Below are 144179 nucleotides of genomic sequence, written 5' to 3'. Positions count from 1 at the left end.
TTATTTTGAAGGGTCTACTGAATTTTATTTTCCTATTCTGTAGGCAAGGAATTCCATAAGACCATAGGATATAGGTGCAGAATTAAACACAGTACAGCACAGTACAGGCCCTTTGGCCCACAATGTTGTGCCGACCCTCAAACCCTGTCTCCCATATAAGCCCCCACCTTAAATTCTTCCATATACCTGTCTCTTAAACTTCACTAGTGTATCTGCCTCCACCACTGACTTGGGCAGTGCATTCTGCGCACCAACCACTCTCTGAGTAAAAAAACCTTCCTCTAATATCCCCCTTGAACTTCCCACCCCTTACCTTAAAGCCATGTCGTCTTGCATTGAGCAGTGGTGCCCTGGGGAAGAGGCGCTGGCTATCCACTTTATCGATTCTTCTTAATATCTTGAAAACCTCTATCCTGTCTCCTTCCATCCTCCTTCTCTCCAAAGAGTAAAGACCTAGCTCCCTTAATCTCTGATCATAATCCATACTCTCTTAATCAGGCAACATCCTGGTAAACCTCCCTTGTACCCTTTCCGATGCTTCCACATCCTTCCTATAGTGAGGTGACCAGAACTGGACGCAGTACTCCAAGTGCGGCCTAACCAGAGTTTTATAGAACTGCATCATTACATCGCGACTCTTAAACTCTATCCCTCGACTTATGAAAGCTAACACCCCATAAGCTTTCTTAACTATCCTATCCACCTGTGAGGCAACTTTCAGGGATCTGTGGACATGTACCCCCAGATCCCTCTGCTCCTCCATACTACCAAGTATCCTGCCATTTACTTTGTACTCTGCCTTGGAGTTTGTCCTTCCAAAGTGTACCACCTCACACTTCTCCGGGTTGAACTCCATCTGCCACTTCTCAGCACACTTCTGCATCCTATCAATGTCTCTCTGCAATCTTCGACAATCCTGTACACTATCTACAACACCACCAATCTTTGTGTTATCTGCAAACTTGCCAACCCACCCTTCTATCCCCACATCCAGGTCGTTAATAAAAATCACGAAAAGTAGAGGTCCCAGAACAGATCCTTGTGGGACACCACTAGTCACAACCCTCTAATCCGAATGTACTCCCTCCACCACGACCCTCTGCTTTCTGCAGGCAAGCCAATTCTGAATCCACCTGGCCAAACTTCCCATGCCTTCTGACTTTCTGAATAAGCCTACCATGTGGAGCCTTGTCCAATGCCTTACTAAAATCCATATAGATCACATCCACTGCACTACCCTCATCTATATGTCTGGTCACCTCCTCAAAGAACTCTATCAGGCTTGTTAGACACGATCTGCCCTTCACAAAGCCATGCTGACTGTCCCTGATCAGACCATGATTCTCTAAATGCCCATAGATCCTATCTTTAAGAATCTTTTCCAACAGCTTTCCCATCACAGATGTAAGGCTCACTGGTCTATAATTACCCAGACTATCCCTACTACTTTTTTGAACAAGGGGACAACATTCGCCTCCCTCCAATCCTCCAGTACCATTCCCGTGGACAACAAGGACATAAAGATCCTAGCCAGAGACTCAGCAATCTCTTCCCTTGCCTCATGAAGCAGCCTGGGGAATATTCCGTCAGGCACCGGGGACTTATCCGTCCTAATTTATTTTAACAACTCCAACACCTCCTCTCCCTTAATATCAACATGCTCCAGAACATCAACCTCACTCATATTGTCCTCACCGTCATCAAGTTCCCTCTCATCGGTGAATACTGAAGAGAAGTATTCATTGAGGGCCTCCCTCACTTCCACAGCCTCCAGGCACATCTTCCCACCTTTATCTCTAATCGGTCCTACCTTCACTCCTGTCATCCTTTTGTTCTTCACATAATTGAAAAATGCCTTGGGGTTTTCCTTTACCCTACTCGCCAAGGCCTTCTCATGCCCCCTTCTTGCTCTCCTCAGCCCCTTCTTAAGCTCCTTTCTTGCTACCCTATATTCCTCAATAGACCCATCTGATCCTTGCTTCGTAAACCTCATGTATGCTGCCTTCTTCCACTTGACTAGATTTTCCACCTCACTTGTCAACCATGGTTCCTTCACCCTACCATTCTTTATCTTCCTCACTGGGACAAATTTATCCCTAACATCCTGCAAGAGATCCTTAAACATCGACCACATGTCCACAGTACATTTCCCTGCAAAAACATCATCCCAATTCACACTCGCAATTTCTAGCCTTTTAGCCTCATAATTTGCCTTTCCCCAATTAAAAATGTTCCTGTCCTCTCTGATTCTATCCTTTTCCCTGATAATGCTAAAGGCCAGGGAGCGGTGGTCACTGTCCCCCAGATGCTCACCCACTGAGAGATCTGTGACCTGACCCAGTTCGTTACCTAATACTAGACCTAGTATGGCATTCCCCCTTGTCGCTCTGTCCACATACTGTGACAGGAATCCATTCTGGACATGCTTAACAAACTCTGCCCTGTCTAAACCCTTGGAACTAATCTGGTGCCAATCAATATTAGGGAAGTTAAAGTCACCCATGATAATAACCCTGTTATTTTTGCACCTTTCCAAATTCTACCTCCCAATCTGATCCTCGGTATCTCTGCTGCTACCAGGGGGCCTATAGAATACCCCCAGTAGAGTAACTGCTCCCTTCCTGTTCCTGACTGAAAATTATGGATTTATTGATTATGCCCACAAGAAAATGAATTTCAGGGTCGTATATGGTGACATACGTACCTTGATAATAAATTCACTTTGTACTTTGAAGACCACAAAAAAAGGCAGAGAGCTGTGACTAAAGCCCAGTCTATCATGAAAACCAACCTCCCCTCCTTTGACCATCTGCACTTTCCATTGTATTGGGAAAACAAGCATTGTAATCAAAACCCCCACCCACTCCAATGGTTCTCTGTTCCCCATTCCATTAGATAGAAGGTATGAATGCTTGAGAACACCTACCAGCAAGCTCAAGGACAGCTTCTATAAAGCTGTTACAAGAGTCCTGAACAGACTTCTTGCATGATAGAGATGGACTCTTGATCTCTCAGTCTACCCCATCACGCCCCTTGCACCTTATTTGTCTATCTGCACTGAACTTTCTCTTTAACTGTACGACTACACTCTGCATTCTGCTCTTGGCATTATCTCAGTATACTTCTGTGTGGAATGGCTGTCAAACAAAACTTCACTGCATTTTGATATATGTGACAATAATAAATCAGTGAATGAATTCCATGAACTTTCCAAAGTGTGAAGTTAGATTAACGAGTCATTTATCTGCCTTGTTTTTGGAATCTCGAAACACTCCATCACCAAACACTGTTACATCTTTTGAGTTCTGCCTTACCATCCAGCATTGTACTCAAGCACAGTTTGAATTATTGGAATCTAAACCTTCAGTCAAGATGGTGCCAATGAACAACGATTCCTTGGGCAGCATATTCCAAATAGCCAATCTCTTCAATTATTTCACTTTTTCTGCACCTTCTGCTTATTCTTTTTGCCTTGATTGTGCTACGGAAACTGTCAGAGCCTGTGATGTGCAATTCAGAATTCGATGAAATGATCTAACGCTCTGTGATGCCCGGAAAGGCACCTCATGGAAAAGACCAGAGACCGAGAACATGAGCTGACTCGTGGAAAGGACCAGCGTCGAGGTACAGGGTCATGAACAATTCCAGTAAGCAGCATTATCTTGTAGTGTCAGCAGTGTATGATTGTTCAATGTGACTACACACCAAGATCCACAATGAACTCTTCCCAAACCTTGCATATCTGATTTTAGCTACAATGTAACTTCTATACCATTAAAATTAGATTAAAATCTCTTGAAATTAGCTTTGCTTTCCCTCTGATCTCATTACAGACCAAATAAAAACCAACAAGCAGATGAGTTAACTTTAGATATTTAAGGAAACTGGGCATAAAGCTAATGAAGGCACAAGACATTGCTGGAACGTACGGCAACACACAAAGTGTTGAAGGAATTCAGCGAGTCAGACAGCATCAGTGGAAGGAGCTAATTAAAGGAAAATAATACCTCAGTCAGCTTTCCAACATTTCACAGAAGCTTATTGAATTACAGCATAAATAAAGTGCATGAAATAGTCTCCTGCCTTTATTCTCAGTTTGAATATGATGTATTCGAAGGGTGAGGAGAATTAAATTAAGCTAGGGAAATATTTTCATAGGAATAAATGTGAGATACAAACAACAAATCCAGGCACAAATTGATTTCTAACTTTTAAAAAAAAAATAAAGTTAGTCCTCATCCACAAAGCCTTGAGAAGACTTTCAATCATGTAAATAGAGATTGCATTAGAGTAATAAGAAATGCAGAGCTGAATAATTAGAGTGATATAAAGGATGCTGAATTTCAGACCTGAGATGTCGGCATTATTCTCCTAGTGCTAAACATTACTTAAAGTGTAACTTTAAAGTCATTAAAAGTTTTGCCAGAACAAATAAACTGCTTCCAGTTTAGTCACATACAGATCAGACTGGGTAGGGGTGGCAGATGTCCCCTGAAAGGCATTACTGAACCTGACGAGGTTTTGATAATAAACTGGTAATTAACCATCATTTAACTATTTATGTATATGAAATTACACAATTAATTACTTGAAAAAATATATACTGTTGTTGCGTGAATGAAATCACCAGAGAGAGAATTACTGATAGATACAAAGCTTCTTTATTCGTCAAAAACAAGGTTGAACAAGCATCATACGGACGGAGGCGCTTTTGGTGGAAAGGTCTGCTGCCCAACGTGGGGCTCGATATCTATTTGCTACACACACAAAGGACAATTCCATATTTAATATAGACAATGCTTTCTTTTGAAGCTACATACAAACTTCACACCTCTTGATTACCTCCATCACATAGGCGCCAGCAGTATAAGGACTGGTATTCAGGAATCCATTGTTCCAAACTGAATCCATAATACATTTATTTGGTATTTTACGTGCTTAACATGAAGGGCAATCCATATTTACAAAGTATAGATAATGCTGTCTTTGAAACCGCATGCAAACCTCACACCTTCTCACCAGCAGCGTCTGGACTGGTATTCCGGTATTCACAGCTTTTAGGAAATGCATTGTCAAGGAACAGAAGACTGGTGGCTGAAGCCGTTTACTAAGTGTTAATGACCTAAACCCAAAAATTATTCTAACATACTTTTATATTTCATACACTCAGTTATAGATTTAACTAAACTTGAACTCAATCTCGTAGTCTAATCTGAAACTCTTTATTGCAAGCTATCCTTCACAGCTCAAAATGATCTACATTCATCCTCCAATACATTACAACTTCATGTAGGTCTCATACACTTCTAGTCTACCATTACATGCTAAATTGTTGCATTAAGTCTGAACCTATGCTATTACTTTGTCAGGATTACCATTTCTTAATGTTATCTCTATGAGGTAACACCAACATCCAGTAACTTTGGAAGTTTGGCTGATCTCTGAGTTTGGCAAAATGTTTGCAGACATTTCAGCTCCAATCAAGAAGCCATCGTCAGTGCACAGTTGAGTGTGTTGTCTCCTCAAAATGCTGGCTTATATACTCCTCTGGGGTCCAAATGGGCATTGATTAGACATCATGATCTCGTAGGCTGATTCAAAGCACTGTGAACAGTTTAGAGGTAGAAGATTCTCATTGGCTAACTTCGAGGGAGCTCCATTGGAAGTGTTCGATTCACTGTCCAGATCCCAAGATCACTGATGATTCAACCCCTCCTCACTAGTATCAGCTCATGAAGACGAAGAAGAACAGCATTTCAAGTGGATGACAGCTATAGCCTTGACTCAAGCAAGAACAAGAAAAGAATGAGAATTTCTTGAAGCATGGTGCTCTACAGAAGGACCCATTTACAAACACATCAACATAGACATGGCAAAGGAACCCTTATGGGGAAAAGAGAAACAAGGACATCAACAATCAACGAATCACCAGTAATCGCGAGATCTGGACAGTGAAGTAAACACTTTCAATAGCCCTCACTTGAAGCTAGCTGATCAGAATCTTCTACTACTAAACTGTCACAGTACTTTGAACCTGCCAACCAGAACATGACATCTAATCAATATTCATTTGGACCCCAGAGGAGTATATAAGCCTGCATTCTGAGGAGACAAGACCCTCAACTGTGCACTGATGGTGGCTTCTTGATAGAAACTGAAACAACTGCAAACATTTTGCCAAACTTGCCAAGCAGCGCTTACCGCGTGACATAGAGCTTACGTTGCCGGCAATCAGCTAAAGCTCAAGAAAAGTAGCTACGATCTGCACAAAGCTATCAAGACTGTGAAACAACAATACAGGGACAAGATTGAGTCGGGATTCACAATGACTAGCACACGTGACTTGTGGCGAGGGTTGCATACCATCGCAGACTTCAAAGTGAAATGCAGTGCTGCCAACATCGCAGCCTCTCTCCCAGATGAGCTCGATCATTTTTACACTTGGTTCGATGTCGCTAACCCTGAGCCTCCAAGGAAAGCCACTGCTACAACCTGCAACCTGGTCATCTCTGAGGCTGAGGTATGCAGATGTTTCTAATGAGTGGACAGTCACAAGGCTGCAGGATCGGACAGCATTCCAGGCCGAGTACTCAGGATGATCACTGCACAACTGGCAGGTGTGTTTACTGCCTTCCTGCTTCAAAACATCCACCATTCTCTCTGTACCAAAAAATACCAAGGTAACATGCCTGAGTGACTGGTGTCCTGTTGCACTCACCTCAATAATAAGCAACAATAAGGGAACCTACCAGCCTTCTCCTTCCCACCCTCCCCCCCACCTTCTTTATAGGGCCTCTGCCCCTTCCCTCTTCAGTCCTGACAAAGGGTTCCAGCCCGAAACATTGACTGGTCGTTTCCACAGATGCTGGCCGACCTGCTGAGTTCCTCCAGCGTGCTGTGAGTGCTTCAATAATAAGCAAATATTTTGAGAGGCTGGTCAAGGACTACATCTGCAGCTTGCTACCACCCACACTGGACCCCTTACAATTCGCCTACCAACACAACCAATCGACAGACGACACATAGCAACTGCTCTACATACCGTCCTTACACATTTGGAGAAGAAGGATGGTTATGTGAGAATGCTGTTCTTGGACTACAGTTGAGCATTCAACACCATAATTCCATCCAAGCTTGACAAGAAGCTCAGGGACCTTGACCTTGGCTCTGCCTTGTGCAGCTGGATCTTGGGCTTCCTGTCAGATCACCTGCAGGTGGTAAGAGTGGGCTCCCTCACCTCCACCCCTCTGACTCTCAATACAGGAGCCCATCAGGGCTGTTTCCTAAATCCCCTCCTTTACTCCCTGACTGTGTCGCCACCCACAGCTTTAATCTGCTAATTAAATTTGCCGACAACACTACACTGATTGTCCTAATCTCAAACAATAATAAGGCAGCCTACAGGGAAGAAATCATCTCTCTGACACAGTGGTGTCAAGAAAACAACCTCTCCCTTAAAGGAGCTGGTTCTGGATTACAGGAGGAATGGATAAGGGCCAACCCCTATTGACATCAATGGATCTGGGGTGAGAGGGTAAACAGCTTCAAGTTCCTCGGCATCCACATCTCCAAGGACCTCACGTGACCTGTACACATCAGCTGTGTGATGAAAAAGGCATAACAGCGCCTCTTTCAGCTCAGACAGTTGAGGAAGTTTGGTATGGGCACTCAAATCCTAAGAAATTTCTACAGGGGCACAATTAAGAGCATCTTGACTGGCTACATCACTGTCTAGTATGGGAACTGTATCTCCCTTAATTGCAGGACTCTGCAGAGAGTGGTGCAGACAGTCCAGCACATCTGTAGTTGTGAACTTCCCATGGTTCAGGACATTTACAAAGACAGGTGCCTATAAAGAGCCTGTAGAATCATTGGGGACCCAAATCACCCCAATGACAATCTATTCCACCTGCTGCCATCCAGGAAATGGTACCACAGCATAAAAGCCAGGACCAACAGGCTCCAGACCAGTTTCTTCCACCAGGCTGATTAACTCACACTGACTTGAGTGTATTCTATGTTACATTGACTGTTCTATTTATTATAAATTATTATAAATTACGATGATTGCACATTGCACATTTATACGGAGACGTAAAGTAAAGATTCTTACACCTCATGTATATGAAGGATGCAAGAAATAAAATCAATTCAATTCATAGAAACATAGAAAATCTACAGCACATTACAGCCCGTTCGGCCCACAATGTTGTGCCAACCATGTAACCTACTCTAGAAGCTGCCTAGACTTTCCCTACCGCATAGCCCTCTATTTTTCTAAGCTCCATGTACCTATCTAAGAGTTTCTTAAAAGACCCTACTGTATCCACCTCTCCCACCTTCGCTGACAGTGCGTTCCATGCTCCCACCACTCTCTGTGTGAAAAACTTACCTCTGACATCCCCCTTGTACCTACTTCCAAGCACCTTAAAACTATGCCCCCTCATGCTAGCCATTTCATCCCTGGGGAAAAGCCTCTGGCTATCCACATGAACCACATGATCAATGTCTCTCATCATCTCATACACCTCTATCAGGTCACTATTCCTCTGTCACTCCAAGGAGAAAAGGCCAAGTTCACTCAACCTATTCTCATAAGACATGCTCTCCATCCAGGCAACATCCTTGTAAATCTCCCCTGCATTCTCTCTATAGTATCCACATCCTCCCTGTAATGAAGTGACCAGAACTGAAAACAGTACTCCAAGTGGGGCCTAACTAAGGTCTTATTTAGCTGTAACATTACCTCGCGGCTCTTGAACTCAATCCCATGGTTGATGAAGACCAACATACCATACGCCTCCTTAACAACCCTGTCAAACTGTGCAGCAGCTTTGAGTGTCCTGTGGACATGGGCTCCACGTTCTCTCTGGTCCTCCATACTGCCAAGAGTCATACCAATAATATTATATTGTCTTCAAATTTGACCTACCAAAATGAAAAACTTTACACTTATCTGCGTTGGATTCCATCTGCCACTACTCAGCCCAGTTCTGCATCCTATCATACAAATTGTAAATAAGACATTATTATGAGCCAACCAATTCACTATTTATTCAACTGAACATTTTAAAATTCAGAGATTTTGTAGATTTTAAAGTAATACAAATTATGTATAAAGTAAAAAATGGACAGCTACCACAAAGTACCCAAAGGTTGTTTAAAATGAGAGAAAGTCAACATGATTTGAGAGGAACATGTATATTTCAAAAACAATGAATAAGAACAGATGTAAAAAATCATTGTATTTCAGGCAGAGGGGTGAATCTGTGGAACAGTTGTAGTGAGAATTTAAAAACATGTACCACACTTAACAAGTTTTAAAATATTTAAAAATAATTTAATGAACAAATATAAAATACATGATTTAAAATGAATGGGAGTAATGTAAATAAATGATACTTGGAATTGGATTTTGTGTTAAAAGATTATGAATTTTTTCTTGTTTTGATGTGATGATTGACACCAAATATGTTGTTGTATAATTAAGAGGGGTAGCAGTAATAAGTTGTGGCATCAGCCTACATCCTTTCCATCTGTTTTAAAGAATATCTATGTTTTTGTTGTAATTTTGTCCTATAAAATCATTGTTATGAAATCATCACTGAAATCATCATTTTTGTTATGTTCGTACTGACCAAGATAAATGTCATTCATTCATTGTCCCACTGTAACCTCTGACAGTCCTCAAGACTATTCACAACAACCCCCACTTTTGTGTCAACCAAACTCCCAAATAGCCAATCTGATCTATCAATATTCCGCAATATTTCATCTTAATTAATAACTACATTGAGTATAGGAATAGAGTGAGGTGGAGGATGAATGCGTGGATGAGGGATTGGAGCAGGGGGCAGGGTTTCAGACTTCTAGATCATTGGGACCATTTTTGGGGCAGGCATAACCTGTACAAAAAGGACAGGTTGCACTTGAATCCAAGGGAGATCAATATCCTGGCAGGGAGGTTAGCTAAGGCTATTGGGGAGAGTTTAAACTAGAATTGCTGGGGGGTGGGAACTGAACTGAAGAGCCAGAGGAAGGGGTGGTTGGCTCACGTATAGAGAAAGCATGGAGACAGTGTATGAGGGAGGATAGGCAGGTGATAGAGAAGGGATACGCTCAGACCGATTGTTTGAGACATGTCTATTTTAATGCAAGAAGCATTCATGAACAAAGCAGATGAACCTAGAGCGCGGATCAGTACTTGGAGTTATGATGTTGTGGCCATTACAGAGACTTGGATGGCTCAGGGGCAGGAATGGTTACTTAGATTGCCAGGCTTTAGATATTTCAGAAAGGACAGGGAGGGAGGGAAAAGAGGTGGGGGCATGGCACTGCTGATCAGAGATAATGTCATGGCTTCAGCTAAGGAGGAAGTCATGGAGGGATTGTCTACTGAGTCTTTGTGGGTGGAAATTACAAATAGGAAAGGGTCAATAACTCTACTGGGTGTTTTTTATAGTCCACCCAATAGTAACAGGGACATCAAGGAGCAGATAGGGAGACAGCTGGAAAAGTGCAATAATAACAGGGTTGTCATAGTGGGAGATTTTAATTTCCCAAATATTGATTGGCATCGCCATAGAGCAAGAGATTTAGATGGGGTGGAGTTTGTTAGGTGTTTTCAGGAAAGTTTCTTGACACAATATGTAGGTAAGCCTACAAGAGGAGAGGCTGTACTTGATCTGGTATTGGGAAATGAATCTGATCAGTGTCAGGTCTCTCAGTGGGAGAGCATTTTGGAGATAGTGATCTCAATTCTATCTCCTTTACCATAACATTGGAGAGGGATAGGGACAGACAAGTTAGGAAAGCGTTTAATTGGAGTAAGGGGAAATATGAGGCTATTAGGCAGGAACTTGGAAGCATAAATTGGGAACAGATGTTCTCAAGGAAATGAACGGCAGAAGTGTGGCAAATGTTCAGGAGATATTTGCGTGGCGTTCTGCATAGCTACGTTCCAATGAGACAGGGAAGGAATGGTAGGGTACAGGAACCATTGTGTACAAAGGCTATTGGAAATCTAGTCAAGAAGAAAATCTTACAAAAGGTTCAAACAACCAGGTAATGTTAGAGATCTAGAAAATTATAAGGCTAGCAGTGAGGGGCCATGAGAAGGCTTTGCTGAGCAAGAGGAAGGAAAACCCCAAGGCATTCTACAAGTATGTGAAGAGCAAGAGGACAAGGCGTGAGAGAATAGAACCAATCAAGTGTGATAGTGAAAAAGTATGCATGGAACCGGAGGAGATAGTTGAGGTACTTAATGAATAAACTGGGCTGAGAAGTGGCAGTTGGGGTTCAACTCATATAAGTGTTTGGTGGTTCAGTTTGGTAGGTCAAATGTGATGGCAGAATATAGTATTAATGGTAAGACACTTAGCAGTGTGGAGGATCAGAGAGATCTTGGGGTCCGAAATCCATAGGATTCTCAAAGCTGCTGTGCAGGTTGACACTGTGGTTAAGAAGGCTTACAGTGCATTGGCCTTCATCAACCATGGGACTGAGTTTAAGAGTCTAGAGGTAATGTTACAGCCATATAGGACCCTGATCAGATCCCACTTGGAGTACTGTGCTCACTTCTGTTCGGAAGGATGTGCAAACTATAGAAAGGGTGCAGAGGAGATTTACAAGGATGTTGCCTGGATTGGGAAGCATGCCTTATGAGGATAGGTTGAGTGAACCTGGCCTCTTCTCCTTGGAGCAACGGAGGATGAGAGGTGACCTGATAGAGGTGTATAAGAATGCTAGACAACCAGGTGACCCATTGGGGCATCCTTTGAGAGAAGGGTAGTGCAGTCTGATGTGACCAGAATGAACATTAAATTTCCCTGAATGCTATTGTTATCGCTTTGCTTTGAAAATTAAAGAAGAGAAACTCAGTTTATTAAAGAAGAAAGATGCATAGCAAGACAAATATAGCTCCTCCTTGTTTAACGAAGGACACTTTTGGTGACTCTGCCACTTCTGGTTGCTCTGCCACCCTTCAAGAATACTCTAACGTTTTCATTTCTCTTTCCCCAGCTTAAAGCCACATACAGCTGACCATGCTGGAATACCGGTTTCTCCAGATAAATCAACACATTCTCCATGGTGTGGCCTTGCACCTTACATATAGTCATAACAAAGCCTAACTGTATCGGGAACTGGCTCCGCTGAAGAGGGACATCTTCCCCTTCCGAAAAACTGAGAGTAATTCTTGGGATCATGACAATGTCATTTTTGAATGCACCAATGTTTATCTTTGCTACGATGAGATTGTCATGCAGTTCTTCCACCACCATTCGCGTTCCATTGCAAAGCCTTGGTGCATCCAAGTGCCTCACTGAAATGATGGGCAATCCCCTCTTCAATTCCAGTTTACGTGGTGGCAATCCAGAGAGTTCGACCGAATCAAGGAATTCTGTTGGAAAATGAGTGGCGTTACCTCCTTCACTTACGGCATTGAAGGGACATTATTCTTTCATGATTCCAGGGAAGCCTCTAATGCATGTGAAGTTTACTTTTTGCATCATTTCATTGAGAGGAACCAAGATAGAATTCCTCAAGAACAGTTCTGCAGGATTGTCGAATGTAGGGTAGATGAAATCAATACATTCTTCCATAGTTTTTGCTGGCAGAATCATATCTTCAGGTAATTCAATTTTATCATTTTCATTTTTCTCAATCTTGTCTTCTCCAACATCCAATAAGAACTCAGAATATCATCCTTCTCCCCCACTCAATCGCATGTTTCTCTTCAATTGAAACTTGATGAAGCTTCTCCATAAGTAGGATTTTTTATGCATGAATTCTCCACATCAGCATCATTTCCTCATTTCACAACTGCTAGAAGCTGACGGAAATCGCCACAGCAAATGGTTAAAATACCCCCGAAGGCCTCATTCTTGTCACATACATCATGAAGAGTCCGGTCCATGGCTTCGAAGCTCTCCCTCCTAATCATGGGACACTCACCCCAGACAATAAGCCTCGCAGTTTGGAGTAAATTTACAGTATTGGTAATTTTATCGATGTTACAAAGGGCATCTTCATTGACTTTGAGGGGTATCTGAATCTTGAATGCGCTGTCCTACCACCAGGCATCAATGTTGCAGCAATACCAGATGATGCTACAGCAATAGCAACACCTCCATCTTCCCTAACTTTAGCGAGGATCAAGTTGATGATAAATGTCTTGCCTGTTCCTCCTGGTGCATCAATGAAAATCATTGAAGAGAGATTCCTTTCCAAGCAGTCGCACACATATTCATATACTTCTCTTTGCTCATTATTCAATAGGGGCTCCTTCTGTAAAACAAATCCCTGCTGTTCGTCTGTTTTGTATTGCAGTTCACACAAAGATTCCAGATTGCCAGCACTTTGAGTAAGTGTACCATTTCCTGGTGTCGGCAAGTTACATTTTTCAAGTGTTTTGCCCAAACTCACAAGTTTCTCTTGGAAATACAGATGAGCTTGTCCGTGATGCCTGTCATCGATCATGATATTAGGATCATTTATAGTTCTGCTCTCCATTGATAAGAAATCTTCAGACATTGCATTCTTGAACCGGTTCCATAATTGCTGTGGATTGTTGATTTCAGTGTTTGTTAGCAAGACGACAAACAAATCTCTCATTGCTCTGGGCATTCTTGTTCTCTCTGCCTCTTCCATAGTTTGCTGCCAATGATCGTCAGCTTGCAACAATCCTGTCTCTCTACAGATATCTTTGAATGATGGAAGGATATCTCCATCATGTGTTTTCAATGATTCGAAAGATACTGGCCCCTCTATGTGATGAAGAAGAAGTCTCAATTAGTAGAGGTCACCACTTTGTGGAGAAACTGTATACACTCGACCCAGAACATTTGCTTCAGAAATCCCGGAGTAGTTCTCCACTCTTTTCCCCATTCTCCTTCTTTCCCATCTCTTATTAGTCCAAGTGTAGAATCTGGGAATAGGGTGTTTCAAAGTAGTTCATTACAATAAGATTTAAATATCTCTTATTGATGGGTCACAGTTTGATCAGTCCCAATCCTGCACATGCTGATGGTGATTAGCAGAATGTGACCACTCGAAATAGAGCTGCCCTACCCTTTTGCTGTGGTTGGTGTCGCTGCTGTGAGCATCGTGAGGTGCTGCTGAGGCTGGCCGTGCACATGCGCCGTGGTGTCGCATCGCAGTTTCCATCGAAGCTGGAATCGGGTGTGGAAAGCGGGGCCTGTTGACCAGTGAGCAATTTTAAATGAATAGGAGCAATTTTAAATGAATATAACCCTGACCTTTGCATGCATTCTGTAAGTTAGCGCATTTTAAGTCCACTTAGTCAAAAAAAGTGCCACTGTAATTCACCATTTGGGCTAATTGGAGATTACAAACAGGCAAACAGAGCATGAGAATTTTAGTACTATATAGATGAGAGGCATTGATCGTGTGGATAGTCGGAGGCTTTTTCCCAGGGCTGAAATGACTATCACAAGAGGGCACAGTTTTAAGCTGCTTGGAAGAAGACACAGAGGAGATGGCAGGGGTAAGTTTCTTATGCAGGGAGTGGTGAGCGCATGGAATGAGCTGCCGGCAATGGTGGTGGAGGCAGAAGCGATAGGGTCTTTTAAGAGACTCCTGGATAGATACATGGAGCTTAGAAAAATAGAGGGCTATGGGTAACCCTAGGTAATTTCTAAAGTAAGTACATGTTCAGCACAGCATTGTGGGCCAAAGGGCCTGTTCTGTCCCAGTAGACCCATAGTTTCTGCCTGCTCCTGTCCCACCAAACTTGTATCTGCCCACCTGGACTCCATTTTGTCACCCATTGTTCAGTCCCTCCCCACCTACATCCAGGATACATCCCATACCCTCCACTTCTTCAATAACTTCCAATTCCCCGGTCCCGACAGCTTCATTTTCACTATGGATGTCCAATCCTTATACACCTCCATTCCCCATCAAGAAGGCCTCAAAGCCCTCCGCTACTTTCTGGATAATAGACCTCACCAGTTCCCCACCACCACTACCCTCATCCGGTTGGCGGAACTGGTTCTTACACTTAATAACTTCTCTTTTGGTTCTTCCCACTTTCTTCAGACTAAGGGTGTAGCTATGGGAACTCACATGGGCCCCGGCTATGCCTGCCTCTTCGTTGGTTATGTGGAACAGTCTGTGCTCCAAACCTGTTCTGGTACTGCTCCCCAACTTTTCCTTCGGTACATTGACGACTGCATTGGTGCTGCTTCCTGCACCCATGCTGAGCTTGTCAATTTCATCGACTTTACTTCAAACTTCCACCCAGCCCTCAAATTCACTTGGTCCATCTCGGACACTTCTCTCTCCTTTCTCGATCTCTCAGTCTCCATCTCTGGAGACAGACTGTCCACTGACATCTTCTACAAGCCCACTGACTCTCATAGCTACCTCAACTATACCTCTTCCCACCCCGCCACATGCAAAAACGCCATTCCCTATTCCCAGTTCCTCCGTCTCCACCGCATCTGCTCCCAGGATGAGGCTTTCCATTCCAGAACATCTCAAGTGTCCTCTTTCTTTAAGGATCGTGGTTTCCCTTTGACCGTCATCAATGATGCCCTCACCCGCATCTCCTCCATTTCCCGCACTTCGGCCCTCACCCCATCCTCCCGCCACCACAACAGGGACAGAGTTCCCCTTGTCCTCACCTACCACCCCACCAGCCTCCGGATCCAGCACATTATCCTCCGCAACTTCCACCACCTTCAACAGGACCCCACCACTAAGTACATCTTTCCCTCTCCACCCCTCTCTGCTTTCCGCAGGGATTGGTCCTTCTGCGACTCCTTTATCCACACGTCCCTCCCCACGGATCTCCCACCTGGCACTTATCCCTGTAAGAGTAAGTGCTACACCTCCTCTCTTGCCACCATTCAGGGCCCCAAACAGTCCTTCCAGGTGAGGCAACACTTCATTTGTGAGTCTGTTGGGGTCATCTATTGCATCCGGTGCTCCCGGTGCGGCCTCCTCTACATCAGTGAAACCCGACGCAGATTAGGGGACCGCTTCGTCGAGCACCTCAGCTCCGTCCGCCACAACAGACAGGATCTCCCGGTAGCCACCCACTTCAACTCTGCTTCCCATTCCCATTCAGATATGTCCATACATGGCCTCCTCTACTGCCATGATGAGGCCAAACTCAGGTTGGAGGAGCAACACCTCATATACCGTCTAGGTAGTCTCCAGCCCCTTGGTATGAACATAGAATTCTCCAACTTCCGGTAATTCCCTCCCCCGCCCTTCCCCTATCCCTATTTCACTCTGCCCCCTCCCCCAGCTGCCTATCACCTCCCTCATGGTTCCGCCTCCTTCTACTACCCATTGTGTTTTCCCCTATTCTTTCTTCACCTTTCCTGCCTATCACTTCCCTGCTTCCTCTCCCCCACCCCTTACTGGTTCTTCACCTGGCATCTACCAGCCTTCTCCTTCCCACCCTCCCCCCACCTTCTTTATAAGGCCTCTGCCCCTTCCCTCTTCAGTCCTGACGAAGGGTTCCGACCCGAAACGTCGACCGATCTTTTCCACGGATGCTGCCCGACCTGCTGAGTTCCTCCAGCGTGTTGTGAGTGTTGCTTTGACCCCAGCATCTGCAGATTATTTTGTGTTTACTGTATTGTGCTGTAGTTTTTCTACGTTTCTACAGCAGATAGAGACATGTCGTAAATTCAAAGGGAGTACATTCTATTTGTTAACTAGGAAATCTCAGTCTTCTTTTCTCTGTTCTTGTGCTGTTTTGCATCCTGACTTCTCTTCCAATTCCTAAATTGCACCTCTGCACTTTTCTACTTTTCTTTTTTACCCCCAACTGCAAATGCACCCACTGCTTCCTATTTTGAGGCAGTATCAAGGCCCTTTTCTACAAGAACATACCACCTACAATCCTGCTATATTGCGGCCGTGGCACTATGAAGAATTAATAATTCAATCTTGCCTAAGGTTTTATCCTCTATTGATTATGAAAGTGCTCAGCCTTCGTTTAACTTACTGCTTCTTTTCTGGACTTAGTGTTCAGAATGTGAAATGTGGAATTTCCTGAGTAAAACTGATCAGACATTAAAAACCAGGAACGGGAGCAGGCCAATCAACCCCTTTGTGCTTGCTCTGCCGGTCAGCAGAGCATGGCTAATCCTTATACTCCACTAACCAAATTTCCCTCAATTCCCTTAGAATAGAAAAGTCTGTCAGTCTCTGTCTTGAATATATTCAGAGACTGAGCCTCCAAAAGCCTCTTGGCTTGAGAAGTCCAAGGATTTACAATTCCCATACAAAGAAACTTCTCCAAATCTCTGAAGCAATGATCACTTATTTTGAAACTCTGCCCTTAGTTCAAGACATCCCAGCCTGAGGAAAGATTAACTTCTCATCTACAGAATGTTATATGTTTCAACAAGACCACCTCTCGTTCCCTGGAAGTCATAAGTATAGACTTAATCTGCTTACTCTCTTCTCATGATAAATCCACCTTTCCACGAATCAGTCTGGTTAACCTTTTTCTGCATTTCCCCTATTGCAAATATATCTTTTCTTAGACAGTGTGATCAGACTTTTACATAATATTCAAAATATAATCTCACCATGGCCCCATTTATTTGCAGTGAGATGTCTCTACACTTGTATTCATATCCTCTTGCCAACCATTTACCTTTTTTATTGCTTGTTGTATCTGTATGTTAACATTATGATTCATATACAAGACCAACCAAGGCCTTCCGAACACCAATACTTTCACCATTTAAAAATATCCCAGCTTTCATATTTTTTCTACAATGGTGGATAACCTCACAATTTTTACACATTATTTGCAATCTGCTATGTCCTTGCCATCTTTATTCCCCTAATGCCTCTCTGAATATTCCTCACTGCCCACAAGGCCTCCTTGTTTTGCATCATCAGTGCACTCAATTATACTATATCTGATCTACTCTTCCAATTCACTGATACAGATTATGATGCCCCTGCACCAATCCCTATGGTACCCAACTAATCACAACCCTCCCTCCTTAAGATAACATCTGTTAGATTGGACTGTATTTTATACTATTATCTATATACTTGTAACTATTCAGTGTGTTTTTAGTGGTTGTAATTACCTTTCTATCTTTCTAGAAACTTTTAGTTTCAGTGGTGCGTATCGCATTACTTGAATAGTGGCTATCTTATTAGCTAACTATTATCCACAGAAATTCAGTGGAATTACTGGTCTGTAGTGATCTCGTTGTTCATCACCTGCCACCAGAGTCTCTTCTTTTTCTCTCTGCACCTTTTCCCTTTCCCAAGTTTCCTTTGTTCTTGTGATACTTAGTAAAACCATTGTAAGTAACAAGTTTCATGCCTCATTCTTGTTTCCAAAGAACCTAGGATCGCAAAAACATCAGGATTCAACAGTTTGGCATAGTCAGCAGGATGGTTGCAAAAATTTAAGGATTTGGAAGAACCCCAGATGAAGTGGAAAGTTTAAGCATGTAAAGTTAATACAAAGTAAGACCTTCTTTCTTATTTTCCTAATTGTCCAAGAAATCACCTAGTTCTTGCTTCACTACACCACCTAATGGGAGTTAAGAATGAAGGAAAACTCTATTATACTTTGCTATTCTGGAAAAGTCAGATATGAACTAAGATTCAAATTGTACTCAATTCTATTTGTACTACCTGTGGAGCACCTAAGAATTTTGTGTTTTAGAAAAACACCTTTCAATTCCAATCCAATAAGAAAAAAACATCATTTGCAAATCAATAATAGTTCAATTCCAATCCAATAATATCCTGATTGTAATCCAACAGCATTTCAATTGCAATCTAACAATATTTTGATACAATCCAATGGTATTTCAATTGTAGTCTAAGTGATAAGAAGTACATACAATTTAACTGTTATGTGAGATCAAATTAAGACAATGGTCAAAATCGTAAAACCTATTACAGAAAAAGGGGGACCACAAGAAAATCTGCAGATGCTGGAAATTCAAGCAACACACACAAAATGCTGGTGGAACGCAGCAGGCCAGGCAGCATCTGTAGGAAGAAGTACAGTCGACGTTTCGGGCCAAGACCCTTCTTCAGTACTCTGACGAAAGGTCTCGGTCCGAAACATCGACTGTACTTCTTCCTATAGATGCTGCCTGGTCCACAGAAAAAGGGGGAGCTGAATCTCCATTTGTTATGTTTGAACAGATAATTGAGGGTTTGAGTTCTTACCTGAATAAAATATTTCAATTTGATAAGATTAATGAAAAAAAGGCAGATAAAATATAGCATCAGTGTTGAGGCTATTAAGAAGGGTTGGGTTAAAATCCAGAGAGTGTCTGAGGAGAAAGAGGAGAAATAGATGGACGTTAGCTATCTTGTCACAGTTAAAGAACCCAACACAGGCTCAGCTGGAAAGCTGGATACATGAGCTAACGGGAAAAGTGGTAAAGTTAACTGAATAAGTGAAAAAGGAAAGGGAAAATTGTGATAAACTACAAAAGCAGTTAACAGGTACAGTATAAAGTCTAAAAAGCAAATCATTGCATTAACTGAATGAGTGAAAAATAACATGATAAATGTAATCCAACCAAAATGCATTGTATGGAGCTTCAAAGTACACAGAAGCAAATTCAGAAGACCCAGCAGGGACCTCAGGTGGGCAACCCTCCCAGTGATGCTCCTCTTGGGAAATGTCCCCTACATTGAACAGTCCTCCAAGACATCACCACAATCCAAACTCCAAGGAATTGCCATATGGACATAGACTTTACAGTGACCTCTAGTGACTCATGTGATGAAACAATAGGATTGGCAGCCATGTTATGACTTCCCCAATAAACAGCAAGGAACTGAAGTCATGCCGGACGGAAGATGGAATCAATGAAACAAGATAAATGGTCTTTCATCAACTACCTGAACTAAAAAAGATTGATAAATAGTCCAAAAAGGTTCTATATCTTAAAAAAGGAAGTTTAAAGATTGGGTCTGAACTTCAACTAATTAAGAACATATACAAATTGCACCTATATGATGGCATCCAAATTTTGGCTACCATCTTGTTTTCTCAGCAAATCGGACAGTTTTCTCATAGAGTTGATGATGACATGGGAGATGATAATCAAAATGTACAAGGTGGTTGGGATGTTACTGAGAGGTGGTTGGAAGAACAGACCCCAATACAGAATGATTGCAAGAAAATAGTTGATTGTAAGCAAAAGATTTCTGAAGATGTTTCTGAATATGAGGAATGCAACAGGGCAACATGGTTAACTTACCCAGGACTTCTGGGAGTAAATGAAGATACCATGGAGGATCTACACATGGTCCTGGAGATCAACTTTAATGGATAGCTTGAAACCAGATTTCGTCAAAGTGATGAAGCTGACAAAAATAGAAGTGAAGCTGGTGTTCCATATAGTGAGCTAGTACAAGCCACCAGACAAGTGGAATGAGATATCGAAATCTGAATAAGATCATTATATGTTCATCAGTTACGTATTGATCAACAGCCACTGGCCATGGGTCAACAGCCACAGCTACTGCAGGTGAGTCAACAGCAAACACCCATTAGCCAACAGAAAAAGCAGGACTGGAATTCACCGTGTGCACCACAGCAATTTCAATATGAGTTGTTGGCATAAAAAAACAAGATGGACAACGGAAGAAAGCTCAACAACAAGTTCGATCCTCTGCCCCTCAAAAGTTGCAAGATCTTGATCTGATTATAGAGTTTCAACAAACAACAAAGTCCTTGATAGTGCAAAAGCCAGATGGCTTATATGTTAATTTAGTGATTGGGAATGAATGTGCTGAATTCTTATTGGACATGGAGAACTATGATGACCATGACTGGTCATGGATAGTAACATACCATGAAGATGAAAATTATTACAAATAAATGCCTCTATTGAACTCAGATATGATTCTGTACATTGCTAGCTCCTCAACAATTGATGGAAGATTTCAAATGTTTCTGGAACTGTAGTGCTGACATCAGAAAGCATGGCTCCTGGTACATCTGCAAAACAGGAAAAACTGAAAGGCCTCATTGAAGCCTGTAAGCTTGCAGAAGGAAGATGAGCTAATATCTACACAGTCTCTCGATATGCTTTTGGAGTTGTTCATGACTTTGGAAACTTACGGAGGCCAAGGGGATTTCTTACGGCTGAAGTAATCCCAATCAAGAATGACCAACTATTATAGGAACTCATGAATGTTACACAATTGCCATCAGAAGTAGCTGTATTGAAGTGTAAAAGCCACTCCAAAATGACAACGATAAAAAGCTGTGGAAATGTATTCACAGATAAAATTGCAAAAAAAAGCAGCACAGGAAGGGATAAAAGAAATAAAACAAGTAAAAGAAGTTAAAGAAAAGTCAAAGAATTAAAAGTAATGGGAACGTATGCAGTGAACCTGACAACTGAAATTTTGGAAACAAATTGAACTCTTATTACAGATGAATATACAAGTTATTTGAGAGATGCAAGCTCGATGCTCTAAGAAAAGTGGTTCTGGATGGAGAATGGTGGGAGATTAAAGAGTGATGGAGCATGGAGATATGCACTAGTCATAGACTAGTAGCTCCAATTACATTGCTTTCTCTCCTAGCACAGAAGATACATTCTCTAGGACACGTTGGAGAGGAAAAGATTATCAGCAGGTTTTTCCATTGGTGGCAGAATACAAAGCTCAGAGCACAAACTTGGGAAATGTTTGAAAGATGCATGATATGCCAGAAAACAAATCCTGGAGCAGTGGAAAAGCTACCACGACGAAGTGTTCCTATCCCCAACTAGTCCATTTTTACACATATGGGTGGACTATATTACTTTGCCAAAGTGTCAAAGATACTCAGATGTTTTAGTAATAGTGGACAAGTTTTCAAGATGGGTGGAAACTATTCCAGCAAGGAAAGCCACTGCCACTCACACAGCAAAAACTCTGATCAAAGACTATACTCCTAGACGGGGATTGCCATGTCACATTGAATCTGAACAAGGAACACATTTCACTCGGAGTGTTTGTCAGGAATCATGTTGACTAAAGAACATTGAATGGTCTTTCCATCAAACAGATGAATGGGATCATCAAACAACGACAAACTAAGTATCATGAGGGAAGTGTACTACAGTCTACGAATCTTCCTATGGTCTTAATTAGAATCAAAGCAACCTAAAAAAACAGAAAATTAAATTAAGTCCATTCAAGATAGTAACAGGGGAGCCTATGTCACTGCCAGCAGCTCTTGATCTTACAGAGGCTGGTATACGCAGTATGGCAAACAATTTAGCTACCTATTGTGTGAAATTAACCCAAGCTGTACAGTCTGCTTCTCAGCAGATTTCTGCTGCTTGGAGTGGTCCAACAGAAGGAGGATATGTCCCAATTCCTGGTGAGTGGATCCTGATCAAAAAACCTCATAAGAAGCCACTGGAGCTTACTTATCAAGTGTAGGTAACTAATAATTCAGCATAGAAAAGTAGGTAAAAGTAAGTGGATGCATGCTAGCCACTCCAAGTGAGCTAAGGTAGCACCTGACAAGGACAACAAGTGCTGATGTTAATGTGTTAGTAATCTCTGACTTAGTGCGTATGCTGCTGGGCTACAGTGAACAAATCACTAACCCACCAGAAGACTTCAAACAGATTTGATAACTGTGATATCATGTGTCACGTGTAAGAACATGATTGAACAGAGTTCTGAGCATGCGCAGAAATGAGAGAACGATCGAGAAACTTGTATGGTGAAAATGTGGTTGCTGTTTGCTGTTGTAAATAAAAGTTCTAGTTCTTATTCTTCCAGAATGTGGTTTGTTCTTAGTAACCCATGGTACGTATAAAGAACACAACATGGTGTCAGAAGTCACTCTGGAAGAATAATACGTTTCGCTAACACGGGAGGAGTGAAGATAATCGAAAAAAAGAGTGTGAATTGTTTTGGTGTGCTAACAGTTTAAAAAATGGAAGTTTTGCAACCCCCATCGATGCTCAGCTGACTGGAAACATAGCCGAAAAATGTAAAAGATTTAAACAGCATTTTGAAATGTACTTATCGGTGATCAGAGCAGATGTGAAATCGGAAGAAACAAAAGCTGCAATTCTACTCCACGTAATAGATGACAATGCAATTGAGGTATATAACCATTTTACTTTTGAAAATGGAGATAATTTGAATCTAAAAGCGATAATGGACAAATTTGACGCATTTTCTATACCGAAGCGCAATGTGACATATGAATCGTACAAATTTTTCAAATGTTGGCAGAGATCTGGTGAAACGATTGATCAGTTTGTTACGGAGTTGAGAAACCACAGTAAAACATGCCAGTTTGCAGAACTGACAGACTCTCTCATTACAGACAAAATTGTTCGCAGCATTCGGGATAATGCTCTGAGAGGAAGGCTGTTAAGAGAACAAGACGTAAATTTGGAAAAAGGTTTGATTCTCTGCAAAGCTTCGGAAACCATGACCTTGCAGGCTAAAGAGCTTTTTATTGAGAACTGCAACTTACATGCTGTGCGCGAACATATTAGAAAAAATAATAAAACAACAACAAAACTGACAGAGAGCAAGACGTCATCTGAGAGAAAAAAGTTGTGTAATCGCTGTGGGCGGCAGCACCAGCCAAAACAGTGTCCAGCGTATGGGAAAATGTGCAACGACTGCAGTAAGAGTAATCATTTTTCATGCTGTTGCAGAAGTAGAAAGAAAATAAAACAAGTAAGTGCAGCGCTTGAAAATGAACTGGAGGAGTTTTATATAGATGTGCTTTGTGAAAACAAGCAAAGTAAGATTGACTGGACTATTCCATTGCAAGTGAACCAAAACAATATTCTGTTTAAACTTGATACTGGAGCACAAGTAAATGTTCTTGCAGAATCTGAGTTTAATGCATTAAAGCCAAGACCAAAGTTACATAAGACAAATATAAAAATGACTGGGTATTCAGGTGCAGACATTCCAGTTAAAGGAACATGTGTGGCAAAAGTATCACACAAAAATATTGTGCACACGCTTTCATTTGTGGTGGTGCCAAAGAATGTACAGTCAATACTGGGTTTATCTGCCTGTGAGGGACTGAATTTGGTGAAAAGAGTGTTAGTCCTGGATATTGAAGAAGTTAAAGCACAAGTGAAGGAATTGAGAAGTTTTATTGAAATAATGAAGTCTCAGCATAAAAAAGAGGTTACACAGTTAACGAATGAATTAGATGAAGAAAAGAAGATTCGTATTTCATTACAAATGGAAGTGGAAGGAATTAAGAAAGCTACAGTACTTGAAGTACAACCCAGATCATACATGGTCCAAACAGAGGAGGGAGAAGTGTTAAGAAGAAATCGCAAAGACCTCAAGAAAGAGCCAACTTCAGAGTTTCAGTTAACTGATGCAGACCAGACAAAACATGGAAATAACAACGAAACACAAGAACTGTGTGAACCACTTAGAAGGTCTACTTGTGTTCATAAACCCCCAGAGAGACTGGTAGTGACATGTTAAATTATGTATTTGTTCTGATCAATGTTGCTAATTGTTTTTCTTTTTAAGGAAAGGAAGATGTGCTATCACGTGTCACGTGTAAGAATGTGATTGTACAGAGTTCTGAGCATGCGTAGAAATGACAGAATGATCGAGAAACTTGTATGGTGAAAATGTGGTTGCTGTTTTCTGTTGTAAATAAAAGTTCTAGTTCTTATTCTTCCAGAATATGATTTGTTCTTAGTAACCCACAGTACGTATAAAGAACACAACAATAATGACTGGACCTTATGGTGCTGTTACATCTTAACCAAATTTTTCTACTCACAACATGCCAATTAAGATGACTCACAATGTGTACTTGCGGGTATCAGATAAATTTACTAATATTGTTAATGTTTCTAGCTGTCAGGATGCCACACACTTCAAAAGAAGTATAAGAGAGATTTAAAATGTATATGCGGCTTTAGAAAGAGTGAGCAATGACACTGCTGGTGCCTTGGAGGAAATAACAACAGAAATAGTTACTATGCATAAGATGGTTTGTCAAAATCAAATATTCTCTCATAGGCAAAGAGCTGACAGGTCTGACAATGAAACTGATTTAGCTGATCATATTTGTAAATAACTAGCTCAAATACATCAATTTGATGAATGATATTTCTTTGACTGGATTCAATAAACTCTAGGAAGATGGGGTTACTCAATAATTATAATATTTGTCCTGACATGCCTTATCATAATTTATGTCTTTTTTATTGTATGTGTAGCCCCCTGATAATCCTCAGGGTCTCTCCATTTGCTGTCGTCTAGGGAACAGCCCTTGGCCCCGCCAAACTGGGTAATTAGTTTGTGTGGATGCTGTGTGATGTACCCCACCCCACCAAATAACAGACAATACACCATAGGCGATTAAATGAATTACAGTTTATGGATATTACTGGAACTATATAATTAATAGAGATAAAATATAAAAGGAAAATAAAAGGTGCCACACTTATCAAAGTTCAATCTCTTCATGCACAAGCAGCTGGAGCTCTAGTAACGATCCTTCCTTCGCCATTCGATCCCCTCTGACTACCTCAACGTGCCGCCTGGGACCACAAGAAAGAATAACATGGACACCCATTGGTTCAATCACTCTCTTATCAATAATATAACCCAAACAATCTACTAGCAAGAGAACTTTCTCAGTAGTTAACATAACAAAGAAGCCATTTTAATTAGCCTACACAGTAACATAAAAGAAGAAACCTCTTACATAAGGAAATCATTAATACAGCAGTTCAAACTCAGACAAGTGCACCTATTTACAAAGGTAATCTACCTAACTCTGATATAATCCTATGAATACCCTATGATGTTTCCATATCTTGGGTGAACTTTTTAATTATTGTATACTTAACATAGGTACCACAAGTTTTTCTGCCTCTGAATTTTCAGATGTAATGATTCTAAATGTGTGATATAGAATCAAAGGGGTGAATGTTGGATCGGACTGTATAATTGTTATTTCACTTGCAGTTTAACTTTCTTATGATTATTTGTATTTTAAATCATTTCCAATATACATATAATTTGTACTTTAGTGATTACAGTTGCCTTTGTACATTTTTGGAAACGTCCTAGTTTCAGTGGTGGGTATCACATTACTTGAATTGGGACTATCTTGTTGGTTAACTGTTATCCATGGAAATTCAATGGAATTAGTGGTCTATTATAAAAAGACCAGACCATCTTAGTTTGATCTCTTTGTTCTTCCTTTGCCACTAAGGTCTCTTCTTTTACTCTCTCCTCTCTTTCCATTCCCCTCGTTTCTTTTGTTCTTGTAACACTTAATAAAAAAAGTCTTATGCCTCATTCTTGATTTCTAAAGAACCCTGGATTGCAAAAACATCAGGATCCAACAGCCGTTTATTGTTATTCTGTTGACTCTCTGTAAACCAATCCTCAATCCAAGCCAGTATATTGCTTTCTCTTTTGTTGTTGTTGTTGTTTAAATAATCTCTTGTGGCACCTGGTAGAGTCTTGCAAAAGGTCCAAATCTATCACAATCACTGTTCTGTCCTGATCTATTCTGCTAGCTGTAACTCAAAAATTCTGACAGAATGATCAAATATGTTTTCCTTTCTTAAGTCCATATTTTCCATGTTTCCCCCCAGGGGTAGGGAATCAAAGGTTCGAGGCAATGTGTGAAAACTTCAAAAGGGACATGAGGGGCAACTTCTTCACACAGAGGCTGCCAGTGGAAGTGGTTCAGGCAAGTGCAATCACATTTAAAAGGTATTTGGACAGGCACATAGATAGGAAGGGTTCAATGGGACTTGGGCCAAACACAGGCAAATGGGACTAGCTGAGATGGGTACCTTAGTCAGCACAGACAAGCTGGGCTGAATAACTTCTTTCCCTCCTGTATTATTCTATGACTTTTCTTGTGTATTCTTTCTATCTAAAATAAACCTTCCAATTTTAAAGTTATTGCCGACTTACTATCCTCTTTATCTTAAAGTGTTGTATTTTTCATGCATCTAAAATCCTGCAGTCCCATTCCAGATGCAGGAGTCACAATACATCATGGAGGGCCCTACCTGTATGGCAGAAAGAGACCAAGCATTTCAAAGATCTGAAATGCTATTTGGCAACTCTTTGTAAATGACTTTAGTTGATAAACAAGTCTGCCTGTGGCAGAATATTGCAGCCACTTCTGTGTTTCTCAGGGGAACTACAATCATGAAAAGCAGTAAATAACTCTTTTCTCCAAGCAGCCAGCCTGTCATTTGACAAGAAGCAACAACAAAAAGCATTTTCAGATGCCAGTTAAAGAAGGAAAATGTAACAAGGTGTTTTATAAGAGAAAAATAGACATTGTGCTGCTGGAAAAATTATCAAGATGGACAGTTAATAGATTACTTTGAAGTGGGGAAAATTCTGAAGGTAACAACAGCTTTGAACTACTGTTGCTAATGAACTACTAATTTTAAACCACTAAAATTAAAATAAACTTCTCCTTGAAAACCACATAGAAAGGCAGAATCTCCGGATTTGACATTGAGCCACAGACATGATTGGTGGATTTAGTGCAACCCCATTTTTGGGTTCACTGACCAACGCTAAAAAGGTTCCTAAAGGAAAGTGGTTCATTTTTCTTTATCATAATGTGTTTGGTTAATTTACATACTTAATATACTTTTGATAAATTCATTATTTTTAAAACACTATTAATGATTTTGTTAAGAATTTTAATAGTTTCTGAATGATTCCAAACACTTTCCAAACATCAGAAAAAAATTATAAGCATTAGGAAAGCCATTTTCTAACCTCTAATTGTTAGTTATCTGAACTTCCATGTTGAGCAGCAAACTAGTTATTAGTTAGCAACACATAATATCCTAAAAGAATCCAGCAAATATTTGAACAACTGATCCAGGGTTTCAGCATGAAACATCGACAATCTCTTTCATCCTACTGATGCTGCTCAACCTGCTGAGTTTTTCCAATAGAGTGAATGATATGACAATAATACAGTACTACAAAGAATGCACATCCCATCATTATCTTCAGCAATAGAACTATAATATGAAAACATGCTGATTCAGAGTGAATAACATACCTATGCTTTGAGGTATACAATGTTAATATCTTTTCATTAACATAAAAGTTGCTGGTGAACGCAGCAGGCCGGGCAGCATCTCTAGGAAGAGGTGCAGTCGACGTTTCAGGCCAAGACCCTTCGTCAGGACTTGAGTTAGTCCTGACGAAGGGTCTTGGCCTGAAACGTCGACTGCACCTCTTCCTAGAGATGCTGCCTGGCCTGCTACGTTCACCAGCAACTTTTATGTGTGTTGCTTGAATTTCCAGCATCTGCAGAATTCCTGTTGTTTGCATCTTTTTATTAACTATCACTTTTGTTTATATGATTATTCCATGGACTTTGTTACTCATACAAGTTACAGAAATTCTAATTTAATTGATCTGTTCAATTATTTGTTTTTTTTTGTTCTCAGTGCATTAAATATATTAAATCAGTTATTGAGTTTCATCTATAGACAGAGCATTCTAGCAATCTAATTTCTTCTATAAAATGTAGGCTCCTTTTTCAGGATTGAATTACTGAATGAATGATTGAAGGGGCTGTATTAGAAACATCCTCTAATCAACTATTTTTAGCTGGACTATGAAAAGTTTGATTCGGGTTGAGGTTGCCTCATTTTAATTAGGGTTCAGATAAAGTTATTGCCATAATAATACAAACAAGATTGGTAAGAATGTGAAATTTCATTTCATGTTCTTATTGTTTAGATAAAATGTCAAAATTGTAGTTTAGGAGCTTGTGAAAACGAACACAGCATACAACAAAACATAAACATTGTTTTTGAAATTTCATTTCTTCTCTGTATTGAAAGATAATGTAATAGCTTTACTATGTATTACTTCAGATAGATTATTCTATTACAGTGTGATTAATTATTTATAAGGTAATGGTACTCTTCCAGAGAAACCATCATAAAGATCAGTAAACTGCTATTTTTCTATTTTCCAAACGATTGTTTGGAATATTTGTCAAATTGGTAATTTAGTGAATTATCCATTACGCATGAAAAGTAAGGAATAGATTTTATGAACTGGTACTGCAGCTGAGTATCTTTTCGGAATGACAGTACACATTTTGAATTCAGGTGCTTTGGCCATGCTCTGCATGATTTATATCCATTAAAATTAATACAGAACAGTCTCGACTAGAATACTAATTTGCAATCCTTAACTCAAGAATAACTTCAAGTAACGTGGCTGAGCTCTCAAAATTTAGTGTTTCTCAGCACATCAGTATAGATTGTTCCAACTTGCATGCAACATTTAGGAATGCGAGAAGCACAATGAAACTAGATAGTGCTTATTTTGGAGTGTTATGAAAATCCTTATGGGTCCAGACTGTGAATCACACAAGTTATGCTAGATGCCTCATCAGTATGTGATATCAAGAGGCATGGCCTCTTATTTGAGGAAAGCTAACATTGCTTCATATGGGATAAACCATACAGATAATATTCCCTTATTATTGTCATACTTTCTTACAACACAGGAGGAGGCCACTGAATCCATCAGGTCTATGCTGGCTCCCAGAACATTTCTCTCAGTCCTATTTGTCCACTTATTTCCCTGTAATCTATTCTATTTCACATTCCCGTCAATTCCTCCAGATTCTCCTGCTGGCTACCTACACTTTGGTACACTGAGGGAAATCAGTATGTCTAGGGAACATCCATGCAATCACCGGGAAACTATACAAATACCACTGGAACAGCACTTGTCAGGATTCAACCCGATTCACTGTAGCTGAGTAGCAGCAGTGCTAACGGGTGATTGGATTGCGCATGAGAAAGATTGACTAGACTGGGCCCAATTTTTCTAGAATTTAGCAGATAAAAAGGTGTAAAGTTCTGAGGGGTAAACGCTGAGAATATGTTTCCTCAGGTGCTGTAATCCAGAACCAGGAAGCATACTCTGGCGATAAAGCCCATTAGACTGAGATAATAAGGATGTTCTTCTCTTGTAATGTTGTGAATCTTTGAACTTTTCTACCCCACAGAGTTGTAGATATTGAAATAATGTATATCAAGGCTGAGATAAACGCATTTTTGTAGTACAAAGGAATCAAGGATATTCAAGAATCAGGCACAAAAGTAAAGGTGATCTTATTGAATAGCAACACATCCCAGCTGTATGGATTCCTGCTATTTTTATTTGTTTGGTTTTTATAAATGTTAACCACTGATAACATTTGGCTTGCAAGCATGTGCACTCTAAACAGTCACTGAGAAACGTAAAGTAGGCAGATCATGCTGTCTATGAACCTGAAATGATGATTTATCACCAGCAGTGCTGTCTTAGAGCTTAGCGCTCCAGCTCACACCCACTCTTACAATTGAAAAGCTGAACATGCTTTCAGCAGTAAGAAGGGCCAGCCCACCAGTGCTATTTAAATGGATCATGGAATAAATGCACTCTTTGATTTCTATGAACTGTTGCTGAGATAATTCAAGTACTTGATCCTTTCTGAAGTTGGTTCAAGCTGCAGGGGCCTACAAAGAGAGTAGTGTCAGGACCAAAGGACATTTTCCTAACAGCACAAAACAGCTTTTCGCAAATAGGGGTACATGAAAAGACATTCTTCTTCTGATGTAGCATTACTGGAGGAATGAGCAAAGGGTTACAGTGGAGGACAAGTTGTTGGAAAGGGGAGAGAGAGTGAAGAGCATTCTCAAGATCTGCCTAGGATACAAAGGAAGCAGGTCTTCAATCTGAACCTTGGTAAGGAAAAGCAGGTGAGACATCTATGTTTCCACAAAAATGTCCTCACAGAAATCTGTACTCTGCCACGTCATAATGCAGGTTCAGAGTAAGGTAATGATCCATATGCAACTGCTTTCAATGTGAACAAAACAAAAAAAATGTGTCTTTCAATCCTTCCAGTTTGGAGCTGAGGTGTTTACAACATCTGGTAATTTACTGTTCATTGTTGAACATGGAAGATCAGTAATGTTCTCGATTCATCATGCATTAATTATATTTCAGTCACTCTTGCCAGATACCAACAGGCAGAGGGAACACATGATAACATCCGTAGACACAATGCAGGCTCGCCAATATATACTGTCCCTCATGGGTACTACATAACAACTCTCTCCTGAACTAAATCCCAAAACATTCGAGGTTCCAATCACTCAGTACCAAGCTGATGTAAAACAGCAGAGTAAGCAGGATCAATGCTCATTATCCTATCAATTCCTTCATTCTGAAACAGTCTACCATGCGATATGCACATCTGCCATCATGGTAAGTCTTGTTGGGAAAGGTTACCACTAATTATATAGCTAATGAGTACTTTGTACAACTCATGCATGAGCTGAATAAAAGGCAAGCTGCCAAGTGAAATATGATGGTTGTGAGTACAGAACTGTGTTTTCACCTATATCTTTTGCAGCAATATTCGGCAGGCTAAAGCCAAGAAGTGCCAACAAATACTTGGGCTGGGATGAAGCCCAAGGGAAATAGTCATTAAGTCAGGCACGGTCTGGGATCTTTAGCAGAGAGTGATGAATCCATGGAATTCTTTGCCACGGGTAGTGGTTAATTGATTCCTGACAGGTCAGGGCATGAAGGGATATGGGGAGAAGGCAGGAGATTGGAGCTGAGAAGAAAATTGGATCAACCATGATGACATGGAGGAGCAGACTCGATGGGCCAAGTGTCTATTTCTGCTCCTATATCTTATAGTCTTATGTGGACATCAGACAGAGTTCATCACTTCAGAGAATCTTTGGTGGTCAGGAATTTACCGGTACTGAGCCATGGCAGTTTTTGCTGCTGCCTCACAACATCAAGTTCAATCTGACCTCAGGTACAGTCTAAAAAAAGTTTGCAGATTCTGCCTGCAGCCCTAGATTTCCACCCAATTCTCCTGCTTCCCTGCAAATGTCGCACTGGTAGTTTAATTGACCACTACAAATCATCTTTTGTCTTGTAAGAAACAAATGAATTAAAAAGAGATTTGATGAGCTTGTGTGATAGTGTGAGTGTCTCATGGGCTTGCTCTGTTGAAGGTTAGCAGGGATTCAATGGAATGAATGGCCTCCCTCTGTTTTGTAATTAGTAAGTAGTTTTGGCCAGCACTACCACCTCTTGTGCTATTAACCTCTACTTCTTGGTACCTTCCACCCCTTATCAGCAACTCAGAACCTGTTTAATTTCTAACTTTTCCCAATACTGATAAAATATCAATAACGTATAAAAACAGGAGCAGGAGTAGGCAGGCTCCCCAGCATCCCAAGCCTGCCCCACCAATGAATATGATTGTAGCTGATCTCTGGCAGGTCTCATCTCCTTTTCTTTGCTAGATCATTCCTACGGACCACATTTCCCTGATATTTCTAACACTTATCTACTTCCTCATTAAATGACGCTTATTGAACCCACGTCCATTTCGTTCAGAGGTACTGAATTCCACACATTCACCTCCCTCTGTTAGAGTCCCTATGTACCTCAGTTTGAAATGACTGTCATACGATTTTGTAACTATTGCCCCTCATTCAAGATTTTCCCATTAGTGGAAAGAAGCTGAAGTATTGGTTACATTACTCATACCTATCAAGCCTTAAGGACTGCCATTATTTCTTATTTTCTTTTCTAAGCTCTGCTTTATAGCTTTGAAATAAAGATGGAAGAAAGAAGCTGGAGTGCATCCAAGATGGTCCCCTTAATTTTCATCGTAAGAACTAGTGTAACAAGAGAATTAGCCTCCAAATCTTAAAATCTTGCTTTCCATTGATGAGAATCGATAAAATAATTTCATCTGGAATGTTAATTCTATTCCTCTCTTCTGACCTACTAAGTATTTCCAACATTTTCCGATTTCATTTAAAATTGTGCTTGTGAAATATATACAAACGTATGTATGTCCACTGGTCTCTAACAGTAACAACCCATAGCTGAAAAGAAATTAATCAACATATGATATAAATGTATTGTCTTCCTAATAATATACCTCTCCATCAGACAGAATAATGTGGAATAAATTGATACAATGGATCATGAACTGGCTACTTGTCTTTGGACAATGCTATTTCTGAGGAATTCTTTGGAGAACAGGCACAATATTGCCAATAGGCTATGGATTTTCACTGGCTTCAGAAAGAATCTGGAAAATGTTACTGGGTGATATGCATAAAGAGTTTAGGAGTCTAAAAAGAAAATAAAGATACATTTATATCGCACCTCTAGATTTCCTTTGAGAACATCTCAAAACAATCTAAAATCAAAGAAGAATTTTTATATGTTAGTTATATTGTAGAAGAGAAGAAAGATGTTCACCCAGAGAATAGTAAATCTTTGAAATTCTCCATTATGAGGGGGCTGTGGAGGTTATCTAGGAACATATTTAATTCAGAGATTGCGAGATCTTTGGGTATTAAGAGAATCATGGAATATACAACTAGTGAAGAAAAGAGGTGCTGATGCAAAAGATCAGCCATCATCTTACTCAATGACAAAGAAAACTGGAAAGGTGAATAGCTATTACTGTTTCCATCTCTTACATTCTTTTCTCTGTTCCACCCATTAGCCTGGTACTCCCAAATAAACCTTATCAAGTAGCATTTGGACACATCATTCATAAGTCCCTGCACATCCTATCATGAATATTACTATTCCAAACCTTACTCCCACAATTCACTGCATCAATAATTGCCACCCTTTCACTAGGACAGGTGTATCAATATTCAGTGAATCTCACAAACATATTTTCATCTTGTACAGCACGTTAGTAGGTCTGCATTGGCATGCCACTATCAAGGAAATTCAGAATCAGGTTTATTATCACTGACCTATGTCATGAAATCTGTTGTTGTTGCAGTACAGTGCAAGACATCAATAATTATTACAAGTCACAATAAAAATAAAATAAATAAATAGTGCAAAAGAGAAAAAGTGAGTTAGTGTTCATTGGTTCATAGATCATTCAGAAATCTGATGGCCGAGAGAAAGAATATAGAAACATAGAAAATAGGTGCAGGAGTAGGCCATTCGGCCCTTCGAGCCTGCACCGCCATTCAGTATGATCATGGCTGATCATCCAACTCAGAACCCTGTACCTGCCTTCTCTCCATAACCCCTGATCCCTTTAGTCACAAGGGCCATATCTAACTCCCTCTTAAATATAGCCAATGAACTGGCCTCAACTGTTTCCTGTGGCAAAGAATTCCACAGATTCACCACTCTCTGTGTGAAGAAGTTTTTCCTCATCTCAGTCCTAAAAGGCTTCCCCTTTATCCTTAAACTGTGACCCCTCATTCTGGACTTCCCCAACATCGAGAACAATCTTCCTGCATCTAGCCTGTCCAATCCCTTTAGGATTTTATACATTTCAATAAGATCCCCCCTCAATCTTCTAAATTCCAGCGAGTATAAGGAAGGCAACGGGCCCAGATGGCATCCCAGGACAGGCTCTCCGGGCCTGTGCAAGCGAGCTAGCTGGAGTGTTTGCTGACATTTTCGGCTACTCCTTGCTTCAGTCTAAGATCCCCTCGTGTTTTAAGAAGGCAGCGATAATCCCAGTGCTGAAGAAGAGCAAGGTGGCATGCCTGAATGATTAGACCTGTGGCTCTGACATCAATTGCTATGAAGTGCTTCGAGAGATTGGTTATGACACACATCAACCACAGCCTACCGGTCAACCTCGACGCTTTGCAATTCGCCTACCGGAGCAACAGGTCAATGGCAGGTGCCATCTCTCTGGCCCTACATTCCTCCTTAGAACACTCGGAGAGTAAAGACGCATAATTAAGGCTCCTTTCCATTGACTACAGCTCTGCCTGTAATACCATCATTCCAAATAAACTGATTCCTAAGCTCTGGAACCTGGGCCTTAGCACTCAGATCTGCAGCTGGATCTTCAACTTCCTCACAGACAGGACCCAGGCTGTAAAAATAGGGGACAAGCTCTCCTCTACAATCACTCTGAACACCGGTGCCCCACAAGGCTGTGTACTCAGCCCCTTGCTGTACTCACTGTACACCCATGATTGTGTAGCAAAGTTTCCATCAAACTCAATATATAAGTTTGCTGATGACACAACAATTGTAGGCCGTATCTCGGGTAATGATAAGTTTGAGTACAGAGAGGAAATTAAGAACCTGGTGGCATGGTGTGAAGACAATAACCTATCCCTCAACGTCAGCAAGGCAAAGGAATTGGTTGTTGACCTCAGAGGGAGCAGCGGACCGCACGACCCCATTTACATCGGTGGTGCACAAGTGGAACAGGTCAAAAGCTTTAAGTTCCTCGGGGTCAATATCACAAATGACCTAATTTGGTCCAGACAAGCAGGGTTCACTGCCAAGAAGGCCCACCAGCGCCTTTACTTCCTGAGAAAACTAAAGAAATTTGGACTGTCCCCTAAAACCCTCACTAATTTTTATAGATGCACCATAGAAAGCATTCTTCTAGGGTGCATCACAACCTGGTATGGAAGTTGTCCTGTCCAAGACCGAAAGAAGCTGCAGAAGATCGTGAACACGGCGCAGCACATCACACAAACCAATCTTCCGTCCGTGGACTCACTTTACACCGCACGGTATCAGAGCAGTGCTGCCAGGAAAATCAAGGACACGACCCACCCAGCCAACACACTTTTCGTCCCTCTTCCCTCCGGGAGAAGGCTCAGGAGCTTGAAGACTCGTACGGCCAGATTTGGGAACAGCTTCTTTCCAACTGTGATAAGACTGCTGAATGGACCTTGACCTGGAACTGGGCCATTCCCTCCAAATATCCAGACCTGCCTCTTGGTTTTTTTGCGCAACCTTATTTTCCATTTTTCTATTTTCTATTTATGATTTATAATTTAAATTTTTAATACTTACTAATTTTTACTATTTTTAATATTTAATATTTGTAATCCAGGGAGTGGGAAGTGCAGAATCAAATATCGCTGTGATGATTGTACGTTCTAGTATCAATTGTTTGGCGACAATAAAGTATAAAGTATAAAGTAAAGTATAAGCCTAGTCGATCCAGTATTTCTTCATATGAAAGCCCTGCCATCCCAGGAATCAATCTGGCGAACCTTCTTTGTACTCCCTCTATGGCAAGGATGTCTTTCCTCAGATTAGGGGACCAAAACTGCACACAGTACTCCAGGTGTGGTCTCACCAAGGCCTTGTACAACTTCAGTAGAACCTCCCTGCTCCTGTACTCGAATCCTCTTTCTATGAATGCCAATATACCATTCGCCTTTTTCACCGCCTGCTGTACCTGCATGCCCACTTTCAATGACTGGTGTACAATGACACCCAGGTCTCGTTGCACCTCCCCTTTTCCTAATTGGCCACCATTCAGATAATAATCTGTTTTCCTGTTCTTGCCACCAAAGTGGATAACCTCACATTTATCCACATTAAATTGCATCTGCCATGAATTTGCCCACTCACCTAACCTATCCGAGTCACCCTGCATCCTCTTAGCATCCTCCTCACAGTTAACACTGCCGCCCAGCTTCGTGTCATCCACAGACTTGGAGATACTGCATTTAATTCCCTCGTCTAAATCACTAATATATATTGTAAACAACTGGGGTCCCAGCACTGAGCCTTGCGGTACTCCATTAAGTCACTGCCTGCCATTCTGAAAAGGTCCCGTTTATTCCCACTCTTTGCTCCCTGTCTGCCAACCAATTCTCTATCCACATCAATACCATACCCCCAATACCGTGTGCTTTAAGTTTGCACACTAATCTCCTGTGTGGGACCTTGTCAAAAGCCTTTTGAAAATCCAAATATACCACATCCACTGGTTCTCCCCTATCCACTCTACTAGTTACATCCTCAAAAAATTCTATAAGATTCGTCAGACATGATTTTCCTTTCACAAATCCATGTGGACTTTGTCCGATGACTTCACCACTTTCCAAATGTGCTTGTTATCACATCTTTGTTAACTGACTCTAGCATTTTCCCCACCACTGATGTCAGGCTAACCGGTCTCTAATTCCCCGGTTTCTCTCTCCCTCCTTTTTTAAAAAGCGGGGTTACATTAGCCACCATCCAATCCTCAGGAACTAGTCCAGAATCTAAAGAGTTTTGAAAAATTATCACTAATGCATCCACTATTTCTTGGGCTACTTCCTTAAGCACTCTGGGATGCAGACCATCTGGCCCTAGGGATTTATCTGCCTTTAATCCCTTCAATTTACCTAACACCACTTCCCTACTAACATGTATTTCCCTCAGTTCCTCCATCTCACTAGACCACCGGTCCCCTACTATTTCCGGAAGATTATTTATGTCCTCCTTAATGAAGACAGAACCAAGGTAGTTATTCAATTGGTCTGCCATGTCCTTGTTCCCCATGATCAATTCACCTGTTTCTGACTGTAAGGGACCTACATTTGTCTTAACCAATCTTTTTCTTTTCACATATCTGTAACAGCTTTTACAGTCAGTTTTTATGTTCCCTGCCAGCTTTCTCTCATAATCTTTTTTCTTTTTCCTAATTAAGTCCTTTTTCCTCCTCTGCTGGACTCTGAATTTCTCCCAGTCCTCAAGTGTGCCGCTTTTTCTGGCTAATTTGTAGGTTTCTTCTTAGGAATTGATACTATCCCTAATTTCCCTTGTCAGCCACGGGTGCACTACCTTCCCTGATTTATTCTTTTGCCAAACTGGGATGAACAATTGTTGTAGTTCATCCATGCGATCTTTAAATACTTGCCATTGCATATCCACCATCAACCCTTTAAGTGTCATTTGCCAGTCTATCTTAGCTAATTCACGTCTGATACCTTCAAAGTTACCCTTCTTTAAGTTCAGTACCTTTGTTTCTGAATTAACTATGACACTCTCCATCTTAATGAAGAATTGCACCATATTATGCAAGACAAGATTGCTAACTAACCCGTCCTCATTGCTCAATACCCAGTCTAGAATGGCCTGCTCTCTAGTTGGTTAGTTGGGCCTAAAACATTGTGTGTGCATCTTCAGGCACTTTTGCCTGTCCCTGATGGTAGTAGTTACAATAGGGCATGTCCTGAATTATGGGGGTCCTTGATGATGAGTTCCACCTTCTTAAGTCACCACCTTTGGAAGATGCCGTTGATTGTGAGGCTTGTGCCCATGATGGAGCTGGCTGAAACTACAGCCCTCTGCAGTCTCTTCGGACCCTCTGCATAGGAACCTTCATACCAGGCCGTGATGCAACCAATCAGAATGCTCCCCATGATATATCTGTGAAAATTTTCTACAGTATTTGTGACATACCAAATTTCTTCAAACTCCTAATTAAATACAGATCCTGGTGTGCCTTGTTCATGATTGCATTAGTATGTGAGGCCCAAGATAGATTGAGATGTTAATGCACAGGAATTTGAAGCTGCTCTACCTTTCCATTGCTGACCCCACGATGAGGAGTAGTGTGTGTTCTCCCAATTTCCCCTTCCTGAAGTCTACAATCAATTCCTTGGCCCTGCTGACAGTGAGTGCGAGGTACTTGTTGTGATACCACTCAACCATCTGATCTGTCTCATTCCTGCACGCCTCCTTGTTGCTATCTGAGATTCTACCAACAACAGTGAATATATGGACAGCATTGAGTTGTGCCTAGCCACACAGTCGTGACTGTAGAGGGAGTAGAGCAGAGGGCATGCATCCTTGCGATGTGCCTGTGTTGATTGACAGCAAAGAGGAGGTGTCATTACCAAACCCCACTGCCGGTGGTCTCCCGATGAGCAAGTCAAGGATCCAGGTGCAGAGGAAGTTACAGCGGACCAGGATTTGCAGCTTGTTGATTAGTGCTGAGGGTATTACTGTGTTGAATGCTAAGCTGTAATCAATAAACAGCAGCCTGATGTAGGTATTACTGTTATTGTCCAGGTGGTCCAAAGCCAAGTGGAGAGCCAGTGAGATTGCATCCACTGTAGACCTATGGTGGTGATAGGCACATTGAAGCAGGTCCAGGTCCTTGCTTAGTCGGGAGTTGATTCTAGCCATGACCAACCTCTCCGAGCATTTTATCACGGTAGATGTGAGGGCAGCTGGACAAGGGTCATTAAAGCAGCTCATATTGCTCACCTTGGACACTGATATAATTGATGCCCTTTTGAAATTGGTGGGAACCTCTGACTGCGGCAGTGAGAGATTGAAAATGTCCTTGAACACTCTAGCCAGCTGATCAACAGAGGTTTTCAATACCCTAACAGGTACACCATCAGGGTCTGATGCCTTTCGAAGGTTCATCCTCGTGAATGATGCTCTGATGTTAGCTTCTGAGACAGAGATCATAGAGTTGGCAGATGTTGTGGGGATCATGCAGGTGTAGTTTTATTCCTCCCTTCAAAGCATGCAATGGAATTGCCTTTTCACTTTTACGATTGCATTCTGTAGATTGTAGAGTTCTGGATCACTAATCCTGAATGCCATTGATCTAGCCCTCAGCAAAATATGAATGTCTTGGTTCATCCATGCCTTCTGGTTTGAGAATGACTATTACGCTCTCTAAGACACACAGTCATCCACACAGGTCTTGAAGTAGCAGAGATGTCGTTGGCACATTCATTCAGATCCAAAGATAGATCCCTGAATATGGTGTAATCCACTGACTCAAAGCAAACCTCTAAGCATTACTTCACCTCCCTTAACCGTGCCTTCATGGTCCTCACCACCGGTGCTGTGGTTCTCATTCTCTATCTGTCAGTAGTAAAAGTACAGCCAGATGATCAGTCTTGCCAAAGTGTGGGTGTAGATGGCGCGGTAAGTGTTCTTGATGGTGGTGTAACAGTGAACAAGTGTGTTGGCTCCCTGGTTCCACAGGTAACATGTTGGTGCTTGACTGTCAGAGGCTTTTCAAGCTGGCCAAGTTGAAGTCCCCTGCAATGACCAGGAAAGCATCAGAGTGCACTACCTTGTAGCTGTTGATCACAGTGCTCAGCTCCTCCAGTGCCATCTTAACATTTGCCAGGGATGCAAAGTACATCGCAACCAAGATGACAGAGGAAAATTCCCATGGCAGAACAGATGGATTCAGTGTTGTTAAAAAAATCTGTAGCCAAATATGACATTAAGATGATAGAAAATATTGTCAGACTCATATCTGCTTCTCCATTTCACAATTCAATCTCAACCTCTTCTTATTTACAAGGTCCACCTTCTGTAAGCTATTACCTCTCTTCTCCACTCCCTTAATCATCATCCTAAGATCCTGTGCTTTTCTCCTCTCTGATAGCCAAAAGCTCTCACTTGGCCAAGGAGAACCAGGCAATTAGCAAGCTTAATCAGATGATCTAACACTTGCCACCACTTTGAGAACAGTCTCATCCAAAATTTGTCCTTCGGTGGCCAAAGTTGCTTGAGGATGTCCCATACTCCAAGTCAATGCAGCAGTCAAGGTACATTAATATATAATAGGAAAATGTTTCTATTGATAGTTGTTTTCAATGATAGTTGGAAGTATAAATGAGTTTTACAAAGCAATTATTATTTTGCAGCTGTCCGTAGTTTTGGGCAAAAGATCACAGAGATACTCAGCTGCAGAAAAAAGGTAAATATGGTCTGTGGTAGAAATGGTTTCTTGGATAATATCTATTAGATTTTCAATTGAATTAAGATTTTATCTGGCTAGTAATGGGCTGCCAACAGTCCCTCTGACTTTTTTATTGCTTGTTGAAGTAACTAAGAAGACTGGTGAAGTGATAGATGCAGCTTTTTCTGCAAATGATGGCATATTCCAATTTGGGTGCTGGAGGAACTCAGCAGGTCAGGCAGCATCTATGGAGAAGAGATGCTGTTCCAGGCTGAGGCCCTTCATCAGGACTGGCGATGGAGGGAGAAGAAACCGAATAAGAATGTGAAAGGAGGGGAAGGAGTACATGCTGGCAGGTGAAACCCGGTGTGGGGGAAGATGGATGGGTGGGTGAGAAGGAAGAAGTAAGAAGCTGGGAGGTGATAGGTGGAGAAAAATGCTGCTCAGAAGAAATCTGATAGGAGAGGACAGTGTAACATGGAAGAAAGGGAAGGAAGAAGAGTACCAGAGGGAGATGATAGGCTGGTGAGGAGAAAAGAAGGGGTAAGAGGGAAGACAGAATAAGGAAAGGAAAAAGAGAGAGGGTTGGGGAAAATTACCAGAAGTTGGAGAAATCAATATTCATGCTATCAGGTTGAAGGCTAAATCGATGCAATATGAGGTGTTAGTCTTCCAATCTGAGTGTGGCCTTATCTTGGTAGTTAGGGAGGCCATGGGCCGACACATAGGAATGGAAATTTGAAGCCAGGTTGTGGTGGACAAGCAATGGTGTTCTATGAAGAGAACTTCAATCTACATTGGATCTCATGGATGGCACCTCACCTGGAAGGCCTGTTTAAAGCCCTGAATGATAATGAGGGAGGAGATGTAGGGGCAGTTGTAGCACTTGTCATGCTTACAGGATTAAATGCCAGAAGTGAAATCAGTGGGGGGGATGAGTGGACAAAAGAGTCATGTACAGAGCGATCCCTGTGGGAAGCAGGATGAGTGTAGGGCGGGGAGGGGGGGGAGGTAGAGAAATCTGTGTTTAGTAGTAGGATCCTGGTGTAGGTGGCCGAAGTTATGGAGAATGATGTGCCTGATGAGGAGGCTTATGGAGTGGTAAGTAAGGACAAGTTGAACCCTTGCAGCTAGCAGAACTGGCTTCAAATCAGATCTGTGTGAATACTAATAATATCTGTACTTAATCCATAAATATCTGACACATGTTCGCATCCACTCTAATAAAGTTACTGGTGATTTTAGAAATGCATACTCGTGCATGAAATTAGAAAGATCGCATTCAATGTGCCAAAAATGGTTCTTTGCATTCAATTTTGTAGCTCAAGAATCCTCACTTTCTTGAAACAGAAATTGATTGAGAAAAGGGGTCTTGGAATTAATGCAAAATTAGCCAAAGACTGGTGAACAATATAGAAGATTATATATATAGGATGAATACAGATTGTATTAAAGTTGTATATGTAAGGTATTTACTGTTATTTTTCTTAGAAACTTGTTAATCTATGGAAAAAATTAATGGGTTGTGTAGCAAATGCTTTCATTCTGAGAGCTGAGCTTGCATTAGATCACAATTCATGAAAGACAGTTAAAATACCAAAATATAATTGTTCTTGGTCTTGGACCTGTTTTACTGCTGATGAGATTCAAAATTTTCCCCACATTTCCTCCTTGAGTTTTTATTCTTCCTTTGCATCCCAGGACAGCGTCAGATCGTGGCTGGTCTTTAATTATGACTCTTTAGACATCACTAGCATGATGGACTTTTTTGCCTGTCATTTCCGTAGGTTTATAATGTTCTCAAAATATTTTAATGAGTGCTTGAATACCACCATTGGAATAATGATGCCATTACAGGCTCTTTTCTTCTAAGCTGTCTCTGAAGGATGAATTGCTTCTACTGCCACAAGGGAAGCAGGTGGTGCTCGATAGTTCTGTGGGTGATGATGTTCTAATTTATCAATGAGGCTTTGGGAAAATCCTACAAACATTTTCTCTAAAATTCAGGAACTTCATTGCTATGAAGGAGCTTCGAGTACCTCGTATCAGGCATATGGATGATGGGGCCCTGCTGAATGTGATTAGAAGCTCAATGCTGCTGACACTGGCCTCTGTACTTCAGCTGTTGTGTGGGTGTCAGAAACAAACTTAATATTTCAGCTCAAAGACCCTCCAAGCTGGACTAACACTCTTGACACTTCAGATCTAGAAATGAATGAGATCAATTTTCCATAAATAATTTGTATTGTATACTATTTCTGCTCCTTGCATTTTGCTAGAGAAATAACAGATCTCTAATCAGGAAATACAGCAGTAATTTCAGTCATGATTTTAATATTTATAAGTGTACGGTGGAAAGCTTTCTAATTGGTTGCATTACAGTGTGATGTGGAAGCTCTAATGTACAGGTTCACAAGAGGCTGCAGAAAGTTTTCGACTCAGCCATTTCCATCAGGGGCTCAACACTCCCCATCATCAAGGACATCTTCAAAAGGCAGTGCCTCAAGAAGGCAGCATTCATCATGAAGGACCCTCAACATCCAGGAGACGTCCTCTTTTGGTTACTACCATCAGGGAGGAGGTAGAGGAGCCTAAGACCAACACTCAATGACTCAGAAACAGCATGAATACCACCTATTTATTTTGTAATTTTATGTCTTTACACTGTACTGCTGTCACTAAACAACAAATTTTGCATCATATAAGGCAGCAATATTAAAAATTGATTCTGATATTGATTCAGAACTAGGATAGCGAGAAAACAGGTTGGTATTGTTGGAATGTAGAGCAGGGATGAATAGGACAAAATAAATATTTCTGATAGGGTGAAACATGGGTTGGTCTTGGAATAAATTGTTGATGCTTTCAAGTTGAGATAGAGAGATAGAGATAGAGTGAGAGAGGGAAGACGAAAATAAGAATTTTAAAGCAGCATAATGCAGAACTGTATGAAAAGCTGACATGTCAGGCTACTCTAGTGGAAAAACTGAGCCAAAATTACAGTTGAATAACCTAAAGCAGAAAAGGAGCTCTGGAGATGTAGCAAGTCAAGCAGAGAGGATTAAAGCACTGGGATTTTCAAAAATGACTAAAATATAAAACAGTTTCAACTTCTATTCAGTTATGTAATTTTATAATTAAGCATAGTTTCCAGTGAGTGGAAAATGATAAATCTCATCCAAAAAATGCTGTACACTACTGGTTTGGTTGCTTTGTTATTGATAGCTATATTAGTGGACAGCAACATAGAAGAACACTACATTGATCATATAGACATGTACCCAAAATATCTGCGATGTTGCTGCTTGATACAATAGCAAGGTAGTAACTAACTGAGGTAATAGAAAATAAGGAATTCAAGGAAGAACATAATATTGGTATGCAGTGAACACAATGGATGTTTGATACATTATTGTTCTAGCCACTGCTGTTAATGAAGTACCTTTGATATTTCTTTAGATTCATGCCTGTTATTTGTTCAAGTGAACAGCAACACATAAGAAACTGCAGACACTACATCCTCTAGAATTGAACTTACTGAGGCTGATCAGCTTGTCCCCCACACAAGGAAATAGCAGTAGAAGCAGTACCACAAGCTTGCCCCTCCATTCCATATGACCATAGCTGATCTGTGCTGGCCTTAACTCCTCTTAAGTGCCGTAACTATCAACTTAATAAACAAACTATCAACTTAATAAATAACTATCAACTTAAGAAATAAATGTGTGGACTATTTTCTAAATGGGGAGAAAATCCAGGAATCTGAGATGCAGAGGGACTTGGGAGTCCTTGTGCAGAACACCCTGAAGGTCAACTTTCATTTTCTTCTAGAGGGTCATCATTTCACAGCGTTCACTCACCACAAACCCCCCTGTGCATGCGATGGCCAAAATATCAGACTTTTGGTCTGCATGGCAGCAACGCCGGCTGGCCTACATATCAGAGTTCACAACTGATATACAACATATCAAGGGGAAAAATAATGCCATGGCTGATTGCCTCTCACGGCCAGCCATTGAGGCCGTACACCTAGGGGTTGACTATGCCGGCATGGCAATCAACCAAGCTACTGACCCAGAAGTCCAGGCTTACCAAACAGCAGTCCTGGGGTTTGTGGTTTGCTGACATTAAGTTTGGTGAAGCTCGAGCTTCTCTCTTGTGCAATGTCTCAACCGGTTGTCCTTGCCCTCAAACAGGGGGCAGACTGTTTTTGACTCCATACATGACCTCTTGCATCGGGGCTGGAATGCCTCATAGAAACTGGTTGCACTGAAGTTTGAGTGGCGCAGCCTTAGAAAGGAAATGTGTATTTTGGACTGCAGCCTGTGTTGAAGGCCAGTGTGCAAAAATTAATTATCACATCCAAGTGCCAATGGCAGCTTTTGAGGCCCCTGAGTGCCAGTTCGACCATGTTAATGTGGACCTTGTTGGACCTCTTCCCCCAACCTTTCCTGGTTTCACACAACTCCTTACCATGGGGGACCATACAACCAGGTGGACAGAGGCCTATCATCTTGCATCGACGACAATTGCAGACATGGCTTGGGGGTTTATAAGCGCCTGGGTTGCTCAGTTTGACAGACCATGGTCCCCAGTTCATATCAGACCTCCAGGAGACGATGGCCCGGAACCTCGGTGTTAGGCTACATCAAAGAATGGCGTGTCATCCGCAGTCCAATGGTCCATTCAAGCAGTTTCACCGCTCATTAAAGGCTGCTTTGAGGGCTTCCCTGATGAATAAGTTTTGGCATGATCTTCTCCCGTGGATCTTGCTGGGGCTCAGAACAGCTCCAAAAGAGGACCTGCAGTCATCCATAGCTGAATTGGTATACAGGCAGCCTTTTTTGAGTGCCAGGTGATTTTTTTTCCTGATGCCATGACCGCCTGGTCAGCCTCTAAACAGCCTTCCACCCTCCTCGATGAATTAAATTCCTTGCATCTATTCCTACCTCCCATCATGACATTCAACACTTTTGAGTTCCTGTTGACCTACATTCCACTTTTGTTTTCATCCGCCATCATGCACACCAACATCCTCTTAGGCTCCCTTACAATGGCCCATTCTGCAGCTTGGAATGGAGAGAAACTACTTTTATCATAGGTAAGCGGGGTAAACCTTAATGTGTTTCAGTAGATCGCCTTAAACTGGCCCACCAATATTTGGAGGATTCCGCTACCATGCCCCTGCCATCACAACATGACCATGAGCGTCTCCACACACCTCTAGACAAGCCAAAATCACCTGTTGTTCCTCCACCCATGAAACATAGGCCCAAGCTGGGTCTTTTGTCCAAGGTCCAGACAGACTCACATTGCCAGTTTTAGCGTATTCTGGAGGGGGTGGGGGTGTTGGGTAATATAATTGGTGGAAATGTACAGAATTCACGGTCACAGACATTGGGTTGAGGTTTTCTTTAAGAGGCTGATCTGATGTGATGAGGTAATTACTTAAAGGACTTTGCACCTGCTTTGTGTTGTTTTTGGTGTTCAATATATGATTTCCTATGTTTTTTTCTTAAACATAAAACGCCTCCGCCGTTTTATTTGTGAAAACCTACATTCTGACCCCAAGGGTAGTCCTGATAAAGGGTCTAGACTGAAACGTCGACTATCCATTTCCCTCCCTACATGCTGCCCAGCCTGTGAAATTCCTCGAGTATTGCACGTGTGCTCCAAAGTTCCAGCATCTGTCGTCGCTCTCAGAATTAGCTTTATTATCACCGCATGTGTCGTGAAATTTGTTAGTTTAGCAGCACAATTCAATGCAATACATAATATAGAAGAAAAAGAAAATATAATAATAAATAAGTAAATCAATTATAGTAATTGTGGTCCCTCCGGCAGCATCAGTGGCTGGAGTGTTATCTTGTGGAAGATGTTTCCCTGTAAAGTCTCAGTGCTGTGAATCGGACTGTGAGTCCTGTGCCACGTCCAATTCACTCACGAACCCACCATCCCGACCCTGTACCGGCATTTTCCGACCACCTCCGGCCGCCACGCTGTTCGCTCCACGTCCGACACCAATACGCAGCGGCAGTTCACGCAATGCCTGCTGGGTGTTGTAGTTCCCTACGCGCCGTGGCCCGTGGGACGGTGGCTACAGGGGCGAGGTTGCACCGCGATAGCCTTGTGAAAGGGACGGGTCTGAGGACAGTACGTACACGTGTGCGGGAAACCGTTAAACGCCCGGTGCTCGCGAGTAGGCGGGTCCCCATGTGGAGTTCAGGCCAACTCTGCGGCGGGGTTGTGCGTGGCATCGTGGCCTGGTGTCTGCTCCAGACATTGGATTATAGCGAAAGGCGCGCCGAGCATCAGCAGACACGGCTTTTTCGGTGAATCTCGGCCCCGGTGGTCCGGTAAAGTCCACGATGTAGCTTTTTGTAAACGTGCCAGCCAGTTCCCTGCGGGCCGGTCACTGGTTCAGAGAAGGGCTGCACTTTCAGAACTGACTGTTCTTTGGGTTGATTTGAAAATATTTTTAAGATTAATCCCTTACATTTTGGCCAACTTCGACCAATATGCTGAGATTTGTTTCAGTTCGCGACTATTTGTAAAATTTAGCTTTTTTTATTACTGTGCATTCGTGCTTGCACTTAATTCCTCTATCACACCGCCGTCATTTTGGTATCAATACAAGTTGTTTACACCCCCCCCCCCCCGCCCCCAACGGACTAAGTTTCAGAGTAACAATCATATCATCTCTTAAATAAGCCCCTAATAGTTCAAATCGCATCCTAATTCTTTGCAATTTAAATATATCCACAAATAAAATTTCATATGCTAGCCCTTAGCTGGAAATAGAACTTTTTCTGCGGTTTTCCCATTATTAAATTTATGGTGATTCTACTTAGACCATTTGTAATGACCATTAAAGGAAAAATTTGTACAACAGTTAAGCTCCCATGATCTGCTATTATACTTTCTTTTCAAATCTTTTTATTATTATTATCCAAAATTAACAAGAGTATATCGAAGTAGGCAACACTTACAATGTCTCAACTCATTAGATACTGATTCCTGCAATTCATTTGAATCTCTGAGTTTGGGGTCTAATTTTCTATAACCCTTTTGGTATATTGGGGCTCCACTCTTTGAAGCTCACCTGGGTCCTGTATTCCCCCCCCCCCCAAACTCTTGAAATTCACCTGGTTCTCACACTACTGCGAAATTAACAAGTTTCTCTTTCCTGCATTTCCTTTTAACTTACCTATTGCATATTTCCTGTGCACCCTTTATGTCTTAAATGCAGGATTTCAACCCAGGACATCAATTATATAATTGCATCGCAGACTTTGCTTGCCCAACTGAGTTCCAAAAGCAAATTTGGGTTTTTTTTTGCTCCAGATTCCAGCATTTGCAGTGTCTCTTGTTCTGGGATCATTGGAAGATTTATTTTACTGCTGTGTGGCATCTTTTTAAAAAAGGTAATTAAAAGTGTGTTGGAGTATTAATAACAATAATTTTCAATAGTCTGGAAAATCTAGACTTGCACCAGCAATATCCTGATCATACCACATTAAGAGCTTTTCTGTGCATAGTAATGTTATTGAAATGTTTCAATGCATTTTACAAAAATTATTTTACACCAGCCCCGCCCCCGATTTCACCATCTGCAGTGTCTTGTGTCTCTGTTTTTCTACTATGTTAACTTGTGTAGGATAATGCAGAACTTAAAATACACAACGAGTGATAATGTGGTTAACTATAAAAACAAATTTGGAGTATAGGTAGTCCATATTTAACAATGTATATATCTCACTGCCTTGCATTCAACACCTCAATTTCAGGACTGACAACAAGATATAACTACTTAAAAAATCTTCAACCTTTTCTCAGTTGTTTGGTGAACAGAGAAGGTGAGAATAGCACTTTGGGATCTTTCAATGTCAATATCTGGTTATTGGCACTTGAGTGATGAAGATCTTAAATTTATTATTAAAAACACGCCAGAGTTGTGTTTAAGTTTTGTGTTTCTGGTCTCTGCAAAATCTTTGACATTAATTTTTATTATGATCTAATTTGCTCTATTAATTACTGGTATAAACAAAGTTTTGATAGTTTCACTGGCACACAGAGTACTGGAGTTACACCTGATATGACCTTCTTCTGATCAATCCAGTCTTTCCAAATATCAATTTGTTCTAATTTATATGAAGTACTACAGAAGCCTTCATTGGACTTTGGTCACAACTCAGTTCTGTATGTGAATAGAAAGCTTTATTCATTTATTGATCCTGTCCTTGGCAAAAATATTTATCCCGCTGTCTAAGAACAATGTAATTTGTTCCAATCAAAGAGTAATGACTAGAAATTGTAAATCATATTCCAGTTTTTTTCATTCAATTAATACAAAAATGTACCAACATCAGAAATGTACTGTTGGAAGCACTGAAGATATTTCATGGTTTTGCATGTTTGGAATTTATTATTGTAAACATAAAATGTAAACCTATTCTCATAAGGTACGCCCTCCAATCCAGTTGCCCGGATTTGAGGGAGTACCTTATGAGAATATGTTGAGTGAACTTGGCCTTTTCTCCTTGGAGTGACGGAGGATGAAAGGTGACCTGATTGAAGTGTATAAGATGATGAGAGGCATTGATCGTGTGGATAGCCAGAGACTTTGTCCCAAGGCTGAAATGGCTAACACAAGTGGGCATAGTTTTAAGGTGCTTGGAAATAGGTACTGAGGGGATGTCAGGGGTAAGTTTTTCACACAGATGGTGGATGAGTGGAATGCACTGCTGGTGATAGTGGTGGAAGCAGATACAATAGGGTCTTTTAAGTCTTTTATGCAACTTAGAAAAATAGATGGCTATGCACTAGGGACATTCTAGACCATCTCTAGAGTAGGTTACATGGTTGGCACAACATTGTGGGCTAAAGGGCCTGTAATGTGCTGTAAATTTCTATGTTCTGTGTAACCGGGCTGAGAAATGGCAGATGGAGTTCAACCCAGTGTGAAGTGGTTCATTTTGGAAGGTCAAATTTGAAGGCAGAATATAATATTAATGGTAAGACTCTTGGCAGTGTGGAGGATCAGAGAGATCTTAGGGTCCATGACCATAGGACACTCAAAGCTACTGCGCAGGTTGACAGTATTGTTAAGAAGGCATATGGTGTGTCGGCGTTCATCAACTGTAGGATTGAGTTCAAGAGCCTTGAGGTAACGTTACAGTCATATAACACCTTTGTTAGATCCCACTTGGAGTACTGCGTTCACTTCTGGTCACCTCACTACAGGAAGGATGTAGATACTACAGAGAGAGTACAGAGGAGATTTACAAGGATGTTGTCTGGATTGGAGAGCATGCCTTATGAGAATAGGTTGAGTGAACTTGGCCTTTTCTCATTTGATAGAGGTATATAAGATGATGGGAGGCATTGATCGTGAGGATAGCCAGAGGCTTTTTCCCAGGGCTGAAATGGCGAACACGAGTGGCATAGTTTTGAGGTGCTTGGAAGTGGGTACAGAGGGGATGTCAGGGGTAAGTTTTTCACACAGAGAGTGGTGGGTGCATGGAATGCACTGCTGGCGACGAATACAATAGGTATTTTAAGAGACTCTTAGATCTCATGGAGCTTAGAAAAATAGAGGGCTATGTGGTAGGGAAATTCTCGGTAGCTTCTAGAGTAGGTTACATGGTTGGCACAACGTTGTGGGCCGAATGGGCTGTAATGTGCTGGAGATGTCTACATTCTATGTAAAATACTTGCTCAAATATTTTACTTATTGTTTGAATTTTATTCTGATTCCATGTTTATTAGGTGAATCAAATGCAATTCTAAAGTTAAATTTCCCTTTATGGGTGGCAAAAAAGTTTTGACAGAAATGAATTTTGATGAAGAACTGATGCCTAGGCAATTGCCTGTGGATGACTGGGACACCACAGAAGACTTTGACCCTAGTGTGCCACCAAGAACACCCCAAGAATATTTAAAAAGAGTCCAGTAAGTAAGAGTATCTGAATTGAAACTAATTATCTGAGTTAACTGAAGGTGCAAAAAAAGTCAAATTGCTAGACCAATAGTGGATGTTTTGCATTGTGTGCCAGTGCACTTGAGATGTAATTGATGTGTAAAAGTGTGGCAGTACCTACTTTCCATCAGTAGATTGGTGCTCTAGCTGTACCTTTCATCAACCAAATATGGCATTGGTTGCCCAACAAAAGATTGGTTTTATGGTGTAAAATTGTTAGTGGACTACCAGAACATAGATAATGGATATTCAGATGAAAGTTTAGAAGTAAATAATGGTGGATAATAAAAATGTAATTGGGTAATTGGATGGTTTAGTTTTATTTAGTTTATGGCTATGGATTGTAATTCAGAAATTATTTCTAAATTTTTGCATTCAGGATTGAAGCATCAAGATGTCCTGAAGTAGTAGTGGCAAAAATTGACCCAAGAAAGTTAAAAAGCAATCAGACAGTAAATATTTCGGTAAGTTCAATATCAGTTTTCACTCTATTTTCTTGACTACTTTTATTTCTTTATTATCAGTCAATTCCACTGAAATTAGTAGTAAGGTTCAGGTTCCGATTTATTTATTTATTTATCACATGTACATTGAAACGTACAGTGAAATTCAGTCCTGCGGAAGGGTTTTGGCCTGAAACATCAACAGTACTTTTTCCCATAGATGCTGCATGGCCTGCTGAGTTCCTCCAGCATTTTATGTGTGTTGCTTGGACTTCCAGCATCTGCAGATTTTCTCTTGTTCGTGGAATGCATTATTTGCATTAACAACCAACACACCCAAGGATGTGCTGAAGGCCTGGAAATGTCATTACATTTTCTGGTGCCAATAGCGAGTGCCCACCATGTTCAGCAGACAAGTGCAGAATGCAAAACAGAACATGCCATGTGACAAAGCAACAACAGCAAAACAAGCCCTGTTCCTCCCTCTCCAGCGGACTCATGGATTCAGTCAAGCAATTGACTTCCCCAGCAGACTTGCAGAGATTTTCAGACTCAGGGCTCCAGCCATCAAACCTCAACTTTTGGACCTCCAATTGACCTTCTGGTTTCTTCCTTTGTTGACTTCCTCCCTTTTCCCCTAATCACACTGGACCCCAATACCTTCCCTACCCTCTCAATCTGCCCAACACCCTCACATTCCTCCTCTCACTTCCCTTCCTCACCTCCTTTTTCTGACAGTTTACTGTCCTCTTCAATCAAATTCCATCTTGTTCAGTTCTTTGCCAATTCCACTTATCACCTCCCAGCTTCTTACATCATTCACATTCTCAACACCAACTCCTGCCTTTCAGCCCATCCCTTTACCTGGATCTACCTATCCTGCTAGCTCTTAGTCCACTCCTTCCCCCTACCATTTTATATTGTCTATCTTCTCTGTTTCTTTCCAGTACTGATGAAGAGTCTCGACACCAAACATCAACAGTCCATTTCCCTTCATCGATGCTGCTCGGCCCACTAAGTTCCTTTTGAGTTTTTATATATAGCTGCAGATTTCCAGCATCTGTAATGTCTTGTGTCTCCTGTTAACTGAAGAATGATTCTCCATTTTAAAGACAAAGTGAAGGAGAAATAGCTTAAGTTGGTCTAGCAACTTGTTTTTAATTACATTATGCAGCATTGCAAGTTGTTGGATGGGATAGTCATTTCAAAGGGCAGAGTCCAAAAATAACATTTTCTCAGTGTTAAGGTGAACATTCCATTCTATCATTAAATTACATTGATTATTTGGACATTTGCTGTTTTTCGATCTTGCTGTTTATCAATTCTCTGCTTAATATTGGTCTAACTTCAAAAGATTTTTAAAAATGTTTTAAAGTGCTTTATAATAGGATAGGTTGTAAAATATAAATGCGGGATAGTTAAGATGCCTTATAACATAGTAGCTAAGAAAATAAATTGATAAATTAACACATTATTTTTACTGAGAACTTTAAAAAAAAAATCATTTATCTGAGTGAGGTGATTCCCTTGTAATTTGGCTGGGCCTTGTAACTTTTACCTTGTCACTTACATAAAGAATGCTTCCTTTTGTATGTACATCTTGAAAATATAGTGGGGGAATAGTCAAATATATTTTGAAATACTGTATGAGGTAAAGGGATTACACTAAGTACACATTTTGTCTCCATTTGCAGTTGCAAAATTCATAGGGTACAGTGTCATATTAATGTAATTTTGTTAACTTGTGGGGATGGCTATGGTAATATTATATGTGGCTGATGCAATTAATGCAACATATCATTTTTAAATTGTAGTCCTCTAAGCTCCAATGCTTCCCTTCAGAAGCATCCAGTTCACACACATCCAATCATCTGCTCAATATGGAACCCATTCTTTTATGAATTTCTGCTCCCAAGAAGATTCACACTTCTGACAAGCTTCATGTGATACATAGCCAGTCCTCTCATTCCTACTCAGAGCCACTCAACAGCATGTGTCCTCTAATGGGTATCAACACCCCACCCACATTGTCAGTTAGCAGTAGGTAAACTAATTGGGGAAAGCATGTGAAGGCAGTAGATATAGTAAAATAAGTATCCATTCCAGCTGAGCAATATGACTACCCACTCTGTCACCTTTAACGAACATTGAAAAAACTGCTGCAGCTGGATTGTAAATTGAAAAATAAATGAGCACTTATGATCTTGAGCAAGGTCAAGTAGCTACAGTAAGTCCCTGTGAATTAATTTGAAATGAAACCGTGCAAAAGTCATAGGCACTCTAGATTTTTTTTTATATAAATTTTGTTTTAGGTGTTTTTTTTGTCTTCTGCATTAGTGTATCAGTAGAAAGGAGCAAATTTTATTTTTCCAAACATTCATTTTCCAAAAAAATAAATTTTTAGAGTTTTCTGTACTTCATTAAATAAAGTAAAATATTAAGCAATAGACCTCTTTTCAAATTAAAAAGTGATACTTTGCAGGTGTATAGCCCAGTGCATGATTAAACAAAGATAACAAACAGGTGCTAATGATCAATGACATGAGTTGAATGAACTAAACTGATTAACTGAAACAGAAATGTATGCAGAAGAATTGAATTCAAATTGGCTATTACTTACATCCTTCATGCATGAGGAGTAAAAATCTTTTCGTTATGCTTCCGTCTAAGTTTGCAATTTATAGTAATTTATAATAGTATGTACAACAGGATAGTCATAGAAATACAGTTGTGTCAGCATGAACTAAGCAGTCTGATGGCCTGGTGGAAGATGTCCTGGAGCCTGTTGGTCCTAGCTTTTATGCTGCCTACTGTTTCCTGGATGGTAGCAGCTGGAACAGTTTGTGGTTGGGGTGACTCAGGTCCCCAATGATCCATCGGGCCCTTTTTACACACCTGTCTTTGTAAATATCCTGAATAGTGGGAAGCGCATCTACAGATGCGCTGGGCTTTGGGCTGTCCGCACCACTCTCTACAGAGTCCTGCAATTGAGGGAAGTACAGTTCCCATACCAGGCAGTGATGCAGCCAGTCAGGATGCTCTCAATTGTGCCCATATAGAAAGTTCTTAGAATTTGGGGGCGCACACCAAACTTCAACCATCTGAGGTGAAAGAGGCGCTGTTGTGCCTTTTTCACCACACAGCCAGTATGTACAGACCATGTGAGATCCTCAGTGATGTTTATGTGAGGAACTTAATACTGTTCACCCTCTCAACCCCAGATCCGTTGATGTCAATAGGGGTTAGCCTGTCTCCATTCTTCTTGTAGTCCACAACGAGCTCCTTTGTTTTTGCACCATTGAAGGAGAGGTTGTTTTCTTGGCACTACTGTGTCAGATTTCTCTGTCAGCTGCCTCATTATTATTTGAGATTAAGCCATTCAGTGTAGTATCAACAGCAAATTTAATTAGCGGATTGGAGCTGTGGGTGGCGGCATGGGTATACAGAGAGTAAAGAGGGGGGTCAAAATGGCTGAAAGACAGCTAAACTAAAAAGTGAGGGGTGTGGAGATGTGATAGTTTAACCTCCAGATCATCAATTCTTACACCATGGCAAGAGTGAGCATAGCAACAAGACACAAGATGGTCATCCTGCATCAGCAAGGTTTCTCCCAAGCATAAAATTTTGCCGCAGACAGGAGTTTCAAGATGTGCTATCCAAGCTCTTCCGAAGAAGCACAAAGGACCAAGCAAGGTTGAGGACAAGAAATGCAGTGGTCAGGCATGGAAACTGAGTGCAGCAGATGAGAGATACATCAAGATATAGATGTCCCTTCTAAATCGGAAGAAGTCCATCACTTCTATCAGCTCTGAACTCACAGTTTGGCTGTAGAACGGCTGGAGAGTGCTACATGGATGACTGTTTGCAGCCAAAGTGAAGCACAACAGAGGTTCCCTGCAGGTTTGGGACTGCATTTTTGGAAATGAGTGGGTGATCTGATCAGAGTTAATGGAATCCCCAATGCTGAAATGTCCAAGCAGATTCTCATCCATCACCAAATGGCATCAGGGAGTTGTCTGATCGGTCCCAGCTTCATTCTGCAGCAGGACAATGACCCCAAACACACAGCCAAGGTCATAAAGAGCTGTCTGCAGGGAAAAGAAGAACAAAGAGTTCCACAACAGCTGGTTTGGCCTCCACAGAGCCCTGATCTCAACATTGTCGAGGCTGTCTGCATTACCTGTGAAGACTGAAGCAAGCAAAGTCTGGAGAACTGTGGCAGGTTCTCCCAAGATGCTTCAAACAACCTACCAGCTGATTTTCTTAGAAAACTGCACAACGGTGCACAGTACTTGAAAGTATTGATGCAGTTTTAAAGGCAAAGGGAGGTTACACCGAATATTGATTTCATTTAGATTTTTACTGTTTATTGCTCTTTATCGTATTTTTGATATTTAAAAACATTTTATTTTATTATTTTTGAAAGCATCTTCCCTTTGCAGAATTTTTTGCATGTACCTAAGACTTTGCTACAGTACTGCAACTGTAAATTTGCCAAAATTTTACTTACTGATGCAGCCAAAATCGTGATTTAATCATGAATTTTTTAATCTTGCATTCATTTCTAATCCTTTGATAGTTCTTATATTATATAGAAATTAACTTTGCTTTTGTATGCCTTTGCACTGTGTAATAAAACAAAATATAAACATTGAAAAATATTCGGCAGATGATCAAAGTTCACTATTCAGAGTGTAACTTTTTTTGCATTATCTGATAACTTTCTCTATAAAGATGTATGTCAGGACTTAACTGTTTTTTTTTTTTTTTGTTTCTTTTAATAAATCTTGAAAAGGAAGTAGTCCTGGTACTGCATGAAATGTTTCCTACCTGGTTGCTATCTTTTTTGTTGCTGTAGAAATTGAGTTATTTTATCTTCATCAGAGTTTAAAGTACAGATGTATTCAAGCTGTAATGTTGCTGCATGTTTTGGATATTTATCATAACTCAATTTATATATTTTAGCTGTCGGGATGTCAGCCTGCCCCTGCAGGATTTTCTCCCAGTCTCAAATGGCAGCAACAGCAAGTGGCTAATTTTTCAATCCTTCGACAGGTAAAAATATTTGTTTATACTACCAATTTAGGAATACAGTGGTGAAAAGCATTAGAGTTACATTATAGGGGAAAGTCAAATTAATTTTCCAGCTACGTATAAGATTACATTTATGGTATTTAGTATTACAGAGTGGATGAGTGTGTGCCTTCAAAGACTTACTGTATATTCCCAAACCTAAAACCGTGAATGAACCAGGAGGTACATCATCTGCTGAAGGCTAGATCTGTGGCATTCAAGTCTGGCGATCCAGACCTGTACCAGAAAACCAGGTATGATCTGCGAAGGGCTATTTCAAGGGCGAAGAGACAATTTTGAATGAGGTTGGAGGTGACATCAGATGTATGACAACTCTGGTAGGGTCTGCAGGACATTCCTTCCTACAAAGTCAGAAGGCATGGGATCCAGGGGAAGTTTGGCCAGCTGGATTCAGAATTGGCTTGCCTGCAGAAGGCAGAGGGTCATGGTAGAGGGAGTACATTCAGATTGGAGGATTGCGACTAATGGTGTCCCACAAGGATCTGTTCTGGGACCTCTACTTTTCGTGATTTTTATTAATGACCTGGATGTGGGGGTAGAAGGATGGGTTGGCAAGTTTGCAGACGACACAGAGGTTGGTGGTGTTGTAGATAGTGTTGAGGATTGTCAAAGATTGCAGAGAGACATTGATAGGATGCAGAAGTGGGCTGAGAAGGGGCAGATGGAGTTCAACCCAGAGAAGTATGAGGTGGTACACTTTGGAAGGACAAACTCCAAGGCAGAGTACAAAGTAAGTGGCAGGATACTTGGTAGTGTGAAGGAGCAGAGGGATCTGGGGGTACATGTCCACAAATCCCTGAAAGTTGCCTCACAGGTGGATAGGGTAGTTAAGAAAGCTTATGGAGTGTTAGCTTTCATAAATCGAGGGATAGAGTTTCAGGGTCGCAATGTAATGATGCAGCTCTATAAAACTCTGGTTAGGCCACACTTGGAGTACTGTGTCCAGTTCTGGTCGCCTCACTATAGGAAGGATGTGGAAGCATTGGAAAGGGTACAGAGGAGTTTACCAGGATGCTGCCTGGTTTAGAGAGTATGGATTATGATCAGAGATTAAGGGAGCTAGGGCTTTACTCTTTGGAGAGAAGGAGGATGAGAGGAGACATGATTGAGGTTACAAGATAATAAGAGGAATAGATAGAGTGGATAGCCAGCGCCTCTTCCCCAGGGCACCACTGCTCAATACAAGAGGACATGGCTTTAAGGTAAGGGGTGGGAAGTTCAAGGGGGATATTAGAGGAAGGTTTTTTACTCAGAGAGTGGTTGGTGCATGGAATGCACTGCCTGAGTCAGTGGTGGAGGCAGATACACTAGTGAAGTTTAAGAGACAGGTATATGGAAGAATTTAAGGTGGGGGCTTATTTAGGAGGCAGGGTTTGAGGGTCGGCACAGCATTGTGGGCAGAAGGGCCTGTACTGTGCTGTACTATTCTATGTTCTATAAAGCGAAACCCAGTAGCATGAATGGCAATGATGCTTCTCTACCAGATGAACTCAGCGCCTTGTATGCCTGCTTTGAAAGGGGGAACACAACTACAGCTGTGAAGATCTCTGCTGCACCTGATGACCCTGTGATCTCTCTCAGAGGCCGACGTTAGGTTGTCTTTAAAGAGAGTGAACCCTCGAAAGGTGAAAGGTCCCGATGGAGTACCTGGTAAGGCTCTGAAAACCCGTGCCAACCAACTGGCAAGAGTATTCAAGGACATTTTCAACCTCTCACTGCTATGGACGGAAGTTCCCACTTGCTGCAAAAAGGCAATGATTATACCAGGGCCTAAGAAGAATAATGTGAGCTGCCTTAATGACTTTCGCCCAGTAGCACTCACATCGACAGTGATGAAATGTTTTGAGAGATTGGTCATGACTAGACTGAACTTCTGCCTCAGCAAAGAACTGGACCCATTGCAATTCGCCTATCACCACAATAGGTCAATGGCAGATGCAATCTCAATGGCTCTCCACACGGCTTTAGAATACCTGGACAATACAAACACCTGTGTCAGGATGCTGTTAATCGACTATAGCTCAGCATTTTATACCATCATTCCCATAATCCTGATTGAGAAGTTGCAGAACCTGGGCCTCTGTACCTCCCTCTGCAAATGGATCCTCGACTTCCTAACCGGAAGACCACAATCTGTGCGGATTGGTGATAATATCTCCTCCTCGCTGACGGTCAACACTGGTGAACCTCAGGGGTGTGGGCTTAGCCCACTGCTCTACTCTCTCTATACCCATGACTGTGTGGCTAGGCATAGCTCAAATACCATCTATAGATTTGCTGACGATACAGCCCTTGTTGGTAGAATCTCAGATGGTGACGAGAGTGCGTACAGGAGTGAGATGTCAACTAGTGGAGTGGTGCCACAGCAACAACCTGGCACTCAATGTTACTAAGACGAAAGAGCCGATTGTGGATTTCAGGAAGGGTAAGATGAAGGAATACATACCAATCCTCATAGGGGGATCAGAAGTGGAGAGAGTGAGCAGTTTCAAGTTCCTTGGTGTCAAGATCTCTGAGGATCTAACCTGGTCCCAACATATTGATGCAGTTGTAAAGAAGGCAAGACAGTGGCTAAACTTTATTAGTAGTTTGAACTTTGGTATGTCAACAAATACACTCAAAAACTTACATAGATGTACCATGGAGAGCATTATGACAGGCTGCATCACTGTCTGGTATGTGGGGGTGGGGCCGGGGGGGTGCTACTCCACAGGGCTGAGAGAAGCTGCAGAGGCTTGTAAATTTAGTCAGCTCCATTTTGGGTACTAGTCTACAAATTACCCAGGACATCTTCAAGGAGTGGTGTCTCAGAAAGGCGGCTCCATTATTAAGGACCTCCAGCAGCCAGGGCATGCCCTTTTCTCCCTGTTACCATCAGGTAGGAGGTACAGAAGCCTGAAGGCACACACTCAGCAATTCAAGGACAGCTTCTTCCCCTCTGCCTTCCGATTCCTAAATGGATATTGAACCCTTGGAACTACCTCACTTTTTTAATATATAGTATTTCTGTTTTTGCACATTTTTCAATCTATTCAATATACGTATCCTGTATATACTGAGTAAGATTTACTTACTTTTTTTCCTCCTCCTATATTATGTATTGCATTGGACTGCTGCTACTAAGTTAACAAATTTCATGTCACATGCCAGTGATAGTAAACCTGATTCTGATTCTGATAAGATTTTGCATGTTTTAAATGTGCACTGGGATGTTTTTAAATATTGAATTTCTTTTTTAATCACTGAAGTATTTTTGGTAATAACGTTCTCAAATACTAGAATTAGTACCATAATCCTATAGCATTCTATATAAAGTTCTAATTACAAAGGGCCTACTATACCCACGGTATACATAAAAATAATTATGACCTAGCTGAGTATAAAATATATAACTTTAATGGGTTTAAAAATATACCCAAGAAGATGCCCGAAATAGCTATCTGCTTTTGATATTTGTATTTCAAAAATAAAACGTATGTACTTTAGGATGATTGTAGTCATTGGGATGAGTTTATGCTAATTTATGGAAAGCTACAATAATGTGAAAGGTTACCAGATAAGCAGGGAATGTAACATGTAGTCCTACACCTCTGTGCTAGCTAAATGCTAGTCAGAAAATATTATTTGTGTTACAGTCTACTGGATTTCCATCACATTTTTCATTTTTCTGTTTATAATTTTTTTGCAGCACAATAATGTTCTTGTTTTAGGGAAACGACATTAAATTTTCTTTGCTCTATTTTCCAGAATATAGACAAAAACAGAGATCATTGGAAGTCACAGCCTTTGGACAGTAATGTAATGTTGGTATGTGATAATACGGGTGAGCTAAAGTAAAGCATTAGCCATATTCATGGTGATGTCTTCAAACTGAGTCACTACTTGTATAGTCAAGGATATTTATCGCTTTGAAGTTGTAATTTTCAGCAAAAGTAACCACTTTTTTAAAAAAGGAAGCAAAGGTTCAGATTACATCAATGAGGATTTTGCTAACAGTGGCTCTTTGATGAGATATGGAATTGTCCAACGCGTGCCCCACACTTGCTCAGTGCCTGGACAAATGCCTTCTAGACTTGAGTGGGGAGGATTCAATTGATTCATAATGAAATCTGGTCATTCATGTGGGCCAGTGTAAATTTCACCTATAACTACTTCAACTACTGCACAGAGTCTTGTCATCTTCAGAAGTTTCCTGATGATTCTGCCATAGTTGGATGCATCAGCAAGGGAGATGAGACTGAGTACAGGACTATGGTAGGAAACTTTGTCACATGGTGTGAGCAGAATTATCTGCAGCTTAATGTGAAATGGACTAAGGAGCTGGTGGTAGACCTGAGGAGAGCTAAAGCACCGGTGACCCCTGTTTCCATCCAGGGGGTCAGTGTGGACATAGTGGAGGATTACACATACCTGGGGATACGAATTGACAATAAACTGGACTGGTCAAAGAACACAGGCTGTGTACAAGAAGGGTCAGAGCCGTCTCTATTTCCTGAGGAGACTGAGGTCCTTTAACATCTGTCAGACGATGCTGAAGATGTTCTACGAGTCTGTGGTGGCCAGTGCTATCATGTTTGCTGTTGTGTGCTGGGGCAGCAGGCTGAGGGTTGCAGACAGCAACAGAATCAACAAACTCATTCGTAAGGCCAGTGATGTTGTGGGGATGGAACTGGACTCTCTGATGGTGGTGTCTGAAAAGAGGATGCTGTCCAAGTTGCATGCCACCTTGGACAATGTCTCCCATCCACCACATAATGGACTGGGTGGACACAGGAGTACATTCAGCCAGAGACTCATTCCACCGAGATGCAACACAGAGCATCATAGGAAGTCATTCCTGCCTGTGGCCATCAAACTTTACAACTCCTCCCTTGGAGGGTCAGACACCCTGAGCTAATAGGCTGGTCCTGGACCTATTTCCTGGCATAATTTACATATTACTATTTAATTATTTATGGTGCAACTGTAACGAAAACCAATTTCCTTCGGGATCAATAAAGTATGACTATGACTAAAAGGCTGGGAGAACCATTAGTGATAAATCCTTTTCTCAGCTTCATCAATCTATCCTGTCATTTTTTTTCAGTGATGTGTGTCTGTGATGTTCAATCACATTAAACACTATTAAAACAAAATAATCAATTGATTTTTAAAAATTGAAACAGAAAACACCAGAAATACTCAACAAGTCGTGCAGTATTCCTGATGAGAGAAGCAAAATGTTTGTGCTCAATAGTACAGAATGATCTTGGAACTGACGAAAGATCAACAATCTATATTATTAGTGCTTTTTGTCTTCGCAGTTGCCTCCTGATCTGCGAAGTATTTCCATCACTTTCTTCTTTTATTTGAGATTTCTAGCACCTGCAGTTCAGTGCTTTTCAGATTAAAAAGTAACATCAATATTGGTCTCTAAAAGACTTTAAAATAGAAATAAATATTGCAAATATTAATTTTGAAAATTACCTTTATTGCCTCTGGAAGCACAATAGACTGCAGATGCTTAACCCTGATGCAGATCTCAACCTAAAATGTTGGCCATCCCTTTGCTTCCACAGATACGGTGTGACCCACTGAGTTCTTACAGCAGTTTGATTTTTGTACAATGTTGACGTTTTTCCATACATTTGTAATGAAGCTTGAAGATCTGGCTACAATACCCTCCTTTATTGACCAACTACCTATACTCTCCCTCTACGCTTGCTTGTGAAGACTAGCCATTTGGATAACGTATTGAAGATTAACTGGCATTAGTGCTGGTTTACACAAGTATAGAGTCTTTAGAAAGTGGGGCAGAAATGTAAAGGAGATGTGACTATCCCCTTTAATGTCACAATTTCTTGAACTGAGTATGTGCTTAAAATATTTTGTGTAATAAGCTGAAATCATGTCCAGGTCCCAGCAGTTAATTATGCCATATTTTCCTCAAGTACAGAAATGAGCAAGAATTAGCAGGCCACAGTTCACTCTGTACTTTCTCCACTACACAGATGCATTTGCTTGCCTTTTGTCTCTGTATTATTGATAAAAAGATTATTAAAGTTAATGTAAAGCTTAGCTTTGGTAATTCTAGCACATTTATGTAACTATGCAGGTGAGGAGAGAACCTTTCTCATTCTTTTTGAATAAGCAACAGTTGCGCACAGATCTTCTGTATTTGGTATTATGCTAAAATGCTATTCAGTGTAATACTCAGGGGTGTTTATTATGTAAAATGCAAGTTATTTAGAGATAAGACCGACATCCAATAGTTGCAAAAAGTAAACATATTCAGCAATATCTTGCTGCCATCTAGTGACAGATGAATGGCCTCAAATATTTGCCATGTTCAATAAGTTTTAGTTTTGAAGTAGAATTTATATTAGTTTTTGTTTCCAAGATGATGAAATGTTTTTCTAAACACATTGAAATTCATTCATACCTCATAGCCATCTCCTGAAGATGAAGAAGGGTGGAAAAAATTTTGTCTTGGAGAAAAGTTGTACTTAAATTCATCATCAATTACTGAAGAAATTGATAACCCAGGGATTGACTATGTGCAGGTAAATATTTTTTTAAAGTTATGTATATGAAGATACCAGAAAGTTTTATAATTCCAAAGTTAGTCATATATTTATATTTATATTTACTAATGATTTAATATCAAGGAAACCTTTGTTTATATTAAATAAATACAGCCTCCTATAAATGGAAATGTAGAGGGTCAACAATTTATTTATACTTCTTTCAATTTCATTATAATCCAGTATCTTATTAGCATTTTTTCTCTAGTTCACTGGCAGACACCAAAAATTTGCGGAGGAATAGGAACACAAAGTAGAAGGTTCCTATTTGAATTTCAAAGCAAAAGATATTCTGGATTCATAACTAATTCTAGTAAATATTTTTGTAGTTTCAGTAGAAACATGACTTGATTCAAATAATTAATCACGACAAATAATCATTTTGTTATCCATTTGCTTTGGAATTTATTGTGGTAATTGAAAATGCTTCCATAAACTATTGTTTTGATTGTTAATAATAACTGAACCAATATCTTCCATCTTGACAACAATTTTGTGCACTTGTTAAGCAAAGTTCTGTACAGAGTTGTATATATTCTTGTCATTTAGGATAAACCTTGGACGTGAAGATCAATAAATTCAAACAACATTACTTACTATGAATTGAATATTTCATCTAATTTGAAATGGTTTTAGAAATCTGCATAGAAGCTTTTAATTGTTAGTCCAACTACATTTGTACGTTACTATATTGATCAGCAACAGCAGCAAGCAAAAAATAATTAGCTAATCCGAAATGAATGCAAACAGCCCTTGCAAAGAGCAAAATAAACTGGACTGTTGAAAAGCATGCTGTTAAACTTTTGGTGAGTTAGTAAGCATCTGGTCAAGTAACACGAGTTTTTTTAGTAAATACAAAGTACTGCTGATCATAGCCGATGGATTTGTTCCTATGGCTGCAGGAGAAGAGTGCACATTAAAAATAGAAGCATGATACTTGTCTTATGACCATATCTTGCCAAGTAGTAGAAAGGCTTTTGTGAAACCATCCTTATCTGGATTTCTGATTTCCAAATAAGTCTTTACAAGTTCATAGTGCAAACTGGAAAAAGATACGTGTACAGTTTATACCAAAAGAACCTTGAAATTGTGATTTTTAAACAAAATATTAGAAAATTCTGCCTGCCATACTAAAAGGTTATAAATTAGTCTACAGAGTAGTTTATTCTTTTGAGAAAATATTGCAGTATTTGGAAGTAAGTAATAAAATTGAGTATATATTTTGTACCTCTGAAAGAAAATAACTAGGATTTTCCATGTATTCCCTATGCAACCTCTTTAGTACACCTTTTTCTGTAACTGAACAGAGAGATCTGTGAATTTCTGATTACATAAGTGGTGTTTCAGTGTTTTAGTTAACATGTAAGATATATTTTTAAGATATATTTGTACCTTCACGCTCTTTGTAAGGCCAGTGATGATGTGGGGATGGAACTGGACTCTCTGACGGTGGTGTCTGAAAAGAGGATGCTGTCCAAGTTGCATGCCATCTTGGACAATGTCTCCCATCCACTACATAATGGACTGGTTGGGCACAGGAGTACATTCAGCCAGAGACTCATTCCACCGAGATGCAACACAGAGCGTCATAGAAAGTCATTCCTACCTGTGGCCATCAAACTTTACAACTCCTCCCTTGGAGGGTCAGACACCCTGAGCCAATATTTCCTGGCATAATTTACATATTACTATTTAACTATTTATGGTTTTATTACTATTTATTATTTATGATGCAACTGTAACGAAAACCAGTTTCCCTCGGGATCAATAAAGTATGACTATTGCTTTCCATGCACTTGGATTGCAGGCTGTCCTCGGGTTAAGAATGGGTTCCATTTTTACATACATCTATAAGTCTGTTTTGTCGTTGAATTGGAAAAGATATAAAATTACTTAATTTGGTAACCATGCCTCTACAGTATTGTAATGTATGGTGTTAAATAGAGCCACTTAAAATGAATGTTTTTATTGCCTTTCCCTACCTAGTTACAGTGTTACAAAAGCAGGATGTCTCATGCTCAGTGGCTGGTTTTGAGTATCAGTGTGGTTGCATACTAGTGGAAGCCATTGTGCATCACTTTCCAAAGCAATTTTCTTAAGTGGCTTCCAGTGATGAAAATGGCACTCTGTGATCTTAAGAGATAACGGTGTCTGGATTCTGCCAGGAGATTGCATGTAAACAGGGTTGTTTTTATAAACATGAAAAAGTCTGCAGGAAATCTGAAGCATCACACACAAAGTGCTGGAGGAGCTCAGCAGGTCAAACAGCATCTATGGAAATGAATAGTCAGTCAATGTTTTAGACCAAGATCTTTCTCCAGGACTGAGAAGGAAGGGGGAAGATGCCAGACTGCCAGGATGCTTGGTTGTTTTTATCTGCTTTTGGTTCGATTTTAGTAATACTTAAGGGAACACGTTTATATAAATAGGGTGACCGTAATCAGTTGTTTCTAATCTGAGGAAGGTGTTTTCCATATTATTCAGGCTGTTTTTCTGAGAATTAGACTGAAGTCTAGCTTGATTTGCTGAAGGTGGTTTCTCTATCTTTCAGGTGGGATTTCCCCCCCTGTTGAGTATTGTCAGCAGAATGAGTCAGGTATGGGATTTTACATTTTCGATCACTTTTTAGCAGTAAACAAATTCTAATTTGCCTTAAGGTTAAGTACTTTGTTTTTACCAAAGAACAAGGACATCTTTGCCTGGAATTTAAATAAGAGTATGATGTGATTTTGTGAACTATGCAATTTAAAACTGTATCTAAGTGAAAATTCGGGTTTAGACAGCTAATTGCAAAATGTCCAAGATTTTCCCTCCCAGGTCTTCTCTGTGACTGGTATGCTGACATTGACACCATTTGGAACATAGAACGTAGAGCACTACAGCACAGTACAGGCTCTTGAGCCCACAATATCATGCTGACCTTATAACCTGCTCTGAGATCAATCTAACTCTGCCCTCCATTTTATCTATTATCCATGTGCCTATCTTTTTCCAGGATTTTTGGTCAGAAGCAGCCCTTCACATTATTTGAAGGGAGCTTCATCCAGGTTACATTCTCTCAAATCTGATGCTAGAATAGCCTTCCTATCTGCCTCCTTTTTGTGAACCCTAAAAGCCCTTCTCAACTATCTTTCTTTTGCAGTGCCAAAACACACAAAGCCCTTTCCTGGTTTAAGGCCTAGGCAGTAGCATGTAGCTTTGGATATTGTGCATTGCTCAATTTCCTTGCACGAGTTCTGACCTGCTGTGTTGAGATCAAGCACCATGTCAAGGTCAGAACTTATTAAAACTAAAAGAAGGAGGAACAGAAATAAGCCATTCAGCCCCTTCATACCTGCTCTGCCATTCAATGGGATTATGCCTCCCTCCCCATGGATCTCCCACCCGGCACTTATCCCTGTAAGTATAAGTGCTACATTCAGGGCCCCAAACAGTCCTTCCAGGTGAGGCAACACTTCACTTGTGAGTCTGTTGGGGTCATCTATTGCATCCAGTGCTCCCGGTGCGGCCTCCTCTACATCAGTGAAACCCGACACAGACTGGGGGACTGCTTCGTCGAGCACCTCCGCTCCGTCTGCCACAACAGACAGGATCTCCCAGTTGCCACCCACTTCAACTCTGCTTCGCATTCCCATTCAGATATGTCCATACATGGCCTCCTCTACTGCCATGATGAGGCCAAACTCAGGTTGGAGGAGCAACACCTCACATACCGTCTAGGTAGTCTCCAGCCCCTTGGTATGAACATAGAATTCTCCAACTTCCGGTAATTCCCTCCCCCTCCCTTCCTCTATCCCTATTTCACTCTGCCCCCTCCCCCAGCTGCCTACTACCTCCCTTATGATTCCGCCTCCTTCTACTACCCATTTTGTTTTCCCCCATTCTTTCTTCACCTTTCCTGCCTATCACCTCCCTGCTTCCCCTCCCCCAACCCTTTATCTTTCCCCTTGCTGGTTTTTCACCTGGAACCTACCAGCCTTCTCCTTCCCACCCTCCCCCCACCTTCTTTTTAGGGCCTCTGCCCCTTCCCTCTACAGTCCTGACGAAGGGTTCCAGCCGAAACGTTGACTGATTGTTTCCATGGATGCTGCCTGACCTGCTGAGTTCCTCCAGCGTGTTGTGAGTGTTGCTTAGACTCCAGCATCTGCAGAGTATTTTTTGTTTAGGATTATGCCCTACCTGACATTCCTCAAATCTACTTGCCCTTTGTATCCTTTGCTCTTGGATTCCCATACTAATTAGAAATCAATTTTCTCAGTCTAAAAAGTATACCTGAGGATTCCAGGCCTACTACTTTCTTCAGCAAAGGGATCCAAAGGCTTGCAATTTTTCTGAGAGAATGAATTCTTCTTCCTCTCTTACTTATTCTGATTCTACACCTTCTTATTTTTGGGCTGTCCCATGAGTGAAAATATTGTCTTAGCATTTACCCTCTCAAGCCTCTTTAGAATCTTACATGCTTCCACAAGGTTGCCTGTCATTCTTCCAAATTCTGTTGAGCTATATGTGACATTTGTCCTTTGATAATAAATTTACATTGAACATTGAATTTTGAGTTGAGTCCCACCTTGTTGGACAACTGCTCCATGCCTGGAATTATCCCAGTGATCCTTCTCAGAACCACTTCTAACAAAATAATTCTTTTTTAGATTGTTTATAGTACTGCAAATTTGATCTCACAAGTACCTTGTTCATTTGTAGTCAAAATGTCTCTACTTTTGCTCAAAAACACTTGAAGTAGGGAGTAATATTCCATTAGTCTTCCCTATTGCCGCTAGACTTGTGTGCTAGCTCTCTGTGTGGTGTGTACAAGGACTCCCAAATTTTCTGGGTCTGCAGCTTTCTGCCATTTTACTTCACTTAATTTTTATTTTGTTCTTCCAAAATAAACAACTTCATACATGCCCACTCCATATGCCAAATTTTTGCTCTATCTATTAGCTGCTCGTATCCTCACTGCTTGTCTTTCAACGTCTTTTTCTGCCTTGCAAATTTGGCCACCATACATTCACTTGCATACTTTCTCCAAAGCATTAATACAGTAGATTCTGATTAATTGGGGTAGCTGCTTATTTGGAACAACTCTTGAAGAACAAAAATTAATCGAGAAAATAGCCGGAATTCCCTTCATTTATTTAGGACACTGTGCTGCTTAATTGGGACAGGAGACTGTTGCCAAACAGTTTCTAATTAGTATTAGTCACATGCACTTGTGTGGCCATTAGACACTGCACTGAGTTTAGAGCAAACAGTTTTTAAGTAGCGTCAGATGCGTGTGCTTCTGGTATGATATCCATATTGGCCAATGGACACATTTGAAGCTAGTGACCACACAAAATGCCAGGAAATTTGTTGTTGGATTACAACACTAATTCATGCAGGAAGGTAAATGAAGGCAGTGCATTATCTGCACTAGGTGGGTGCACTGGTTTTGTTTATGGACAGTCACTCAAAAGATCATGCATGGCAGGGAACGCTGAATGAATTCCTCCATCGATAACTATTAGGTTTTATAGTACTGTAGTAAAATTGGTGGTGTTCTAATTTGTTCTGTATTTCATTTAAATACATAATTTGTTACTCAGTTAAACAATAGTTTTTTTTTAATACAGTTTTATTACTTCCACAAAACTTTGGCTAATTGGGGCAGCTATTTAAATGGAACGGTCCTGATGTGTCATGGATGAGCAATGGGGTACAGAATCTAACAAGAGAAAATCTGCAGGTGCTGGAAATCCAAGCAACACACACAAAATGCTAGAGGAACTCAGCAGGCCAGGCAGCATCTAGGAAATGAGTACAGTCAACATTTTGGGCTGAAACCCTTCAGCAGGGCTAGAGAAAAAAGAGGCTGAGGAGTAGATTTAGAAAGGTGGGGGAGAGAAACACAATGTGATAGGTGAAACAGAGGGGGAGGGATGAAGAGGCGGGAAGTAAATTTGTAAAAGAGACAGAAGGCAGAATGGTAGATGATTTTATCTTATGAAATAAACGTTAAAAGGAACCCAAGAGGTTTGTTGTGTTTTTAAAATGTCATCACTGATAATTAAGATAAGGAATTTAAAGTTAATATTGCAAAAAATAGTGTTTATTTCATGAGTGGAAGAATCATGAGTTGAAGATGTGTGTATTAATGGCATAGTAATGACAATTTAAACAACATTTTGATCTGTATTTAAAATATTTCAGACTTGTTTAATTTCCTACTGGGCATCATGCAATGTACAGAATTCATTGCATTATATTTCTGCTTCAACTACCTTTTTTGTGCAACTGTTTTACATGATATAATTAATTTTCAGTTTTTTCCCTAGCCAACAGTATTTAACATATTGGAATACTTAATCAGCTGGTTTGGAGATAAAAAATTATATCCTGAATTGGTAAGAGACTCGTTGTGTATGGTAAACAACCTTATTTTTGCAGTTTAAATGTGTCTTGCTGCTCTGGATGATCATAAATCATGCGGGTGTTTGATTTATTCTGGTGTTAGAGCTCTGTCCTCTAACGCTCAACTTAACTATTATTTACCATCTGCAAAGATAACTGGCCGCCTAGTCTCCATTTGTGTAGATGTGTCTAATGGTACTGAAAAATTGAATTAATTTTATACTCTGATGTTTAAAGAACACATTTTAATGGCTGGGTTGAGTTGATCACCGATCTTGCAATTTACTTGCAAACGTTTTGTTACCCTGCGAGGGGACATCGACAGTGTAAATTATTTCCAGAACATTTTAATATTAATGAAAAGGAAAATTTTCCTGATAAACAAACGAATCATATGGCTTGTACTAAAGTTCTCCCTGTCTGGAATTTTACTGCCCAGTAGCTGTAACATCCACTGCCATAAAGTCTTCCCAGAGGCTGGTCATGGCATGCATCAACTCCAGCTTTCCAGGTGACCTTAACCCACTACAATTTGCCTACACCAAAACAAGCAGACACCACCCCCCTGGCCCTACACTTATCTCTGAAATATCTGGACATTAAAGACACCTAACATCAGACTATTGTTTATTGACTACAATTCTGCCTTCAATACAATTATTCCAAGCAAACCATAACCGAACTTCAGACCCTGTGAGTTAGCCCATAAGACATAGTAGCAGAATTAGGCCATTCAGCCCATCAAGTCTGCTCTACTATTCCATCATGGCTGATCCCAGATCCCACTCAACCCCATATACCTGCCTTTTCATTATATCCTTTGATGCCCTGGCCAATCAGGAAACGATCAACTTCCATTTTAAATATACCCAAGGACTTGGCCTCCACTGCAGCCTGGGCAGAACATTCCACAGATTCACTGCTCTCTGGCTAAAGAAAATTCCTCCTTACCTCTGTTCTAAAAGTTTGCCCCTCAATTTTGAGGCTGTATGCTCTAGTTCAGGATACCCCCACCATAGGAAACATCCACTCCGCATCCACCCTAACTAGCCTTTTCAACATTTGGTAGGTTTCCATGAGATTTCCCCACCTCCCCCCCCCCCCCACCACCACCAAACGTTCTTCTAAATTCCAGTGAGTACAGGCCCAAAGCTGCCAAGCGCTTCTCATGTATTAACCACTTCCTTCCTGGAATGAATCTCCCATGGACTGTCTCCAATGACAGCACATCCTTTCTGAGATATGGGGCCCCAAACTGTTGACAATACTTCAAGTGTGGCCTGACCAGTGTCTTATAGAGCCTCAGCATTATCTCCTTTTTTGATATTCTATTCCCCTTGAAATAAATGCCAGCATTTCATTTGCCTTCTTCACCACAAACTCAACCTGTAAATTAACCTTCTGGGAATCTTGCACGAGGACTCCTAAGGCCCTCTGCACCTCTGAGGTTTGAACCTTCTCCCCATTTAGATAATATTCCATGCTATTGTTCCTTTTACCAAAGTGTATTATCATACATTTCCCAATACTGTATTCTATCTGTCACTTTTTTGCCCGTTCTTCTAATTTGTCTAAGTCTGGCTACAATCGCATTGCTTCCTCATCACTACCTACTCCTCCACTTATCTTTGTATCATCTGCAAACTGTGCCATAAATTCATCAATTCTGTTATTCAAATCATTGACAAACAATGTGAAAAGCAGCAGTCCCAATACTGACCCCTGAAGGACACCACTAGTCACTGGCAGCCAACCAAAAAAGGCCCCCTTTATTCCCACTCGCTTCCTCCTGGCTATCCACCATTCCTCTATCCATGTCAGTATCTTTCCTGTAACACCATGGGATTTTACCTTATTTGGCAGCCCCATGTGTGACACATTATCAAATGCCTGCTGAAAATCCAAGTAAATAACATCCACTGCCTCTCCTTTGTCCACCCTGCTTGTTACGTCCTCGAAGAACTCCTAACGGATTTGTCGGGCAAGATTTCCCTTCATAGAAACCATGCTGACTTTGACTGACTTTATCTCCAAGTACCCTGAAAGCTCATCCTTAATAATAGACTCAAAACTTTCCCAACCACTGGAGTTAGGCTAACTGGCCTATAGTTTCCTTTTTTTGCCTTCCTCCCTTCTAAAGAGTTGAGTGACTTCGTAATCTTCCAGTCCTCCAGGACCATGCCAGAATCAAGTGATTCTTTAAAAAATCATGATTAATGCATCCGTTATCTCTTCAGCAACCTCTTTCAGAACTCTGGGATGTAGTCCATCTGGTCCACGTGACTTATCCACATGCCTGGCACTTTTTCCCTTTGTAATAGCAATGGCACTCACTCCTGCTACCTGACACTCACGGACCTATGACACACTGCTAGTGTCTTCCACAGTGAAGACTGATGAAAAGTACCCATTAAGTTCATCTGCCATTTCTTTATCCCCCATTATTACCTCACCATCATTTTCCAATGGTCCAATATCAATTCTCACCTCCCTTTTGCTCTTTATATAACTGGAAAAAGCTTTTAGTATCCTGCTTTATATTATTGGCTGGCTTACCCTCATATTTCATATTTTCCCTACTTATAGCTTTTTTAGTTGCCTTTTGTTTGATTTTAAAAGCTTCCCAATCATCCAATTTCACACTCTCTTTTGTTACCTTATATGCCCTTTCCTTGGCTTTCATGCAGTCCTTAACTTTCCTTGTCTGCCACCATTGCCTAGACCCTGCCATTTGAGAACTACTGCTTCTGTGAGACATCTCTGTCCTGCGGCTTGTGAACTATTCCCAAACACTTCAGCCATCTCTGCTCTGCTGTCATCGCCGCCAGTATCCCCTTCCAATCCACCTGGGCAAGCTCCTCTCTCATGCCTCTGTAATTCCCTTTATTCCATTGCAATACTGATACATGCTTCTGAGTTATACTGAGTTATGCTTCTCCACCTCAAACTGCAGTATGAATTCAATCATGTTATGATCACTGTCTCCTAAAGGTTCCCTTACATGAAGCTCCCTAATAAGATCTGGGTTATTACACCACACCCAATCTAAGATGGCCTTTCCCTGAGAAGGCTCAAGCACAAACTGCTTTAAAAAGCCATCTCATAGGCATTTAACAAATTCCCTCTCTTGCGATCTAACAGCAACCTGATTTTCCCAATTCCCTTGCATACTGAAGTTCCCCATTACAAATGTGACCTTACCCTTATTACATCCTTTTCCAGCCCCACATCTGGCTACTATTTGGAGGCCTATATATGATTCCCATAATGGTTTTTTTACCCTTGCAGTTTCTTAACTCAGCACACAAAGATTCAACATTCTCTTAACCTATATCACCTCCTTCTAAAGATGTAATTCTTTCTGTTACCAACAGAGCCACACCACTGCCTATGCCTTCCTGCCTGTCCTTTCAATACAAAGTATATCCTTTTATGCTAAGCTCCCAACTATGGCCTTCTTTCAGCCATGACTCGGTGACGCCCACAACATTGTACCAACCAGTCTCTATTTGCGCCCCGAGTTCGTCCACCTTAATCTGAATTCTATGTGCATTTAAATACAGCACCTTCAGTGCTACATTCATCACCCTTTTGAATTTTTCCTCTGTGGTACAATTTAACTCTTTGCTTTGTCTTTGTACCCAGTCATTGCTTGTCCTTCCTTACATTCGTATTACACCCATCATCTACTTGTAAACCTGCTGGCTCATCCTCATCACTGTCATACTGGTACCCATCCCCTGCCATATTAGTTTAAACCACTCCCAACAGCTCGAATTAACCGGCCCACAAAAATATTGATCCCCTCGAGTTCAAGTGCAATGCATCCCTTTTGCACAGGGCACAGCTGCTCCATAAGAGGTGTCAATTATTATCCAGAAATCTGAATCCTGCCCCCTGCTCCAATTCTTCAGCCACACATTTATCTGCCATCTCATTCTGTGCTTATTCTCACTGTCGCATGGCACAGGCAGCAATCCCAAGATTACTATCCTTGAAGTAAATCTTCTCAGCTTCCTTCCTAACTCCCTTTATTCTTATTTCACAACCTCCTCCCCTTTTCTACCCATGTTGTTGGTATCAATATGTACCACTACTTCTGGCTACTCACCCTCCCTTTTCAGGATATATTTGACGCGTTCAGAAACATCGCGGAACCTGGCACCTGGGAGGCAAGCTATCATCCACACTTTTTTGGCATCCACAGAATCACCTGTGTGTCCGCCTAACTAAAGAGTCCCCTATTACTGCTGCCATCTTCTTTGGTTCCCTACCCTTCTGAGCCACAGGGCCAGACTCAGTGTCAGAGGCATGGCCGCTGTTGCTTCCCCCAGGTAAGTTGTACCTCTAACAGTACGCAAAATGAAGTACTTATTGTAGAGGGGGCCAGCCACAGAGGTGCTCTCCACTATCTGATGTTCTCCCTTCCTTCTCCTGACAGTCACCCGTTTATCTGTCACCTGTAGCCTTGGGGTAGCTCCTGTCTATCACTGCTTCACTTTCCCTAACAAGCCAAAGGTCATCGAGCTGCAGCTCCAGTTCTTTAACACGGTCTGTAAAGAGCTGCATCTCGATGCACCTGGTGCAGATGTAGCTGTCCGAGAGACTGGTAGTCTCCTAGAAATCCCACATCTGACGCCCAGAACAGAACACTGACTCTGTAGACATTCCCCCGTTCTCTCAAGAGTTAAATAAGGAATGAACATACCTACTTACCTTGCCTCCACCTGTTCTCGCCGAAGCCCTGTTGCGCCAAAGCTTTACTACTACAACTCAGACCACTCTGACGACGATTGCTCCCCCAACCTGTGTGGGAACGCTTCTCCTGCATCTGCACAATACTCCACTCAACGACGAGTTAATGCCTCACTCTGCAACTGGGTTCTTGACTTTCTGACCAAAAGACAACAGTCAATAAAGATAGGCAGCGACACCTCCACCACAATTATTGTAAACACTGGAGCTCCAAAAGGCTGCATCCTTAGCCCCCTGCTCACACAGCTAGATTCTGCTGTAACTCTACAAGTTTGCGGATGATTGAGAAGGGCCACATCGCAAGTAAAAATGAACTGCAGTACAAGAAGCATCTAGGAGAGCTTACTGACATGGTATCATGATTATAACCTTTCCCTCAGTGTCAACAAAAGAGCTGGTCATTGACTTCACAATGTGGGTGATGCACATGCTCCTGTCTACATCAATGGTGTTGATATTAAGAGGATTGAGAGCTTGAAGTTCCTAGGTGTGAACATCATCAATAGCTTGTCAGGGTCCAACAATGAGAAAGCTTATCAAAGCCTCTACTACTTCAGGAGGCTAAAGAAATTCAGCATGTTCCCATGGAGTCTTACCAATTTTTACCAATACACTGTAGTAAGCATTCTGTCTGGATGTATAACGGTATGGCAACTGCTCTGCACGTATGTGACTGCAAGAAATTTAGCACATCACAGGAACCAGCCTCCCTTCTGTGGACTTTGTCTATATTTCCCACTGCTTTAGTGAAGTAGCCAGCATAATCAAAGACCCCACTCACCCCGTTATTCTCCTTTCTCCCCTCTCCATTGAGTAGAAGGTAAAGAAGCCTGAAAACATGTACCATTAGACTCAAGGACAGCTTCTATCCCACTGTTATCAGACTTTTTTATGGACCTCTTGTATGATAAGATAGACTATTGGCCTCACAATCTACCTGGTTATGATCTTGCACTTTATCGTTTACTTGCACTGCAGTTTTTTGGTAGCTTTTACACTATATTCTGCATTGTTATTGTTTTACATTATTCTAGCTCAATGTATTGTGTAATGAGTTAATCTGTATAAACAAATCAGTCTATTCACTGTATCTTGGTACATGTAATAATAGTATACCAGTACTAACTTTAACAACTTTTACTGCATGGATTTAGTGACACATTGTTCCAGATATCTCTTTTGAGTTGGGACGTTATTGTCATCTGTGTTTTTTTATATTCCAAATTAAATGCATTCCATAATCCAATTTACCTTCAACTGATACTCTGGATTCATCTTAATGATATTTACACAGATTTACCAGGAAGCTAACTGACAGGAATAACATTAAATATATATAAATATAAAACTACAAGATCGTATTCTCTCAATTTAAGATTGAGGGAAATACAGTGGCATGCGAAAGTTTGGGCACCCCGGTCAAAATTTCTGTTACTGTGAATAGTTAAGTGAGTAGAAGATGAACTGATGTCCAAAAGTCATAAAATTAAAGATGAAACATTCTTTTCAACATTTTAAGCAAGATTAGTGTATTATTTTTGTTTCGTACAATTTTAGGGTGGGGAGAAAAAGGGAAAGGAGCACCATGCAAAAGTTTGGGCACCCCAAGAGATTTGAGTTCTCAGATAACTTTTACCAAGCTCTCGGACCTTAATTAGCTTATTAGGGCTATGGCTTGTTCACAGTCATCATTAGGAAAGGCCAGGTGATGCAAATTTCAAAGCTTTATAAATACCCTGACTTCTCAAACCTTGTCCCAACAATCAGCAGCCATGGGCTCCTCTAAGCAGCTGCCTAGCATTCTGAAAATTAAAACAAATGATGCCCACAAAGCAAGAGAAGGCTATAAGAAGATAGCAAAGCGTTTTCAGGTAGCCGTTTCCTCAGTTCGTACTGTAATTAAATGGCAGTTAACGGGAACAGTGGAGGTCAAGTTGAGGTCTGGAAGACCAAGAAAACTTTCTGAGAGAACTGCTCGTAGAATTGCTAGAAAGGCAATTTCAGACCCCTGTTTGACTGCAAAAGACCTTCAGGAAGATTTAGCAGACTCTGGAGTGGTGGTGCACTGTTCTACCGTGCAGCGACACCTGCACAAATATGACCTTCATGGGAAAGTCACCAGAAGAAAACCTTTCCTGCGTCCTCACCACAAAATTTAGCGTCAGAAGTTTGCAAAGGAATATCTAAACAAGCCTAATGCATTTTGGGAACAAGTCCTGTGGACTGATGAAGTTAAAATAGAATTTTTTGGCTGCAATGAGCAAAGGTATGTTTGGAGAAAAAAGGGTGCAGAATTTCATGAAAAGAACACCTCTCCAACTGTTAAGCATGGGGGTGGATCGATCATGCTTTGGGCTTGTGTTGCAGCCAGTGGCACGAGGAACATTTCGCTGGTAGAGGGAAGAACGAATTCAATTAAATACCAGCAAATTCTGGAAGCAAACATCACACCATCTGTAAAAAAAAAAGCCGAAGATGAAAAGAGAATGGCTTCTACAACAGGATAATGATCCTAAACACACCTCAAAATCCACAATGGACTACCTCAAGAGGCGCAAGCTGAAGGTTTTGCCATGGCCCTCACAGTCTCCCGACCCAAACATCATCGAAAATCTGTGAGTAGACCTCAAAAGAGCAGTGCATGCAAGATGGCCCAAGAATCTCACAGAACTAGAAGCCTTTTGCAAGGAAGAATGGGCAAAATTTCCCCCAAACAAGAATTGAAAGACTCTTAGCTGGCTACAGCAAGCATTTACAAGCTGTGATACTTGCCAAAGGGGGTGTTACTAAGTACTGACCGTGCAGGGTGCTCAAACTTTTGCTTCGGGCCCTTTTCCTTTTTTGTTACTTGGAAACTGTAAAAGATGGAAATAAAGAAGTAATCTTGCTTAAAATATTAAAGAAATGTGTCATCTTTAACTTTATGCCTTTTGGAAATCAGGTCATCTTTTACTCGCTTAGCTATTCACGGTAACAGAAATTTTGACCAGGGTGCCCAAACTTTTGCATGCCACTGTATACTCTTAGAAATAATCTGAAAAAGCATAGCTTCATAGTTAACAAATTGAGGACAGATGACCATAATTTTGAATAATTTTTGTGGTTTTATTGGAATGTGGTATGCTTTACCACAGATAATAAGTGGCACTACATTGATTAAGCAATTTAAAAAATATCATTTGAAGAAAATGAATGACAGCAAAATGCTGAATCTGAATGTGCATATTTTGTATGGCTTTCCCCTTCCTCTTATGACTGCCAGTTGGATAGATTCTGGAACTGTCTATCTCTGTAGTTTATTCCCTTTGAGCTGATTTCTCTTCCAAAATTCTTTGAGCTCTGATATTTTTCTCAAAGGCAAGATTGTACTCAAAATTGTTAAGGATGGTCAGAGTATGCAATCTGAGTGTGATCTTAATAAACATGTTCAGATAATAGTTTATTTTGCATTGGAAAACTATTAAAATAGAAATCTAATGCTTTGTTATTCTGTTTGTTTCCTTAGGGTAGATGGTTATATGCTCTGTTAGCCTGCATAGAAAAGCCTCTACTTCCCGAAGCCCATTCTCTTATTCGACAGCTAGCAAGAAGGTGTTCTGAAGTTCGTGCTAAACTAGTAAGTATCTGGTAACTTTGTTTTCTAAAGTCCATGGCAATCTCAGTGGCTTTGATCAGTAATCCAATTTTATTCTGAATTCATTTAATACTGTTGAAATAAATTTTAATAGAGCTGTGAGATAAAATTACAGCTGTTCCTTGATTGCCTTGTGCACCAAATTAGTTTAGATTTTGGAAGTAATACTGTACACGTATGTTTATGTGTAGAGTGAGTCACACTGTTTACTATTTTGGAAGTGCAGTGGCATATGTATTGCCAGCATCAACTAGAATTATGTAGATTAATTGTTTTATAAAATCGATCAGTCTGCATTTTTGATTGTAAACCAGATCTTTCAAATTGGAGCTTATTTAGTTATGGGTTCACGTTGTGCGTCTTCAGAAAGGTCCCATCTCAACTGTGCAGTTTGAAGAAATTGAAAGATATTTATCAATTTGTTGCTTGATAGTTTCTATAGTCTCAAACAACAGGAATTCTACAGATGCTGGAAATTCAAGCAACACACATCAAAGTTGCTGGTGAACGCAGCAGGCCAAGCAGCATCTGTAGGAAGAGGTGCAGTCGACGTTTCAGGCCGAGACCCTTCGTCAGGACTAACTGAAGGAAGAGTGAGTAAGGGATTTGAAAGTTGGAGGGGGAGATCCAAAATGATAGGAGAAGACAGGAGGGGGAGGGATAGAGCCAAGAGCTGGACAGGTGATAGGCAAAAGGGGATACAAGAGGATCATGGGACAGGAGGTCTGGGAAGAAAGACAGGGGGGGGTGGGGAACCCAGAGGATGGGCAAGAGGTATATTCAGAGGGACAGAGGGAGAAAAAGGAGAGTGAGAGAAAGAATATGTGCATAAAAATGAGTAACAGATGGGGTACGAGGGGGAGGTGGGGCCTTAGCGGAAGTTAGAGAAGTCGATGTTCATGCCATCAGGTTGGAGGCTACCCAGGCAGAATATAAGGTGTTGTTCCTCCAACCTGAGTGTGGCTTCATCTTTACAGTAGAGGAGGCCATGGATAGACATGTCAGAATGGTCTGTTGTTTCAACTCACCTAGTATTTACTGTTTTGCATTTTTAAAATTGCAAAGTCAGCAGAAATGGAGTGTCATGGCCTGAAGGTTTTTAGCTTTGCACTAAGCAGTTACTCATAAATATTGGTACATTAGTTAGGGACTCTCCTCTGAGTACAACATGTTAGGTGAATCAATAGAGGTTATGCAGAACCGGGAAAAAGTGCTGGAGAAGGCGGAAGAAGGAAAAGCAGCAAATCATATCAACATCAGGTGTTCAGGCTGCAACTTCACATCAGCAACAACCACACTGAATTACATGTGTAACTTGTGAGTTTCTTGACCCATACTTGCTCAGTACTGCCAGGATCATATTGGCTATAAACTCTGTATCAAGCTCCCTCTGTTCTGGAGCTTTGTACTGGTGATCTCAGTTCCGAAGCTGCAGAATATATTTTCATCTCTATTGTCAGAGATGTAGCTACTCAGAATCTCAGCTGTGGCTTGGCTAACCCATGTCTCAGTTAAATGAAGGTCATGTGAATCATTTAACTAAAGATAATCTTCTCATCCCGTCCTGATGAAGGGTCTCGGCCCGAAACGTCGACTGCACCTCTTCCGAGAGATGCTGCCTGGCCTGCTGCGTTCACCAGCAACTTTGATGTGTGCTGCTTCTCATCCATTTGCCTGGTTTACACTGAAGTTGTTGTTCTTTGTCCCTGCTATGGTTCCATTATTTAATTGTGGTAACATCTCAGATGAGACCAATTTAACCCCGTATTCACTATCAAATTTCCAATTAGCTGTCGAGAATATGATTCTTGGATTTTTCTTCCATTTAGTATTTACTCATAAACCTTACTATTATCTTGATTGAGGTTATATTACAGACTGTAGATCAGGGTTTCAAACAGGCATTTTCCTATCTGCTGTCTTAATCAAATTATTCAGGGAATTCTCTAATGGATCATTTTGAAACTAAGTAGAAAAACAGAATGTAGCAGAAGTTTTGGACCATTGGTCTGTCAACACAAAGTGAATTTTGTCATACTTCAAAGAGTCAAAGTACATGACTTCAAAGTACGTTTATTATCAAAGTATGTAAGTATTATTACCCCTCAACTATCAAGTTCTTTTGCATTTTTGTTGTCTTTTGCACATTGGTTGCTTAGTTTAGAACTGTCTTTCATTGATTCTGTTATGTTTCTTGCGTTTACTCATAATCCTTACTGAGAATGCCTGCAAGAAAATGAACCTCAGGGTTGTATTTGGTGACATATACATACTTTGATAATAAGTTTACCTTGAACAAAAAAATTCTGGAATGTTAAAACAAAATGAATCCAAGTAATGGTATACATGAAACTACCGAATTCGTAAATTAAACAAATCTGATTCACCTATGTACACCAGGAAAGGAAATCTGCCATACCTACCCCATCAGGCCTATATGTAATTCTAGTTCCATGTATGTGGTTGACCCTTAACTTCTCAGTTCAAGGCAGTTGGTAATGGACAATAAAGCCAGCATTGCCAGTGTTGTCCAGATCACATGAATTGACAAATGCCTTGTAAGACTTATGCAGTTGCAATATAGTGATACTCCTTGGGAGCACAGGATGAATACTCAAAGTTTTTAAAAAGGCTTACTAATTTTATTGAACTTTTTCTCGAACTAAATGATGAGAATTTGCTACAATGTATCAAGTGACATGAGCAAGCAGATATTAAGATTAGTGAATAGACCATATAATAAGTAACACTCACAACACGCTGGAGGAACTCAGCAGGTCAGGCAGCATCCGTGGAAACGATGAGTTGAGGTTTCGGGCCGAAACCCTTCATCAGGACTGTAGAGAGAAGGGGCAGAGGCCGCTGCCCCTTCCCTCTACAGTCCTGACGAAGGGTTTTGGCCCAAAACGTCAACTCATCGTTTCCACAGATGCTGCCCGACCTGCTGAGTTCCTCTAGCGTGTTATGAGTGTTACTTTGATCCCAGCATCTGCAGATTATTTTGTGTAGACCATTTAATAATTTGTTTGTTCCACTCTTCAGTTAAATCATGGTTGATCTGTATATTGACTTCATTTACCAGTTTTGGTTCTTAACCTAATAGCTTTATATATTGCTTTTTCAAGAATAGCCAAAATATGCACTTGACTGGATTAAGGAGAGTTGTTTGTGTATTGAAAAACTTCTCCACTTGGGCTCAGGAGTAGAGCTACTGCCACCAAGCTCTAGGGTTCAATCCTGATGCCCGTGTGGAGTTTTGGTAATGGGGCAGCACACTAGAGTAGTATTTAGCATAATGCTATTACACTACCCACGTTCAATCCCTCTGCTGTCTCTAAGGCCAATGTGGGTTTCCTCTCGGTTCTCTGTTTCCCAGCCACATTCCAAAGACATGCGGGTTAGTAGGTTAATTAGTCATATGGGTATAATTGGGCAGTATGTGCTCATTGGGACGGAAGGGCCTGTAACTGCAATGTATTTCTAAACAAATCAATCAATCAATCAATCAATCAATCCATTAAATAGAGGAATGTTGGTGAACCTCTGGAATCTGCATTTTCATAATTTTTGATTCAGAGACAATAGTATGCTTTTTGTAAATAGTTTATTATATTAATTTACAGATGCACTTTGACTATCAGGAACCTTAATCTTTTGTGTAAAATAATTATAAAATGGGTTTATTCAGTGGCTTTCATAATTATCTTTGCTTAATAGTGATATCAGCAAGTTACCTAAAGTATGGTTAAAATAAAAAAAAGTGTGCAAAATCGTAATCAAATCTGCTTGATATTTTTAAACCGATAGAAGAGATAGGGCTGGAGCTGTATGCTTTCACTTTGAGGTCAGGAGAGTGAATAGAAAAGCTGGATATGTTTACCCCACCGAAGTTTTCTAAGCCACTCTCTTCGCCCATGAAGACTATCTACAGTATATGCAGTAAGTGTTTCAACTTACTGTAGCTATCAATTGGTATTTAAGTGTACCTAAGTTGTTTCTTTATTTAAAACGTTCCTGCTTTATACTGACATTTTAAATTTTTTCATGGAAGGGTTGAATACCTGCATCACACCAATATTTAAATTGTATGTTGTAAATGAGCAAATATCAACTCCTTTACAAAAATAACAATTTTTTCCCTTTTTTTCTTCTAGGAAAATCCAGAAGATGGAGAATTGTCAGCATTAAATTTACTCATTTGTTTAGTTGCCAGGTATTCCACAACTTTTCTTGGTCTCTGCATGCTTATGGGTATTCTATAACTTTTTAACTGAGGGAATTCATCGCTCAAATAAAGATATAGTAGCAACACCTAATAATTTGATTATTCTGGTATTCATATTTTTTCTGCTATGTGTACTTATAATTATTGCACACTACAAACATAACGTCAGGAATCGTAATTAAATGTACTTAATTAATCAAATAGCAGAGACTTAAGTCACATCAGACCGTTATCTTGGCTGCTGGAAGAATCTATAGGCAAAGTCATTTGGTTGGATAATAGTGGAAGCTGTTTGGTGACCTTTTACAAACTAATCATATTTTGCACATTTATCTGCCAGTATCTATTGAGGATAAGGCAACTTTAAGTAAGCTGATATATATCTCAATGTATAAATTGGTTTATTATTATCACATGTACTGAGGTACGGTGAAAACTTTGTATGTAAGTATTGGCAATAGAAAAGCTAATTTGTTTAATATAATTAAAATCAGAAATACCCTATCACAATGCAACAGTTTTTAATATAACTAATCTACAGTTATAACTATTTCTGGAACATCAGGTTTTCATAATGAGCGCATGTATAACCCCACTTGGAGTGTCTGAATAATATAACACAAGTTTTCGGGGAAAAACATGGGGCAATCTGGCAGTTCAAGTTCAGTTTATTGTCATCCAACAGTACACATGTATACTGCCAAGTGAAACAATATTCCTCCGGACCAAGGTGCACAACGCAATTTATATAACTCACACAGATACCACAAAGTAATATTACCACTACTAAGTTAACAAATAATAAGGTGCATTTACAACACAAATTTAAAAGTAAACAGTATAATGCTACTGGTGCTTCATACATGAAGAAACCTGGGTGGTAGCAGGGAGTTCAGTAGTCTTGGTCTGGAGGAAGAAGCAGTTTCCCATCCTAACACTTCTTGTTCTAATGCTGTGGTACCTCCTGCCGGATGGAGGGGAGGGGTCAATGCTAAGGCCCTGCATATGCATTGCTCCTATAAATATCTCTGATGGGTGGAAGAGAGACCCCATTGATCACTTCAGCAGTCTTCACAATTCTTTGTAGTGTCTTGCGGTCAGGTGCCTTGCAATTCCCATACCAGATGGTGTTGCAGTTGGTCAGGACAGTCTCAATGGTGCTCCTGTAAAAATTGGTTAGATGGGGGAGGGCACGCTCACCTCAATCTCCTCAGGAAATGGAGACATGCTTTACTTTTTGAATCAAAGAGATGGTGTTAAAGGGACCAGGTGAGATAATTTACATAATATTCAATGAATGAGGTCATTTAAGCCATTTATCTTTTCCTGTATCCTGACTATTTGTTCCAAAGATCATAACACTAATCATTGATGCATGCACATGGGGCTTTTTCTGAAGGAGCTAACTAAAATGTACAAATTTGGATTATGTGAAAATGAATAACTTAAGACAGATCAAAGATTCAATGGAATTGTTTAAATTTAACCCAAATACAATGTAAAATTATGTTTCCTATTAAATTTGACATTTTAATTTCAATATAGCTGATATAATCCATAATAGTTTTCATACCAATATCAGCAAAATTAGTTTTATTTCTTTAATTGTGAAGCAAAACAGAACATTTTGATCTTTAATATGATAGAGAGTTTACATATTTGTGTTTATGAATAAGAATACATTTATTCAGTGTCCTCTGAGATTTAGTTTCCTATTCACCTCAATATTAAGCGGGCATTACTCTTTCTGAAATAAGGAAGGAAGATTAGGAGGACAGGAATATTTAAATAGAGACTTCACACTATTATAGGATAGAGGGATCCAATGTCTTCATACATGAAATTCAGTAGCTGTTTAAATACATGTGATTGGAAAGGTAAATGGAATGATGCCTTTCCTTGCAAGAGAGATAAATTGAATTGACTTTATTTCTTACATCCTTCACATACATGAGGAGTAAAAATCTTTATGTTGCGTCTCCGTCTAAATGTGCAATTTATAGTAATTTGTAATAAATAGTATGTACAACAGGACAGTCAATATAGCATAGAAATACAATTGTATCAGCGTGAATTAATCAGTCTGATGGCCTGGTAGAAGAAGCTGTCCTGGAGCCTGTTGGTCCTGGCTTTTATGCTGCAGTACCATTTCCTAGATGGAACAGTTCGTGGGTGGGGTGACTTGGGTCCCCAATGATCCTTTGGGCCCTTTTTAAGCGCCTGTCTCTGTAAGTGACTTGGATACTGGGAAGTTCACATCTACAGATGTGCTGGGCTGCCCTCACCACTCTCTGCAGAGTCCTGCGATTGAGGGAAGTACAGTTCCCATACCACGCAGTAATGCAGCCAATCAGGATGCTCTCAATTGTGTCCCTGTAGAAAGTCCTTAGAACTTGGGGACTCATGCCGTCCTCAACTGTCTGAGGTGAATGCGGCGCTGTTGTGCTTTTTCACCACACAGCCGGTATGTACAGACCACACAAGATCCTCGGTGATGTGTATGCCGAGGAATTTAAAGCTGTTTGCCCTCTCAATCCCAGATCCATTGATGTCAATGGGGGTTAGCCTGTCTCCATTCCTTCTGTAGTTCACAAATACCTCCTTTGTTTTTATAACATTGAGGGAGAGGTTGTTTTCTTGACACCACTATGTCAGGGTGATGACTTCTTCTCTGTAGGCCGCCTTGTTATGATGAATATATTAGATGGAATATAAAAGAAAAACAGCTTTGTTACAGCTGCACAGAGTACACATGAAACCATACCTAGAACACCATGTGAAATTTCCGTCTCATTTAAGAAAGGGTACACATAGGTTAGAAGCAATTCAGAGAAGATTGACGGGGCTCATTTCTGGGATGAAGAGGTTGTGTTGTGAGAAAAGACTGAGCAGATTGGGCATAAACTGAGAAGAGTTCTGAAAATGGGAGGTAATCTATTGAAGTATATAAAATTTTAAAGCAACTTTGCCTTTTATAGGAAACTGCTTAGAAGAGGGGACAGTTTTAAAATAAAAGGCATTTGTATTGTTGGCAAAGTTGGATGACATACATTTTGCCTCTTCAACCAACCAGTTAATATAGGCTGTAAATCATTGAGTTTCCACCACTGATCCCTGTGCTGCTGCACTAATTGCCATGTACTAATCTGAAAGTCACCCATTTACTCTGTTATTCTATATTATTCCCTAATGCCATGAGCTTTCACTTTATGCAATAATTTTAATAACACCTTATCAACCACAGCACTGTACCTGCAGATTCCTCATTATCCACCCTGCTCGTTATGTCCTCAAAGAACATTAATTGTTTTGTCTAAATGCTTCCCACTGCTTTCTTACTAACAGAATGCCTCACTGGCCTATGGTTTCATTCTCCTGTTCAATGTGGGGCACCACATACCACTTTTCCAATCAACTGTGACCCTTCTAGAATAGAGGGAATTTTGGAACATCACAAATTATATATCCACTAATTCAGCATCTACTTTTAAAGACAACATCCAGAAAATGCTTGAGGAACTCACCAGGCCAGGTAGCATCTATGGAAAAAAGTACAGTCGACATTTCAGGCAGAGACCCTTCGGCAGGACTTTAAGACTATAGGATACAGTAGTCCAACGATGCTGCTGGCTTATCCATTACTTATTCCTCTTTTTCTATTCTGTTATTGGATGTTTTATACTATGAAGACTAACACAAAGTTTTTGATCAGTATTTTTCATTTTCTTGCTTATCATTAACCATGGTGGATTTTCTTGATTACCATTATTAATTTTCTCAACCTCTCTGGAACCAACATTTACTTCAGCAACTTTCTTCAAATATATATTTGTTGAGAATTGTGAAAACCCATATTACATGTTTGCTTATCTACCGTCTTACCTTTAATCAATTTTAGCAGTCCACTTTTGCCAGCTCATACTTTTATAACTTCCTTTAAGTTGAGACATTGATGTCAGGCCCAACATTTGCACTCTCAACTGGATATATAAACATTTTTCACATCATTTCCTTAGAATTCCTCCTTAACGGTCACGGCCTATGTTCTCTATCACTTTATGTGTCTTAACCAATCACCATGTAACCTGTATTCTTGCACCTCACTCTTCCCCTAATTCAGTTTTGAAAACTAAACTCTGTGGTCTTCACCTAGTTTTGAGGAAGTGTCTCTGATCCAAAATATTGACTTAGTTTCTCTTTCCAGGTATTGCTTGACTGGCTGAATTCTTCCAGCATTTTCTATATTTTTGTTTCCTATCTACGCTATCACCTTGTCCTAATTTTCCCCTCACCTGAATCCTTCCCTACAAATACTTCAGTTTTTAATTATTCTGAAATGTAAACAGAAAATAATGGCAATACTCAGCAGGTCAGATAACATCTATTGGAGGTAGAAAAAGAGAGTTAATGTTTCAGGTCATCGATCTTGCAAATAGTGCATTGTAGAAAAGAATCTGTATATTGGGTACACATCAATCAGATCATGACAAGGATTTTTTTTGGTGGTTTTGACTATAAAAAGACATCTCACAATGTACAATTTCTTATTTAACTTTCTATTTTTCAGGTATTTTGAACAGTGTGATCTTGCAGATAAGGACTGATGTTAATGGAGTCTGGAATTAAAATTCAGTCCATAATTTTGGAATATACTATGGTGACATATTTCTATCTCATTTGAATTTAGATCCTTTCATGTTTTGTTGACACAATGTTGTATGTTATGTCCAATCACGAACAAGATAAAATCTGCAGAGGCTGGAAATCCAAGCAACACATTTTGTGTGTATTGTATGTTACGTAGAGTTTTATATAAAATTCACATGATAAAATTAATGAGAATCAAAACTAATTCTCAAATGTTATAAATAAATAATTTGACATGGTTAGAGTTGTCTGTTATTGACTGAAAGTTCTTGCAGATTAATTCAATAATTTGAAACTGCGACTAAAAAATTAATGGCATTGCAATAATTAGTTTTCAGAATAATTATCTTAATTTTGACTTAATATAATTTCCATGCATTTAGTCATATTTATAACTGTATATGGACACAGATAAAATTACCTTTGCTTTTAGCCAAGAACTCTGTCACGGATAGAATCAGAGGAAACACATATTGATAATTTAAAGTTGTATCTTGAAGCTAGTCAATTTTCTTTCCAACATTTTCTTTAAGTTTGGATATTTATTCAAGTTATTCTGGGAACACCTGATCGAATTCCAGTTTTAAAATATGGTACTATGGTTGTATGGGATTAAACAGCCCAAAATAGCATCAGTGCTCAAACCAGATTCAGTATCCATGAAATTCTAATTAGCTTGATTAACAAAACAAATACACCATACACATTCCAGCAATGAAATGCTCATTTTAAGGGAAGCTCCATGTGATTAGAAATTCTATTTTATGTTTTTTTTAATATAATTTTCTCATCTGTAGTAAAACAAACGTTACAAATACAGTGTAGCAATATAGGTTGGTGCTTGACAGAAATTATGTAATACCAGCTTAATATTGAATGAAATTGTTTTCTTTTGTTTCAAATTGCCATATGTTTAGCAAAATCTAAGATTCCTAATGCTTCCATAAACAGCAGCAACATTCTATACTAAATGGCACAGCAGTGTAGTGGTTAATGCAGTGCTTTGCTCCGCCAGCTGCAAGATCGGGCTTCAGTTCCTGCTACTGGCAGTAAGGAGGTTATACATTTTCACTAGGTTTCCTCCCACATTCTAAAGATGTACAGTTAGGGTTAGTAAATAGTGGGCGTGTTATGTTAGCACCAGAAATGTGGCACAAAATGACACATTTCACTGTGTTTCAATATACATGTGACAAATAAAGCTAATCTTTATATTTATAAGACTAATGGCAAGCATTATGTGGTGCAAGTATCTGATTTATTATACAAATGTTTGTACCTTGATCTCTTTGAGTTGTCTATTAATTATGAAAAATAGTTTTTGAATATTTTACACTTTCCACATAAAATTAGGATTGTTCCCAATTTCTACTTGCAACAATGTTTGCTAAATAGAGCAGTTAAAAGTTCAATCCTTGAATAAAAGTTTGAATGTAACATTTCTTGGACATTTTGAACACATCAGATTCTTCAAAATGGAAGGACTGATTCCATTGAAAAATTGACTACAGGTATTTCAAACAAAGGCACAATGACCTGAATGGTTTCCTCCTGTGTGATTTTTTTCTTTTTATTCCTCAAGTACTCAGCATTGGCAGTGTTAGAATTGAAATTTACAAAAGCACCATGTCAAATATGTTATGGAAACATGATTAGAGTTTGATTTCATATTAAGTTCATCAAAAGTGACACTAAAACCAATGGAAAACTGGCTAATTCAAATGGCAAATTTATTTTGGTCAGTAGGACGGTTATATACTAAACACCACATAACAGGAAGCAGCAAGGCCAACAGAGGAACACCTGAGTTCCGATCAAAACCTGGCTAACAGAGTATCCAGACCGTCATTAGGTCAACATACATATTTGTTTAACTGACATGCCAAATAACTATAATAAGTTGGTAATTTGGGGAAACTGCAAGTAGTTTATTTTTGAGCAACCGTTGATACTTCAGAAAGAGGAAACAAATCTTACATGACAGATTCATTCTCATTTTGGTGGTGGGATCTTTTCTGGTATTAACATGTCACATCACTACCAGAAAAATGGGACAGCTATCTGTGATTTGATCCAAAATCTTGTCTTTAAGGTTGGTTGAGTGACATTTTTGACCTTAATCTCGAATACATTCCCTGTGTCCACATTTATTTTGAAAGCTATGTATGGAAGCCAGGGAAGTGCAAATATCTCTAGGAGAATGAAGATTTGATTAATGCTGGGGTTAGGAAGTTAGTTATTTGCTAACAATAATTTTAATTCAGGCAATACTTAATCAGCCTTTAAAACTAACCTCATAATACATCTTTCTAACCATGTAGTCCATTCCATTATCTCCTTTAATGCTGTGTTTTTTAAATAAATATGATTACAATACAATGAAACATTTTTAGGGTATTTTATTCAAACTTTTATTTTGAAACAAATTTGTTGCAGTATGCTTCCTGACCCATGTACCTAAACATATCCTGTTTTCAATTTATTTTCCAAAACAAAGCTCTTAAACATGCATCCAGTATGTGTAAAGTTAAATGTGGTTCAGAGAAGTACAAGCAGTCAGAATAGAATTCTGTAATAGAATACAAATCCTCCTTCCAAAAACATATTTGCATCAGATGAACAAATAACTTGGATGCTGGAAAACAATACTTTTATTAGACCAATGCATATCAGAATCTATTATGGAATTTAGTAGAAGTTGGTAGATTATATAGAATTGAACTCAACATTGGAGGTAGAAAGTTTTAATCAAACTTGTATATGAAATATTTGCTGGTCATATTTGTGATAAATTATTTACATTGGAAAATTTGTGTGGAGTTCTCATACATAATGGGCAGAAAGAAAAATAAAACTTTAACATTTGGAGTTTAAATTTTGAACTTAATTTAATGGAAACAAGCTAATTGACAGTGATTACCTGAATAGCAGTGCATACTTACAACACCAAAGAGGTACAAAATTAAATAATAGAAGTAATTGTATTTGTTAAAATTCAGACTATAACTACAGATTTGAATGGAAAGCTGCAGAGGGAAAAAGGTTTGTTTTGCCTTGAGTGCAAGATTGTAGAAATTTGAGGCAATATTACCTATTTTTATTTTTTTTAGTTATCTGTATGTACATTATGGTCCAAGGCATGGGAGAGCAGATTGTATGTCCAAAATGTAGGTGCATTCGATGGCCTGTATTCAACACATCTTTGTTCTCCATCTCATTTTATTATTGAGTAAATGGGACACTGACAACGACACAAGGAATTTTAATCAGTAAATGAGATGGAGGAGGCAAATGGAGAAAGTTGATGTAATTAGGTGCAAATATAACAAAAAGCATATGAGTAATATAATCATCATGTTAGATACTGCAGATAAAGTGAAAGCTTGATGTAAAGTAATTTAAATGAGTAAAAACAATACAGCAGATAGACAAGGTAGAATGTGAGACCTAAATAATGGTTCCTTAGCCAAATAGCAAGAAAAAATTTTGTAAATGTGGTTGGCAGTACAGAGTCAATGTGAAAAAAACAGAAGGTGGAATCATTCCAAAATGAAGATATAACAGCAAATCGGGCAGCACCAACTCAGCAGCATAGAGATCTAAGAAAGGATTTATAACTGTAGAGGGAGTTATTACAAGCATTTAGTTAACAGTATATTAACTTTTAAAATGCATTAATTGACTGACCGGAAGGGATAATGGGCAGGTATTTTGAATTCAAAACTTGGTTAGTCAGTTATTAAAAGAGATAGAACGTAGTCATGTATGTGGAATTAGGTCACACATCAGCAAAGATTTTATTGCGTGGCAAAACACCCAAATAACATTCATACTCACATATTCTACTGCAAGTCTGTGCAACAAATAATTATTCTTTCCTCCCTCTGCCCACTTTTTAGATCTTAATTCTTTATGAAATAATTTATTCAGGTCAATTTTAATCATTTCCCCAACATTCATAGTCAAGTTAAATACCCTATTTCTGTGAATACAAGTCCCTAGGGAAAATACAATAACACTGGCATAGGCAAAAAAATTTAATTTGACAGTTTCTACATGGAAATATCAAACACAATATAGTCCTCTCTGTGCACAACTCACAAAGGTAATGCTCTTACCAACATCATTTTTGCACTCATCTTGCAGAGGTGTGTATAAAAACCATTCCACTTTTTTAATACCCAAATTGTAACAAATGCACAGATACTAAATCAGCGTACTTGGTCACGAAATAGAAAATACGATGAAAATAAGAAACAAGTATATTTAAATAATCAGAGACCTTCTAGAACACCAACAGAACACACTTGTTTCCAACATTTTGTCTTGAATTTCAGCACATATAGATCATAATTGGAGTTTAGGTGAAACAACATTCCTTTTTCAGTTTGAACACTGAAGAACTTCACTTCATCCATAATAATACTTACAATATATGACTAGGACTCAAATTCCATTATTCTAATTTGAAGTGGATTTTTATTCCAGTAATACCAGTTAGCATTACTATAATAAGTTTATTATAAAAGTCTCTTTTAATGCCTAAACATACATGTAAACAAAACATCACAATGCCATTTTACAGAATAACACTTGGATATTGTAAATGATGTTTACCAACAATAGCAGCACCTTTGACAATAACTTCCTATATCTTTTGTATCATTACTTGGAATTTGCCTGAAAAAGTAAGATAACTTTAAGTTAGACCAAACTATATTTTCTCCTTGCCCCCCACCCACACCACCAATAAAATTACTCATTAGCTTTCACAAGAAATAAATAATTGCAAATCAGTTAGGCAGCTGCAAAACTGCAATCCAACAAGTAGATTTTTTCTCCCCCACACAGTGAGTGCATTGCCGGGGTGGTGGTAGATGCAGATATGTTAAGAACATTTAAGAAACTCTTAGATAAGCACGTGAATGAAAGAAAAATAGAGAGCTATGTGGGAGGGAAGGTTAGATTGATCTTAAAGTAGGTTAAAAGATCAACACAACACCATGGGCCAAAGGGCCTGCACTGTTCCATATTTTATGTCAAATTCAAAACACACATTTTTATCTCCATCAATCCATGGCCTCCTCTACTGACATGATGAGGTGAAACAGACTGGAAGAGCAACACCTCATAGTCCATCTGGATAGCAGCATAAACACAAATTTCTCCAGCCCCCTGCTTTTCCATTCTGGCACTCTTCTTCCCCTTTCTCCTCGCCTGTCTGTCACCACCCACTGCTGCTCCTCCTCCTTCCCTTTCTCTCCTCTATCAGATTCCTTTTTCTTCAGCCCTTTACCTTTTCCACCGATCACCTTCCAGCTTGCACTCCTTCCCATCCCCCCACCACCACCTTATTCTGGCTTTTCCCCCCTTACTTTCCAATCGACTGAAGCCCGAAATGGTGACTGTTTATTCTTTTTCTGTAGATGCTGCCTGACCTGCCTAGTTTCTCCAGCATTTTATGGCTTACTCTGAGGCTACGTCCATACTAGACCGGATAATTCCGTAACCGAAGCTTTTACTCTTCGTTTTGACCCTCCGTCCACATTGAAATGGCGTTTTCCTCCCCTGAAAACGGAGCTTTTGAGAAACGCTCTCCAGAGTGAATAAATCTGAAAACACCTAATATCCAGTGTAGTGTGTACGGGGTAACCGGCTATTTTTAAAACCGCTGTCATGACGTGCCGGAACAAATGGTGGCAGCAGCACGGCATTTCATTATTTTCTTGTACGCAACCTCCAACACCACAACGATATCTGACAATTGATGTGTAACAGCCTAATGTTACATTGTATGGAAATACAAGATAACGCTGATGTTTTATACATTTAACAAGGTGTTTTATTCATGTATTGCTTGTGCAAACATTCAATAGATGCAGTTGTCACTTTTGCCCAGTAACTCGTTTTATTGCACATGTTAAATACAGCAAAATAATACACAAAGACATGGCAAAGGTAAAGGCAAACAAATGAGGTAACAGCAAATTTCACTTTTTCCCAGTAACAAGCCTTATTGCATTTAGTTGTAGCTGTCATCCCTTTCATCAGTGAAGAGACTATGGCTGTAGGAAATGTTTCTGGACAAACGTGCACCAAGTCTTTCCTTTGGCAATTTCCTTTTAAGTTTTTCTAGTCTGTAACTGGACAAACACGCACCATGTATAACGTTTTCTCTTCGCTTGTTTTCTGTGTGTCCTGTGCATGCCCAGTAGGAGGTGATTCACCCAAATATCCGTTTTAATGAGGATAGAAGTATTTTCAAAAACGCCTAGTGTGGACGCCTGTTGTTTTTACGCGAAACCGACGTTTTCAAAATTATCCGGTCTAGTGTGGACATGGGCTGAATTTCTAGCATTTGCAGAATCTCTTGTGTAAACTCACTAAACTCATCTTTACTGCTAAATAGGTGTGAATGTTGATTCTGTTGACTCAAATACTAGGAAGTCATTATAATCTACAGTTGATACACTGTCCTGCAAACCAAAAAAAGCAATCAAGGTTTATCTACAACCAGCCTGCCACAGAACCTTGTAACATGAAAATTACAAAAAATACTTAAATTGTACAATTACTGTAAATTGTACTTTCAGTTGCTACCAAAACAATTAAAGCAACACACAACTTACATGCTGGCATTGTAGTAACTTCTACTGTCACGATACTTTTAATTCCCAAGTTCGATAAGGCACCTCGAACCAACCCACAAGTAAATGCCAAATACTGAAATTGAAAAAGATTTTATTAATCTCTGCTATATTCCAAGAGAACTTAAATCTATAATTAGTAGGTACACCTTGGACTTCAAATTAAGATCCAAGTTCTGCAAGACAGCACAAATCAAAAATGATTATGAAAGCAACAAGTTGTAAATGAGATTAAAAATATAGACTGCAAACCAAATACCCAGAGAAGGAAGTTCAGATCATTTTTAAATTAGCTTGCCTAGTAGCCTGAGGAGTTGAGGTCAGCAGGTATCAGTCATCATCATATTAAATGGTGGGGCAGGATTGAAGTGCCTAATTGCCTACTTCTGCTCCTATATTCTTGTGTTCACCTGGTCAGAGAACACTGATCAAAGCCCACACTTAAAATGAAGTTCATCATTTTGGCATGCAATACTTTAGTGAGAGAGACATCCTTTACGTAATCAAAGCTGAGCTTGCATGTTCCAAGAGATCATGTTCTCATAATTCATTACAATACAAGGACCATTTGGCTGATTCTGTCTATGTCAAGCTTCCAGAGTTTTGCAATCAGCCCTCTTTAACTATCCTCTCACATGCCCTTCTTTCTTCCACCATACATGTACATTAAGGGCCACTTTCAGCAGCTAATTAATTCACTGTTGGGATGCAGGAGGAAACCACAACACCGGGAAATCCACAATCACAGACAGAATACGCAGCCACTAAACACACACACTGGAGATCAGGATCAAATGAGCATCATAGGAGCTGCTCCAATTGTTAGTCCTCTAAATTACCCACACTATCAATTCCATTTTTTGCTTATATAAAAGAATGGAAATTGTGTTTTTTTCTCCTCCTGCTCACTGGACAGTTGGCACTATCTCATCACTTGCCTAATTTGCTGCATGCAAAATAGTGATTTTCCAATCCATCAGCAAAGTGGCTTAATTTCAACAAAACCACCACAGTAAAATATCACGATAATAATACGTATACCATTTTCCTCAATGGATTATTTTTAAGCTTATTAACAAATCAGATTAAGGTTGTTTTGTCCTGCCTTGATACACGTCTAGGGGGCGCCACACAGTCACGTAGCAGCACGCACTATTACAACTCGGGGGGGTGGGGGGTAATTGGAGTTCAGACTGCAATTCCTTCACCATCTGTAAGGAATTTGTACGTCCTCCCTGTGGAATGCATGGATTTTCTATGGATGCTCTGGTTTCCTCCCACAATCCAAAGATTTGCCAGTTAGGAGGTTAGATGGTCATTGTACATAGCCCCATGATTAGGCCAGGGTTAAATCAGGGGTTGCTGGGTGGTGGGGTTCAATTTTGTGTTGTTTCCCAATATATAAATATCCTGGAGTCAGACAAACTGACCCTTCTGCACAACCTCAAATGCTAGACTCTGAATAGTCACATGGGATGGCAAAGAAAAAACAGAACACAAACTCCAACAGGGAGTTTAACAAAATCCTGACAGAGTCCATGAAACACAGCCTTGTTATAACTAATTATAATCAGCCCCTATCAATTGGTTTCTTTTCCCTCCTACACTACCCTGTCAGGCCATCACTGCCACTGTCCTCTCAGTGGATCCCCTCCTCCTACTTATTTCCTTCTGCCCACTCCACCTTCCATATTTGGTTTCATGCTCTATTTTCCTTTCCTATTACATTCCATCATCCAGAACACATTCCTGCTCCTACCCATCACCTATGCGATTTACACCCTGCCCTCTATCAACTGCTGATCACTCCCCTTCATCTGGATCCATCGTTTGCCAGCTCTTGCACCAACCCTTACCCTCACTGCTTTCCACTGGCTAACCTTCCTCTACTCTTTCAGTCCAAATGAAGGGTCTTGACCCAAGACATTGGCTGTCTATTTGCTTCTACACACACTGTCTAACCTTCCAAGTTCCTCCATCTGTTCGTTTTTGCTCCAGATTCCATCATCTGCAGTCTCCTACATCTCCTAAGAAAATTTCTGAATGCACTGATTTGGAATTTCTGCATTTCAATTGTGCTAATCCAGTAGTCCAATCAATACTGGAAAGAAAGAGTGCAAGCAAGTAACTATACAGGTTAAAAATGTTTGAGTTAGATGTACAGTTGAAAACTAAACAGGAATACACATCTGGGCCTCTCCAACCTGTGGTCCACATCAGGAATTCCATCCCATTAAACTCAGCATACCAAGAGGTGTACCAAGTTCCCCAGTTCCTGCCCAATTGTAATGACCATGTAGCAGTTACTCTCTCCAACACACCCCTTTCTACCCCTATTAGTCATACTGTCTTTTCTCTATTGTAATTTATAATTGGTCCCAATTAATTACCACGCCTTTGCATGTTACTCCAATTCAAATATTGATCTTTTCACCATGAAAAGGATCCTTACCCTTAATTACCATCTTACACAAATATCCCATGTTCTAATGACTGCTTAAAAAGTTGTGTTAAATATACTTAGATGACAGTGTTAAACCAGCCAACATTTGTCACCAACTACGAGTCACAAAATTTTAAATACCTCTCAGATTTAAACTTCTCCACTGCCCCATTAAGTAATTAAGTTGTAGTACTCTTTGCAGATTGTCAACTTGTAAGTCTGTAGATTTACATAGTTAAGATAACACCAAGATATACCTTGGGTGCATGTTCTAGGTACTGCTTCCCTGCAGACATCTGAGTCAAGAGCCGGAACTTGTTGTCTTGAAGTACATAAATACCCTGTAAAATTAATTAAAAATGCAAATGTTCAAAATATTAATAGTGTTAAAAGTCAAATTGATTTGCATATTTCAATGTTATTTTCCCATCATCCCTTTATCCAGGGCTTAGCATTAAATTATCTTGACTCTAAAGCACCACAATAAGTGCTGAATTGCCGTTAATGGCAACATATTGAATTGGACCATTTCTGTCTCTTCAGATAATTTCTAAATTCCTTGACATCGTACTAAAAAAAGTGGGAAACTTTCTATCAACAATCTTTCTTTGAATACCAGAATCAAAATTAATTGGTCAGTTACCTTCAAGTCAAATTGAGCTTGATTCAGCCCAGTGTTCAGACTCACCCAGCGTGGTCTGCCACCTGCTTATGTACAGCTCAGCAAGATGCAGAAGACCAGCTAAACAGACCCATTGTGCCCAAAATGCACTCTACAAAACAGAGTAAGCTCGCCTCAGGAAGTCAGAGTCAGAAAGAGGTACAGAACAGAAACAGGACATTCTGCCCATTAAGTCTGTGCCGACAATCAACCATCCATTCACCTCAATCGCATTATACTCTCTCCACATTACCCATTGACTCTCACCTCACCCACACTTTAAGGGGCAATTTATAGTGGGCTGATTAACCCACCGACCCCACACATTGTTGGGATACGGGAGGGAACTAGAACTCCAAGGGGAAACCTGCACAGGCACAGGCAGAATGCGCACACTGTGCTCAGTTTGTGTGCAAGGCTGGGACTGAATTTCAATCCCTCGCTCTGAAACAGCAGCTTAAGTCCCTAATATTCAGAGACATTTACAAAATATCAGAATTCCTTCAACAATCAAAATAAATAAAGTTCAATGAAAACATGTTAATAGGCCAGAACTAATCTTAGAAAGCAACATAAGAAAGCTTAACTTTCATTTTCCCCGCCTAAACTCCAAGCTTGGAATCTCCATTCAAATGATGGACCCTACGCCAGGTCTGACCAGTGTAAGATCGGAGCACTGAATTCCCAGTGTAATGCTGGAAAGTCCCAGCCAATAGCTATGCCATTGAATTCTATGGAGAGACAACAATGGAATAACGTGCTGACTTCCATCACTCAGCTAATCCAGGCTTATAGCAGGATCACTCAAGTGCAGAACTGAGAACATAGAATTTAGTTACCTGAAATTAAAATCTTGAAACTAATTTAGTTACAGTACCTGAAAGCTGCTGACTGCCAGCTGTTCAGTTTGAAAACTGCCAGGCAAAGCCAGCACAATATGGTCCATTGATAATGCAACATCATCATGCAAGTTTTGAACATTTATGTCACCAAACTGACAATTTTGGTAACATAATGCTCACTACACCTCAAAGTAACTCACTGAAGCGGAAGCAATGTGACAAGTGTTAAGGTGCCATGTAAATGCAACTTCTAAAAAAAGACTGAGATCAAACATCAAAACAATCTTTTACAAATAGGTTTTAGCCACACTTTAAAGGTTAAAGATATATTCCAATGTTAGAAATAACACAGGATATTTGGCACAATGGATCAAAGTGATTGTGATAAAAGGTTAAGTTTGCTCCGTAACAATTTATGCCAGTCAACTTTTAACAATCACATAGTCCAAGAAGTTCATTACATCTTTCAAAATTATAATTGTGATCAATTAGCAACAATTTCAAACTCCAAAAACAGCTATAAAATTAATGTACAGCAAATCAACTGTGGGGTACTGGAGAATAAACTGCATGACACTGCACTGCCTAAAAATTAAATATTGGCCCCAAGGGAACACAAGGAAAGTCAGCTACAACTCCAGGGTACAGTCCTGACGAAGGGTCTCGGCCCGAAACGTCGACTGTACCTCTTCCTAGAGATGCTGCATTCACCAGCAAAGTTCATGTGTGTTGCTTGAAATTCCAGCATCTGCAGATTCCCTCGTGTTTGCGAATAAGAAGGCATTGTTAGATTAGATGGTAATAATTGTTATCTTCCTTGTGCTTGTTTGTATTTTATATAATTACCAATGTATACACAATTCTTCAGTGTGTTTCCTAGTAGTCACAGTTCTTATTATTCTAGAAGTTTCTTCGTTACCATAATATTTGAATAGGGACCATCTGATTGGTTAACTCGTATCCATAAAATTTGAATGGAATGTCTGTTATCCTTGGGAATTCAACGAAATAAGAAAATGGTATAAGAAGACTTGTAGACTTGGCTTGTAGACTCTCGCTCTCTTTCTTTTGTTCTTTTCCTGCCATTGCCTTCTCTCACTGAATCAAAGTGCATTGTACAGGGCTTCGAGACAAACTGAAGCAATATCAATAAGTTCAGCAGAGACCACAAGAGGGTGGTCCTGCCGGTGACGCTTCCTGGGAATTGCCCTCTATGTTGGACAGTCCTCCGGAACAACACCACCATCTGAATTCTTACAACATGGACATGATATGGACTCTACAGTGGCCTCTAGCAACTCAAGTGAGGGTGACAGTGATGGAACAGTAGGATTGGCAGCTATGGCACAGCTTGGTCCAATGAAGACCAAGGAAGTGAACTCGTGCAGGACTGAAGAAAGAACCTATGAAAGGAGACAGATGGTTTTCCATCAACCAAGAAAAAAAAAGATAAATGGTCCAAAGAAGTTCCACATCCTAAAAAAATGAACCTGGGCTGAGCTCCAACATATCAAAAACATATATAAACTGCACCCATATGATGGCATCCAAATTTTGGTTTTAGTGTCTTCTCAGCAAATCCGACAGTTGACTCATAGTTGGCAACAACATGGGAGATGATAAACAAAATCGAAAGATTGGAGGAAAGTAGTTGATCGCAAGCAAAAGATTTCTGAAGATGTTTCTGAATATGAGGACCAATACAGGACAGCATGGTTAAAATATCAAAGAGTTCCTGGAATAAATGAAGAGAACATCGTGGTAATGAAGCCAACATAAAGATAACCTACATATGGTCCCCTGAGGTCATTTTTTATGGATGGCTTGAAACTAGACATTGCTAAAATGGTGAAATGGAGTTGGAGTGAAGTTAGTGTTCCATACAGTGAGCTAGTGCAAGCCACTGAACAAGTGGGATAAGATATCAAAATCTGAATAAGATCATCACGAGGGTCAGTTACCTGTTGATCATCAGCCACTGACCATGGGTCAACAGTCGTTGTTTGCTAGTCAACAGCCACAGCTGCTGCCAACAACCGAAAGAGGCTGGACTGGAATTCACCATGTATATCGCAGCAGTCTCAGTCTGAGACATACCCCTAAGGCCAATCCCTAAAGCAAAGTGTCACTTGTGTGGTGAGAAAGGACATTGGGTTCTAAGTTACTGGTATAGGAAACAAGGTGGACAACAGAAATAAGCACAACTACAAGTTCAGTCCTCTGCCCCACAAAAGTTTTGGGATTCTAGTTTGATGACTCAGTTTCAACCATCGAAGTTGGATGTCATGGACATATTGTCACAGTCAAATGACTGGGGCACTTCCCTGCAGCCTTTGCTTGCCTTGAGAGTGTAAAACCTAGACAACTTATATGTTAACTTATTGAGAATGAATATGCTGAATTTTATTAGATTATGATGACCATGACTGTACAAGAATAAGAACATGCCATGAAGATGCAAATTATTACAAAGGAAGCACCTTTTTCAAGCCCAAATCTGATTCTGTACACCGATGAGAAATGAATTCAAATGGCTGGATGGGCTGTTATTTCTGAAACTGAAGAGCTGTCATCAGGAAGAATGGCTCCAGGAACCTCTATGCAAGAGGCAGAACTGAAAGCTCAGACTGAAGCCAGTAATGTGGCAGAAGGAAGATCGGCTGATATTGACACAGAATCTTGATATGCTTTTGGAGTTTTTCATGATTTTGGAGACTTAATGGATACAAGGGGATTCCTTACAGCTGTAGGAACCCCAATCAAGAATGACCAACTAGTGCAAGAACTCATGAATGTAATACAGTCATCAGAAGTGGTTGTATTAAAATGTAAAAGCCACTCCAAAATGAATCAACACACATCAAAGTTGCTGGTGAACGCAGCAGGCCAGGCAGCATCTGTAGGAAGAAGTGCAGTCGATGTTTCAGGCCGAGACCCTTTGTCTCGGCCTGAAACATCGACTGCACTTCTTCCTACAGATGCTGCCTGGCCTGCTGCGTTCACCAGCAACTTTGATGTGTGTTGCTTGAATTTCCAGCAGCTGCAGAATTCCTGTTGTTTGCGCCAAAATGAATCAGTTGGTCAGTTACATCTGAATCTTAATGAGTTACAGATTTTTGTTTTCTCAATCATTGCTTCATTTAGTGTTTCTTCCTCCCTGGCTTGTGTTTTGGAAGAGTACTTCAAGCAGTTTGCCTCAAGGCTCAGATCTTCACTGATAATGTTTATTTCGGGGAAAAGCATAATATCTTAACATCTTTGCATAAACTGCCTGCCCAGCTGCCTTCTTGTAACATTTCTTTGTTACACTTCCATCTACACATAAATGGAAAGATGTCTTATTGAGCAATGAGTAGACCTGTCCTGTGGGATTTGTCCTAAAACAGAGTTTTCATTGCACTTGGGCCACAGTTCCATTGTACCTTGACCAAGCGGTTTTGGTTGTAGGGCTGATTCAGATTAAAGAAATGGGTTATGCAATAGGGCTATTAAAACCACTGGTTTGTTTATAAACTGAATTTGTGATGGTGAAGTTGTCTTTGTCTTTATGTAACTTATCATTTTAAAGCTGAGTTATTGATAATGTTTAACTAAGCAGTTGTATGTTCATATTTTAACTGGTTTGATCACAGATTTACTAAAGATACAGCACAATTCAAAGATGAATTGGATGTTATGAAGTTCATTTGTAAAGGCCTCTTGACAAGTATATTTAAAAACCAGATTGACAATCTTCGGACCAGTTTACTTGTATAAGAGCAATCATTAGTACAGCAGTTCAAGTACATGAAAGGGTGCCTACTTAGAAAGACAATTTATTGAACAATGACATAATCCTATGAATACCCTTTGATATTTCCATAATTTAGGTTTTTTTTATTTTTATATACCTAATATAGATTCCACAAGTTTTTCTTCCTCTGAATTTTCTGATTTTGAATGTATAATTTATAATCAAAGAGGGGAATATTGGATTATACTGCATAATTGTTATTTTCTTTGTAATTTAACTTTCTTGTGTTTGTTTAATTTTACAAAATTAGATTAGATTAAACTTTATTGTCATTGTGCCGAGTACAGATACAAAGCCAATGAAATGCAGTTAGCATCTGATCAGAAATGAAAAGACTAGTGTTATTTACAAAATAACTGCAAATAAAAAATGTGCTTTAGCACACAAATACAAACGTTTGTATAAAAGTACTGAGACAGTACAATACGGATGCAATACTGCTCAGCACTGTGATGAGAGGTTCAGCAGTGTCACAGCCTCAGGGATGAAGCTCTTCCTGTGCCTGCTGGTGCAGGAGCGGAGGCTCCTGTAGCGCCTACCAGATGGGAGGAGAGTAACATGCCCACCATGGTTACAGTGAGATGCATCCCTGATAACGCTTTTTGCCCTGCCCAGGCAGCGTTTATGGTAGATGTTCTCAATGGTGGGCAAATGGGTGCCGATAATCTGCTGGGCAGTTTTCACCACACGCTGGAGTGCTTTGCGGTCCGATATGGGACAATTGCCATACCACACTGAGATGCAGTTGGTGAGTATGCTCTCAACGGTACAGCAGTAAAAGTCCATCGGTATCCTGGGACAGAGGTGAACTTCTTGATGCTCCGCAGGAAATAAAGGCATTGTTGTTACCTATGTATATGCTGTTGTTCAATGTGTTTCCCAGTGGTTACAGTTCTTCAGTATTATTCTGGAAATTTCTTGGGTATCACATTATTTGAATGGAGAATATCTGATTTGTTAATTTTTACCTACAAAATTTGAATAGAATGCCTGTTTCCATGGAAATTCAATGGAATTAGCAAAGTAGCATAAGAAGAACAAAGTACATTGGCTCTCGCTCTCTTTCGTTCCTTTTCCACTATCAGCTGCTCTCACTAGAAGGCTATGTTCTCGCTACTCTTCTTTCCAATCCCCTTGTTCTCTTAGCACTTAATAAACAATCGTGAGCAAGAAGTTTTATGCCTCATACTTGACTTCTGAAGAATCTTAGATCAAATGTATCAGTATCCAACAGCAGAGACTGGTAATATGTTAGAGCCTGGAGGTAGTCAATTCCTTTGCTTAAAGGGATGTCCCGCCATTTGTGCTGCATTTTGTCATATACACCACTACAAGAAATTACAATGCTTGTAACAACTTGCCATAGTAGCAGTTCAGCAAGATACTATAACACCTGGTCTGCAGTCCATACTGACTGGCATTATATTGTCTGTCTGTCTAGTACCATATCCGATGCGGATTTTGGTGACCATGGTTTTCCATATAGATCTATCCTTCGTTTTTTGGATGACTTCCATTTCCTCGATGTGTAGCCACCTGGCTATGCTTTTGATGTACATAAGCCGAGGTCTTCCTCTAGGTTTGCTCCCCTCGATCTTTCCAGAGAGTACAAGTTTTTCTAGTTCATCTTTCCGCATGACGTGTCCTAGGAACCTGAGTTGTCTTTCTCTTATTGTTGGTATGAGTGATCGGAACTGCTTGGGCTCTTCTGAGAACTTCTTCATTTGATGTGTGTGTGGTCCATGATATTTTTAACATTCTCCTGTAGAACCATAATTCAGCTGCTTCTAGTCTCTTTTCCATTGCTGGACAAATGGTCCAGCATTCATTTCCATAAGTCAGGATAGAATAAATGTAGCACTGCAGTATTCTGTTTTTAGTGTACGTGCTCATCTTTCTGTCTGTTAATATGTTCTTCATTTTTCGGAAAACTCCTTTCGCCATTGCTATTCTGTATTTAATATCTGTGTCGCACCCGCCATTACTTGTTATCAGGCTCTAGTTGGCCTATCATTTGTTATGTTTGAGATTTACATAGTACTAACAGACTTTTCCTTTCATCTTATTCCTAATAAATCATACCATATGAAATTATCTTTGTCTTTCATCCATTGCACTGCTTCCTGTAAATTGTGGCGTGGGAGAGCAACTCTAAATCTGTTTCTTTACTGGCATTCATAAGATTAAAGGAGACTATAAAGAGAATTGCACATGCAATATTAAATTAAATGGGTTTAAAATGAGATTTTAAAAACTTGCTGGAAATTAGTTAAGTGGAAAATGACAAAACTGGTAATGATTAGAATGTTAAGCACATAAGGTCATCATTAAGTTTTCTTGGGGATCTCATTGCATTAAATTATATATTGGTTATATATAGATGACTTATTCTTGTGTGAATTTACTGACAGTATCTCATTTTATTTTTATAATATTTAATACAAAACCATTCAGCCCAGTTTATCCTGAATTCAATCTACCTTTTTTTTTAAATAACTGAAAATGAACATTCTTTACACATTGATTTTAAGATGAGGCAACAACGCACATATTAAAATTCAGTGTATAAATCTGGATCAATTACCTTAGAGTAAAAATTTGCTGGGGCTCCCAGCCTCAGCCAGCAAGATCCAGAATGAGTCAAGACAAAGGAGATGCAGTAAATAATAAACACAGCAACTAACACCCTCAGCAAAATTCATTCTGTATAATTTCACTAAACCAAGGAGCCCATGAAATCCATTTCACCAGCATCAACTCTGAGACAGTCCTCTGCTTAGTCGTGCTTCAATGGTCTTTCCCTGTCTCTTTTCACGTATTGCCAGATGATATTCATGTTTTTTCAGTGAAATTTAGTAAAAAAAAAGACAACTTGTCAAAGCAAAATAATACAACCACAATATGTGCACATACCCTATTACTATTTCAAAGTTCAAAGTAAATTTATTATCAAAGTACATTTATGTCACCATGTACAACCCTGAGATTCATTTTCTTGCAGGCATACCTAATAAATCCAGAATAGAATAATAACCATAATAGAATCAATGGAAGACATTTATCTTTTGTTCAACCAGTGTGCAAAAGACAACAAACTATGCAAGTACAAGACTCTAAGAAAGTGAATCCATATGTTGTGGGAATATTTCAATGATAGGCCATTTGAAATTGGCTGAAGTTATTCCCTTTGGTTCAAGAGCCGGATGGTTGAGAGGTAATAACTGTTCCGGAACTTGGTAATGTGAGTCCTGAGGCTGCTGAACCTTCTTCCTGTTGGCAGCAGTGAGAAGAGAGCATGTCCTCGGTGGTGGTGGTGGGGTGGGGGGGGGGGGGTCTCTGAAGATGGATGCTGCTTTCCTGCGACAACACTCCATGTAGATGTGCTCAATGGTGGGGACAGCTTAACCGTGATGGACTGGGCTGTACCCACTAATTTTTGTAGGATTTTCCGTTCAAGGGCATTGGTGTTTCCATTCCAGACTGTGATACAGCTTATCAATATTCTCTCCCCTGCACATCTATAGAAGTTTGTCAAAGTTTGAGATATCATGCCAAATCTTCACAAACTCCTAAGGAAGTAAAGGCGATGATGCCGTGCTTTCTTCATAATTGCACTTATGTGCTGGACCCAGGACAAGTCCTCCAAAATAATAACACTGAGGAATTTAAAGTTGATGACCCTCTCCTCCAATGAAGACTGGCTCATGGACATCTATTTCTCAATTTGTTGTGATAATAACAATTTATGTTAGCAAATTTCAGGTTATTTTAACTACACAACTACTTAATTAATAGGTACTTTAAACATCTGAGAACAATATACCTGATGGTTGGTCCGAAGATTATCGATCTGCTTTTTAAATACACTTGTCCAGAAGTCTTTACAAATAAACTTCATAACATCCAATTCATCCTTGAATCGTGCTGTATCTTTAGTGAACCTGTGATCAAACCAGACAATATATGAACATCCAAATGCTTTGTTAAAGATTATCAATAATTCAGCTTTAAAATATGTTACCTGAAGACAAAGCAACTTCACTATCAAAAATTCAGTTTACAACAAACCAGTGGTTTTAATCCCCTAACGCATAACCTATTTTCTTTTATCCAAATCAGCCCTACAACCAAAACCACTTAGACAAGGTACAATGTTACTGTGGCCCAAGTGCAAAGTGCTCTCTTTTTTGGGACAAATCCCACAAGACGTGTCTACTCATTTCTCAGTAAGACATCCTTCCATTTATGTGTAGATGGAAGTATAACAAAGAAACGTGGGGGCAGCTGGGCAGGCAATTTATGCAAAGATGGTAAGATATTACTTTTTTCTGCAAAACAAAAGCTCTATCAACGCAGACCTGAGCCCAGAGGCAAAATGAAAACCACAACCTGTTTGAAGTCCTCTGCCAACACCCAAACCAGGGAGAAAACAGTAAATGAAGTTACGACTCAGAAAACAAAAACTGCAACTCATTAAGATCTAGATGAAACTGACCAACTGGATTAAAAGCAGCCAAGAAGAAGTTAGAAACAAGAGAAAGTCTGCAGATGCTGGAAATCCAAAGCAACACACACAAAATACTGGAGGAAACCAGCAGGCCAAGCAACATCTATGGAAAAGAGTAGTCGACGTTTTGGGCAGAGTCCCCTCATCTGGCCATTCAGCACCAATAATGTAATCCTTTATGACCAAAATATGTATATGCTTTCCAAGTGAATGAGGACTTCAAGCTTAATGAAATAAAATGTTATCCACTAAAGGTATGGGACTAACATGAATGCAACTTATATATTGATGTTAGCTATTTTTAAATTTCGCATATATAGAATTTTACTCCAATTAACAAAAATAGTCTTTCATTCCCTACAAACTCTCCCTATTAACAAATCATACATTAGTCTACTGTTGTAGGGACCATGAGTTGGAGTTGCAAATTTGCAGCCCACTCTTAAACCAACAAGCACAGCTTTCCTGATGAAAATATACCCTCAGTAGATGATGCTGTTCACAATATAAGAATCTGTTTCTTTTTGTATTTCTTCAGAAAATACCATTGCTTATTACCTTTCTATTAGTCCTTGGCCTACTCGGAATCCCATGTTTTCCAGCTTGGTGACATACCTTCCACTTTCCTGAGAAAAAGGAGCAGAAAAAAATAACAAGTGTGTAATTGTGGAGCATTACCAATAAAGTTAGAGGAACCTACAGTGGCATGCAAAAGTTTGGGCACCCCGGTCAAAATTTTTGTTACTGTGAATAGTTAAACGAGTAGAAGATGAACTGATCTCCAAAAGTCATAAAGTTAAAGATGAAACATTCTTTTCAACATTTTAAGCAAGATTGGTGTGGACTGATGAAGTTAAAATAGAACTTTTTGGCTGCAATGAGCAAAGGTATGTTTGGAGAAAAAAGGGTGCAGAATTTCATGAAAAGAACACCTCTCCAACTGTTAAGCACAGGGGTGGATTGATCATGCTTTGGGCTTGTGTTGCAGCCAGTGGCACAGGGAATATTTCACTAGTAGAGGGAAGAATGAATTCAATTAAGTACCAGCAAATTCTGGAAGCAAACATCACACCATCTGTAAAAAAGCCGAAGATGAAAAGAGGATGGCTTCTACAACAGGATAATGATCCTAAGCACATCTCAAAATCCACAATGGACTACCTCAAGAGGCGCAAGTTGGAGGTTTTGCCATGGCCCTCACAGTCCCCCAATCTAAACATCATCGAAAATCTGTGGATAGACCTCAAAAGAGCAGTGCATGCAAGACAACCCAAGAATCTCACAGAACTAGAAGCCTTTTGCAAGGAAGAATAGGTGAAAATCCTCCAAACAAGAATTGAAAGACTCTTAGCTGGCTACAGAAAGCGTTGATAAGCTGTGATACTTGCCAAAAGGGGTGTTACTAAGTACTGAACATGCAGGGTGCCCAAACTTTTGCTTCGGGCCCTTTTCCCTTTTTGTTATTTTGAAACTGTAAAAAATAGAAATAAAAAGGTAATCTTGCTTAAACTATTAAAGAAATGTGTCATCTTTAACTTTATGCCTTTTGGAAATCAGGTCATCTTTTACTCGCTTAGCTATTCACAGTAACAGAAATTTTGACGAGGGGCACCCTAACTTTTGCATGCCACTGTATAGGTACTTTAGGCATCTCTTGTTAACAATAATATCTTAAAGACTGAAAAAAAAATGCATGAAACTAACTTGTTAATTCCACTAATACATATAATCTACAACACTGATGAAAAATTAACGTAACCAAATTCAATCCTCAAACCTCAAATAAAAACTTTATATTCAGGTACCAGTCTGAGATCTGTAGGTAAGCAATCAGTTCCAATTAAACAGTACTTAATTGGCTGATTTCAAAGATTGGCTGATTGCCTGAGTCCATTACTCTGAGCACCCATGCTCACTAAATGACACTCTTTAAATTACAGGAATTTTAATATAGTCATGATCTATGTGAATGGAAACATATGCACCCACAAGATCTAAATTAACACAAAATTTAAAAAACTTTTTCTTTAGTTTTTGAGCTTCAAGTGCCTCCAAATACTTATTAATTCAGATTTGATAGGATATGAAATATCATCACAAATGACTTTTCTCCAAAACAAAATGCAATATTCAGAGTTTGAAGACATTCTGACTGTTTTAGGCCAGAGCAAGAGGAAGTCACACATGTTCTTGTGGAATAAAGAACTAGAAATATATCAAAAGCACAAGAGATTCCTCAGATGCTAGAAATCCAGAGTAGCACACACAAAATGCTGGAGGAACTTAGCATGTCAGGCAGCATCTATGGAAAGGAATAGAGTCAACGTTTCAGGTTGAGACCCTTCATCAGGACTGGAAATTAAGCTATCCCTCTATGCTTCTCAAGTTCCAGCCACAAGACATACGTGACTTGGAAGGAAAAGATCTGGGACACTGCAAGTGATCATCATTTAAAGGAAGTAGCTGGATTATTATTTCTATTTATCTACTGCAATACTGTACAAAGCACAAGATTTCTTAAATCAGGAATCTTTGTACATATTATACTGTTCACTTATAGTCCCATACATGACTTACTGTGTAGAGGTATGGGGAAATACATATAAAACAAATACAAACTCAATTTTTCTACTCCAAAAAAAGTCATACGAATTGTAAATAAGACAAGTTATTATGAGCCAACTAATCCACTATTTAGATTTCGTAGATTTTAAAATAATACAAATTATGTATAAAGTAAAAAATGGACAGCTACCACAAAGTACCCAAAGGTTGTTTAAAATGAGGGAAAGGCAACATGATTTGAGAGGAACATGTATATTTCAAAAACAAAGGATAAGAACAAATGTAAAAAATCATTGTATTTCAGTCAGAGGGGTGAATCTATGGAACAGTTGTAGTGAGAATTTAAAAACATGTACCACACTTAACAAGTTTAACAAATTATTTAAAAATAATTTGATGAACAAATATAAAATATATGATTTAAAATGAATGGCAGTAATGTAAATAAATGATACTTGGAACTGGATTTTGTGTTAAATGATTATGAAATTTTTTGTTTTGATGTTATGATTGACACCAAATATGTTGTTGTATAAGTAAGAGGGGTAGGCGTAATAAGCTGTAGCTTCAGCCTACACCCTTTCGGTCTGTTACAGAATATCTATTTTTTTTTGTAATTTTGTCTTATGAAATCATCATTATGAAATCATTGTTGAAAATGATGCTTTTTGTTATGTTTGTACTGACCGAAATAAATTTCATTCATTCATTCACTCACTTTTCACTCACTTTTCTCTGCCAACAGGTTCAACTGCACACCAAGTCAAAAATATTTTCCCATGATCAGTAAGTAAACAAATAGGACTATTTCATCTCTCAACATTTCATGTGTAAGCTGAGAACTTTATGTTTACCTTAACTATACAAGCTCTATAATGTACACTGCATATTCGAAGATTCTAAATGCAACAAATGGAAAACATTACAGTTATTCGTTGTGGACATTAACAGTGAATAAATGAGAGATGTGCATGGGCTCTAATTCCAGAAGCAGGAGATCTTTTCTGGGCTACATGCCCTAGTAGAACATGACATTATGTGCAAAGGAAGGACATTACCATAAAACTTCCCTTAACCGTGCTCCAAATATGTCAAAATTCTTTAAGGACAAAGGTTTAACAAGGCTTTGTCTCACCGCACAGCCTATCATCATTCAGTTCTTCTAAAATTAAATTAAGTTCCATGCTGAACAAATGTTCTGTGACATCTAAAATGATAGAGGGGGAAAAGTCTTCCATTTGAGTAATCAATAGCCATTGAATCTCTTATCTAAAATCACAGGAGACTGGAGAATTCATCTTGATTGCTGAATAAAGACTAGAATTTTTTTTTTATTTTGTATTGACATTCTTTTGCAATAAGTCTTTCAGGCGCAAGAGACTACAGCACACTTCCTAGCTCAACTTAATACCACCAAATCTTCAGAAATAAAATTTCTTCGGTGAACGTTATGCTGTACACGCCATCCCCGAGTAATGAATAGGTTCCGTCTTTGCAGCTGTCCTCAAGTTAAATTTGTCCTCAAGTCAGAAATTACACAAAGACCACTTAAAATGGTAATTATACTTCCACAGTATTGTAATGAATGGCATCAAAAGGACACAAGACTGACTAAAAAAATAGCAACTACTACAATTGTGGAGAAGTGAGATGAAAATAGCTCTGCCATTCAGAGAAATAAACATATTTAAGCAAGTTGAACTTCTGAATTTAGTACGATCAGGAAAGCTGACTTGTATGCAAAGATTGGGTGCTCATAACCCAGAGACAACCTGTACCCGTAACCTACAGAATGCCGTTTTGACTAAATATCATTCCCTTCCCCCACCCTCAATTAAATGATGACAATTTTCATAGCTAAACATTTCAATATTCTTTAAACCTGTCATCTATCTATCACTACTTAAAAATTAATGTTCCAGCTTGAATGTTCAAAATGAGTTGTGAAGTTTTTATGGCAGCAACACATTTATAATTACTCAGTTAAGTCACTTTACCATTTGAATAGTTACGGCATTCTGCCCAGGCTTCTCTGGCTCTTCACACTTTATGAGTTCCCCATGACTGCCGTAGAGGGCATCAAGAGGAAACCCAACAAGCACCTGCGCAGATGGTTGGGAGTTCCGCCAAGCTTCTCTTCAGTGGGCCTCTATATTCATTCTGGGCAACTGCAGCTTCCCCTGTCATCTGTTGTGGAGGAATTCAAGGTGGCAAAATGCAGAGCCTTATTAAGCTTGAGAGATTCCAATGACGTCTTGGTAAAGCAAGCAGGCGTTACAACCAGATCTGGGCGGTTGGGCAGCCAATGCAGCTGTGGAGCAGGCAGTGTATTTTCTGAAGCTGCGAGATATCATCGGCAACCCCTGCGTCAGGTGGCAAGGCCTCAGCTCAGTTCACTTCCAGCAGTGGGGAAATGCAAGCATAAGGAACAGGCAAGACATGGTACAGGCAGAAGTACAGATCCGTGAGGAAGAGAAGCAGATGTCAAAGGTAGTGGAACAAGGGTCCCAGGGTGCCTGGACAAAATGGGATCTGCCTAAGTGCAATTTCTCATGGGCAGAGTTATGGAGACTGGAGCCCTTCCGTATTTCCTTCCTCTTGCAATCCATGTATGACACCCTTCTTTCACCATTACATCTGTACACATGGGGGATGAGAGAGGACCCGAACTGTAAGTTCCATGGTCAAAAGGGGACACTGGCTCATATACTGTCCGGGTGTAAAACAGCTCTAACTCAAGGACGGTATAGGTGGCGCCGTGATAAGGTGCTTCTGGCTCTTGCTGACACACTAGAGCGGGAGAGATGCAAGAAGAGGACGGCCGGCACAGATTTGAGGAAGGCCATCACCTTCATCAAAGAGGAAGCCAGGCCTTTTGTAACCAGACAACCAAAGCCCAATCTGCTGCTAACGGCCAGGTTCTGGGAGATGAGGGTCAAGGTGGGAAGAAGGCTGCAGTTCCCGGATGTGGTGCACACAACCCTACACCCAGACATTGTACTGTGGTCAACTGAAGACAAGAAAATAATTCTGATTGAGCTGACTGTGCCGTGGGAGGAGGGATGGGAAGAGGCCCACGAGAGAAAGGCCTTGAAGTACCAGACCTTAGTGCAGGAGTGCAAAGACAAGGGATGGCAGGCATGGTTGTTCCCTGTGGAGATCGGCTGCAGAGGTTTTCCAGCCAATTCAGTATGGCAGTTGTTGTCAGATCTGGGCCTGGACGAGAGCAGCAAAAAACAAGCAGCTTGTAAGATGGAGGAAGAGGCAGAACAAGCCTCTTGTTGGATTTGGAGTAGGCGAGAGGAGGGAAGCTGGAAGCCAGGAGCAGATGGGCAGTGATTTGGCCACCATTGCCGGCCCACCAACTGGAGAGTGTCGTGGTTAAGGGTCGAAACACTCTGTGAAGGTTGGGAAGCACCTGATGACATCTGCTCCTGGCTGAAGGCTACGGTTACCTTATAAGGTAACTGGAGAATGCACCCTAACAGGTGTATGTAACAAGATAACTGTGGGGATTTACTGTAAGGTGTATCCAATTTGTTCACTGATTATACAAATATCTCTATAGCAAAATTAAAGTGGTGAGATTTGGCAACCATTCAGAGCTTTCGACCAGCAGTTCTCCGATTTAGCCACAGGAGCTGCACAGTAATACTTTACTTCCCTAGTAACAAAGTTGTATTTAGCACAAAGAATGAAGTATCAATGTTGGATTGATGATACAAGAATATAACTATGATTTAAGTCACCAATTCTAATTTATCACAGCATAGAACTTGCACAGCTAACAGGTTCATTATCAGTGATGTTCAGAATAAAATACAGCATTGCACCTATCAAAATGCCATGCATTTCCATCAGCTTGGAATTGGCTCATTATTGTCACATTGGCCATGATAGAGCGAAAACCTTGTTTTACATACTCTTCACACAGATCAGATCATTACACACTGCATTGTGATAGAACAAGTAAAGCACAATACAGACTAACATGTCACAGCTACAGAGGAAGTGCAGTGTAGGTAAATAATACGGTGCAAGATCATTGCGAGGTAGATTGTGAGCTCGAGTCCATCCACACCATCTCAACACTGCCTAGACAGCCTTCAATTTATACTTGTACCCAGATGCATTTAGTTTCTTTGATTAGACTATGTCTACTGACATATAGTTCTATTAGCAAACCTTAATCTCAAACTAAGAACGTCTTCAATACATCACCATTTTTTGTCATAATACCCTCAATAGCAGTTTCAGTTCTTCTGACAACAGACCATTTAGAAATTTGTTGGCTACTTTTCAACTTCTGTTTCTATTTTGTTTGTTCTCCGTTACTCTTCCTGTACTTTGTACAACTTGAAGCCCAACATAATGGTGAACTTCCTTCCTGCCTATACTGTTCCTCCAACAGCCATTAGATGCACAGCTATGATTCAATCTCCACACTGGAAAATATCAATATTCCAAATATCAATTCTCTTCTAAACATTAGATTCTACACTACAGATTTCAAACGCTTCTCATCAAACAAGTTTATGTCAAGTATCTTTTTATCTTAATCAAATGATAATCAAGTTGAGCAGTTTCCTTTTTTAAAAATGGAAAGGTATTCTGAATAAAGTATTAACTGCACCACATAAGCAGACCTCAAAAGAATTACAATGCTATTGACCAATCCTTCTCAAAGAGGATTCCACCACAAAACAACATTTGTGAAGTGAAAATATCTCTGGCAGATGCAGCATCAGTGAGTTTCATGTATCAACTACTGTGCAAATGAAATCTGCTACACTTCAAATCCTGAAGTTCGGAGCTAGAACAAGCCAATGATGTTTTTAAAACGCTAAGGCAACAAACAAATACTTTATTGTTCATCTTTTTGGAAAGAGTAACAAATATTATGAAATCAAGAAGGTCTTTTTGAAGGACGGAAGGATACAAAAAGATAATTTTAACTGAATATCAAAAGAAAATAACTTTTATATTTTTCTTGAACAAAAACAAGTTCATGACATTTTCCAAAATACTGTTTGGTTCAATAGCTGACAAGAACAACAGCAAGAACTTGTATTCAAATACCACCAGGAAGCATATAGCCCAGGTGCAATCACAACTTGGAGCTGAATGCTCTCAAAACTGTGGAGTTGCATATTGAATTCAGGAGAAATGTGTCCACCCACTCATCATCAACAACTCTACAGCTCGCACCATTTCAACATTCTCGCATCGTTATTTCGCAGAACCTCGTGGGAGAACCACACCTCCTTCGTTAACAAAAAAGCTCAGCAGAGGGTATACTTCTTGCAGCAGCTGGTAAAATTCCATCTTCCCCAGAACATACTGGTGCAATTCTACACCACAATCACGGAGATCATCGTCACATCAAATATTACTCTCTGGCTTAGTGCAACATCCTCTCACAATATACAAAAACTACAGTGAACTGTCAGAACAGCAGAAAAGGCTGTAGTCTACCATCACTGCAGGACTTGAGATGATGACAATCCTCTTCTTCCCCTTCTCATTAGGGAGAAAATACAAAATCCTGAAAGCACATCCCGCCAAGCTCAAGGACAGCTTCTACCCTGCTGTTGTAAGACTATTGAACAATTCCCTAGTATGCTAGGCAGACTTTTGACCTCACAATCTACCTTGTTATGGCATTGCACATTGTACTTTGTCTGTAACTGACATTTCGGTCTGTGTTCTGTTATTGTTTTACCACGTACTTCCTCAATGCACCAGTGTAATGAACTGATCTGTGTGAATGGTGTGCAAGACAGATTTTTCACTGTACATCGGTAGATGTCACAATAATAAACCAATTTATCTTTTTCTAATGTCTATTACAGTGTGATCAAATACAAATGACAACTCAGTGCAGATAAGGCTACAAGCAACACTGACACGGCCTATAACGCATAAAATTCAATAGAAATGGCCTTACCACACTCCCAAAATATGGCCAAATAGCTTTTAAAAGATTCACAGTACATTGCTGATTTTGTCAAACCTAGCATTCTATTTTGATTCTCATGTGTCTGTGAAATTATGGTAGTAGATTGTAGGATACTTCCACTAAGCCTGAACTTTTCTGACTGCATTTTTAGGTGAGGATTTTTAGGAGTTGGGCCTGTTGATAACGAAAAAATCCTGGGGCAGAGGAGTAGGTGTTTTGGAAGGGATGATGAAGATCGTGATGCTCCCTTACACAAGCTGGTTGTATCTTTCCTGGTGGTGGGAATTATGGATCTAAGTGGTACCACCAAAAGTGCCTTGCCAACTGCTGCAGAGTACTGATTTTCAATACTGGTTATTAAAAATAATTCAGGTTTTGGAAATCTGAAATAAAAAGCATACTGGAATACAACACATGAAAAGAGTTAACCCTTTGGGTCAAGCAGGAGGAAGGAGGAAGGAAAAATGATGAATACCTCTGGTGGCATGCCACAAAGAGCAACATGCACAAATCTAGAGTTTTCAAACACAGTAAAATGTCTCACAAAGTGAGTTCAATCAAAATTTGCCAGGAAGCCACTAAAAGAGTCATTTGGATATGTGACTAGAAAGGTTAGTCAAAGAAATAGCTTTCAAGGATGTGGAACATTTAAAGAGGAAATTACAGAGCTTAAGGTTTTGTCAATTTTCATTCTCTTTTTACCTGTGACACTCATGTTATTTGCCATTTCAGTACATACCAGAATGATGCTGAAACCCTGCTCACGCTGGCACAAACCACTTCATTTTCTGAAGAACTGCCAAAGAAGCTGAACTCTTTGCAGCCATAAAATTGACCTTAATGCAAGGAGGATGAAACAGAAAATAATTGAGTCTGGAACACTGCCCTGAGGAACTCTTGGAGCGACATTAATTTGATTCCAACAACCAAGATTATCCTGGCTCTTCCTCTGTAAAATCCACCTGCTAGGCAGTTTCACATGTTTTCTACAACCTGGGTCACATTAAGTCAAAATCTAGTCATGATATATGAGGAAATGAATTACAAATGACTTTTCATGTAGGCAAAACTTTATTATTCCCCACTTGGATGTCCTGCATGAGATATAGAAGCTTCTTGAGGTTTTGATCATTAGCTGCTCAGTAACTACACTAAATATTTTCTCCACTAATAGTAGAAACAGGCTTTGCCACAACCTACCCTCTAAAGCTAGTGGCCACTGTCCACGCTCTGGGTGGAAAAGTTGCCAGTCAGGTTCCTATTAAATCTCTCCCCCTCACCTTAAACCTACAATTGCTCCAGATGTTGATTCTTCAATCCTGGGAAAATGACTGCACACATCGACCCTCTCAATCCCCCCCCTCATGATTTTACACACTCTATAAGATCACCCCTCATTCTTCTATGTGCCAATGAAAAAGTCCCAACCTCTCCCTGTAACTTAGTCCCTACAACCTCAGCCTCATAAATCTCCTCAGCACTCTTTCCAGTTTCACAGCATCTTTCCTAAACTAAATATTCCAAACATGGCATAGCAAGCACCTTGTCCAAAAGGAAAAGTACAGCATTGGGGTGAAAAAAGCTGAAGAAGTCATAGGTCAGTGGCCTCACTTTATGTGATACCAATATTCACTAAGCTCGGCTCAAGTACACATGCTGTTGAAAGCAAGTAATGACATTACATGATTAAAGACCTAATATACTGTGATTTTGCAGAATTGCAGATTCCATCAAAAGCCTTTCGCCAAACAATGAGTATCCTTCCGATCCCTTTACACAACGACTCTCTCACCCATATGCTAAACTTCACTGACCCGTATGCCAGATTCATTAAGGTAACAAAGGCAACGACAAACAACTCCAGCAATGGAAGGGAGCAACACCGAGGGATTGTCACATGCATGCCCAGATCTGCAACAATGTAAGTCAGAGTAGAAGTTTCCTAAAGCTAGCTTTATGTGATACATCTTTAGCATCCACCTCCTCCAACCAGGTGTATGTTCAGTTGTTTCACCCGTCCCAAAACAAATACGCCTACCGTTCTGTTTTTTGCAAATTACTAGTATTGACAAAATAGAAAACATAACCTTTCCGCAATTATACTTAGCGCGTCTACAATCCTGCTACATTTTTATGTCATTCTACAATTTAGGAAGATCCGACGTCGTTTAGAACTTATTTTACATTTGATTATCAGGATAGCAAGTTGCCGATCCTGGATTCTGAAAGAGTGCATTACCAAAATCTTCCACACAACCTGCCTAACAGACTGGACGATAACGACGGAACTTGTTTGATGCCTGATGCTTAAAACCGCCGCCGAGCCCGCAGTGCGAGGGCCGAGCTTTGTTGCCAAGCAGCCAGCTGCCCAGCCAGCCCCCGGCCGCTTCCTCACCATCTCTCCCTGTTCCGCCCATTTATAAACGTAAGAAACCATCTCGGTGTGAAGCAACTGAAAGAGAGCTTCGTCCGCCATGTCTTGTTTGTTCATCCTTCACACGGTGAGGACCAACCGAGGCCGGGGCTCACCGGCTAGAACGGAGAAGCAAGAAGGACCCGAGTCCATCCGGCGAGACGCCAGCACCGTCTGACAGCTGCGGCGCGGCGCGGCGGGGCGGTCTCTTCTCCGCCCGGCGGCTCATCATCCCAACGCAGCGCCACGCCTGGCCGGTGGGGTCGGACCGGGACGGATTGTTCCACGACCCACCAGCCGGGTCGTTCACTCCTCTCTTTTCGTCCGTCCGCTCTGCAGATGTCCAGCACCCTCGCAAATGTTGTTGTCCGGCGGTGTAATCTAAAACTGCAGTTTAAGAGTTGGAAGTGCGATTAGATCGGCCCAAAACTGCAGATGCTGGACATCTGAAATAGAAACAGAACACACTCAGAGGGCCAAACAGCATCTGTAGAGAGAGAGAGAGAAAAAATAAGTCAGTGTGTTGGATGGATAGCTGACCTTTCATCGGAACTGTGAAAAGTGGAAAAACAATTCAGGATCGCAATTATCAAAACCTCCATGAATAATCCTAGCAATCATAGACATGAACACGAAGAAGAGTCCGCGTTTCCCATGTTGCTCTTGTAGCCCAAAACACCATAGTGGTAGTAAATCACCCTTGATCTCAAGAACTGCTTAGTAAGAAGTCTACCAGATTAGGATTATTTTTTTTGGATTATTTTCTACAAGTGCTCTTGACATTTTCTCCATTGACGTACGTATAAGGTCTCATAATTCTTTTTTTTACCTCCTTTAAAAACTTTCAGCTATTTAGACCCAACATCTTTGTGGTGATGTCAAGTCACCATAGCTTTTACTCTTTGCTTGCTCATTTTATGGCTAATACAAAGGGGCATACCTTTAAGATGTTTGGAGTAAAGTGTAAAGGGGATGTCAGAGGTAGATTTTTTACACAGGAAGGGGTAGGTACATGGAAAGTGTTGCCAGGGGTGGTGGTAGAGGCAGATACATTAGGGACATTTAAGAGGTTCTCTTACAGGCACACAGACGAAAGGAAATGGAGGGCTATGTGAGAGGAAAGGGTTAGATTGATCTTAGAGTTGGTCAAAGGATTGGCACAGAATGAAAGGCCTGTAATATAATTATACTATTTCTATGAACTTTATTATTCATCATGCACTTTACTATTTCTATGTAGATGTTAATGTAGTCGTTGAAGTTTAATAAAACAGTCAAATTTAAACCACATCAATTTTCAGAAAACCCTCAAGAACTAAGTAAATATTTTCACACATACATCATAAAATGTAATTTCATACATTTATTAAATGTACTTCATATGTATATTCTGTAGATGTCTATAGAACATTCAATATATTTGCAATCTGATACATTCCAATAAAGAATTAATCATTATAATTCTTTAAGCAAAAATAATTTTCAAATTCAAGTTTATTGTCATCTGACTGTACGTATAAACAACCAAACAAAACAATAGAGAGGGTGTAGAGGAGATTTACAAAGATGTTGTCTGGATTGGAGCGCATACCTTATGAGAATAGATTGAATGAACTTGGCCTTTCCTCCTTGGAGTGACGGAGGATGAGAGGTGACTTGATAGAGGTGTACAAGATGATGAGAGGCACTGATCATGTGGATATTCGGAGGCTTTTTCCCAGGGCTGAAATGCCTAACACAAGAGGGCATAGTTTTAAGGTGCCTGGAAATAGGTACAAGGGGAATGTCAGAGAGTGGTGGGTGCGTGGAATGCACTGGTAGCAAAAGTGGTAGAGGCAGATACAATAGGGTCTTTTAAGAATCTCTTAGATAGGTACATGGAGCTTAGAAAAATAGAGGGCTAAGCACTAGGGAAATGCTGGGGCGTTTCCAGAGTAGCTTACATGGTCGGCACAACATTGTGGGCCAAAGGGCCTGTAATGTGCTGTAGATTTCTATGTTCTTTGAAACAACTCTCCCCCAGACCATGGTGCTCCCACAAAACAAATATTCATAAATAACTTAATAAAATATAATTCAAAATGCATGGTGGTGCACAGGTAAAAAGGAAACAGCAAAAAGTACAGTAAACAGTTCACTCTCTTCATGACAAGACCTTAGTTGTGCAGGATATTCATTAGTCTCACAATCTGAGGGAAGAAGCTGTTCCCAGTCTGGCATTCATAGTCCTGATGCTTCTGTACCTTCTTCCTGATGGAAATTGTGGGATGGGTGGTAGAAAATGCTTCGGGCCTTTCATCTGCAACACTCCCAGTAAATATCACAAATAGGGGGGGGGGGGGGGACCCTGGTGATCTCTCAACAGTTTTCATTATCCTCTGTAGGGTCTTGCGGCTTCTATAGCAGACAATGATCCAGCCAGACAGGACACACTCAATGGCGCTCCTGTACAAATTCATAACCTTATATTCTATGTAATATATTTTACCTATCATAGATACCCGATAGATACAGTTCAGATACCCAGATTTATTTAGTCATATAATTCTGAATTATGAAAGTACATATTTATTTGTGCAGTGCCAAAATATTACATGTAGAGATATCTTAAATGCATATGGGTGGTAAAAAGCGTTCTACTTATTTATGTATTATGTGTTCATTAGGTTTATTCCCATTTTAAAATAAATCAAAAGGCGTTTGTTTTATTTTGTTACTAAATTTTAGAAACTGATAATATGAACTACAATGATCCACTTTGAAATATACTAATTAAGATAGAAATCCGTGAACATTTTTCCTTTTCAGGATAAAATAAACCAGAAACCCGAAATATGCCACGAGATGGCGACACTAGACGTTGAACACGAAAGCCAAACAAAAGTACAATTTCCTGAGCTACATTGTTTCGCTTGAGAATCGTAAGCATTTTTAACGAAATGTGGAGATTAAACAGTATACAGTATCTGAGTTTGCTGCATGAATGGTTACTTTTAGTAGCACTTACAGAATAAATATTTTAAATCTCTCTTGCCAGTGCTTTCATATTTGGAGGTTTATATGAATGATAAAGTTTTTGAATTTGTAGTGAATACATCATGGAGTCGTGGAATTTTACACCACAAAAGAAAGCCATTCACCCCAGTATATCCGCATTCTGGTCTGAGTTTGTTGAATGACAAAATAAACCGCAGAGGAGTCATTTGGTACTGACTTTATTTCGTTATGCATCTTGAACCAAAGTTTCAATTCTCCCTGACTCCATACATATAGTGCAATACATTCATTTTTGTTAGATATGAAAATGCAATATAAACCAAAAGTGGTCAAGCAAAGTGATTGGTTAAACGAAGCACACCAAATCCTGGACAAATATAAGGGCAAGAAAGTCTTAGTCAGCTTCTTTACAGGACACTGGTTTTACCACAAATGGAGTATGCCTCAATTCTAGTGGAGTGGTGCTGCAGCAACAACCTGGCACTCGCCGTCAGTAAGATGAAAGAGCTGATTGTGGACTTCAGGAAGGGTAAAACAAGGAGCACAAACCAATCCTCATAGAGGGATCAGAAGTGGAGAGAGCAAGCAGCTTCAAGTTCCTGGGTTTCAAGATCTCTGAGGATCTAACCTGGTCCCAACATATCAATGTATTTATAAAGAAGGCAAGACAGTAGCTATACTCTATAAGAAGTTTGAAGAGATTTGGCATGTCAACAAATACACTCAAAAACTTCTATAGTTGTACAGTGGAGAGAATTCTGACAGGCTGCATCACTGTCTGGTGTGGAGGGGCTAATGCACAGGACTGAAAGAAGCTGCAGAAGGTTGTAAATCTAGTCAGCTCCATCTTGGGTACTAGCCTACAAAGTACCCAGGACATCTTCAGGGAGCGGTGTCTCAGAAAGGCAGTGTCCATTATTAAGGACCTCCAGCACCCAGGGCATGCCCTTATCTCACTGTTACCATCAGGTAGGAGGTACAGAAGCCTGAAGGCACACACTCAGCAATTCAGGAACAGCTTCTTCCCCTCTGCCATCCGATTCCTAAATGGACATTGACTTTTTGGACACTACCTCACTTTTTTAAAAATATACAGTATTTCTGTTTTTGCACGTTTTAAAAAATCTATTCAATATACGTAATTACTTTATTTTATTTACTTGTTTTTTTTCTCTGCTAGATTATGTATTGCATTGAACTGCTGCCACAAAGTTAACAAATTTCACGTCACATGTCAGTGATAATAAACCTGATTCTGATTCTGAATTCAAAACATCATTCTTATGCCAAGTTTTTTAGTCTTAGGGAGGGTGCATGTCAATATTTACTTTAATAAATCTAGTCATAGAGGACTTCAGATATGTGAAATAAATTGGTATTGTTCTTCATGGAAGAGAGTAAATTTAGGGGAATCTGATAGACAAGAGCCTCAGGACTTATACCATCAAGTTCAAGAACAGTTACTACCTGCCCCGCCATCCAGCCATCAGGCTCTTGAACAAAAAGGGGTAAGTACACACAACTTCACTTTCCCCATCATTGAAATGTTCCCACAACCAATGATCTCACTTTTAAGGACTCTGTCTCAAGTTCTTGTTATTTATTGCTATTTATCTATACTTGCATTTGCAGTTTGTTGTCTTCTGCACTCTGGTTGATCTGGCATTGATCATGTTATTGTTACTATTCTATAGATTTTTTGAGTATGCCCACAAGAAAGTGAATCTTAGGGTTGTATATGGTGACAGATATGTACTTCAATAATAACATTTACTTCGAACTTTTTAAACTGTGAACTAGTTTTAAACCAGCTGAGTAAAGAGAAAGCGATCATTTTGGTGAAGGGAATCAAGTCAAGATCAGACATAGAGCAAAAGAGCTAAAATGACATGAGGAAAATAGCCTCTTTACACAAGTAACATTTGGGGCCTTGAATGTGTCGTTAAGGGTGGTAGAAGCGGATACAAATGTACTGTTCTCCGCAAAGATACATATGTAATGTTCAAGGCGAATTAGACATAAACGGTTGAAAGAATCTGCAAGGCTCTGGGGAGGGGGACAAATCTGGAACTGGCTATATTTTTCTGTTACAGCCTGTGAATTTTAATGAGCTGAATGGCTTCCTTAAGTGGTGTAATTTGTCTGTGGTTCCACATAGACTCAATCACTCTATAGCTTATGTGTTTGAGCAGCTACTTATTAAGTCCTCCATGTTAAACTATCACCACTATACTGCATTTGAACTAACCTCAAACATGTCCCCCTACCCTGACCACTACCTTTACTCAGATAGAAGCCGGTCGCCAGTTTGCTCGCTCTCCCGGAGCTATCTGCGCCTGATTGGTTAATTGAGGTGTCAATCACTCTGACGTCGGACATGGTCAGATGACATCGAGGCGGAGCCTGGCCTGATCCCAGAGTGCTCGGCGTAGGGCCGCGATAGGAAAGATGGCGGTGGCGGTGAGAAGTTTGCAGGATCAACTGGAAAAAGCCAAGGAAAGTTTGAAGAATGTGGACGAGAACATTCGCAAGCTGACGGGCCGGGACCCAAACGATCTTAGGTAATGACGAGTGCCAGCTGCGGCTCAGCCGCCGTCAGGGGATAAAAGCGGGAACCATGCTCCCGCGCGGTGGCTGCGCGGCCTGTGAGAAGCTGCGGCCACTGCTGGCGTCCGACAGGGAACCGGGATCAGGACCAGGCGGTCGTGGTAGCATCGCAAGGAAGGGGAACCTAGTGATACTCAGGCGGCCATCAGCTCGCCATGAGCAGCCTCACATGAGACCGTGTTCCTCGGCCTGGACACTACTATTTCCAGCAGAAAAACCCCCGTCTCCAATGTGAGATCGCTCATGGGGAACACAGTACCCCAACCTAACTCCTTCCCCCTGTCTATGCTACCTGATTCCACCGCACAAATAACGTGAATCTCTATAACAATAAAACAAATCTCTTAACTCTCTGCCATTCTTTCCGATAATGGGAGTTACATAATTGAAAAGAGACAAATTCTCTCTTAACGACTAGAATTAATGTCTCTTCCCCCCCCCCCCCCCCGATTTAGTTTACTGGCCCCCCAACTGACAACCTTATGCAGGCAAAGAGCAATCCATTTGCGGGCAGAATAGTGTATATGTCGATTTTAAGCAGAATTACTTTTGTTCTAACTTAAATGTAAACTTGTAATTTCAGTTTAGTTCAGTGTCAAAAATAATGGATTTATTTTGCAGAATGCATGGAATCAAAACATTCCTTAAATTAGTGTTCTCAATCTCGGTAAGGAAATGAAATTAGATTGAAGTGTCAAAAATATGGAAAAGCTGATTGAGGTGGCTTGCCTGCTATTTTATCAAAAGCCATTGGGCTTATCTACAATATTGAGCCAGGTGCTTACTCTGCAGATAACAAGGTCTGGTGATGGTGTTCAAGCTGCATCTGAGTGTTAATGTCAAAACTGGTCTCGTACTCATTTAGTTGGGATTGTGGAAGAGCTCTTGGCGTTGTCTGGTAAAGGTAGGGATTGGGGATGAATTGTGAAATATGGTGAATTGTTTCTGTTGCATTGCAGGCCTCGATTATAAAATAAAGTTAATGCATTGCAATTATACTTTATTGTCGCCAAACAATTGATACTAGAGCGTGCAATCATAACAGCAATATTTGATTCTGCGTTTCGCTCTCCCTGGGGTACAAATCAATACTAAATATTTAAAAATTAAATTATAAATCATAAATAGAAAAGAGAAAGGAAGGTAGTGCAAAAAAACCGAGAGGCAGGTTCGAATATTTGGAGGGTACAGGTCAGGTTCCGTTCAGCAGTCTTAATCACAGTTGAAAAGAAGCTGTTCCCAAATCTGGCCGTAGGAGTCTTCAAGCTCCTGAGCCTTATTTATTTCATTGGTGATTTTGACCAGAATAGGCTCCAGATTGAAGGGATTTGAAAATGGGTGAAAAGAAAAGTCATCACGAAAATTTGTACATATCCTGCTGAAATGAGTGTTAATTTTTGTTAAGTTGTCGGTAGAATTAATAATAGTTTATTCCATAAGAAATAATAGAAAGAGTGGGATCACAAATGAGAAAATCTGCAGATGCTGAAAATCCAAGCAACACACACACACAATGCTGGAGAAACTCAGCAGGCCAGGCAGCATCTATGGGGGGCGGGGGCAGGAGAAATCCAGTCAACATTTTGGGCCAAGACCGTTCAGCAGGATGGACAAAGAATGGGGTTATGGGATATAAAAACGGGGAAACAGATCAGCTAAAATAGGAGCCTGCTATTTTGTCGTAAACCATTGGTCTTCATGGAGAAATTGGGACAGCAAGGCTTGTTTTGGTTCCGTACAACCTTGTAAATCTGTCTATATTTAATTTTTTTTAGAAAGGAAAAGTGATTTACTTGCATCAAGAATCATAGATATTAGCAAAAAGTTACAGAGTATATACTTCTGAAATTACTGTACCGAGAAGTCTACTTGATATAATGCAGCTAATCACATGTTAATCAAAACTTGTTCTTAACTAGGCCTGGCCAAGCTAGACGTTTATCCATCACAGGACCTGGTGGAGGTAGGGGGCGTGGGATTGGATTACTTAGGTAAGATTAAAATTCTTTTTCAATGTTTCTGTTACCCGTGATATGCAATCATTTGCTACATCCTGCATTCATTGGTAATTTTGTATCGAGTTTGTGTAAATCAGAAAACAATGTAAAAGCAGATCAAGGAAGGAGTCCTGATTCTGCTTGTTACTTTTATATCCTGCTGCTGTACATTTTATGACCATAGGTTATCCCTTAATGCATTGAAAGTGAAGGAGGAAAAGATTGGTTTATCTTTTCTTGTAAAGAAGCCTCTTGGTTGACTTGACTGTTCCTTTTATTTAGACGTGGACTCTCGGATAGCGGAGGAGGACCCCCAGCTAAACAGAGAGATTTGGATGGGGCAATCAACAGGTAAGAGCACTTGCAAAATGGTTTCTTTAGCATAAAACTGGACATGCTTTCTCTGGCTTACAGGTGGAGTTAGAATGACCACTTTGTCCAATGACTGGTTTGGAGTGAGATGACTATTATACATAGAAGCAGAATTAGAACATTCAGCTCAACCAGTCTACTCAGCCATGCTGTCGTGGCTGATTTTTCCTTCTCAAATGTATTCTTTTGTCTTATCCCTGAAATCTAAAATCTATCAACCTCTGCTTTAAATATACCCAATGATTTGATGTGGCAATGAATTCCACAGGTTCACCACCCTCTGCCTAAATAAATTTGTCCTCGTGTCTGTTATAAAGGGACACCCTTTTGTTCTGAGGCTCTGCGCTGTGGTCTGAAACACTTCTAATGGAAGACAATAATATTTTGTCCTAACTTGAGTGAGTTTGCTGCAGATCCATAGTGATGAAGATGCTGCATTATGAATGGAGCTTCTGTTTTTATTTAGTTAGCATTAATACAGAAAATTCAGACGTGAGGTTCTTCTACAGTGCACCTTGAGCTCAGTTTTTTCTAGTTTAACACAAATCTTAAGATATCTTTGTAATGCAGCATGTAGCAAGCCGTAATTGACAAATAAATCTTTTAAATTAGTTTTGAAAATATTACTACTAGATGGTGGTTTAATCAAGCGGCTGGAACAAGGCAATATTGGTAAATGTAACTGCTTAGAATAAGTGGCTGCTGTACAGCAATTAGATGTGTGCCTGACTCTTTATAGCTGGTGGCATATCTTAATCTTCCTTGCTCCCATCTTTTGATCATATCAAAGATGTCTATTGTGAAGCCCAAGATATCTTTGGGCTCTGAGCTATTTTGAGTCGGAGCTTGAATTGAAACTGAATCTTCAGCTGTTAGAAACTTTAGTTGTCACTTTTGATTCAGTTGCTGTGATAATCATTATACAGTACAGTTTTCTGTTTGGTAAAATGGTTTCTAGCTTATTGTGCTAAATGCTTTTACATTTTTATATGGGTTGCTTTTTATTTTGAATGTTCTGGCTTCTGCTGTCTCATTGCTTAACCTTAGAGTTATTCTGTGTTGAGAATTTGCAGCTGTACTGGGATTTTTTGCCCATCCATGGTGGTATTTTTCCAGTTGTCAGTAGAATTTGAGTCAAACCTGATATAAGTCTGGAATTTTATGAGATTCATTGGAAAAACTATACACTTCTCTAAAGTAAATGCAGTCTTTATAACAAACGCATCTTATTTTACCAATGTTACCTCTTGACTTTTGTTACCTATAATTGAATTCTGAGCAAAATTGTTTTCTTTCTTTTTCCATGTTAATTTTCACTTGTAAGTAGTCTATTCTGCTTCATTATATTTCACTTTCTTTGCCATGTTAGAGGAGTTTTGTCCAAATCACTTGAATCTCTCCACTGGGATAGTCACCCAATTCTGTTAAAAATTTGGACTATGTCATCAATACAATTTCTTATAGAGCTGTTCTCAACGCCTCATGAATATGTGGCTCCTCCCTTTTATGCTCCTGCCAAATCCTAGTTTCTGAAATTCTCTGCAGGAACTGAAGTAGAATCTTTTTTTGCCATGATTCCCATGTGATCTATATTGTAGTTCAATCCCTTTCAATTTCTAAGAGCTCAAGTACTTGGATCCCTACTCTGGTTTCTGTATAATGTGGAGGTGCCTATCACGCATTCCCAATGCTGGGCAGGTTTGTTGGGCAGCTTAATGGATACATACTGCAATTTTTTTTCTTCACTCTTTCTTCCTCATCTGTGACTTCTAGAAATATAATCAGAGTTTGTTTTTTGTATCCAATAACATTCAGACTGTCTGCTACATGAATTTCTCAGGACATTTAGCTTCCAGAAATTTTGTGTGTGGAGGTTCTATGACTTGTTCTGCACTGCCACAATAAGAATGCTGAAATGCATATAACTGAAAAGTACAATACTGTGCAAGTCAATATAAAAACTATAAAGTGAAGATGCTCTCAAAAATAATGAAATTAAAAGTTCTAAATATCAAAAAAATTATAAACAGTAAACAGTAAAAAAAACAAGTCAAATCAATATTTGATGTGCCCACCTTTTCTTTAAAACTGCATCACTTCTCTTGGGTACATTGTCATACAGTTTTATAAGAAAATCAGCTGGTAGGTTGCTCAGGCATCTTGGAGAACTTGCAACACACATCGAAGTTGCTAGTGAATGCAGCAGACCAGGCAGCATCTCTAGGAAGAGGTACAGTCGACTTTGTCAATGCCTGCTGCTTTCACCAGCAACTTTGATGTGTGTTGCTTGAATTTCCAGCATCTGCAGAATTCCTCGTGTTGGAGGACTTGCTACAGTTCTGCAGACTGTGGCTGCCTTGCTTGTTTCTGTCTCAGGGTAATCCCAGATGGCCTCAATGAGGTTGAGATCAGGGCTCTGTGGAGGTCATACATTTTGTTGCCGAACTCCTTGTTCTTCCTTTCATTAAAGGTAGATTTTTATGACCTTGGCCATGTGCTTGGCCTGCTGCAGAATGAAGTTGGGACCAATCAGATGGTATTATGCTATGGATGAGGATCTGCTTGTATCTCAGCATTGAGGATTCCATTAATTCTGACCAGACCACTGTCCATTTGCAGAAATGCAGCTCCAATTCTACAGGGAACCTCTGCCATGTTTCACTGTTGGCTGCAGACACTCATCCTTGTGGTGCTCTCCAGTTCTTCTATAGACAAACTAGTGCCTGATCGAGCCAAAAATGTCAAATTTTGACTCATCAGTCCAGAGCACTTGCTGCCATTGTTCAGCATCCCAGTCCTTGTGTATTTGTGTGTAGGAGAGTCACATGGTTTTGTTTCCACTTCAGAGGAATAGCTTTTTGGCAGCAATCCTTCCATGATGGTCACTTCTGACAAGACTTCTCTGGACTGTAGAGGAATGTGTGCCTCATCTGCTGTACTCAGTTTCCATGGCTGACCACTGTTTCTGGTCCTCAACCTTGCCCGTTTCTTCATGCTTTTTCAGAAGAGCTTGGACAGCAGATCGTGAATCTCCTGTCTGCCATGAAATTTCTGCTTGGAAGAGACCTTGCCAATGCAGGGTGACCACTTTGTATCTTGTTGCTGTGCTGGCTCGTGCCATGGTGTAAGAAATTATGATTTGAAGGTTAAGCTGTCACATCTGCCACACCCTCGCCTTTTAGTTTGATTGTCCTTTGCCCAGTTTGATTACATCTGTACCTGTTTCTGTTTCAGTTAATCAGTTTAGTTCATTCAACTCATTATGTCATTGATCATTAGCATCTGAAATCTAGAATTTGCTCACTTCTACTGATATTCTAATACAGAAGACATAAAATTAAACATCTAAAGCAAAGTTTGTATAAAAAATCTAGGGTGTCCAAGATTTTTGCATAGTTTCATATCAGCTGTCTGCTTAGTTGTATTTGAGCAACTGACAGCAGTGAACTTGGGAGCTCGCCATTATTTGTCTGATTGCAGAAATTCGTGCTTTTAGGTCTTCAACTTCAGTACAAACTTTACTACTTCTAGAGTTGCAAGAATGTATTTATGTTCAATACTTCTCTCCACAAGCATTCAAAAGGAGGCAGGTATAATCCGTGCAGGTGGAAGAATGCAAATTAGGAATAGCTTTTTTACTGCTAACTTAGAGATTTAGAAATTTTAGGCAATGTGCATAAGAGTCTGACCAAAATTAGAGGTGTATAGAGGAACTCATAAATAGCTAGCTTAAAGCAAGGGTTCCCAGCCTGGTGTCCATGGGCCCCTCAGTTAATAGTAGGGGTCCATGGCATAAAAAGGTTGGGAACACTGACTTAAAGAGAATCTTCTTGTTAAATTTAAAACAGCCTGAAAGAAGTATATACTTTTAGGAATCTGACTTGCAGCTGCACAGAACAGTTGTTAAATGCTTTATTTATTCGTAAAAAGGCTGGGAGATCGTCGTTCAAGAAGAGAGTCACGTCAAGACAGTGACGCAGAGGATGATGAAGATACAAAAAAGGTATTGTAGATTTAAATACTACCATTCCTGTTTTATTGTTAATTGCATTGTCAAATTAGAAATGGAATGCAAGTTATGATCCATTAACTTTTCACTCACCCATGGGAATACGGCACTGCTGTATGCTTTTGGGGCAGTAAACAGTCTTTGAGGAAGTATTTGTGTATTGTCATCATTTTATTAAAAGCTGGAATAAATTTGTACTAAAATGAAATATTTATTCTTCATAGCCAGCGTTGCAGTCTTCAGTTGTTGCTACCTCCAAAGAAAGGACACGCCGAGACCTTATTCAAGATCAAACAATGGATGAGAAGGGCAAAGAAAGGTATGCTTTTCACAGAGGTATTATAAAATTCAACTAGAACATACTGTAGCCCCTTTGAAATTTCACTAGTATTTGATTAACTGTTGGGGGGAGTGGAATAATTGCATTAACAGTGATTAACTTTAAATTTTGTTTATTAAGGAAGATTATTTTTTTTAAAAAATGATGTTGCCTGAAAGGTTGAATTTACAGCCTGTTTTTAAGGTACAAGGGGTGATTGATAAGTTCATGGCCTAAAGTAGGAGGAGATGAGTTATACAGCTCTTGTTACATGCATATGCAGTTCAACGCTGAGTGAAAATGCAGAAAGTTTGAAGTTCCTCCTCATCTTCTACTTTAGGCCACAAACTTATCAATCACCCCTGCTGTGGACCACTTTCTGGAGGTCCAACACGTCGACTTCTACAAAGAAGGGATCTGCATGCTTCAGGACTGCTGGACTAAGTGTGTAAATGTAGGAAAAATTAATGTGCTAGGTTTTCTAAAATTGTCTTCTACCTTAGGCCCTGAACTTATCAATCATCCCTCGTAAATGTCATTTGTGAAATTTGGCTGAATGAAAATGGCATTTTCACCTTGCAAATTCTGTGTGTAACTGGCACATCTTTTGCGTTTATTAATCACTTGTTAATGTAAGTTGTTTTATAGGCACTAATACTCTTTAGTGGTTTCAGCACAAGATTTTATTACTAAAAAATAAAATTTTGTGCTAAAGCACTAAAGGAACAGCAAAGTTGCTGCCTGAGATGCGAGAGGAACTTTTAAACACAAGATTTTATTACTAAGCATGTATAGCATAATACAGCACTGTTTCAAGAGCACACAATGCAAATCATTGATAACCTCGGAAGGATTTTTTTAAAAGTTTTTTTTCCAATTCTAAGGCCTATGAAGTTGTACTGGTTTAGAATTGTTCTATTTTCCTTACGTGAGCGTGCTTTTGTTTTTAAGGCACCCCTTTAAAGCTGTTTGCTTATATTTTGTATTGTTGATTGGCCCCGTAATCAATAAGAACATGAGGAATTCCACTTCATGTTTTGAGTTTAAGGTCAGATAGTAGCTGACCCACTCTTTTCCTGCATAAGCCTATATCACTGATTAAGTTAAAATTGAGATGTGTATACAAACTAAAGAAATTTAATGATTAACAATCCTTTCGGTGAAGTTACTCCTATCGGTTTGAAAAATCTGACTCATTCTAAGTCTGCAACTTCCAGTTTTGAGGTTCCCAACAAAGGAAAACCACCTCCAACCTCTACGTTTCTGAGTCTGTTAATTGTATTTCATTGAGATCACCATTTTAAGTACACTTTGGAAAATCCCTGCAGATTGGCCTTCCTATTCATCTAATTACACTTGAGTTCAGTTTATGTACGAAGACACTCGGGGCCTTCTGAATACAGTAAATACTGATAGTCTGCTATCCAGCTAGTCCAAAATCCCGAATGTTCAACATCTGGCTAGCCAGGTCCCCAGTGCTTCCTTTAGCTCATTGAGATCACTGGAAATGTATTATTCTTCTGTTAAACATCTTAAAATAGTGATGTTAGAATACTATTGGGAATAACATACAATAATCCGGAACATCTATTTGTCCAACACCAAAGTCCCAGGTATGCCAAATTGATGCAGTTTTACTTTACCATTGTTCTCAGTTCCAACTTTAAAACAATAAAATTTATTTTTTCCTTTCCTACTAACCAAAGAAAATTTTACATGTTTCCACATACCCATCTACTACGTTCTTCCTACCTCAAATAGCTTGTCTACATCAGCTTAAAGTCATGCTTATTACTTAGCTTTTGTTTAGAAGGCAAACTGAGTCCCCTGCCCCATAGGTATAGAGCAAAAATAACTGAGATCCTAGCACTGACCCTGGTAGGGCACCACAAGGTAGCTTGTGATCCCGAAACACTGATTATGATCTAATGTTTTGTTTATTAACCATTTCTCCTATGTGCTTGTTTATTAAACGTAATCCAATGATCTAATCTTGTGATAAGAGTATTTTATAATAGTCTAAATCTACTAATTCTAGCATTACATACACTGTTCCTCTTCATAAATAAACTTCATTGTTCTGTTCTGTCATGATTTTCTTTGTGTCTGTCAGAAATAATTTGTAATATTGACATTGAGCTGGTTAATGTATAGTTCAGTATTTTCAGTTCCTATTTGGAAGGATCAGAATCTGACTATTCAGTTGGATCTCCATGAAATCTAAGAAATTCTGAAAAATCAAAATCAATCCTTCCACTAGTTACCTGTTTTTAAGCTATTGGACATTAAGCCTCAGTTAGCTTAAATGTTGGCCATTGCTCATCTTGCAACATTTAATCTAGTTTTCTGATAGATTTAGCCTATTTTTCCATAAAAATTAGTTTGCTGTTTAATAAGACTGCAATTTTGGACTTGAAATTTCAAACTGTTTATTTTCTCATTATTAAATCTCTAATTTGTAAACAGTAATGTTACAGATTTTTCTGTTTCATTAAATAGAGGGCTATGGGTAACCCTAGGTTATTTCTAAAGTAAGTACATGTTCTGCACAGCATTGTGGGCCAAAGGGCCTGTATTGTGCTGTAGGTTTTCTATGTTTCTATATACTTTGCACACTTCAAATCCAGTTGAACTATTAAAAAAGACATTTTAATATTAAATTATAGTATTATTACCTTTTAATGATCAGTGTGATGACCAAAAGCATCATTGCCTTAAAACTTAGAAAGATATTGGGTACAACAGGCTAGTAAAGAGAACTAAATCTGCTTTGTTTTACTTCATTTGCAATTGTTTTATTATCACTGTCTTATGACATGAGATTTGTTGTTTTGTGACAGCAGTACAGCGCAAGGACGTAAGCTTACTATAAACTATCAAATAAAATACTGCAAAAAAAAAATGACAATTCATACACCTTTCAGAAATCTAATGGCAGAAAGCAAGAAGCTGTTTGATTTGTAGAGTTTGGGTCTTCAGACTCCTTTATATCTTCCCCAATGGTAGCAATGAGAAGGCGTGCCCTAGACGATGAGTGTCCTTTGTGATGATTGCCACCTACTTGGGGCACTACCTTTTGACAATGTCCTCAGGGGTGAGGAAGGTTGTGCCAGTGATGGCACGACCCTCTGCAGCCTCCTTACCAAGCTGTGATGCAATCAATAACATTAATATTCTATGGGATATTACATTTAAGCAAGCCTCATCAGCATAATGTCACAAATGGAGAACAGTGGGGCAAGATAAGTAATGGAAATGATAAAATTGGGGATTTTCTATTTCTATAAATGCTAAGTTTTTTTTAAAAAAGTGACTTGCTCTTAAATATTGATTTCATGGGAGAAGTTACAGATATGAGACTCACGCATGTCCTTCCTGACTTGTGAGTTGTTGTTTGAATTATGGATTTGCCAGTGTATTTTGAAAGGCAGCTTACTTTTAATTCTTGGGTATTATTATTAAGCTAATCTACTGTTCTAAAGGGGCACCTAATCGTAAATATACTTCATTCCTTGTAATGCTGCTCTACTATTTTGAGATTACAGTCCAGCAATTTGTTTCTCTCCTGATATTTTGATTGGTCAGTGTCAAGACAGCTGATTACAAAGTATCTAATTGTTCTATTTTACTTAAATAGGAATCGGCGGATGTTTGGCCTGCTGATGGGTACTTTGCAAAAGTTCAAGCAGGAATCTAATGTTGCAACAGAGAGGGTATTTTTTCTTTATTATTTGCTGAATTTTCTTTAAGAGGCCTGATTATTGCATTGTGATTACAAAGGCTTCATCTTTTATATTGCATATAATTTTCTATATTCTTTCCAATACATACTCTAATTTGCCCTTGTTCCTTTTTAATTTTGAAATACTGATACTCAAAATTAGCTCCTGCACTCCATTCCAATATCATATATCATTGTCTCCTCTTGGCGAAGCTATTTTAGGGGAAGTGGAATTGGAGCTCTTTAAAACTGCTAGTTGTGTGTGGTTAAGAAACAATAGCATCTCATTCACCCTCATCGAAACATCCTACCTTTTTGTGACATCAGTTTAAATAGCAAAGCCAATACAATTAAAACAGCTGTTCAACACATTTCAAATCAAAGTACAAAAAGTTGTGGAGATAGTTTTAAATTGTCCTTTCAGACTAACATAATCTCACATTGACCTGGTATTTTCCTTGCCCTGGGTCATCCCCCGCACAGAAAGATCCAGCAGCAGATAATGATGCACTGAACTTCAGCATTTGTCATTTTTCTGAACGCCCTCATTTTGATGTATAATAACAATCATGATGACTATCAATTTAATTGCAAAGCCTAATAATGCATTTTAATCCTCCTCTCAGAAGAAAGGACAAATCTTAACTATGTTGATAAATGCATTGATGCATAATGCCTTGGACAGATAGAAAATGTGTGGATGCTTAAGTATATTTCATCCATTCAAGTAAACTGAATATTTTAAAATGTACTGGATAAATGTCATGCCTAAATTGTTCCTCTATCCAGTGGTAACCCAAGGCTGTATAATAGTTCACTGTACACACCTCAATTAGTTTATTGTTTCTTAGTTTGCAGCTCGTTATCCAAGACGACATGTAAGTTCACTTAAAATTATTCTGTACAACTATATAATACACAACCTTTTTCTGTTGGTTATTGTCACAGGTTATTCCTTTGAAATTTTACTATCATAAATTCAGCTTCATCGGTACCTTCTCTCACAGTTGAAGAATTTCAGTATGCTAATACAATGGATAAGCAGCCACACTCATTGCTGAGACTTTGGCAATAACAACAGTTAGTGTTCAGTTATATTGAAGTTAAGTTTAGTAACTATCATAATATTAATTTGTAAATTGAAGCCTATTGAATATTGAATGTTTATTCTACGTATACATTGGTAGGAGTTGAGAAGCTAGTGAATTAATGGACGTCAAAGTGCACTTCCCCAAAGAATTAATGTTAACAGTTACCTTGGTGTGACTGGAAAGAAATAGGGGATTTTGTTTTTGGTTTTATATTTTTCTTTTCCAATCTACAGCAAAAAAGACGTCAGGAAATAGAACAGAAGCTTGAAGTGCAAGCTGAAGAAGAACGTAAACAAGTAGAAAATGAGAGAAGAGAATTATTCGAGGAACGTCGTGCTAAGCAAACTGAACTGAGACTTCTAGAACAAAAAGTGGAACTAGCCCAGTTGGTAGGGAGATATTTTACCTGAATCAAAAGTTTATAAATTTTGTAGTATATGCACTTTTAACATTTGTTTGTTTTTCAAACAGCAAGATGTATGGAATGAACACAACTTAAAGATAATCAAGTACATAAGGACCAAGACAAAGCCTCATCTGTTCTACATTCCTGGCAAACATTGCCCAGCTACTCAAAAGCTTTTGGATGATTCCCAGAGGAAGATGAATGGTGTGTATGTTCATGGTATTAAAAGCAGTCAATCACATTTCATATGTATGGGTTATATTACATAATTTTGCTTGTTTAGTAGAAAGCTTATTTTAGTAATAGCAATGCCAAGCTTTCCATTGTATCCTCAGTGAATGTAGATTGCATTGAAAATAAACCTTCCAGAGAAGGGTTCATTTGTGCCTAATCAAGGAGATTAAGAATAGATTTAGGAGGGTTAGAGCAACTGGTAGAGTTTTAGAGTATTAATCAAGCAGAGCCAAAAAAAAAAGGTGGATGTATTTTTTTCTTAAACTCACCATGTCAGTGTGGAAGCCTTTCTGCAATTGTACAGGGCTTTAGCAAGTCAACGTCCAATGTGTCTTATGTACTTTTGGTGTCTGTAACCCAATGAATATATTTTTGGAGCAGTGTTCATTTACTAGATTGATGTGTCAGACACAATGACATATTGAGAGCTTGAGTCTGGTTATTCAGAAGAATGAATGTTGACGTCATTGTGATGTCGGTGCTGAGAGACTGATTCTTTGAACTGGAAAATCTAGAACTAAAGCAAAGGTTACAGGATGCTGACTTGGGAATGGGGAGAAAACTATATTTAAAAAATTGGAATTCTTTCTCAATGCAACTGTTATTCAGTCAGGTATATCAGCAATCTTAGCTTTTATTTTAATTGTTGAGGTACCTGAAGGATCAAGCAATATAACAGTTGGATGGGAAAGTGAATGAAGTTGAGGATTGACCACAAACTTACACACTGAACAGATTTGAGAGCCACAGATCTATGGAACTTGTTGTGCATGATGTGTGTCTCTTTGAAAGGGAGTTTCAGGTCTTAGCTAACCTGCTGATCTTTCTGATATTTCACTTCAGGTGAAATCTTTTTGGATTATGGTTCTAATTTCTTTCTGTGTTCAGAGAAATGCACAAAATGATGAAGGAACTCAGCACATCAGGCAGCATCTGTGGAAATGAATAAACAGTCGACGTTTCAGGCTGAGACTCTTCAGGACTGGAAAGGAAGGGGTGGGGGATGGTAGAATTAAAAGGTGGGGGAGGGGAAGGAGGACAAATTGAATAGGTGAACCCAGGTGGATGGGAAAGGTAAAGGGCTGGAGAAGAAGGAATCTGATAGGAGAGGAGAGTAGACCATGGGAGGAAAGAAAAGGGTGGGGCATCAAGGGGAAGTGATAAGCAGGTGAGGAGAAGAGGCCAGAGTGGGGAATAGGAGGAGGAAGGGGGGTAGTGGAGGAGAAAAATAATTAACAGAAGGTGAAGCCATTGTTCATGCCATTAGGTTGGAAGCTATCTAGACGATATGAGGTGTTACTACTCCACCCTGTGAGTGACCGCATCGTGGCAGAAGAGGGGGCTGTGAACCCAACACATGGGAATTAGACATTAGAACATCTAGTTACAACTGGAAAGCTAGAAGGAAAAAGAAGCAGAGGCAGACAGAGAATGAAAATGATAGATGGAATAACATCATGGTTAGAAACAGGGGAGGCAACAACTACAATTCGGAGGATCAGGGACCGTGATGGATGGAGAAACATGATCACACACACCAAACGGCAAGGCACCTGAATGATGTGCATGTGCTTGATACAGTGGTCTCCCAATTTAGACCACAGTTTGATTTGTGTTCTATTCTGGTACTTTTAAATTATGTTCCTCCAGAGATAAGTGCTTGGTTTGTCTTTGGTGTCACGTTGTTCATTTTCAATTGTTAAATAAAATGCAACAACTTAAGTTGGAGGGGGTTGGCGCGATGCTCAGTTGTCATCCTGAAAAGCTTTTTGAGTAAGATTTTCCACCTGTGTAATCAGAAGTTAAGACTGTTGGTTAAAATTACTACTTACAAATTAATTTTTTAAAAGTACAAGTCTTAAGTTGGTAAATTCACCCAGTCTTGAGTATATAATGATTAAATTGGCATGAATTGCTGGAGCCAAAAAAGTCCTGATAATCTTCGCTTATCCAAACCAGATTAATAATTTGTCTTGGATTAGTAGTACTTGTTTACATAAGTGGGTAAATTACAAAATGAACAATTGGGGGTTTGCGTTTGCAGCTTTGTGTTGGTTCCTAGAGATCCTGTCTGATTATTTCAAGTTTACTTTATTTTCCCTGTAGGTTTTGCATTTTTCAGGTTATTGAGTAACTCGGGAGGAACTACTATGGCAGTAGAAAAGCTGTTGGTTAGCTTATAGAGTGCAGATCTTGTGCATAGAGTGCAAATAATGTTTCTGATGTAAACGCCTCCCGTGAATTCATCCTTTTGTTCCTCGCTGCTCGAATACGGTTTTACTTTTTTCGTTGAAAGCAAATATTTTAATTTGTATGTATTAGCAGGTATTTGTTTTTAAATCTGCAGGTATTTTCGAGCACAGGCGCCTGGAGTTTGCAGATCAGATTAACAGAATGGAAGTTAGACCTAGACGTCAGTCATTGAAGGAAAAAGAACAGCGAGAGTTGCAGAATGAAGAACAACAAAACGTGGAACAGGAGGGTAAGGTGGCTCATCATGAGGAGATGGAGGAATTGGGTAACCAGAACAATGATGTAGAAATGGAGGCAGCGGAAGAGGAAATGGAAGTAGGTACAGATAAGTGTGATTCAGAGAAGCAGCAGGAAAAGCAACAGGAGGAGGAAGCTGAAGAAGAGGAAGAGCTAGAGGAAGGGGAAAGCAATAGTCAGCCGGAAAGTGTGCCTGTTGATGGTAAGGAAGCAAGCCAGAATACAGAGAATGATCAGGATATGGTGGAGGAAGTAGATGAGTGTAGAGAGGAGAGAGTAGAAGAGGTTTGTAAGGAGCCTGAGCCTGAGCCTGAACCTGAACCTGAACCTGAGCCTGAGCCTGAGGTGGAGCCTGAGCCTGAGCCTGAACCTAAGCCCGAACCTGAGCCTGAGCCAGAGCCAGAGCCTGAGCCTGAGATGGTACCTGAACCGGAGCACAAACTAGAATCTGAACCAGGGCCTGAATCTGAACTTGAAAGTTCGGTTGGGCATGAGCTGGAACAAGAGAATCCTGCCACTACTCAAGCTGTAGAATCGCAGGTAGAACCAGTTAGGGTGTCGCCAAAGAGAAGCAGGAGTAAAAGTAGCAGTAGGAGCAAAAGCAGAGGTCGTGAGAAGGCACAGAGTAAGAGTAGGAGTCGGAGCAGCAGTAGTTCCAGCTCTGGCAGTAGTTCGAGCAGCACCAGCAGTGGTAGCAGCTCAAGCAGTGGCAGCAGTAGCAGGAGCAGTTCCAGCACAAGTAGCAGCAGTGGCAGCAGTAGCAGAGACAGCAGTACGAGCAGCACCAGCAGTAGCGAGAGCCGGAGCCGAAGCCGGAGTCGGGGTCACAGCAGAGACAGAAAGCGCAGGAGGAGCTCAGATCAAAAACGTAGAGGTATTTCAAGTGCAGATAAGGACCGTAAGTCATCAAAAACCAGTAGCAAAGATTTAAAAGGCTCACGGGAAAAGAGTTCAAGGTTAGATAGAAAGAGGTCTATATCAGAAAGTCGTTCAGGCAAAAGGTCGTCACGGACTGACAGAGATCATAAATTGGACAGAAAAGATAAAAAGCACTAATCACCTGACTGAAAAAGAATTGACTTTAGGAAGGCAAAGTATTGCTTGATGTGTACAATGTACCAGGTAGATGGAATATTTTCTTTCAGCTGGAAATGAAGCCGCCTTAAGTCTTGCTTGATGTATAGTACTTTTATTTGAAAACCATGACTCAAAATTACCATTAATCCCTGTACTTTTACAATGTTTTGTATGCACATGTTTCTCCAATTACAATTAAAGTGTATTTCAGAAGATGAAGTTGTATGGAAAATATTGTACCAATCTTGCTAGACGGATTAGCTTTCTTCCCTTTTCAGTGTTTTTTAGATTTGTTGTATTCAACCACTGATGCCTCCTTTGTACAGTTGAAGTTCTAGGGGGCAAAATTTCCTCTAAGTATTGTTCTTAGCGTAAAGATGGTTGTCATTGAGTATGTACTATACAGTTCCTTTATGTAGAATTAAATGTAAATTTTAAAATTGTTGAAAATTCTTTGTCTTATATTAAAGTTTTCTACAAAATATGGCTCGATTCACAAAAACTTGCTCTTTAAATGCCGTGGGCTGTGATGGATATCAGTTGTAAACCTATCCCATAAAATGGTCAAGGAGGGAAAGAATCAAAAGGAATCATCTGAAAGTGAGAGGGTAGAAACTGTCAGCAAATAATTGAGTTCTATATGTGATCGGAAAAAAACATAGAGCTCTTCTGCCAGAACTCCTGAATTCCTCCAGCATTTTGTGTGTGTTGCTCTAGATTTCCAGCATCTATAGTATCGTGTGTTTATGATCAAGCTGTCTTTTACATTTTGAAGTATATTGAAGAAAAGTAAGTGCAGATTTGACATATTCTATGTATCCTTCAAGGGGAAGGCATAGCTTAGATACAAGTGGGTTCCAGCAGCTTGCAGTATTAAAACATGCTCTATTAATGTAAATTTATCTCAAATTTAGTTTCAATTCTGGCCCCTCTGCAAGAAGAAAACTATTCCTAGGGTTCCATTCCCTACAATAAGAGTGTCAGGGAATTGGCTGGAATTGTTCCCAAGATTTTGTCTTCTGCTTAAGTTCTTATACAGTTTTAGAATTTGGTTAAGGTCAACTTTGTGATCAGAAAGCCAAATGATCTGTTTCAGGTCCCATATGAGATGAATTTGTCACCAAGATTGCATTCAGTTGGGAGGTGATTAGATGGCCAAAAGTAACCAGGCACGAGTTCAGTGCAAAGTCTTTTTTTGTACATGCAAATCATTTGAACCTTCCTGAATGCGGAACACTAATATTTCCATTTCAATTGTTATATTTTACTGTCATTGAATAGTCTCAGGAAAATTGAAATCTTGTTATTTTGCCTATCGTAATTTTCATACTTTCAGGAAGCAAAATGAACAACAAAATGTTTGCCTGCTACAAAGCTGAAAATAGAGTATTTCTCTAGAATATTAATGGTATGTGCTAAGGAGCTGTTACAAGGCAGCCATAAATTGGTGGGTGTTGGGATTCCCGCAATGCAATCAAATGGAAATCTCAATCTTTATTTGCTTAATTTTTATCATCTTTCTATCTTACTGGTTAAGGACATGTGTAGTTGCTTGTGCTGCCTACTCTGATCCCAAATGCTTTTGCCTTCACTAACTTCTACAAAATATTGTGATCAAATGGGCAAGGCGAGCTGGAACAGGAAGTAGCTATTAGTTACCCTGCCAAAAGTTAACTTCCTTATGGGTGTTGCAACAAAAATAGATGGCTGTACTTTGGTAGCATTTACTTCAGTATGTTGGAGAGTTTTTTTTTCAGGGTATGGGGTTAGTTTTCAGTGCCCAGACCTCTGGATAAAAATGTGGAACTAGTGACAAAATTGATCAAAACTAAAGGTAAGGAAATCTTAGTAAAAATACTTAGTTAGCATTGTGGTGAAAGTTCTATGTGGCATAAATAGGCACAGTTTTCTTGCTTTGAAAATGAAACTCGCCGACTTATCTGCAATTCCTGTATACAGATCTTGCATATGTACGCACATGATAAAACCATCATGCTACTATCACAGGAAAAAAGCAAGAAGGTTGGTGTTAATTATTACAGGATCATTAACAAAAGAAAAAGGGAAGTGTAAACACTAGACTTCCCTTGTTCATAAGATTTATCTATAGAAACAAATGATATTTACTTCACTAGTTATCTACAACAATTTTTACTCAGATGAAATTGGAAAAATACATTAGAGTAATACAGGTGCACATTCCTTTATCTGAAATTCTGAAATCCAAAAAGCTCCGAAAACCAAAGTTTTTTTTTTCGCCAACAGCTGACGTCACTCAGGTGTGACGTGGCAGCACTAGCAGAGGCCGCCAGACGTCAGTTTTGGCTCAGTGCTCGTACTGGTTACACGTGCATTGGCTGTTCGCTGATATTTTGTGTTCACCGTTGACTTTGTGTTTAATTTCACTGTGAAAATGTCAAAAAGAGCTGCAGATACCCCTATGGGTAACAATGAGAAAAAGAGAAGGAATCTTCTCTATCAATAACGCAGAAAGTGGAATTATTGCAGAAGCTTGATCGTGGTGTGTCTGTGGGGCGTCTTGCTGAAGAAAATAGTGTCGGAACTACCACTGTATGTGATTTAAATAAACAGAAAGACAAGTTACTGAAGTTTTATAGTGACAGTGACGTTCTACATTTATTCCAATAGGTCATTCACCATGTGTTTGATTCGGTTTGTTTGAAGCTGTATATTTTTATGTTTTATTGAATGTTTTTGTTGGAAATAAAATTTCTTCTTGTCATTATTCCCTAAACAATACAGTATAACAATTATTTACATAGCATTTACATTGTATTGGGTATTATAAGTAATCTAGAGATTATTTAAAGTATATGGGAGGATGTGCGTAGGTTTGGTGCGGCACTGGGTCTTAAAATCCACTGCACTGAGACAGTTTAAATAAGGGACTTGAGCATATGTGTTTTTTGGTGTGGGGGGTCTGAAATCCGAAAAATTCTGAATTCCGAAATGCAACTGGCCCCAAGGATTTTGGATGAGGGATTGTGGACCTGTATATAAATTGGGTAACTCTAAGCTACATATTTAACATTAAATGATTTGCGAATGTATGCTCTTCCAATCCTCATTTCCTAGGTCAGTCATACTTGTGTGACTGATAATCAGCACACCCTATTAAAGAAGCACACTGAATTGACAACCTTTTGAACACAAGATGCACCAGGCAATGAAAAATATTGTATATTTAAAATGATTGGAATCCCAATGAATTGCCCAAATTCTGCTCAGAACAATGTCCAGATAATTGCATCATTAAGGAACTTGTACAGCTATAAAATTCCATAAAGAAAATATCAAAATACAATATTTTATCATTTGAAATAAAACCAGGGAAAATCAGACTGCGACAACCAAAAATTTGGATTTATTTAAATTAGCATGTTGGATATCCAATTTAAAATTAACAAGTGTAAAATTTCTGTACAATTACAAAATAATTGAAGTGGAACAGTAGATGCAGGGAGAATCCTCGGAATAATAATCAATTTGTCCTTGAAAGAACATTAAAAGAATGCTAGCATATATGTAGCCCCAAACAAATCTGGAATCCACATCTGCTGAAGCTATTAAAATCTGCAATATGTTCAGTTCCAACTGCCACACTCAGAGTGAGAAGTGGTATAAGAGGTGAAGATCAAGAATAATTCAACACTGAAGGAAATGACAATTGAGGAAAAAGTTAAAAATATCCAAATTATAAACATAGATAAAAATAAATTTATAAAATTAAGCAGATCAGGCAGCATCTGTGGAAGGAGAATGCCGGCATTACAGGTCTGGAATCCTTGATTAAAAAACTTCATTTCAGATTTGCAACTTTCTTAGATATTTTTCTCCTGAGACAGTACAATATTATCCTACCCTACTAAACTTAAATACAAGCAAGGTAAACCCAAAATGATACTTAAATCACATAACATAGATTTGACTTTTTTTTATTAATTATTGCAATCTCAATGCCTGTAAGGAAACAAATCTGAAGGTTGTATATAGTATACATAATTTGATAATATATCAACTTTGAACTACAAGTTACTCTTGTGTTGCATGCCAAAAATCCAGGATAGTTTACAAAGATATAGTAACATAGAGAATGATAGGAAGTGTACATGAAAATTATTAGATACTGTTTAGGATCATACAAAAATAAATAACATTTGTGCATCTGAATCAGGTGTATTATCACTAACAAAATATGTTGTATTTTGCAGCAGCAGTACTCTGCAATACATAAAAAAATTACTAAGTTGCAGTAATATTAAAAATTTCTTCATATCATCTGTATACTTGACCACAAAGCCATCAATTCCTTCATCGAAATTATTGATGTATAACATAAAAAGAAGTGGTCCCAACACAGACCCCTGTGGAACTTCACTAGACACTGGCAGCCAACCAGAAAAGGCTCCCTTTATTCCTACTCTGCCTCCTGCTGATCAGTCAATTTACTTCCCATGCTAGTATCTTTCCTGTAATACTATGGGCTGTTAACTTGTTAAGCAGCCTCGTGTGGCATCTTGTCAAAGGCCTGAAAACCCAAGTACACAAGATCCACCAATTCTTTGTATATCCTGCATGTACTTCAAAGAATTCTAATAGTTTACCAGGCAAGATTTTCCCTTAAGGAAACCATACTGGCTATGGCCAATCTTATCATGTGCCTCCAAGTCCCCCCAAACCACATCCTTAACAATTGAATCCAACATCTTCCCAACAACTGAGGTCAGACTAACTGGCCTAATATTTCCTCCTGACTCTCTCCCTGTTTGAAAAGTTGAGTAACATTTGCAATTTTCCAGTCATGTGGAACCATGCCAGAATCCATTGATTCTTGAAAGATCTTTACTAATGCCTCTACAATCTCTTCTGCCACCTCTTTCAGAACCCTGGGGTGTATACCATCTGGTCCAGGTGACTTATCTATCTTCAGACCGTTAAGTTTCCCAAGAACCTTCTCCTTAGAAATGGCAATTTCACACACTTCTGCCCCCTGATACTCTCGAACTTCCGGCATACTGTTAGTATCTTCCACAATGAAGATTGATGCAAAATACTTATTCAGTTCATCCACTATCTCCTTGCCTCCCATTCCTACCTCTCCAGCATCTTCCAGCAGTCAAATATCTACACTCGCCTCTCTTTTACACTTCAATGTATCTGAAGAAACTTTTGACATCTTCTTTAATATTATTGCCTTGTTTACCTTCGTATTCCACCTCTTCCTTCTTCACGCTTTTTTAGTTACCTTCTGTTGGTTTCTAAACACTTCCCAATCCTCTAACTTCCAACTAATTTTTGTTCTATTCAAAGTATATTTATTATAAAGGAATGTATAAATTATACATCTTGAGATTTATCTGCTTTACAGGCAGCGACAAAGCAAGAAACCTGAAAAACCCAATTTAAAATAAAAGAAAGACCGTAACTACTGTGTAAAGAGGGAATAGCACATCATGCCAACAACTGAAGCAAATGAAACCATTCCAAACCAGATTATATGCCCTTTCTTGAGCTTTTATGGTGGTTTTGTCTGCACTTGTCTGCCACAGTTGTGTCATTCTGCCTTTAGCGTACTTCTTTCTCGTTGGGATGTACAGTGGCATGCAAAAGTTTGGGCACCCCTGGTTAAAATTTCTGTTACTGTGAATAGCTAAGCGAGTAAAAGACGAACTGATTTCCAAAAGGCATAAAGTTAAAGATGACACATTTCTTTAATATCTTAAGCAAGAAACCTTTTTTTTACTTCCATCTTTTACAGTTTCAAAATAACAAAAAAGAAAAAGGGCCCGAAGCAAAAGTTTGGGCACCCTGATTGGTCAGTACTTAGTAACACCCCCTGTGGCAAGTATCACAGCTTGTAAATGCTTTTTGTAGCCAGCTAAGAGTCTTTCATTTCTTGTTTGGGGGATTTTCACCCATTCTTCCTTGCAAAAGGCTTCTAGTTCTGTGAGGTTCTTGGCCATCTTGCATGCACTGCTCTTTGAAGGTCTATCCACAGATTTTCGATGTTGTTTAGGTCAGGGGGCTGTGAGGGCCATGATAAAACCTTCAGTTTATGCCTCTTGAGGTAGTCCATTATAGATTTTGAGGTGTGTTCTATTCAAAAGGTTCAAAGGAACATCTAAACAAGCCTGATGCATTTTGGAAACAAGTCCTGTGGACTGATGAAGTTAAAATAGAACTTTTTGGCCACAATGAGCAAAGGTATGTTTGGAGAAAAAAGAGTGCAGAATTTCATGAAAAGAACACCTCTCCAACTGTTAAGCATAGGGGTGGATCGATCATGCTTTGGGCTTGTGTTGCAGCCAGTGGCACGGGGAACATTTACTGATAGAGGGAAGAATGAATTCAATTAAATACCAGCTAATTCTGGAAGCAAGCATCATACAGTCTGTAAAAAAGCCAAAGATGAAAAGAGGGTGGCTTCTACAACAGGATAATGAACCTAAACACACCTCAAAATCCACAATGGACTACCTCAAAAGGCGCAAGCTGAAGGTTTTGCCATGGCCCTCACAGTCCCCTGACCTAAACATCATCGAGAATCTGTGGATAGACCTCAAAACAGCAGTGCATGCAAGACGACCCAAGAATCTCACAGAACTAGAAGCCTTTTGCAAGGAAGAATAGGCGAAAATCCCCCAAACGAGAATTGAAAGACTCTTAGCTGGCTACAAAAAACGTTTACAAGCCGTGATAGTTGCTGGTGAACACAGCAGGCCAGGCAGCATCTATAGGAAGAGGTACAGTCGACGTTTCAGGCTGAAACCCTTC

The 144179-nt window shown here is 39.7% G+C and overlaps 3 protein-coding genes across 7 annotated transcripts; 2 read left to right on the top strand and 1 right to left on the bottom strand.

Annotated features, from left to right (window-relative positions):
* Positions 1–46550: 46550 nt before the first annotated feature.
* gemin2 (gem (nuclear organelle) associated protein 2) lies at positions 46551–86492 on the top strand. 5 transcript variants are annotated; one of them, XM_072267829.1, is made up of 12 exons: positions 46551–46657; positions 47849–47928; positions 50273–50455; positions 50863–50947; positions 55892–55981; positions 59768–59827; positions 62449–62562; positions 65135–65179; positions 68898–68966; positions 77234–77344; positions 81517–81575; positions 86155–86492. In XM_072267829.1, the coding sequence occupies exons 3-12, from the start codon at positions 50310–50312 to the stop codon at positions 86189–86191; spliced, it is 816 nt and encodes a 271-aa protein (XP_072123930.1). In that variant the 5' UTR covers positions 46551–46657; positions 47849–47928; positions 50273–50309; the 3' UTR covers positions 86192–86492. The 5 variants fall into 5 exon arrangements, with proteins under 5 accessions (XP_072123930.1, XP_072123939.1, XP_072123904.1 ...); XM_072267803.1 differs by having other exon boundaries at positions 46554–46657; positions 47754–47928; XM_072267820.1 differs by lacking the exon at positions 46551–46657 and adding an exon at positions 46691–46836 and having other exon boundaries at positions 47754–47928.
* Positions 86493–90258: 3766 nt separating this feature from the next.
* Positions 90259–116280, bottom strand: trappc6b (trafficking protein particle complex subunit 6B). Its single transcript, XM_072267850.1, has 6 exons — positions 116047–116280; positions 105686–105753; positions 104444–104561; positions 95582–95665; positions 92864–92957; positions 90259–90914 (listed from the first exon to the last, which is right to left on the bottom strand). Exons 1-6 carry the CDS (start codon positions 116140–116142, stop codon positions 90883–90885), a joined length of 492 nt encoding a protein of 163 aa, XP_072123951.1. The 5' UTR covers positions 116143–116280; the 3' UTR covers positions 90259–90882.
* A 5188-nt stretch (positions 116281–121468) lies between these two features.
* Positions 121469–137868, top strand: pnn (pinin, desmosome associated protein). The gene is made up of 9 exons (XM_072267782.1): positions 121469–121622; positions 123588–123659; positions 123948–124016; positions 127968–128040; positions 128271–128365; positions 132003–132078; positions 133411–133566; positions 133649–133787; positions 136165–137868. Exons 1-9 carry the CDS (start codon positions 121510–121512, stop codon positions 137361–137363), a joined length of 1992 nt encoding a protein of 663 aa, XP_072123883.1. The 5' UTR covers positions 121469–121509; the 3' UTR covers positions 137364–137868.
* The last annotated feature ends 6311 nt before the right edge of the window (positions 137869–144179 follow it).

The sequence above is a fragment of the Mobula birostris genome, chromosome 1, assembly GCF_030028105.1.
Source record: "Mobula birostris isolate sMobBir1 chromosome 1, sMobBir1.hap1, whole genome shotgun sequence".
Classification (NCBI taxonomy): domain Eukaryota; kingdom Metazoa; phylum Chordata; class Chondrichthyes; order Myliobatiformes; family Myliobatidae; genus Mobula; species Mobula birostris.
The sequence above is the reverse complement of the archived record's forward strand: the minus strand, read 5'-3'. Positions and strand labels throughout refer to the sequence as shown.

Bases quoted from the DNA above. Each gene is read 5' to 3' on its own strand.
- gemin2 (XM_072267829.1), top strand. From the start codon at position 50,310: ATGGGTGGCAAAAAAGTTTTGACAGAAATGAATTTTGATGAAGAACTG. The intron at 55,982-59,767 runs GTAAAAATATTT...TCTATTTTCCAG, and splicing joins ATTTTTCAATCCTTCGACAG to AATATAGACAAAAACAGAGA. The intron at 81,576-86,154 runs GTATTCCACAAC...TCTATTTTTCAG, and splicing joins CTCATTTGTTTAGTTGCCAG to GTATTTTGAACAGTGTGATC.
- pnn (XM_072267782.1), top strand. From the start codon at position 121,510: ATGGCGGTGGCGGTGAGAAGTTTGCAGGATCAACTGGAAAAAGCCAAG. The intron at 133,567-133,648 runs GTAGGGAGATAT...TTTTTCAAACAG, and splicing joins AAGTGGAACTAGCCCAGTTG to CAAGATGTATGGAATGAACA. The intron at 133,788-136,164 runs GTGTGTATGTTC...TTAAATCTGCAG, and splicing joins TTCCCAGAGGAAGATGAATG to GTATTTTCGAGCACAGGCGC.
- trappc6b (XM_072267850.1), bottom strand. From the start codon at position 116,142: ATGAACAAACAAGACATGGCGGACGAAGCTCTCTTTCAGTTGCTTCAC. The intron at 104,562-105,685 runs GTAATAAGCAAT...GTTTGATCACAG, and splicing joins GGCCAAGGACTAATAGAAAG to GTTCACTAAAGATACAGCAC. The intron at 95,666-104,443 runs GTATATTGTTCT...TTAATTTTACAG, and splicing joins ATCTTCGGACCAACCATCAG to GGTATTTATGTACTTCAAGA.